General features: G+C 44.7%; 6 protein-coding genes across 18 annotated transcripts; 2 read left to right on the top strand and 4 right to left on the bottom strand.

Annotated features, from left to right (window-relative positions):
* Positions 1-4,958: 4,958 nt before the first annotated feature.
* On the bottom strand, positions 4,959-40,775 carry LOC108942049 (high affinity cAMP-specific and IBMX-insensitive 3',5'-cyclic phosphodiesterase 8A-like). Its single transcript, XM_018765098.2, has 22 exons — positions 39,574-40,775; positions 26,629-26,685; positions 23,948-24,138; positions 23,409-23,465; positions 23,017-23,071; positions 22,515-22,603; positions 21,864-21,942; positions 21,260-21,400; positions 20,387-20,475; positions 20,245-20,296; positions 20,124-20,166; positions 19,806-19,883; positions 19,432-19,502; positions 18,961-19,125; positions 16,675-16,723; positions 16,172-16,307; positions 15,772-15,970; positions 15,350-15,567; positions 15,119-15,251; positions 12,223-12,387; positions 11,573-11,702; positions 4,959-6,961 (listed from the first exon to the last, which is right to left on the bottom strand). Exons 1-22 carry the CDS (start codon positions 39,721-39,723, stop codon positions 6,855-6,857), a joined length of 2,454 nt encoding a protein of 817 aa, XP_018620614.1. The 5' UTR covers positions 39,724-40,775; the 3' UTR covers positions 4,959-6,854.
* Positions 40,776-64,063: 23,288 nt separating this feature from the next.
* On the top strand, positions 64,064-71,722 carry LOC108941984 (very long-chain acyl-CoA synthetase-like). The gene is made up of 10 exons (XM_018764969.2): positions 64,064-64,653; positions 66,178-66,387; positions 66,571-66,729; positions 67,009-67,133; positions 67,539-67,733; positions 67,997-68,087; positions 68,417-68,615; positions 70,481-70,578; positions 70,720-70,850; positions 71,232-71,722. The coding sequence occupies exons 1-10, from the start codon at positions 64,179-64,181 to the stop codon at positions 71,406-71,408; spliced, it is 1,860 nt and encodes a 619-aa protein (XP_018620485.1). The 5' UTR covers positions 64,064-64,178; the 3' UTR covers positions 71,409-71,722.
* Positions 71,723-76,263: 4,541 nt separating this feature from the next.
* LOC108942039 (GA-binding protein subunit beta-1-like) lies at positions 76,264-86,188 on the bottom strand. 3 transcript variants are annotated; one of them, XM_018765077.2, is made up of 9 exons: positions 85,368-86,188; positions 83,249-83,356; positions 82,464-82,631; positions 81,257-81,451; positions 80,994-81,141; positions 79,568-79,681; positions 78,617-78,799; positions 78,028-78,143; positions 76,264-76,791 (listed from the first exon to the last, which is right to left on the bottom strand). In XM_018765077.2, the coding sequence occupies exons 2-9, from the start codon at positions 83,354-83,356 to the stop codon at positions 76,639-76,641; spliced, it is 1,185 nt and encodes a 394-aa protein (XP_018620593.1). In that variant the 5' UTR covers positions 85,368-86,188; the 3' UTR covers positions 76,264-76,638. The 3 variants fall into 3 exon arrangements, with proteins under 3 accessions (XP_018620593.1, XP_018620594.1, XP_018620595.1); XM_018765078.2 differs by having other exon boundaries at positions 78,617-78,796; positions 85,368-86,187; XM_018765079.2 differs by lacking the exon at positions 79,568-79,681 and having other exon boundaries at positions 78,617-78,796; positions 85,368-86,186.
* Positions 86,189-86,237: 49 nt separating this feature from the next.
* LOC108942038 (ubiquitin carboxyl-terminal hydrolase 8-like) lies at positions 86,238-96,262 on the top strand. Of its 5 annotated transcripts, none has more exons than XM_018765073.2 (19): positions 86,238-86,481; positions 87,100-87,280; positions 87,611-87,755; positions 87,975-88,060; positions 88,241-88,379; positions 88,741-88,777; positions 88,960-89,128; positions 89,268-89,430; positions 89,517-89,658; positions 89,894-90,111; positions 90,256-90,738; positions 91,025-91,099; positions 91,233-91,495; positions 91,593-91,814; positions 91,954-92,164; positions 93,112-93,348; positions 93,436-93,578; positions 93,696-93,828; positions 94,018-96,262. In XM_018765073.2, the coding sequence occupies exons 2-19, from the start codon at positions 87,177-87,179 to the stop codon at positions 94,174-94,176; spliced, it is 3,129 nt and encodes a 1,042-aa protein (XP_018620589.2). In that variant the 5' UTR covers positions 86,238-86,481; positions 87,100-87,176; the 3' UTR covers positions 94,177-96,262. The 5 variants fall into 5 exon arrangements, with proteins under 5 accessions (XP_018620589.2, XP_018620590.2, XP_018620587.2 ...); XM_018765074.2 differs by having other exon boundaries at positions 88,957-89,128; positions 90,376-90,738; XM_018765071.2 differs by having other exon boundaries at positions 88,957-89,128.
* A 667-nt stretch (positions 96,263-96,929) lies between these two features.
* On the bottom strand, positions 96,930-121,758 carry LOC108942028 (transient receptor potential cation channel subfamily M member 7-like). 5 transcript variants are annotated; one of them, XM_018765045.2, is made up of 33 exons: positions 121,488-121,758; positions 119,887-119,966; positions 119,527-119,565; positions 119,098-119,296; positions 118,590-118,803; positions 118,231-118,355; positions 117,756-117,927; positions 117,197-117,371; positions 116,198-116,321; positions 115,605-115,677; positions 115,427-115,527; positions 115,018-115,152; positions 114,869-114,922; positions 114,622-114,762; positions 114,362-114,496; positions 109,853-110,130; positions 108,995-109,223; positions 108,271-108,426; positions 103,734-103,877; positions 103,502-103,630; positions 103,061-103,315; positions 102,563-102,737; positions 102,150-102,276; positions 101,412-101,593; positions 101,018-101,150; positions 100,215-100,771; positions 99,855-99,920; positions 99,050-99,333; positions 98,268-98,350; positions 97,953-98,158; positions 97,780-97,831; positions 97,514-97,620; positions 96,930-97,332 (listed from the first exon to the last, which is right to left on the bottom strand). In XM_018765045.2, the coding sequence occupies exons 1-33, from the start codon at positions 121,488-121,490 to the stop codon at positions 97,199-97,201; spliced, it is 5,067 nt and encodes a 1,688-aa protein (XP_018620561.2). In that variant the 5' UTR covers positions 121,491-121,758; the 3' UTR covers positions 96,930-97,198. The 5 variants fall into 5 exon arrangements, 3 of the variants coding, with proteins under 3 accessions (XP_018620561.2, XP_029109216.1, XP_029109217.1); XM_029253383.1 differs by lacking the exons at positions 96,930-97,332; positions 97,514-97,620; positions 97,780-97,831; ... (8 more) ...; positions 102,563-102,737; positions 103,061-103,315 and having other exon boundaries at positions 103,549-103,630; positions 103,717-103,877; XR_003797813.1 differs by lacking the exons at positions 96,930-97,332; positions 97,514-97,620; positions 97,780-97,831; ... (10 more) ...; positions 103,502-103,630; positions 103,734-103,877 and adding an exon at positions 108,707-108,827 and having other exon boundaries at positions 108,346-108,426.
* A 1,977-nt stretch (positions 121,759-123,735) lies between these two features.
* On the bottom strand, positions 123,736-136,484 carry sppl2a (signal peptide peptidase like 2A). 3 transcript variants are annotated; one of them, XM_018765046.2, is made up of 17 exons: positions 136,303-136,484; positions 135,854-135,964; positions 134,414-134,593; positions 133,618-133,707; positions 133,192-133,325; positions 132,817-132,968; positions 132,627-132,723; positions 132,265-132,366; positions 131,033-131,114; positions 130,872-130,946; positions 130,370-130,426; positions 130,187-130,240; positions 128,689-128,782; positions 127,687-127,767; positions 126,675-126,835; positions 125,481-125,514; positions 123,736-124,079 (listed from the first exon to the last, which is right to left on the bottom strand). In XM_018765046.2, the coding sequence occupies exons 1-17, from the start codon at positions 136,351-136,353 to the stop codon at positions 124,039-124,041; spliced, it is 1,596 nt and encodes a 531-aa protein (XP_018620562.2). In that variant the 5' UTR covers positions 136,354-136,484; the 3' UTR covers positions 123,736-124,038. The 3 variants fall into 3 exon arrangements, with proteins under 3 accessions (XP_018620562.2, XP_018620563.2, XP_018620564.2); XM_018765047.2 differs by lacking the exon at positions 125,481-125,514; XM_018765048.2 differs by lacking the exon at positions 130,187-130,240.
* Between the last annotated feature and the right edge of the window lie 5,541 nt (positions 136,485-142,025).

Below are 142,025 nucleotides of genomic sequence, written 5' to 3'. Positions count from 1 at the left end.
CTGTTCAGGTTCCCCCATAGTGTGTGAGTGACAGAGAGAGAGAGAGTGTGTGGGTGTTCCACTGATGTATGGATGAGTGACCCATTGTAAGTAGTGTATCTAGCAGTGTACGTCACCTTGGTGAATAAGGTGTGTGGGCTGATGACACTGCATAGAGTTCATTTGAAGAAAAGCATCTGGTAAATACACACACACACACACACACACACACACACACACACACTGGCTGAAGCCGCTTGTCCCAAGCAGGGGTCATGGCAAGCCGGCACCCAACCTGGCAACACAGGGCGTAGGGCTGGAAGGGGAGGGGACACACCCAGGACGGTGGCCCAGTCAATCACAAGGCACCCCAAGTGGGACTCGAACCCCAGACCCCCCAGAGAGCAGGACTCGGTCAAACCGCCCCCCGCCGCTAAATACACACTTATCCATACTGTATACCGTATACTGCATATACTGTGCAAACACTTTTCATCCATCCATCAGTTATATCAATAACTGCTGGTTGGATGCAGGACTGCAGTGGTCTGGAGCTTATCCCAGATGCATCCAGCATGAGGCAGAGTACACCCTGGATGGGAAGCTAGTGCGTCATGAGTAGTCACACACACAACAGGGCAATTTGGAGTCTCCAGTTCACTTGAATCACACCTCTGTTGCAGTTGAAATGCAAAAAAAAATTCTGTTATGTAACTTTCCTACCACAAGGTTATGGATGTGGATCTACAAAAGGAGACACGTGTAACTGCACTGCAGTTCCACTTGGTATTCAGTTCATGCTATAATGATAACAGACATATTGAACTGGTCTGAAATAAAAAGGTTGTTTAAGGTCATAGAAAGGGATATTTTTAATGCTGCCACATACCAGTCTGTACCTTGAAGTCATTTGACGTTAAAACATCATTGATCACACTGTAGGTCACAGGTTTTACGAGAACACACCGGAACCTGTATCTACTTGGTTTAGGAGAGAAAGAAATGCCTTGACATTTCATTTATCTAAAATCTAAAGCAAGTTAGTGTTCTTTCTGAAGGTCTTGTTTACTCTGCTTTATTGACAGAGAGGTTGATCCTACTATGCTAAAACCAAGGAGCCCAGCAGATAAGAGAAGAGGACATGCTTCAGGGTACAGTAATAATGACACTGTATTTGTATTGTTATGCAAATTATTTTAAAAATCCCTAGGAAAAAGTTGAGATCATTTAGTGAAAAACAAGGTTGAGTAAATCTAGCTTGTTGTTGGGGCAGCAGACTTACAACCCACGTGTGTCTTGTTATTCCTTTACCAAACTGAACAAAACAAAACTTCCAGGATCTTAAGTAAACTCCTCAAGGCTTTTAGGGACGTACAAACCCCGGCCTCTGTCCACCCTGCAAAATCAAAATTTCACTTTGTCCCATAGTCATGGACTTTGCCCAAGGGAGAACTCTGACCATCAGTCCAGTTTGGCTGGTCAATAGTGCTCTTGCATTCTGCTCCAGTTAATACTGTCGACTGATACTTCTATATGGACTCAAGTTTTCGTCAACAAAGCTGACAAAATTCTCTTGTTGCTGCTCATTTACATATATTCATTTAGCTGATGCTTTTCTCCAAAGCAACTTACAATATTAAGGTTACAATTATTTACCCATTTACACAGCTGGGTAATTTTACTGGAGCAATTCAGGGTAAGTATCATCCTCAAGAGCACTACAGCCAGAGTTGAGGCTCAAACCTACAAAGACAGTCACTCTAACCACTATACTACCAGTGCTGGTGCCTCACTTGTGTTTCGGACAAGGGTTTGAATCTGGTTCGGTCTGCTTGGAGTCTTACATGCCATCCCTGTGTCTGTGTTGGTTTCCTCCAGATGCTCTGGTTTTTCTCACACAATCCAGAGACGAGTAGTTCAGATGGGATAGTGAATCTGAACTGCCCTTAATGTGTGTGTCTGGGTGAATGCGTGTGGATACCATGTTGTGGACTGGCATCCTGTCCAGGGTGCACCCTGCCTCACGTCCTACCTATGCTTCCAGGAAAGGCTCCGGACCACCGTGACTCTGCACTGTAGTGATCGACAATGAACGAATGAATGAGTACGTGTTCAGCTCTTTAGGATGCATTTCTGTCAGAAGCAACTTACATGGCATAGACTTCTCGAATTTGAACACTTTTGCAGTTGAAAAAATAAAAGCAACCTGTTCATCTCAAGCAACAGCTCAAACCTCATTAAGTTGTTAATATTCTAAGTTAATATTCGATTTATAACTTCAGCATTTCAAGTTAATCAAGCAGCCATCTAAAGTAGTAATCATCCATCACATTTCTATAAACAACCACACTGAGTGAATATTTCAATAGGCAACGCCAAGCAAGGCACAGCGCAAACATCTAATTTTAGGAATTTCAGGCATTTATTCTTCAATAAAAATTGTCTGTAGATTACTCTGAAGAGAAAATACAGCTCAAAGGCTGCCTTTTTGAATAGCAATTTTAAACACTGGTTTAACTTTGGTGTTTTATGATGTTTGAAGCCTGGTTTCCATTCATCAAACTCCAAGTGAGCACAGCACTGTGAGTGATTTAGGCGTTTGGACAGAGTGGATTTTTCCATCTGATCGTTAATTGTGACGTAAGCAGACAGTTATTGATGCCTGTAGAGTGTTTCAGACACTGATGGATTTGCACTGTAATTTTTTTCTGCTCTTATATGGAATACAGATTGGAACCTCTCATAGGCTGAGTCCTTACTGTACTCTGCGTCTTTTTTCATCTTCTGAAAGGAACTCAAAGCCAAACCGCATGACTGCACATCACAACGTTTTCCTGGGAACGCCCTTAATGTCTTACCGATACCATGTGGTTCTGAAAGCTTCTACAAAGGTGACCATCTCAAGTGTATCATGTGATGAACTGGACTTGTAACCTGAAGGTTGCAGAATAAGTTAGAGGATTCTGACGTTAGATGCTAAATCATCTCCACCACTTTTTCTGAACCAGATCAGGTGAAGAGCAAATGTGCTGCAGCTGCATTTATATACACACACAGACACGATACGAAGATAAAATTAATAGTATGCGAAATTGTAATGGCATAAGGAGCCCATAAGAAAATGTCATCTACTTGTAAAGCAGGTTTCAGTAGTGTCGGCAGATGTCCACACAATGAATGTCCGACCTCTGTTTACACACAGGGAGAATTCTACAAAGGTCAAAGGTCATTCTAGTACACTTGTTTATAACAGAGAAAGAACCAAAGGAGGTTGTTTTTTTATTATATATATATATATATATTTAAAAAAACAGCACTGCAGCCAACTGCAGCTGAGAGGCTGCAAGCCGTCTTCAACAGACCCTCCTTGTCAATGGGGCATAACTCCAGTCCTAGAGGGCTGCCGTCCAACAGGATTTATAGGTCTGCTTACTTCTCCAGGTTCTACAGCGCAAGGTCATACAAGTGTCATCCAAACAAACATCTAATAGGATGATGGAGAGGGAAGGGAGGATAAAAACCAGACGCCTTGCAATTGTCTGGGACCATCTCGCATCCCTAGTGTGGGTAAAGGTCAACTGCTGACTGCAGGTGAATACACCAGTCAGCCACAACATTAAAACCACTGACAGGTGAAGTGAATAACACTGATTATCTCATTACAATGGCACCTGTCAAGGGGTGGGATATATTACGCAGCAAGTGAACAGTCACTTCTTGAATGTCATGTGCTGGAAGCAGGAAAAATGGACAAGCGTGGGATTTGAGTGACTTTGACAAGGGCCAAATTGTGATGGCTAAACTGGGTCAGAGCATCTCCAAAATGCAGGTCCTGTGGGGTGTTCCCAGTATGCAGTGGTTAGTATCTACCAAAAGTGGTCCAAGGAAGGACAACCAGTGAACTAGCGACACACAGAGTCATGGGCATCCAAGGCTCATTGATACACGTGGGGAGTGAAGGCTAGCCTGTCTGTCCAATCACACAGAAGAACTACTGTAGCAGAAGTTGCTGAAAATCTTAATGCTGGCCTTGATAGAAACGGGGTCAACACACAGTGCATCGCAGCTTGCTGCGTATGGGGCTGCATAGCCATGTGGGCAGCAGGGTGCATGTGTGCCGTTTACCTGGGGAAGAGATGGCAGCAGGATGCAGTATGGGAAGAAGGTAAGCCGGTGGAGGCGGTGATGCTCTGGCCAATGTTCTGCTGGGAAACCTTAGGTCCCAGCATTCATGTGGATGTTACTTTGACACGTACCACCTACCTAAAGATTGTTTCAGACCACGTACACCCCTTTATGGCAACAGTATTCCCTGATGGCACTGGCCCTGCCACACTGCAAAAATTGTTCAGGAATGGTTTGAGGAACATGACAAGGAGTTCAAGGTGTTGACTTGGCCTCCAAATTCTCCAGATCTAAAGCCGATCGAGTATCTGTTGGATGTGCTGGAAGAACAAGTCCAATCCATGGAGGCCCCACCTCGCAACTTACAGGACTTAAAGGCTCTGCTGCTAACGTCTTGGTTCCAGATACCTTCAGAGGTCTTGTGGAGTCCATGCTTCGGATCAGAGCTGTTTTGGTGGCACGAGGGGGACCTACACAATATTAGGCAGGTGGTTTTAATGTTTTGGCAACTGGTGTATGCCAGAGGGAACCACTTCAATGTCACAAACACCAACTGTATGCTTACTTATGGGTCACTGGTTTATGACAAGACACTGCATATATAGAGAGAAATTTTGTCTTCTTAAACGATCAGTCATAAATTTAGATGACATTTTTCAAATTGAAAATTCAAACTGAATGTATCTAATTTCATAACACTCTGGGACTGGCCTAATCGGGATAGATGCTGGATGGTGGGAATTAAGGAAAATAACAATTAGAAAGAAGCCACACTTTGTTTCATAAAACTCTCCCAGTGGTCTCCATATAAGCAACTACAGGACAGAAAAGAAACCTACACCACAGATTTGACAGAAGTGATATTCATTGCGTTTATTAGTAGAACCATAACTTGGGAAGATACCAATCAGTGAACATAGTGCCCTGTATGCAGATTATTTTCAACATAAGTCCACAGGTAACGCTTGACTGTGTCTAACCCTCTGGGATGCCCAGACTAGAAACTGAATGCATTATTAACAAATATAAATGCTCGGTAAATGAGACTAAAGCATTAAAACATGGATCGGGCCACCACGGGTTTCCTATTTGCAAAGTCTCTAAAGAATTTGTCACCCTTCATAAATGCTTGACTACACCAGGGTAAAACCATAAAAATATACTCACAGATTTGTCCCCCATCGTCAAATTAGCGGATGCTTTGCCCCCTGAGGAGTGTGACCGGTGACCACCGTCACAAAACGCAACAAACTTTAAAAGGGATTGATCCCCACTTGCTCCATATCTGTCCTGAGTGTGTGTGGTCACAGGAAAATCACAATTACACAAAAAACACAGACTCCATTATTAACATTTTATTTTCAGTAGATTCATTTGTCACATTCTCTTTTCTGCTGAAGTCAGAGTCCGAAGTTTTCGCAAATCAGCCGGGATGAATATACACAATTCAGTCCTATCAGTTATTTAAAGTATTTGCGACTCTCGGAGAGCAAGTTTAAATATTCCAAGGAGCCTTCTTTCCAAACGTGTTCTTTTTAATTTGAACCAGTGGTGGATGATCCATTTTTTCATGGGCTTCTCAAGCTGTGTTCTAGATGTATATAGAACAAAAACACCCATTTGACAGTTCTGCCAAACACTTTCAGAAAATCTTTGACAAGATTCATGCTTATTTTATGTCACTCCAGTGTCAAATTCAGTCTACAAAAATAGAAATTTGAATATCATTTTAACTAAATTATTTAGAAATTCCCAGGATGTTATTTTCATTTACAGAGTGGGATGTGATGTATAAATATTGTAAAAAATAAGGCAGTCTTTTCAGTAGAATACACCAGGTACAAAACTGGTAGGGGAAGAAAAAAAGAAATCATTCAAGTCAGAGACACTTCTGTTCACAAATTCCTTCCATTATTGATAGCCATGTTGTACACAGGGATCACGCAGCAGGCAGATGTCCAGGTGAGTTGCCAGGACCAAAAAAAAAAAAATTACCTGCCCAAGTGATTGAACCCAGGATGGCTTATTCCACTTATATACTTTCATTGTTGTTTACAGTGCAATATAAAAGGTATCCTTTTCTACTATGAAAATAAACATTATTAGCAACATCAATGAAAAGTACATTTATAGACTTGCGGAATTTCAATGTTTTCATTAATCAATGCTTTGGCTTCTCACTCATTCATTCATTTTCTTAGGCCTATTTATTAGTTATGTCTGAATTTATAAGGAAATATTAAACATCTAAAAAAATAAATATCCCAAAACTGTCCGTTAAAAAAAAAGAAAAAAAGTCTAAGACGCATCCATTTTTATCAGTCCTTTAAAATGGCGGCCAAAAAAGAAAGAAATGTTTGGCCCCCTTGAAGACATCCAGAAGAAAAAAAAAAAAAAGAGCAGCTCTTTTTCACCATGTAGCAAGGTATTATGAAAGCCAAATGTCCACTGTGGAAGTCTCCGAAGGAGAAAGCCAAAAATGAAACAAAGGAGAAAAGAAAACAGGTGAAGACAGACCTGTAGCTTCCCAGCATGGCTTCAGCGTGAGTCGCAGATGATCCAGTCCTGGGGTGTGATGTACCCCATCCCCCACCCTCCGCAGCAGTTTGGGGACGGTTCTTTACTCAAGGGTTGGGCAGCGAACTGCTCCTTTTAGACCTGAAGGCCAACCCATGTGTTTAGTGTAATTCATCCCTCTGCGTACGCCTGTCCCTGAGGTGCGAGTCCACTGCACAGGGGCTACAGAACAGCTACTCCATTGGGGGTCTCAGACTGCGCAGTTTACGCTCATCCAGATTTTTCCAGTACTTGAAGTTGTTGTCCAAGTGCTGCATGAGGTTGGGCAGGTCAGCAAATGCTGTTGAGGAACATGGCAAAAATGAATGAATGAATGAATTATGGAAAAGGGCTCCTTGAAGGTTGCAGGCACCACCTGTAACTTTCTCAGTTCCAGTTTAAAGTCACAGCAATTTAATATCATTTACATTTATGCATTTAGGAGATGCTTTTAGGAGAAAGAGACATAGCTGCAGATGTGTGACTCAAGTACAGTTACCTTCTTTCCTTCACCATATGCACCGGTGTTCACAGAAGTTGCTGCATAAAACTTTACCAGAATATCGACGATTCCTAATCACTTTCCTCATAGTGTTTTCTTGTTTTTATGAGATACATTTAAACATTTACATTACACTGTAGGAGTAGCTCTGTAAAGATTTGATCTGCGCATGATCATGAACATTTATACCTTATGGGCATTTTCCACTACGTATCAAGTACAGGACCAGACAATATTGTTTTTGATACAAAGGTCAGAGTACCACATCAACAGAACTGCTCCAAGCTATTTACAAGACTTGATCAACCGCTACACCCCAACCAGACCCCTTTGCTTGTCTACTTCTGCCGGTCTGGTGGTCCCGCGCACAAAAGGTAAAGCATGGAGGTTCTCAGTTCTGGCTCCGTTGTGGTGGAACAACCCCCCCCCCACTCAAAACTGCTGAATGTCTGTCCACATTTAAAAAGGGTCTTAAAACTCATCTTTTCCAGACTAACTTCGCCCATTATATGCCCCTGGTAGGGTCTCCCATGGCAGACAAGTCCTGGATGACAGACAAGACAAAGCGCGGTTCAAAACCCCTTATGAAGAAAAAATCAAGGCTTTCGTTTACCCCACCCGGTATGGGGTCACCGGGGCCCCACCCTGGAGCCAGGCCTGCGGGGGGGGCTTGCATGCGAGCGCCTGGTGGCCAGGTCTATGCCCACAGGGCCTGGCTGGGCTCAGCCCGAAGCCATGACATGGAGCCGCTTTTCGGTGGGCTCACCACCTGCCGGAGAAACCGTAAGGGGCCGGTGCATTGTGATTTGGGCGGTGGTCGGGGCCGAGTGCCCGGCCGACCCAAACCTCGGGTGCCAACTCTGGTTTTTGGGACTTGGAATGTCACCTCACTGGCGGGGAAGGAGCCTGAGATGGTGCGGGAAGTTGAGAGATACTGTCTAGATATAGTCGGGCTCACTTCCACTCACAGCTTGGGTTCTGGAACCACTCTTCTCGATCAAGGGTGGACTCTCCACTATTCTGGCGTTGCCCAAGGTGAGAGGCGGCGGGCGGGTGTGGGCTTATTAATAGCCCCCCAGTTCAGCCGCCATGTGTTGGAGTCTACCCCGGTGAATGAGAGGGTCGTCTCCCTACGCCTTCGGGTCAGGGAACGGTCTCTCACTGTCGTTTGTGCTTATGCGCCTAGCGGCAGTGTAGAGTACCCGGCCTTTTTAGAGTCCCTGGGGGACGTGCTGGAAAGCGCTCCCACTGGGGACTCTGTCGTTCTACTGGGGGACTTTAACACCCACGTGGGCAGCGACAGTGACACCTGGAGGGGCGTGATTGGGAGGAACAGCCTCCCTGATCTGAACCCGAGCGGTGAGTTATTGGATTTCTGTGCTAGTCGCGGTTTATCCATAACGAACACCATGTTCATGCATAAGGGTGTCCATCAGTGCACTTGGCACCAGGACACCCTAGGTCGGAGGTTGATGATCGACTTTGTAGTCGTTTCTTCTGACCTTTGGTCATATGTCTTGGACACTCGGGTGAAGAGAGGGGCTGAGCTGTCAACTGATCACCACCTGGTGGTGAGTTGGCTTCGATGGCGGGGGAAAAAGCTGGACAGACCTGGCAGACCCAAACGCATAGTGAGGGTCTGTTGGGAACGTTTGGCGGAGGCCCCTGTCAGAGAGGTCTTCAACTCCCACCTCCGACAGAGCTTCAACCAGGTCCCGAGGGAGGTGGGGGACATCAAGTCTGAATGGACTATGTTCCGCGCCTCCATTGTCGGGGCGGCGGTTCGGAGCTGCGGCCATAAGGTCTCCGGCGCCTGTCGCGGCGGCAATCCCCGAACACGGTGGTGGACACCGGAAGTAAGGGATGCTGTCAAGCTGAAGAAGGAGTTCTATCGGGCCTGGCTGGCTCATGGGACTCCTGAAGCAGCTGACAGGTACCCACAGGCCAAACGGAGCGCGGCTCTGGCAGTCGCCGCGGCAAAAACTCGGGCTTGGGAGGAGTTCGGTGAGGCCATGGAGGAAGACTTTCGGTCGGCCTCAAAGAGATTCTGGCAAACCGTCCGGCGACTCAGAGGGGGGAAGCGGTGTTCCACTGACCTCAACTGAGGATGTCCTCGGGCGGTGGAAGGAGTACTCTGAGGATCTCCTCAATCCCTCCGACACGCCTTCCGTAGAGGAAGCTGAGGCTGGGGACTTGGAGGGGGACTCATCCATTACCCTGGCTGAAGTTGCTGAGGTAGTCAAAAAACTCCTCGGTGGCAAGGCTCCGGGGGTGGATGAGATCCGCCCCGAGTTTCTCAAGTCTCTGGATGTTGTGGGGCTGTCTTGGCTGACACGCCTCTGCAGCATCGCGTGGAGTTCGGGGACGGTGCCTTTGGACTGGCAGACCGGGGTGGTGGTCCCTCTTTTTAAGAAGGGGGACCGGAGATTGTGTTCCAACTATAGGGGGATCACACTCCTTAGCCTCCCTGGGAAAGTCTATGCCAGGGTACTGGAAAGGAGAATCCGACCGACAGTCGAACCTCGGATTCAGGAGGAGCAATGCGGTTTTCCCCCTGGCCGTGAAACACTGGACCAGCTCTATACCCTCACTAGGGTGCTGGAGGGTTCGTGGGAGTTTGCCCAACCAGTCCATATGTGTTTTGTGGACCTGGAGAAGGCATTCGACCGTGTCCCTCGTGGCATCCTATGGGGGGTACTTCGGGATTATGGGGTTCGGGGCTCGTTGCTACGGGCTGTTCGTTCCCTGTATGACCGGAGTAGGAGCTTGGTTCGCATTGCCGGCAGTAAGTCAGACCTGTTCCCGGTGCATGTTGGATTCCGCCAGAGCTGCCTTTTGTCACCGATTCTGTTCATTATCTTCATGGACAGAATTTCTAGGCGCAGCCAGGGAACGGAGGGTGTCTGTTCTGGTGGCCGCGAGATCTCGTCTCTGCTTTTTGCGGACGATGTGGTCCTGTTGGCTTCATCAGGTCAAGACTTGCAGCGTGCACTGGGGAGGTTCGCAGGCGAGTGCGAAGCGGCGGGGATGAGAATCAGCATCTCCAAATCCGAGGCCATGGTTCTCAGTCGGAAAAAGGTGGATTGCCCCCTCCGGGTTAGGGGGGAGTTGCTCCCTCAAGTGGAGGAGTTTAAGTATCTCAGGGTCTTGTTCACGAGTGAGGGAAAAATGGAGCGGCAGGTCGACAGACGGATTGGTACGGCGTCCGCAATAATGCGGTCATTGTACCGGTCTGTTGTGGTGAAGAGGGAGCTGAGTCGTAAGGCGAAGCTCTCAATTTACCGGTCGATCTACGTTCCTACCCTCACTTATGGTCATGAACTCTGGATCATGACCGAAAGAATGAGATCGCGGATACAAGCGGCAGAAATGAGCTTCCTCCGCAGAGTGGCTGGGCGCACCCTTAGGGATAGGGTGAGGAGCTCAGTCACCCGGGAGGAGCTCGGAGTAGAGCCGCTCCTCCTCCGCATCGAGAGGAGCCAGTTGAGGTGGCTCAGGCATCTGTTCCGGATGCCTCCTGGACGCCTCCCTGGGGAGGTGCTCCGGGCTCGTCCCACTGGGAGGAGGCCTCGGGGCAGACCCAGGACACGTTGGAGAGACTATGTCTCCCGGCTGGCCTGGGAACGCCTTGGGGTTCCCCCAGAGGAACTGGAGGAGGTGTGCGGGGAGAGGGAAGTCTGGAGGACTCTGCTCGGACTGCTGCCCCCGCGACCCGGCCCCGGATAAAAGCGGAGGAAGATGGATGGATGGATGGATGGATGGATGTGATCAGGAATCGTCTATTTTGAGTTTTATGCAGTTACTCGGGCATGATGAACTTTGGAGAAAAGCATCTGCTAAATGAATAAATGTAATTGTACTGATCCATCACTATCAGGAACCACTCAGGAAAATAAGAGATGTAGTGATTCAGAGCCCGTCCTGGGTGTGTCCCCTCCCCCTCCAGCCTTACGCCCTGTGTTGCCGGGTTAGGCTCCGGCTCGCCGTGAGCCCGCTCGGGACAAGGGGTTTCAGTCAATGTGTGTGATTCAGAGCTAATCCTGGAATGCTTAGTGTGTAAGGTGGGGTACAGTGTGGACAGGTCACCAGTCCACTGAAGCACACAAATTCAGAGCAAACCCTTTAAATTAGAGGGTTCAAACTGTACAGACCTATCAGAACGCAGCTGTATTCTCAAGACTATACTTATGTCATACACAAGCCTCTAATTCTCACCATTTAGGCGTTATGAAATAGCTGACGTGCATAAACGGATCACGTAAACCACAAAACAGAATTTTTTTAAGAAAAAATCCATGTCTGCCCTGCCTGCGGGCTTCTCCTTCCACGTCACTGAAACAAAACGACATCAAGAATTCTTTTAACGACACATTAAAATTACGTGGGTTGCGCAAACCACAGAACACCTACCGTCCCAGGCATCAAACATGTCGGTGATGAAGTAGTCGATGAAGGAGATCTGGGATTTTGGAATGCTGCAGGTGTTCCTGTCAAACACGGGCATCACCACAGGAAGCCCTTGCCGCTTCTCTTCATCCGTCTGTTTTGCCAAGAGATAAAATGTCACTAGCGTCACTGCTGTCTCCACGCCTGGTCATCCCCTATATTATCTTCAGTGTGATTCAATCCAACCTCAATATGAGCTGCATCTTACGGAATTCCAGATTCATTTTTAATGACCAGCTACTTTTCTTTAGTCACATTTCTCCATGTACCTGTACATCATTTTACGCGTAACATTCATAATGCCTACGCAACACCCATGTAAGTAGGACATTACGGCTGTGTGCTTCACGTTACAGCAGTGGCACCACTTTCCCAGCTAATTAGCATAGATTTCTTACAAATCGGACAAGCAGAATTGCGCAAAAAGAGTGGCTTTGCAAAGCTTGATTTGTAGTCCCTAAGCAGGTATATTATGAATAACACAAACAAACTACGTTTGAGCGATCGGTCGCACTGCACTTAACTGTCAAAGGTCAGCGAGTATTTTTATCTATCAAGATTGCGTATCAGGGTGCAGAGACAGACACACGAACAAACACTCGCAACCCAATTACCTGCGCAAAATACTCCTCTGAAATGCGGCCCGCCCACTCGATGCACAGCTGTAGCGGCCGACACGGGTTGGAGACGTCCGCACACTTGATCAGCATGCGCTTGATGAGGATCCGGTTCTCTGGAGACGTCAGGATGCTTTTTACAGATTCCTCCTCTCCATTTGCCTGCGATGCAGAGAAAGTGGATCAGTAGGAAAAATTTAAAATGCTAAAACTAATTCATGACTTTGGGAAGTACCTAATCACAACACTGGTTTAACATGAGACAAAAGACCAAACAGGAAAATACTGCATATACATGTGAACAGATACAAAGCAATAGAGTATTTCTAAAGATCTAGCAGATACTTTTCTCCAAAGTGACTTCCAATGAACTCTCTCTCACACACACACACACACACACACACACACCTGATTCACCAAGGTAATGTACACTGCTAGATACACTACTTACAATGGCTCACTCATCCATACATCAGTGGAACACACACTGTCTTTCACTTACACACTATGGATGAACCTGTACAGCATGTCTTTGGACTGTGGGAGGAAACCAGAGCACGCGGAGGAAACACACACAGACACAGGGAGAACATGCAAACTTCACACACACTGAGCGGGGATCAAACCCACGTCCTCTCGCACCACCCAGGCGCTGTGAGACAGCAGCGCTACTCGATGTGCCAAATATTTTTCATCAGCAATCTTTTTTAATGAACACAGGCAGTACTTTGCAATTTAGACGGATATTAACTCAACATGATCAGTGGAATTGTTCAGGATCAGTGGAAATGTTGTAAAATGGCAAATGAAAGTAAGTGCTTAAATCAAACATTAATGCCTAAAAATATCTTAAAAAAAAGAATATGATACTAAAGCCAAGATCAAGAAATACAGCTTTACTGAGCTGACATGTTTACAATGAGACTAGTAAAATGCTCTGTTATAGATCAAAGTGAACTGTTAACACCAGTAACAATGACATCATCAATGTGTAATTTACCACATTATTTGTTTCGCAGATGGTTTTCTCTACTCCAACATACAACTCAGAGGAAACAAAAGGGAATTTCACCAAGAGCCAGATGATGACACAGGATTCCCAAAGTGCTGTCAGTAGTCCAGTTCCTCTGTTTGCCAACATATGTTAAATGAGCGGCTGAACACAGAACTGATAGGGAGCAAGCTTTCGTTTTTAACAAATTTATGCAATGAAGCGAAAGTTTATTGAAAGTTTTATGCAGCTACTTGTGTGATGAACGTCTGTGCATATGGTGAAAGAAACTAACTGTACTTAAGAATCACATGTCTGCAGCTATGCCTCTTTCTCCTAATGTAATGCACAAATTGTATTTTCTATGAGATGTACGTCACTTTGGAGAAAAGCGTCTGCTAATGAATACATGTAAATGTATATAGGAGATTAGGAGAGCAGTGCATCCAAAAGAGATGAATGTTGAAAGGGATTCAGTAGTTCTGAGGGAGTGAGGGAGTTCATAACACTGCATCAGAGCCAGAAGTGTGAACATTCCCAGTTTTTAATTTTGGACCATCTTTAACGTGGGATCACCAAATGGCCAGAGGTTGAGGAGCACAGAAGTCTAGTTAGGGTTAGAGAGTGATTGTGTCTTACAGGTAACAGGGGAGCTAATCTGTTGATGGTCTAGTAGGCTGAAACCAGAGTCTTAAATTTGATAAAGGCAGCTACAGGCATCCAATAGCGAGAGGCAAGGAGGGTAGATTCATAGGAAGGTTTCGGTTGACCAAACATTGCTCGTGCCACAGAACATTATGTGCCAGCTGGAGAGGCTCAATGGCAGAGGCTGAAAGACCAGACAGGAGCTAGCTGCAGTCGTCCAGGGGGGTGTCAGCATGGCTTGGACCAGAAGCTGTGCTCGCTGTGTTGTAAGATAACGGTGGATCCTATGGATGTTATGAAGGACACATCTACAGGACTGGGTTATGACTTTTGATGAGAACTAAGAGAAGCAGAAACCTGAGTTGATTGTTACTCCCAGGCTCTTAACTGATAAAGTGGATAAAATGAAAAGGGTTGTCTAATTGGACAGGCTAGGAGGTATAAGGTCTCTGTCTTGGAGTGGTTAAGCTGTAGATGGTTATCAGTCATCCAAGCAGAGATCTAGGAGAGGCAAGCTGTAATGTGAGCTGAAGCATCTGTAGCTCCAGAAGGAAAAGTGAAGAAGAGCTCTGTATCGTGAGCTTAGCAGTAGTGATAGTGAGCAGTGATTGGAGAATCCATGAGAGGCAATGAAAGAACAAAGGGGCAAGCGATGTAGATGGAGTCACTTCAAACCTACATGTTCCAGAGTTCTTGAGAGAAAAGGGAAAAGAGAAACTGGCCTGTAATTCTGAACTCAGTTTGGGTCCAAAAAGGTTGGGCTGTTTTGATGGGACAATACCAGAGAAAAGTGAGGAATTAATGATAGGAGCGAAATGCCCGGTAGAAGGAGTGAAGGGGTGGGATCAAGGAAGCAGGCAGTGGCTCTGTGTGACAGCAGGTCAGAAATTTTACCTTCTGATAGGAGTCTAAAAGCACGAACTAAAACTTTGCTGAGAGCTCCAGCATGGATGGAGCAGGTATATATAGATGTTTGTCGTCATGGAGGAAATTAAAAAATAATTTGTTGAAGTTTTAAAATGAAGTTGTTTACAGGCAAACTACGACACACACTTTATCAAACCCAGCAAAGATAGCTGGTCATCTGCATCAGCCACCACAAGATGACACAGTGGAACCTTCCAGGGATCCATCTGCCCTGCTGGCAGCCTGCAAACGCCTCTCCATGAACCAAATTTTTCAGTCAAGGTCCTACAACTGCTACGCTAAGCTACACCAAAGACACCAGGGAGACGATCAGCAGAGCCCTCAACTCACCCCTGTCTCCTCCAATGCAGCCAGAGGTTTGTTGATGCTATTCACAAACTTGTTGACGTGCTCAAAGTGCTTGGTCATCTCTGTTGCCAGGACCATGTCAATAATGGCTTGTCGGAGTGTGCGGTATTCAGTCCTACGTATTTGAAAACATATAAACAAATGAACAAATAGTAGAGGGCAAAGTCCAAGATAAAAACCTCCCACAACCCACTTGGGTACACAAGTTCTGACCTCTCCATGTTCTTGAAGATGTTGCACTTGTCATCACGGGTGGTGATCTGGAAAGCCAGGGCGGCGTGGTGGCTCTCCAGGACAGCCGTGTCATTGTATAGGATGGCCAGCTCACTGCCTGCATTGCACAGGAAGGAGTTGGTACGGCCTGGGTGGTCCACGTCGTGCACTGTAGCGGCGATCAGGGCAGCCACCTCATCAACTGGGTCCAGGCTTTGCTGCAAATGACACATAACTACAATTACTGTTTGCTAAACCGGCACTTGTATAGGAACCAGAGAAACCTGATGCAGAGCCAATGCATGCTCACAAGAGTCAAGATGGATCCAGGCTTGTTTCAGGGGTATGATTTTAATACAGAGTGACAATAATGTGGATCACGGACAAGTCTCGGGTGGAAGGACTACAGGGCTTTGACTCACCTTGACATGTTCCTTAGAAAGGAAGTAGGCAGTGGCGTGTAGCACATCGGCAGCATGGGTGGAGTTGTGGTAGGAGTTGCTAGAATGGTAGTTTGCTTCGATTGCCTGCAGCCATGCCCGGAGTGTGGACTCTGAGCAGTGGAGGAACTCGCACACCCCAAAGCGTGAAAACACCTTGAGCCCCAGATACACCAGGGGCCTGGAGGACAAAAGAGCTGTCAACGGTTCCGTGACAAATTTACACTTCATGTCAAATAGAAAAATGGCCATGACAGCCACATGAATTCTACGACACAGCTTACCTTAAAACATGACCCAACTGAGAGGGGTTAGACCTTTGGTGCTACTCACAGCAGCTCCCAACTGAATCCTTCAAATGCACCCTTTCCACCACACTCACCTCCTTATGGTGGCAGCCTCTAGGCTGAAGATGTCAAAATCCCAGGACTCCTCGTTCTCCATAGTCCGGGCTACATATTGGGGGATGTCGCTGAGTGACAACGGGGTGCCGAGATGACCAGGGATGTGATGGGGCTCTGTACACACAAACAGATGAGAAATGGAGAGTGCTGCAAAGCATTTTTCATGGTACTCAAAAAAAAAAAAAAAACTTGAGGCTCTCTGCTGCATTCTGCATAGCAATCCCAGTCAAATGCAGTACACGGCTTTAAGATGAAGTAAACAGCACATGTCGTGAAAGACAAAGTCCACAGCAGAAAGCCCAGCACTCAATGTACCACCGATCAAGTTACACACAACAGACATTCCTACAGTGGAACATTCCTGAACTAAGGAGCTCAGGTGTGCACTGAAAGACAGCAACACATCCAAAAAGTTACTCCCTAAACCACCTGCTTGATCACCAGCTGTAAAGGGATGAAACACTCGTTTAACCAGACTTACGTTTAGTAGCGAAGATGTACTCGTTCCCCGATAACCTTCGCAACCCATCCTGCAGCAGGGGAAACATGAATCACTGTTTCACGCCAAATAAAAGCTGGGCTCTTCTCCGCTTTATATGGACACCAGATGTGTTCTCTGCCACAGACATCTAACAGACCCAAGGCTTCATATTTGGACGCTTTAATAGAGCGATACAATTGTCTTTTGTACGGTACAGTGTTGAGTGTTCAGCACGGACAACATTCCAGGCAAACGGTTTCCGCTGCTGCCTTTGAAGTCATTCCATTTTAGAGATTAGTGGGAGGTGTAAAGAAATTCTATAAAACATTTCACGAGAATATAAACATTTCCATGTTTGCTTGTGGAGCTGCCCTATCTGAATGGTAAATTACACAAGCCATGTAATGCGAAAGATCAGAGTCAACCGAACACTTGCCATTCCGTGGTGTCCTGCCTCCGTTTGTGTGTTTCCTTGCGTAGTGTGAAGGGAAGTGAAACTCTGGCTCATCTTTGACCCGCTCATTGTCTCATGGTGTGACAGCTTGTGAACACATCCATCTATTTTAGGATCGTTCTGGAGCGTCAAGTGTCCACAGGGACACCGGGTGTGTTCTTTAAAATCCAAACATTTGAATCCTTGCAGGAAATACAGAAACCTTCCCAGTGTGGCTTTATTTATTCCTTACGGAGGTAACAGAGGACAGTTCCACTAAAAAGGACATGCTTGAGTAATTGCCAAAAAATGGCATCTAAGACTAAGTCCTACATTTACATGTATTTATTTAGCAGACGCTTTTCTCAAAAGCGACTTCCAATAAACTCTACGTAGTGTTACCAGCCCACACACCTCATTCACCAAGGTGACTTACACTGCTAGATACACTACTTACAAAGGGTCACTCATCCATACATCAGTGGAACACACTCTCTCTGTCACTCACACACTATGGGGAAACCTGAACAGCATGTCTTTGGACTGTGGGAGGAAACCAGAGCACCCAGAGGAAACTCACGCAGACACGGGGAGAACATGCAAACTCCACACAAACTGAGCAGGAATTAAACCCACATCCTCTCACACCACCCAGGCACTGAGAGACAGCGGCACTGCTCGCTGTGCCACCATGACTGCCTAAGTCCTATATTAGTGGGCATGTTTAGAGCTGGGTGTATTATTACTTCTGCTTCTAGCTAAAATCCAAAGTCACCTACGTTTTTATCCATTTTTACAGTCAAGTATTTTACTGGTCTAGGGCAGATTAAGTACCTTCTCAGACAAAGGCCGACTAAAGATTTGAACTGATATCCTTCGGGTGACACATCCATGCCCGTTACCAGCATGCAGCCTGCTAGAATAGGTCTTGTTAATTAGAAGTTCTACAGAAGTTCTACAGACCAAAGCAGGTGACATTGTTCTGCCACCACAGGGACATGTGTAAAGAAGTCATGTGTAAAGAAAAGCCCTCACCTTGGTGCTTATTGTGTTGCAGGAGTACATATCCTGCCTTTGAAAAATCCAGGTGGGTGCAAGAGAAGTTGTCAGCAGAAATATCTAAGTTGTTATAAGAGGCTGTTGGTAAAAACAAAAAGGCACTCAACTGACCGACCTAAAACCAGTCTGATGACTACTGGTGGAGATGACTGTCCTCCGCAGTGCAGCACCCCTGTGTGCCCAAATCATGCTCATTCATCAGAACGTTTCCAGGGAAGGGGAGAGCAAAGGAAGAGCAGTGGTTGGGTTATGGGACAGCCAGCTACTGAAGGACAATCTAACACTTCCTCTGGGTCAGCAGCCAGGACTGCCAACTTGGCGCTCTTGTGCTCTCTGCTCACTCCAGGCCAGCTATGGGACTGGTACTTTGAGTCCTCTCAGTCCTCGGTCTTTCCATCTTCACAGGAAATGGCTTGTGAAATGCAGACTAATGACATGACAGCACATTGTTGGTGGCTTTGTGTATAATAGGTTAAATTACCACAGTGATTTCCAGTTGCTGATGACAGAATAACTGATATTATGCCCCATGTGCACTCTGGAGCATTTCTCGGTTATGAGCCTTAGCGTAAGACGTCAGCATATCCTGTTGAAGGAGAAGTGCTTTTTCATAAAAGGAGCTTGGCATGAAAGTGCTGCACCAATAAGACACACGACATCATCAGGGTTGGATGACCTTCAGTTAATACACAAATGAACTAAACTGCCCACCTGCACAATCCAAAAGAGAGGAGATCAACACAGCCCCAGCCTGAGAAGCACAGTAAGATGAGCAAACCCACACGACAGCTCACCATCATGAGCCCCCCCACCAGGTCATTGGTGTGGGGGTCCTCATCCTTTGTCCCCAGCTGGGGTGAATATAGCTCTGTAGTGCGCAGGATCTCCAGCACGCGGTCCAGCGCCTCAGCCACTGGCATGGGGCTGCTCTCTTGGGCTGCATTGATGATGTTGATCACCTGTGTGTGAACACCGATTGTAGGGTCAGCCGGTAAGGCCGTGGCCTTAAGGCATGGTCATATATCAGAGCTATAGGTTTTCCTGACCCTAGAAATTGTGAGTAGTTAACAGTTTGCTAGCTGATATGAGAGCTGTAAAACAAAAAAAAAATAAATAAAACTGGGAGAAATAATGATCATCAGCATTATCATTGACATTGTCAACTGTCACCTCCTACCAATGATGATAGATCAGTGCTATGAAGGTAGTGAAGGTAGAGATAGCTCTGTACTGCTGACGAGGCTAAAGGCATTCCACACGCTCACCTTGGTTATGGGAGCTTCAATGGTCATGGAGTGGATCCGGGCCATGGAGGAGTGCCTTCTCTGTGAGCTCCCTGTGGAGGAGGCAGAAACATTAAGAGGAATGTTGCTCCTTAACAGCAACACAACGTATGCCAAAAGGCATAGTATTGGACAGTTTTGAGGTCCTAACAAACCTAAGAAGAAATAAACTGCATAACACACACACACACACACACACACAAATGACCAATCAATATTCCAGCAAATCAAGTGGACTCTATTTGTTGCCCAATTCAACAAGGGCCAAGTACAAGTGACAGGTGTCAACACCATGTGGTGCCTCGTTCACAGCAGACGGATAAAGCGGACAACAGTTCCTCCCCACCCTGACTCACCATCACTTCCCCGGGATGTTGTCGACCTGACGTCAAGCGAGCCTTTCCTCCTGTCTTTGTGCTTGCTGGACTGGACGTCTACAGACAATGCAAGTTGGCCTCAGTCAGGAAATGGCCACTAAAGAAGCATGGTGGTGCACTCAGTCACCAAAACGTGTTTCCCCATCTCATTAACACACCAGCGTACAATATCCCCCTGATGTCAAGGCGTAGCAGAGACAAAGAATTCATCACTGGAAGTTACAGTTGTGCTGTTAAGGCGCTCTTTGATCTTTCCAACCAAAGCGCTAGAGACCAGATGAGCTGGCAACGTCCTACCTGTCTGAGATTCTGCCTGCACGCGATCGCTGTACTTGTCCATCTACAATGGAAAAGAAAACTTTTAAACAATGGACAGCCATTGAGTCATCCACTGTTATTGTGTAAAAACAAAATTTACCTTATTGATGTCATTTAAAGGCCGGTTGATAGACACATAGTGTCTGATTTTCCTGTACGGTGGAAAAGAGATGAGCCATTAAGAACTGCACTGTAAAAGCAGGCTGAAAGAAACGTGCGCCTACCAAAATAGCGTCGCTCACCCTCCCTGTCCAATCACAGGCATGATCTTCACATTTTGCTGCACACTGTCTCCATTCTTCTTTTTGGCAAAGTAAACTCCTTGCCACTCCTGAAAGGATGATGTTAAGGGGATTCCATGAGGGAGAAACACCTGAGTTTGTACAGTAGACTTCGTTGACGGCAAGGACTCGGTAACACTTCTGGGTGTTACGATCACCATGGGAAAAATATAAAAGGTGGATCATAATTTTAGAAAGTGATCTTGAACCAAGCTTTTTCATGTCTGAAAGTCCTTGCTCGGACCTAGACCCCCATCCCAGGTTCAAAGAGACTGTCCCACTGTTCCGGTGTCCGCTAGTGACATTTAGTGTCCTCTTGAAGGGAGTTCATACGGGTCGACCGACCCTGACTGATCCGTGCGCTTGAAAAGGAGCGCCCGACTGTCCTGCTGTCCAGCTACAGAGTGTGTAGCAGACAGGAATCATACTCTCAAGGGGCCAAGTCCAGTTCCCCATCGACCACGGCGCCAGCCTCCTGCTGGTTTTGCCTCCACCGTGCACTAAGCAGTACTCCAGCCAATCAAAGCAAGAGCAAGCTGAACAGAGAGGGATGCCAGTAAACATTATTGAGAGATGCTGAACCTGAACCTGCCCCTGCGGCAGGTAGTATTGGACAAAACTGCAAGCTCACACCCTGTCAAACACAGACATCAGACAGCCGCACTGGGCTGACCCCGTCCTTAAAAGACCTTCCAAGCACGTGTGAAAGTGAACGAGGTCGGCCAGGCACCTCTCCAAGTCAAATAACAATGGAACACATAATAAAACCTCTCCCCTAGATTACATCACTTGAATGGAACCATCCAGTACTTTGACAAGGGTCTGCAAACTCACCTTGCCGTTACGTATGCATGAGTTGATTGTCTCTAGAAGATCGGGCTTGTTCTTCTCACTTTTAGGCACTTCAACCCCTTCCTTCCCCAGCAATTCCCCTTGCTGGTACCCCATGATGGCCTCGTAGGCAGGGTTCACATACTGCGCAGAGAGAGATGGGGTTTATAAACCTGCTGCCATGGCAACAGATGGACACAAATGACGCATGGACTGGCAAGACAAAGCATGGTCAGAGGCGTCCGCGACAGTAGCGCCCCATTCCCGTCATTTTTCACGGACGTTTACGGCGAACACAAGCATCCCTTTTACACAGGAGGGTGAGCATCGCCATGAAAAGACTTCAGCTGTGCTCTGAGGCAGACTTACAAAAGGAGCTTTTCATCTGCTCAGAACACTCATGCTGTCGTAGATATTGGTCACAAGACCTCACCCAAGCAGGGGAAAGACGACATAAAAAGCTACTCCACCAGAAAAAAAAAAAACTCAGTGCAAGAGATCTCATCAGAACTTGCTTCTCTCTCATTTTAAACAAAAGGGTTACACCACAGGAAGGTTGAAAAAATGTGTATTATTGACATAATCAAAAAACCATCTTAGAACAAACCTGAATCAACTGATCTTCGTTGGTGATTTCAATGGCCTCTTGACTTTGCTCCATTGCAGTGAAAATAGCATTGCATGCCCTATTAAAACAGAAAAGCACACTCAGACTACAATGCCTACAGATTTTGAAAGTACTCCAAATGGTAAAACTGCGCTTTGTGAAGACGTGAAACATCCCGGCATTTATTAATAATAACCTTCATTATGCTCTCCCCTCTGTCTAAGATGACTTACAATGTTAGATCATCAGCTTCACTAGAATTTGTACATGAGTGCAGCAGGGTGTTCTTACTGTACCGATTCTGAGTAAGTAGCTTGTTCAAAGGTACAAGAGCAGGAGCAGGGATTCAAACAAGATGACAGCCCTAACCGTTACACTACATACTGCCCCCATTTACACAGCTCATTCATATTTGATTATTCAATGGGCTCATCATCAAGACAATTACAGTGAGTCGGGACTATTATGAACTTACAGAACTGAAAAGGATGTCAGCTAGTTAATTTTTTTGCACAACCAGACAAATAAAGAAACCACTGCAGTAGGGAATGATGGGAAAGCAGTGGAGTGTCAGAAAGGCTATTTGAGAAATAAAGAACCTAATATATTTATGGAGACCAGCTGCAGAAAAACAATTTCCACCCGCCTCACCGGAGCTGAAACTGCGCATGAACCTCGCCATACTCCAACTGGATCAGCTCGTTGTAGCAGCTCATCATGTGGGGGTTCTCCACGTATCTCTGGGGAAAACATCAGAGAGTCCCATCAAGGCAAGCGCACACAAGCGGACTGAGAAAATTTCAATTCAGTCAGCCAAGGCTGTGACACTGGCGCAGAAAATCTCAGCTTCCCACTTCTGTTACCGTGTTTTTTCCCCCCATGCGTTCTATTCAAAACTCAAATGTCTGTCATCCGCAGCGCTGTGACCACGAGTTTTGAACTTGAGGAGTAACCCAGTAAAGCAGTAAGCTTTGGAAAATTGTTTTTACTTTCCTGCACTCGGCAGACCAGAAAGCCACAGTGTTTTGTGGAAAGTGGTGAGCAGTGAAAATGAGCAGCCCCAAGCAGTTCTGATCCCTGCCAAAATGGGCCTCAGTTGAGTCAATGGCCCACCCAGGCCACAAGCCTCCCACCCCACCACTCCTCCCGTTACCCTGTTGAATCCAGCGGCAATCAGCGGCATCACGGAGGCCTCCTCTCGCTCTGGCCTTTAAAAATAGAGATGATGGACAGAAGATGTCAATTATTTGTGAACCAGCACCCTTATCTTGGACAAAATAGAATGCACATTATGCGACAGGATTTCCCCAAACATACAGCTTGTCACATGATGGTAAAATTCAGGTTAAGGACCGCATTAAACATCACAGCTTGGTCACCAGCCTTAATTTCTCCAAGCACAACTGCACGCTGCTACCCGAAAATCCCTTGCCTTAGAAGTTATACAACTTGAAGTGGACACAATGCTTTAATTTATAACGCCAGAACAGGCACCACTGAAGCAACTAACAACTGAGAACTCGCAGCTTCTCGAACGACACGTACCTTTTCACCACTGCAACAATTACCGTGTTCTCCGAAGACTTCATTGCTCGGATTGACCTGGGGGTACACGGGAGTAGGAGAGAATCACGCTCGGCACCGTTTCAGTGACCCAGTTTTCCCACCGGCAGAGCTAGGTAAATAGACGGGGCCTTGAAAGAATGTGCAGCGCTGCGGACGTTGACCGCTGGCAGCCATCGAGAGCGCCTGGCCGCAGGACCTCCTCTCTGCTTTCGCAGCAGCCATGAGGGCGTGTAGGACGCAGAGGGCCAAACCAGCGGAGATGCGCAGTGGACACAAAAGTCTAAACTTTGTTGCTGGTCCTAGGATACATTACGGTATATTGGGCAAAGTCACCTTAAGCCAGACAGTTCAGCTACATAACTGATCTGCTCTATCCTTCATCTCAATTTAAACCAAATCTTTGTAAGCACTGGGCATCCTAACTTCAAGAGCAAAAAGAAAAAAGGCTCTGAAAAGGGGTTCTGATATACACATCCCCACACCCAGGCACTGGAGCAGAGCTCCCTCTCTGAACATACCCACAAAGGACTTCGGCGTCAAAGTATCGGGAGTGCCTGTGGTCGATGATGATAATGTCGTGGTGTTTCTCCAGGAAGCACTGCAGGGCAGTCTCGGGGGTCCTGGCGATGCTACAGCTGAAGCCCGCCCTCTCGCATGCCCACAAGAAGCCATTGCTCTGGCTGTCATCTTTGGAGAACACCAAGAGTACCTGGTGGGAGAAGAGGGTGCGAGGAACCAGCCCATTAGTTTACGACACTTCACTTGAGTGGCAGGCCTGAGCAGCAGCTGTCACCCGCGTTGTTTAGGAGCTGCAGGATCCCAGAAGGTTCTCATCTGTCTGACAAAACTCATCCCACAGTTCCACTAGTTTGGTGTTGGTTTCCGTGGTCGGCTCCACTTCTCCAGCTTTCACACTAGTGGGTAAGAAGCGTCACTAAGACCAGCTACCCAGTCACACACACCTAGCTGGTACTGCTGTGAAAGCCATCACCAAGAGGGTTGATCCACGCCGACTGAGGAGTGCTTTCCCTGTTCCAGCAAGGTGTCGGAAATGAATAATCTGGCTGTTCAGAACACAACTCCAGGCAGAAGGTTTTAATACACTGCTCACTTGTGTAAATGCATGCGAGATTTACTGGCAAACCTCCAAAGTATGCAGCACCGAGAAAGCAGGCATGAGTCATTTTGGAGCACGGACGTCACCATAAAACGGTTGCCTTCACAGGGATTACACGCAAAAGAGTTATACTTTGTTTCAGGGACTTAGCTTTGCATCCAAGCTGCCAGGTTCGATTCAGGTGTAACGTAAAAGGCTCATTTTTTCCTCTCTCAAATGCACAGAAAATAATCCCCACGCAGTGGGGTTCCTGAACGCTGGAAGATTATGATTTAATATGGTCATTCGGTCCACATAATCACAGCACAGAGCACAAAAAGACAAATTTGATCAGTTTATGATTCGTAAAGGTTTCCTCACATACTCCATCACTGGCGGCCGAAGCTCTTGGATTATCCAGCTGAGGGCTGATGGAAACTCTGTACAGAGCGTCAAAGTGATCAAACGGACGGCCCGATTTGCCCACACTGTAAATACATCATTACTCGCAGAAGTATTCCAGACATGCAGAGGAGTTTGCCAAAATGCCACAAAGACATCTCCTTTCAAATAAATCTTTACATTCTTCTTCTGAGCACTGTTTGGTTTCTAATGGAACAGGAGGAAATTGCAACACTACCCCATGTAGTGAAATCCTGTAGGGCCACCTGTCACCAATTTTTTTTTTAAAATTAATTTAACTCTGCAGAACACTCAAGATAAGTAAGAGTCTTTCCTTGGAAACCTGACTGTGTCCATCTTAAGGTCAGCATCATTCAGACAAGCGGCGTAATTGTAATTCCTTCGCTGTAGCTCAGTTTATTCTAGTTAATTAAAATTTAATTTTAGCTTTAATTAGTTTATTTTTAACAGAATAAATTAGGCAGAAAAAAGCAAAATGGACCCGGGGAGAAAGAAATACTACAAAACTTAAAAGAAACACTTTAGTGTAAAAAAAAAAAAAAAAAATTGTTTAGAAATAGGAAAAGGACTTCCGCTTTTCAAACACGTGAAACATTTATCTGTGTTGAAATGTTAGTCTTTGGTTAATCAAACAATGTCAAGGTCTCTTCCTTTACAGCGCTTGGTGCATCTCCACACAGGATCCAGACTGCTGTATCCATGCAGACCAAACAAACTAGAGTGGGACTGCACTAGGACACACAGAAATGAACCATTTCTTTGCCTTCTCTGCTCCTCTTTCAGCCCCGCTTTCAGCCGAGCGCAGCTCACAGAAACGTACCCTTGGAGATGCTTGGGGCTCTCTATCAGTGTGCAGTCCTGCCAAAGAGGTCATGGGTAGAAACCATGACCCAGACACTCAGAAAATGCAAGAACTACCCATAAAAAGAGGACATAAATTAACATGTCATCCCACCTTCACTGGACTCTGAACTGCAAAACCTTGCATAACGAAAAACCAAACTGAACGTGTGAATGTCACAGTTGTGCTATCATCGCTCTCCCCTAGTCGCACATCTCAGATGCAGTGTTCCTTATGATATGTTCAAGGCAATACATGTTTTGCTGGGTTGTCATAGCAACAAGACAGCTTTCACACAATGCATGCATTTATGACTTGTTTTAAAAGAGCAATTGTGTGTTTGTGTCTTAAAGCGACGGAGAGCTTCATCACGAACATGATGATGGTTTACATGGCAAATACTACAGTCACCGTTGGGGGAAAACTAGGCGAGATAGCAGAGAACACTGTCGACGTTTCCAAAAACTAAAACATTGATTTATCTTGTCACGAGTGAAAACGTCATTAAGAACACAGTTTATCTCAACTCAAAGGCTAAAGTGTTCTAGAACAGAATGTCTGGGAATCTTATTTTGACTGTTCCCAGGTTTCTAAGAGTAAGAGCAAAGGGCTAAAGAGAAAAACTTCGGAAATTAATACTAACATATAGGATATGGGGTTAACGGAATGTAGTGCCATGCAATTAACTATCGACCATGTCCTGTTGCCTGATGGTATTCGTTCTGTGACAGCTCTTAAGCGATTCTTTAAAGCTTCGCCATTTTGACAAAAACAACATCAAACGACTTCCCTTTGAAGCCTAACACTTCTGGTAAGAGGAAAAGGTGCAAATACCATACCTGAAGGGGATCCTTGTACAGCTTCATTGGTCCAAACTGCACCTCCTTGACTGAGGTCTGAAAGAACAGTTGTAAGATTGCATTACAGAAAAGCCACAGAACGTTCAAGCAGGAGATTCGTGACAAAAACAGGTAAAACCTATCTATCTGTCACAGGAAAGTAGAACAGGAGACAGCAAAGTTTTTCAGAACAGACAGGCCCACCCATTTCAACTTTCTGCTTCCTTGAGAAACACCACGCAAGGCTTAGTAACCACAGCAACCCTGGCCTCCCCGGACAGATGTCCCCTCCAGAATTGTGCTTCTTCATAAACAAACTCTGCAAGTGAGACCCAACTGTGTGAAACTCCCGATGTAGTGGAGCTACAGCTCGTCTTGTATACCAAAGTGGAAGTCCGAAAAATCGTAACCGAATCGCTTTCGATTTGCGGCAAAATGAGTGCCAGTTGTGCCATGGAAATGGGAAACGGTACGAACACGGTCATCCTACAGAACATAAGAAGCATCGAACTTTTACGTAAGGGTGGACTGATCACATCATCGGGGGCTATAGGAAGCACTGAGACATCATGGCATAACAAAAAGTGTCATTGTTTTGTTTGCTAGTAGTCAGCATACAGGTGGTCCCCGACTTACGATAGTTCGACTTAGTTTTTTTTTTCAACTTTACGATGGTGAGCTGGTGATAGACATTCAGTAGAAACCATACTTCGAATTTTGAAGATTTTTCCTCGGGCAAGCGATATGCGGTACAATTCTTTCTCGAGGTGCTGGACAGCGGCAGCGATCCGCATCTTCCAGTCTGACATGCGGTCGCTAGTGTATACAACCGATACTCTGCAGTGTTCTGTTTCCAGCGTTTTTTGTATACGCACCGTATCTACATTGTGTTTTGTGCATCCATCATGTCTTCAAAAAGCCCATTTGTGTCTCCTGCTACTGGCGAGAAGAAGAAGAGGAAAGCAATTACTCTTGAGGAGAAACTCTAATTAGTATGTTTATAGCTATAGTATTTATTATTATGTTGCAATATCTTCTGTTTTTTACCGTTTATTGTTTCTTGTTTAGTAATTACTATACTGTCTTGTGATGTTTTGCACGTCTTGCACACGTGACGATTTCGACCATCTTAAAGGATTAGAAGCGATGACGTTCGATAGGTTAGGTGTATTAAATGTATTTTCGACTTACGATATTTTTGACTTACGATGGATTTATCGGAACATAACCCCATCATAAGTTGGGGACCACTTGTAGTATGTACTGCATCTCCTAATTTTCTTTTTTTAAATCTTTGGAAGCCAGTCATGAGGATAGTGTCATGGTAGCTGCCTTGGGCGAAGGAGCGAACAGATCCTAGAAGCTCAGATGACTAAACCTCACATTAGGTTGATGCAGTTATGGTTGCTCCCTACAAAGTGCGCAAAGGAGAGTCGTCCCTCAAGATCCCACACAGAAAATCCAGTAAACTTCCAGCAGGGTCAACACGGAGCAAAGTTGCATCACTGAAGGTGTTAAGTAACAGGAGTCGCTGGTCTGAAACCCTGCACCACAGGGCAACTCTGACGCAAATGCATGAGCACACACGGCAGCAAATGCAGCAGCACGCTTTCTAACTCAAAGAGGACCGTGCCGCAACCGCCAGTGACGAACACAGAGCAGCAGGCGTCCGGGTGTGCGGACGGCGCATACCTGCGGTATCGGCGTACTCGGCCAGCCGCATTTGGCTCCGAGCTGGGGAACATCTCGGCCTCATTTAAGAAGTTAACAGGGCAAGAACAGGACTTTAAAATACATTTCCTTCAAAACTGTAAGCAAAAGAAAGCTGCTGCCAAACCACAGCACTGACTAAAGAGCCACTCTACTGACCCATGGAGAACATTGTCAGTTTAAAAACAAACATACCCCACAAAGACCGGGTGGGGTACTTAGATTTTACAGACAACACCACACTGCACAGCCTGCTCACTGAATGCGTTAAGTTCACATATAGAAAAAATGCTTGCCTTGAGTATGATTTAAGGTCTCACGTTAAAAGAATTTCGATATGAATGCTTTCTCCTCAAGCCACCAAGCACTGGAGCCATAGAAGGTTCTGTAAACATGTCATATCAAGACAGTGGGAATACAGAGAGATTGAAACGTTCAACTTGCAATGGTTATTCACTCATCTGAAAGAAAAAGTGACTTTAAAATACTGATGCAGCAAAGCGGCAACATCCGTACACGAAATACTGCCAACTTCGTCCACACTGTGACCGTCATATGTGCTGGGACTTATGTCCACCGCGTTCTGAAATGAAGCACTGCAAAAAAGGCTTGTCTTTCTTGAACACTTCAGACCCTTTGCAACCAGACGTGAGACAATTCCCAGAATGCTGCATATCGCCGCACTGCAGTCACGTTCAGAGTCCAGCTCCGTGAGGCTGCCTGTCACATCCTGTCTGCTGGACACATCCGGCCCTGTAGATCGGACGGCCACAAAGCCGGGTGCACAAGCTGAGAGAGCAGCCCTTCCACTGCCGTGAAAAACAGGAAGCGCGATGACATTGTTCAGCTCGCCCAGACAGAGAGGGTCAGTGGCTTCCTGGCAGTGACCACGGCGACCGCGCAGAAAGGATGGGGGGGTGCGCTCTGGGACCTTCACGCCAAACAGGACTAGCACATGGTGATCACGCACCGCTGTTTGCGCATTTCCACTCCCCGTGCGCCTAGTACCGTCAGGTCTGTTAAAGAGGGCAAGAACATGAATGAACGACAAAGCTAAACAAGTAGAACTGGCACCAAAGTGTAAACATTTTAGTCACAGTCCCAGAAGCCAGAGAGAACCATCACAAAACCTGCCTACACACTTGGTTCCTGGTTCCGATCCACTGAGAAAGGCAAGACGGGGTAGAAAGGAGTGTCTTTAAGGGAATTCGGAATTGTTTTGTATGGGCAGCATCTTTCGGGCTTCGAATATGGGTATGGAAGAATCCATAAACCACATCAAGGGATTAAAAAATGAAGGACAGACATTGAGGGTGTTTGCGTTGACATGAAAAAACGGTACTTATCAGTTGAGAAAGTTACCAGCTACACTATATTTTACACTATCATTATTTAGACGTGTGCTCTGACACTCATGTCATTGGTTCAGAATCAGTAAACTCTTAGGGGTAAAAAAGCCTGAATTGTCATAACTCAAAGTGTTTCACTGCTGTGCTTAGGCCATTCTGGATTTTGAAAGTTAAACACGAAAGCCAAGTATGAAATGAACATCAGGCTCAGGGTACAAACGCTCATGGGGAGATGCAATGGCAGCGATGGGAGCAACCCAACTTACATCTAAGTTCATCTCTTTCCATTTGGAACAAGAGTTATAACTCAGTGGGACTTTATACTGAAGAACGAGTTTGGAAGAACCTACAAGGAGAACGGTTCAGGCCATTTATATAGGAAATGACACCTGGTGCGTGAGATGTGTGATTGTGTGGTGGCTCCTCATCTCAAGGTTGAAACCACAGGAAAGCCGGAAGCCATCCAATCATTCAGACCTGCTGGAGAGCGGGCTGGTGCTTCCGGCTCGCTTGGTATATCCACAACCCCAAAGGTCTTTGGGTTGAACCAACTGAAGGCCTGAGAGAGCAGGAGCCATGTGTTTGCGAACCTCACTTTTTCTTCTTTTCTGGCTGTCAGGACAGAAAAATTTATCATTTTGGAAGTTTACAGCCCCAGGGCTGATGTGATGCACACAAAGACCTTGCGGTGACATTACAACCCAACAGAATCATAACCAGGCCTACAGACTAGACATTTGTCAGTGTACGGTAATTACATCTACATATAATTAAATAAATAAGCTCATGAGCTTATTAGGTGTTTCGATCAATATGTTCCTCAGTACATGTTCGGTGTGTCCTATTTTAATTCCCAGTAGGCATATAAAAGGGGACACTGCTGCCATTTTTAGCTTTGCTTTGAAAGCATTATCTAACATCAATGCTTGAAATTCAAAGGTGAACTTTGACTTGCGATATTTGGATTCAAAAAGCCATAAGAGGAGGGGGGAAATGACGGCAATTATTGCTCAACACAAAGCACATGTGGGCCTGCTGGCAAGGGAATATAACAATCTGCAGGAACGCTGTGGACAGTCATGTCAGTCCTTGTCACCGCTGAGATCTCCTTTGTTTTCGAGGCGGCAGAGCTGCATTTCTGAAACCCTCGTCTAGCAGGACGAGCAGGGTCAAGAGCAGGTGTCCCGTTCCAGTCAGTTCTGCAGGATTCTTTCATGCGTCTTTGAAAATTACGACATTTTTCTGCAGGTGACCAGCTGTGTTCGTGGTCACCGCTCTCAGATGGTGAAGCAAGTTCTGAAACGTGTGAGCTAATGTCACGGCACACCAAGCGCCAGCTCCTGCCAAGCATGGAGCAACAGCCTGTGGGCAGACGTGACGAGAGTAGCGGGGAGACCCGAGGTCAGGGCATTCCCACAGTCGGCACTCTCTCTCGCACCTTCCACGGATAACAGATGACGCCGATGAGACACACACTTACCATGGTAAGATATCACACACCCACACTCACACAGGAGGACCTCCACGTGGAAAACAAACCTCAATAAAAAAGGCTTCCTAAATGTTAAGGTTTTCAAATTCCCCCATATGTTCGTTTTTAATAAATGGTCCCCAAATGACCTTTTCTCAGAAGAGGCTCGCATTGATGTCGCCTGTCATTTGAATGGTCACCCGGTCACTAATGTGGCTCTGACCGGGCACCTGCCGCGACCACGCTCCGCTCAGAAAACTCCTTGGTTCAGCTGAAAGAGCATTAGGGGGTGGTGTAACCGAGGCCAGCGGCTAGCCGACCTCCTCAAGACGGAGCGGGTCAGGTGATCGGCGTTACGCAACAGCCCCGATTTCCAGCGCAGGGCTGCTGGAGGCACACCTTCCTGTCGCTGCCGTCATCCTCACATCACAGCACACATTTCTTGCATATTTTCAAATCCTCTCCAACAGACACTTTCATGAAAATCTGCACTTCTCACAGTCCAACCGTGCACACGGAAGTCAACAACCCCCAAGCCGGCAACCAAACTGAGGAGGAGTACCGCTTTATATCTCCCTGCATGTTGCACTCAAGGAGCTGGGGATGTCCTCCTAACACCTTGATGGTATTCCTACAGAATTACACGTGACACCATGTTTTCTTGCCAACGTTGATCTACCTAGTCATGGTGACCAGTGTCTGTAGATGTGAGTGTGAGGCAGAGCACTCCTCGCTGCTCACCTTCAAAGTGCTGTGGTTATTATCCAGATTAGGGCAATCCGCCCTAATGCCCAGCGCTGCTCCTAATCCCCGCGTCTCAGACCGGTCCGTGTGAGGGTCAGCGCTCACCTCAGACTAGGCCCTTCGCCAGCACCTGGAGAACCTCAAGAACCTGAAGCTCTGCCACTTTCATACGCATTCCGATACAAGGTTGGTTGAAGCCAACAACATAACCTTTTTTTTTTTTTTTTTATTTAAAATAAAGTGCAGCAGGGCAGGGAATTTACAGTTTGTATTTACATGCACAGTCAGCAGGTTTACACAGAACTCTGGGTAAAAGCCCAAGTTCTCCAATAGCCTATATCCATGAGAACCAGGTCCAGGGTGATGTATCCATATTTTAATACGGGGCCTGTGATACTGCTGCACAAATCCTTTTCCACAGAGCCACGAGTAAAGAGGAAACCGCTCTCATTACAGATTACATTATCCAAAATCTTATCACAAGCTAAAAATTAATTTGCACTTAAAAAATCTATTCCTCCATCATTATATAACACATTATATAGACGTGCTTATCGGATCCTGCATGGCCTGCATTAAACTACATTAATTTTTACATTTAAAGAGGCAGAAAACGATGGGCAATCAATGAGCCAAAAGTCTCTTTTCCAAGAATTTTATAAAGAGAAGTGGAGCTGCCAATTAATTGTCTGATTGTAATGGCCAATGTGAGCAGCGCCTGGCCCAGGAAGTGCACAAGCCCTCCGTGAGCAGCCGGGAATGTGGAAGCTTGTACGTCAGGGCTGGACGCATGGAGTTCACTGCGGAACATGCTGCCAAACTGGTCCTCCCAGGTCCAACACCAGGGCCCATCCAAGCTCTTCCTGCTTGCCGCGGTCTCTCCGCGACCTTTCGATCACAGTCGGTCCATGGTTGCAAGTGGGTGGGAGGTGCTGGACAAGGCCTGGCTTTGTATACAGCTCATTTCTTTCAAAATGAGTGAGTTAATTCATTAAAATAGTCAACTATTGGCTATCTATATACATTGCTATCCCTCTAATACAGCCTTCGGAGACAGGCAGATAAGGCAGCGGTTAAGGACACAGGCTCATAATCTGAAGGTTATCAGTTCAAGACAGAAGAGGCTCTACTGAAGTACCCTTGAAAAAGACATTAACCCCAAATATATCCAACTGCACAAATGGGTAATATTCTAAGTGATATTGCATGAAAGGGCTGACTACATAACTATACAATAATTTTCTTAGCATGCTGGTTTCACAGCTGTGGATCTGACAAATAGTCTAACATGCAGAGGCCTATTCTATTAGTTATAACAGAAGTACATTGACCTTTATTAGTACAACTCAGGGTGCAACAACAAAAGTGCTTTTGACAAACAGAAGGACAGCATGATGCAGACACACAACTGCTCAAGTAAAGTCAGTCTAACCAACCCCACAGATTTGCAAGCATATAATGGATAGGAAATCAAAAGTTTTTTTTTTTTTTTAAACAGATAATGTAGTGCGTTTTTATTGAGCAGATACGGGATCAGGAGAGAAATGGGTTCAAATCAGAGGTGTTGAGACTCTTCTTGATTATTGAGAGGGATTCAGCAGTTCTGAGGTTGACAGAGCTTATTCCACCACAATGGACAATGAAACCCAAAGCAAGAACCTTCGGACTTGTGGACCTCTTATGGGCAGAAGCACATTCTCTCCCAGCTGCAACAGCCCTGTTCGAGTGAACATCTCTGTGCTCGACAGCTTTCCAGAAAAGGTGCTTTTACGGCCACTCTTAAATTTGCTGTCCATTGCAGCGAGAAAACCTCTGTACCCAAACTGCAACACACTCTTGACTGCAAATCTTCACTCGGGATGACATGTGTCGGAACCGATCAAGTTCGCCGGTGAGGGACTGGTGTGGACCCACCGCAAGTCTGGTCTGTGTCAATCCTGTCGGACACTCGCCAGGAGGAAGGAAGAGGCCATAACAGCACATGTTACCAAAACAACCACTGTCACTTGTGCCAGCAGAGATACATTATGCTGTAACAAGCGACTCTAGGTCAGTGCACTCATACACATCTCTTTTAAATCATGAAGATAACAATGAGGATTACTGAATAGGACCTTGCAACCGTATATTAAATGTTGAGGATTCGTTCGCTGATGAAAATTATAGGCTGACTCCTATGAAGGCATCAACTCTCCGTCTCCATCTGATGTGTCTTTTTTCCAAAAAATAAGCTGTGTGATTAGTATTCTTGGATATTGCCTAGCAGATGCTCTTTGTCAAACGTGACTCACGTACCTCACAATTTACCCATTAAAACAGCCAAACGTTCACTAGAGCAATTAAGGTGAAGTACCTTGCGCAAGTGTACAACAGCGATTCCCCTCCTAAAAAGGCAAGCTATGCGATTTGAGTCCCACAAAAGACACAGCTCTACAAATCTCAACATCTTTGACATATTCCTTCTTTTATTTCTCTCTGGCCAAGCCTCCGCCTCTCCGCTCTTTTACACTCAAGTGACAAACAGGCTTCTGGTGGGAACTAGAGACGTCACTAATCCAAATGCGACCACAGGGCCAAGGGACCGAAAGGTTCAGCCCCCGCACTCCCGACCCTGCTAGAACCGGCCCTCCAGGAGCCTGCGGTGAGAGGCTAACTATGCCGTTACCAGGGGTTTCCCGAGGACTGGGACAGGAACTGCCTCCCACAGCCCAATAAAATGCTCTTTAAGACACAGCTAAGCAGCAGAGCTGGAGAAAGAGCAGCACTGGCCATTATGTTAATGGAATATCTCCGTAGAACTTCAGACTGAAAAATCGTGATAGCAGACCTGGTTTATTTTATTATGAGGTTCCTGTTGCTCAGCAAAGAGCTACAAAGATGTTGCATTGTTACCGCAGGCGCATAATAGCGCTAAACCCGATAAAATTACACGTGCTATCGTTGCAAACCAACACAAGGAAAATAATTTGTCTACAGGCAACAACTAGCTTGCAGGAAAAAAAAGGAGACTGCTCTGAGCACAAGAGAATGCGTTTCCACCCTGGGTTCAGTCAAGTTGGATGCGCAGATTCTCACGCAACTCGGAGAGCAGTCTGAATAGGAAGAAGAGGAAGAGCGACGGCGACAGTAGCACAAACTCATGGGAAAGTGCCGGTGACCTTCAACTGCCATGGGCAGCTGCCCGAACCCTTAGCAATGGCTAAGGGAGTTGAGGAACAAGCGCAAAGACAGGGAGGCAAGGAGAGACATCACTCAAAGGAGGCCAGGTTGCCTGCGCTGTTCCAGCTGGAGCAGCACGGCGAACCCTCCGGAATACGGCCCTCTGGGGCCCTCCGTCTAGATCCCACAAACATGTCAACGCTGGAAAGTTCAGCAGTATCAGGAGGCCAAAGCTGGTCCAAACACCAGTTCTCTAAAGAAAAACGATACACACAAAAGCTGCCTTAAAACAAAAAAGTGATTTTTTTTTGCTTGCCTAAGCCTGTGCACAGGATATTCTCATAAAAAATTATTATTTGAAGACATTGGAAAAAGTGAAAATCCATGAGAGTAATTGACCATCACCTACATTAATCTACATAAAGCCAGTCTTTCGCTCCAATGATCAGTGTTATACACTTGTTGGTCTGTGCCGGGCAGGTAGTTCTCTGAAAAAGTACTCCAACACAAGAGCTTGCTTGTGGACAGCATTGGAGTGGGACCAGCATATTTTCCACTGAAAATATCAGCTGAGTATATCAAGATGAGAAATTCGACACTCCACAAATGGAACAAATTGTATATTAATGAAACCACCGATACACACCTAATTCTCTGAGTCCTGTGGAATATACTGGTGATCTGTGGCATAAAACAATTCCTAACTTCAAGACAAATAAACAGTAAAAGGAGGACACAAGGTACTACAAGGGGAGACATGGTGGTGCGGCAGGTTTGGTCGGTGCTGGCCGTGTGCCGGTTCTGGGGTTCGAGCCCTGTTTGGGGTGCCTCGTCACGGATTGGCGTCCCACCCTGGGCGTGCCCCCTCCTCCTTTGGCCCTGCGCCCTGTGCTGCCGGGTTAGACTCCGACTTGCCATGACCCCACTTGGGACAAGCGGTTGTTGACAATGGATGAATGGATGGACAAGGTACTACAGGAACAGGCATGAAATTCTCAGCCCAAACTTTCACAGTAAAAAACCAAAATTTAAAGACAGTTCGGACCAAAACCGTGCACCGAAATCCAAAGCACGTAGACAAAGTGAAAATGTCAGCATTCAGGATGAAAACAAAGTTCCCACGTGGTCTTCGAAAGACAGCTGTGCTGCTCGTGCGGGCCACCGAAACGGTTCTCAGAGAGGCCATGGAACGAGTACCACCACTCTCTGGTACGGCCCATCCGGACGGTAAGCATCTGCCTTATAGGCAACCTTATCCAGCACCTAACAGCGAATTACGAGAGGTGGATGGCTCAAAGGGAGTGACAAACCACATCCACTTATGAGGCATTTATTCCATTAGCCCAGTTCCATCAACAAGCTAGGACCAGGAACACTGCATTGGCCGCCCCTGAAGAGAGAGCGGTCGAGCCGCACCGAGCAGCATTCTACCGAGCTGCACGTGAACGCCTGGCAACCTCATTCAATTGGGAACCCTTCCTCACCGGGCCAGTTCACCCAAGCGAATAAAAGAAACTGCAATAAGCATTGCCAGAACACTGATAATTCATATGCAAATTCCAGGTCACATACACAGCTCTGAAAGAAAAACCACCAAAACAGAGAAATATCCCTGTTTCTAACTTAAGTTCCCATAGATTTGCTGTAAGTCAAGGATTCCATAATGCCAAAAGAAAGTCACATACATTAAAAAATAAACAGCGAGGCAATATAGATCTTTTGATGAAAGAAAAAAAAAAAAAACAATTCAGCCTCACTGGTTCAACAACTTAATTGCAATCTATACTGTACACTGTTGTGTTTCACTCAGATATAATAGTGAGACATCAGGAAACACCACTTGTCTGTAGAAACAAAATTAGCCTTTACAGTGAATCAATTACCGAAAAAAATGCAAACCCTCAAAAGGTCCATCAGGTACCTTTACCCACTCCCAATTATTAACTATAAAATTTCTAACTATTAATTATCAAAAAAGTTTTTAAAAAATGTTTTCCGCATTGTGTATATACAGCACACTTGTTTCACACCACGTCACATGACAAACCCAGCCGACGGAGAAAATCATCTGCTCAAAGAATTAATAATTAAGGAGTTCAACCACAGTGAGGTTGACTTCCATATAGGGCTGTGACTGTTGCTGCTGCTCCGAGGGCATGAATGCACAGCTGAGATATTGATCCCCCCCAGCATTTTAGGGCTCATTACTATGCCACCAAACGAGGCAGGAACAAGCTTCTCCGGTTCTGAAAAGCAGACTGTTCAGTCTGTCGTGTGCTATATCTGTGAGACTTGGAACGTCCAAACACCCTCAGGGTTTGCTCAGCGCACGTCACCTTTCGAACGCAAACTTGCATCACCACCCAGTCCGTAGACTGAAGCAAAGCGAACTTGTCCTGCAAGTCAGCCTACGGCTGGGAGGATGGACTCCCACCCGTCAGGAGCCCACGTCCTCAACAACGACACGCCTGCTAGGCTATGTCACAGCAATGCATGAAAACACGACCCGTAAATGAGCGCAGGCCATGTGAGCAGCTGGGAATCGATGCATGCTGGAAGACCTCTCTTCCCGAGGCCTCCAAACTCTGCAAACAAAGCAATATTTAAAGCTTTGATGTCCACCCCCCAGCCAATAGAGGGGAACAAGGAATGCTGCAGAAGCTCTGTCCTGCTTTGCACAGCATCTGTAACACAACCCCACAACCCATGTGTCCAAATCGAGAAACCAAGCGAGAGAGCTTGTATAAGCAAACACCTAAGGAGCTGCCCCTCCATTCACATTCAATACTGAACTGGAAGAGGAAAACCAGACCTGAATAACAGACAAAGAAAATATTTTGCAGAGGGGATTTTCTTAAAAGATTGCATTCCCCAAACTCGAGGAACACGATGCCAAACCTAAAGACACGGCGTTCCCTCACTAGACTAAACAGGGCTGAGCAGGCCAGGGGAGGATGTCACTGGGTCACCAGCACCCCACCGTTCACCTGCTGCTGGCTCAGCACCTTGTGCATGAGCGCAAAACATGACAGACAGGCCAAAGAAGAGCTTCACCAAACATTATTAATGATGAATACTGAAAACTATTGTATATATTTTATTTATAACACTTCCTTTGGAGTCAGACATTTGTATCATGGAATGGTTCAATGAAATGGCCACATGCTGAAATGGAGGTTTTCTGAGCAAACAGGTAGTGAAGAACAGTATTAGGATTCATTTCAGGTGACCTTTCCTTTGTGCTAGAAATGAACAGGATATGCACGCTTTCAAAGATGCATTAAAAAAGAAAAAAAAAATCCACCTACTACAAAAATGATCACCCACCACACACAGAAAAAAAGGGGGAAATTTTTTTCCTTTATTTTTTTTTTTTTAAAAAAACACAACAAGCAGAGTATCTGTCCTTCCAGAACATACCATACCTACGGATTATCGATTTTGTATTTGGCCAAAGTCAAAGAATATGTGTCCAAGAAATTAAGATGAAACAACAGGCACAAAATAAGTGCCAAGGTGGCTGCAGTCAGTAGGCTTTGACTGATAAACTCATAACCAAGTTTCAACGAGTGCCTTTTTCTGAAGGGGCCACAACACGGTACGTTTCAGAAAAAGGCCATTAAAACAGGGCTGTTAGGGCTGGGTGTTGGGTCATTCCCATTCATAAGGCATGACCTGTCCAGTCCTCCGGGTTGTCTTAGTGTGCTGAAGAATGGTGTCAGCCATGGGATAGTGATCAAGGGCTCATTTCAGTAGGGACAGCTGGTAGCGTAGTAGTTAGAGCTACTTCTTTTGGATCCAAATGTTGCAGGTTCGATCCCTAGCTCTGGCTGTAGTACCCTTGAGCAAGGTACTTACCTTAAATTGCTCCAGGAAAATTACCGAGCTGTATAAATGGGTAAATAATTGTAAGCTTTTAATAATTAATAACCTTAACATTGTAAGTCACTGGTGAAAAAGCGTCAGCTAAATGTATAAATGTAAATGTGGTACCGAGGGAACAGAGTAGCTTCACTTAAGGCCCCATGCAGCTTTCCAAGATGTGGAAAGAATGAAAGAGAATGTCAGGTAGCGGTTGAGGACATGGAGAATAACCATACGGTTGCTGGTTTGAGGTTCTGCAGCTGCAATAGTATCCCTTCCATAAGGTAGACTATTACTATGGTAGCAATACTTAACTGCATAAAATGTGTCCAATTCTGTTATTCGCTTTTTGTGTAAGCTGAGCAATTGATATCTGGAGCAACAAAAAATAATAAGAATTCAGCTGACAAAATGAGGAAAGTTTCAAAGTCTTCCTGACATCTCGCTCGGGGTCCATTCAGACAATACCCCTCCGATATGAGGTCACACTTTCAACGTTGAACTTGGGCTTTTTTTGCCCCACTTACACTGTGCGCGCGCGATCCGCTCCTAGTTAAAAGCGCCGCTGCCCCCCTCCGTGCCTCTGCTGTCCTGCCACCCACGTCACAGTGAGCTGTCCGTGGGAAGGCGACGAGTGCCGGCACTCACCTTGTGATCGGGGCTTTTCACGGGTAATCCGAGGGCCGGGACCCTGTGGGGGGCTGCGCTGGGGGGCTGCGGCGCGTGCGAGCCCTCGGACCCTTTCCCACTGTGATGGACCACCCTGTCGGAGATGTGGACGCTGGAGGCGCAGCCCATGCTTCTGCGACACTGGGGCCGGACCCTTCTCACTGGAGGCCGTCTCTCCTCCCTGCCCCCTCCCGATTCCCTTTGCACCCCCCAGGGGTACCTGATAAGCCCTTATTCCTCCCTTTTCAGTCGATGGGGGGGGAAGACGCTGTCACCGGGTCCCCGTGCGGACAACATCCATGTCTCTGCTTCCCCCCACCCCCTCGCCGGGAAACAGATCGGTCTCGTGCTATGTTATATCACGTCAAACGCATGTGCGCTCCGCGCGCGCGCCACTCTCCCGCAGACGCCGAGCCGTGGAGACGCGTCCAGTTCGGCCACTAGATTCCACAAGCGCTGCCTCTCATGGTGGCTTCCCCTCATTGTCCTCTTATCATTGCATCATTTACCGGCGTTTCAACTTTTTCTTTCCCCCTCGTGCCCAATAAAATGCTCCCCTTCGTCTCAGTTTTATGTTTTATCCATCATTCTATCCACGCCTGTTGCTGGGGTCTCCTCTGCCGCAGACACATCCTGGTCGTGTTTGTTTTTTCGTTTTTTTTTTTTTTTTTTTTTTGTAAGTGTTCTTCAGCGCCGGCAGTTCGGATTAATACTGCTCTATTGACTTCTGCACTTTGGACACAATCCCGTTCCCACCCGGGTTTGTCACAATCAACGGGCTTTTCTGACCAAGAAACACACCATCCCTGTTCGGATCTTCAAACTTGCAGGAAAAGAAGATCGGCTACAGAAAACACAATCCTTTTTCTCGACCCTTCATTTCAGGCATCTGCGATTCCTGCACATCCAAAAGTTTGAAAAGTATTTAAACTGGACACCGGGTGTGAGGCCCACGGTTATTTTCCTCTTTAAAAATGCTGCAGATATTTAGGATGTGTAAGCGCTTCAGGAAAAAAACACCACTTTGCGTACTTTTGGTCAGTACTTAAAATTAGGACGGTTTTTTTGGCTACGTATAAACATAAAAGTAAAATAATAGACGCCGTGTTGTATCGTGCGGCTCCGTCAGTCCTCAGTTCTCTAGCGCTGCAGATCCAATAAAAGAACCCGCACGGATTGACCTGCACCCTCTACTGACGTCAATGCAAATGACTTTTAACGAGCCTATCAAGAAGAGGCGTCTCTTCGCTGGGCGGAGCCCGCTCGCAGAGGGAACTTCAAACGTGGCTCTGCGACATCAGTATCCGCGAAGTCAGTATTGACGGTTCCCGGTATACATAAAGTTACGGGAAAGATTATTCAGTTGTTTTTAGTTGAAGATTCTTGTCTTTTATCGTAATGTCAAAAATGTTTTTTGGAGAAAATTCTGCAGCAGTACATCTCTTTTTACAATACAGAAGTGTATATATGCTTTCCACGGAAATGAGAAAACTCACTGATCATGCCTCTCTTCTACTGCCGAAGTTTCACTCACTGCTTTACAATGAACGTATCATATCTAAATGTACTATACTGTATATCCAAATACAGTATCCATCCATCCATCCATCCATCCAGTTTCAATAATCGCTTTGTCGTGAGCAGGGTCGCGGTGATCAGTAGCCTATCCCGAAAGCAATGGACGCAAAGCTGAGGGGGGAAATCCTGGACGGGACACCAGTCCATCGCAGAGTATACAGTAGTTGTTCTCAATGTTATCAGAAAAATAACTAAGAATAAGGATACAGTTATCAAATTTACTAACGATTAAATAAAAAGGAAAGACAAACATGAAATGCAATTGACAAAGTGTTGCCCATGGAGCATCATTAAACTGTTCAATTTTTACTTTTACATTTTTACTTTTACTCTACAGTATAGGTGTTTTTGTCTGGGTTTATACAGTACGACCAAACTTTTTATATTTCCTTGTTTATTAACCCAAATTATCTGCACTTCTGCAGGACGCACTTGCACATACGCTCCACTGTCTGATAATGAATTTAATTTTTCATTTAACATGTAAAAGGCAAGAAAGGAGTTCATTTTATGTGCAAGCATGTCTGTAGCCTCAGTGCCCATTTAATAACTATCCTTCTGCTCAGTTATTAAATCAGTTATTAAATCACTAATGCCCCTGGAGATTGTACTTGCTGTGAGACAAACTGTTAAATATTTATGTTACAGAAAAACACCAAGTTCATTGAACACGAAGTTCAATAAAGATTATCGAGGTGATCTTGCAGTGTTGTGTCATTTCCTTTTCAGATCAGTTTAACCCTGATCAAGTATTTCGGTACTTTAATCACTGAGCAAGATTTCTTTTTTGGGGGGAGGAAAATTTTTCTTCATAATAAAAAATGACTGGCAAGAGTTTGGTTTTTGTGTTTTTTTGTTTTCACTCTCCTGACATATGCAGAACAGGATTCAGCAGTCTTGAGGGACGTGGGACAGGATTTTCCAGTCCTTTCCCAGTCCTGTATTATTTAGCCCAAGGTTCCCCAGTGCTTGTCTGCGTATCCCAGATGTACTTTGCAGGTTTTTGTATCATCTGACCTCTTTTGCTGAGCTGTTTGATTTAGGAATGGTCGGGGTGGTGGATAATTAGCACCTTTAGGCAACAGATTATAATAGGCTTTTGTGGAATTTCAGCGCATTTTGTTTGTGTGGGCTGTTTAAACTAGTACTTTAAAAAGTCCTTTGATTATTTGCTTAAGACGAAGCGGTCACTTGATGAACGAGCTTAAATCATGCGACCCGTATTAAAAGAACATTTTGTCTGTTGTTGCACACAAAGAATATTTATTAATCTTCTGAAGCACTGGTGCAGTCCCATATGACTGCTTCTGGCTGTAGCCCACATGTTGGCTGTACGGCCATCCTTGTACACCTAGTAATCATTCTGGTGAGGGCAAAAGTTAAAAAATAAACTGAGAGGCTAGACGAAGGTATCCCTCGTCCCACTGCAATGAAAATTCCGAAATCTGTTTGAAACCTAAAAGAAATGGAAGCAGGACAATCGAAGTCCACATACAGAGGAGAAGCGGCCACGGTGCCTCTTATTGCGCTGCAATGCACCAAACATCCACTAGGCGGAAGTGTAGCGCCAGACAGAAAAAAAACAGGCTCGATTGAGACTCACTCCAATATTATACTACTGTACCGTACTGTTCTTGGAAACGTGATTTCTTACCTCGAACACAGGTTTTTATTTAAACCTTACCAGGTCTGATTACCCCCTTCTGTGCTACGTGTCCTCTTTAAGCTTAGTTTGTTGCTAACATGTTTTTTTGTACTCAAACATTTTGATTAAATAGAATCACATGCAGAAAACGTGTTTACACTTTGAAACTCACGATATTGATATTCCAGTACTTAGAGACACTTAGAGAGAGAGAGAGAGTTGCTTATCTACTGCATCCTAAATGTACAAAGTGCAGCATAAACTCTTATAAACTGGAAAATTTCGTTTTTACTTAATCTAAATGAACAGTGTTAAATACAAGCCGTTAATATGAAGCGGTAACATGGTATTTTTTTTCTTCATATCTTTATACAAAAGCACATCTGAATATATTGGCACAAAGCCTTGCTGTTATGGAAACCCAAGTACAAGAGGTTGGTGGTGTGTGTCACGGGCTCCCTCTTCAGGTGAAATTTGGTATAGCGCTCAAATAAACCCGCACAATAAATCCGGTCAGTTGACTGTTCACACAAGTACGGTGCGCAGACCTGTAATACGTCTTTATCGGTATTTCCTAACAAATGTTTAATCTCGTTACAAAATATTTATGCAACTGCTAAAGATGGATGGATGGATGGATGGATGGATGGATGGATGGAACTTCATTAACCCCAGAGGGAAGACCTCAATGTTCTCTTCGAACTCAAGAACTGCAAAAGCCTAGTCAACGAGAATGGGTTTTAATCCCATAGGAGTCTTCTAGCGGCTTTTGGGGTCATATTTAAAATGAATATCAGTTTACACTGAAATGGACTGGCATCCCATCCAGGGTGTTCTCTGACTAGTCCAGTTCTCTGTGTTTCCAGGATAGGCTCAGGACCCCTGTGACCCTGACTTGGATGAGTGTTTCACAATAGCGAGTTGTAATAGTAATCTTTATGTAATTTGAGTACAAAAACACACACACACATAAAAACAGCATAATACCTTAGTAGATATAAATTCAGCTGCAGCATAAATGCGACTTACCAGGGCTGTCAAACATTTTCTGGATGGTATCTTTTCATCCGGTTCGATCATGACGCATTCCTTATCCAACATTCACGCGCCCACCGAGAGCCATGTGGCAGGTCAGAATGAAGGGCAGTGTCACTCCGGAGGTTTACTCTTTGAAGGAAGCACAGAAAGCACAGACGTAACCACACTGCAATCACATCAGTGGCTCTCTGTAGGTCTGATCTGATGTGTTTCCCTTCCCCATAATGAGACTGTTACATATTTCATGCTTAACCCAGTTTCCGTGGCTGAATATTTATTGTGCCAGTTCAGATTAAGGGTTTGGGTGAAGAGAACAGCGCAACAGCATTTACCCTCTTATAATTTGTATAAACGGTTGTTATAAACGGTACTGCTTAAAAGTTCAGAATATTAAGCACTAAGTCAAAACAATTTGTGACACTTATTTTCTCATAAACCCGGACTGTTAATAGGCCGGTGCTGCACATTCACCAAGTTGTAAACATGGTCATGAGCAGCATTTCCAAATTTGGACCCTTTGGTCAGGAGTCAGAGGTGTAGGAACTCATGGCTTACTGAACATCTGTCTTTTTTTCCACTTTCAATAACTGCTTGTCCAGTGCAGGGTCATTCTGGCCCTGGAAGCACAAGAGATAAGATATTATACACCCGAGATGGATGGGACACCAGTCCATCATAGGGCAATCGCACACACACGTTCAGTTACGCTCACACACACTGCACGCTGTTTAGATTCCACAACTCACCTGAAACACATGCCATGACTGTGGGGGGAAACCAGAGCACCTAGAGGAAAGCCCACGCGAACATGGGGAGAACTTGCAAACTCCATACAGAGCAAGCTGGATTCAAACCCACAGCCGAACATACAACGCAGGAGCTGTGAGGCACCGACCCTTAGCAAGAAGAAAAAGCAGGTATGAAGCCCTGGTATAAACATTTGCCATCAGTGGCATCACTGTGTTTGGGACCTGAGCCTTTGAAGGACATCACGTGAGCCTTGTAGTGAGGATCAGGGTGGTGTCACATCCACTCCATCTCAGTGTCCTTGGTCACCTGAACGTGAAATGGGCATCACCTTCGATCCCTGGAACAGTGGAGCAGGGAGCATGGAGCAGTGACTCACCACCACCAGTAGTGCCACCTGGAGGCACACAGAAGCACGCACATTCCTGGGCTCTTCGGGACCAAAATGTTCTTTGAATGAATGAATGAATGAGCTTTATTGCCAAGTATGTTTACACATGCAAGGAATTCGTCTTGGTGACAGAAACTTCCAGAAACTTCTTTTCTGCCCACATGAGGCCAAAGCGTCCTAAGTCTTTACTGAAAATAAAACTTTTTTGTGTCATGGCACCACGTCACACATGTTACATACGTATTTTCGCTTTTTAATGTCGAAAGTGAAATTACATCATATGAACGCGTTTATGGACAGAACGTAAAAACAGCACGCGAATGGTTTTCTTCCAAAAATGATGTAAAACAAGATATACGTAATTGTTTTCGAAAATAACACGTCACACTCCGTGTTGTACAAACACTTCATTATGTCATGAATGCGAACGTTTTTGCGAGGCATGCATGTGACGTTGATAATATAAATGTTATGAATTAAAAAGGAGTGTAAACGTAGCTCCTTCCTTTATGCGTATTTTAAATTAATGTCATTTTTGGGTGTATGCTTTTCCACAACGCACAATGAACTAGTTATGCTTGTGAAAATGGAAGTGAAATTCTATGTAGCTGGTTAAGTTCAAATAGTTCCTCAGTCTTCATGACACGTTCGTTACTGTGGAGTTGTGTATGAATTTTGTAAACGCCTGAAGTTTCCAGGAATCCAGGGTGTGTGACTCTGATGCCCTGATGTACGAGGCGTTATAATATTTGTAATATAATATTGTTTATAATACTGGTATTTCAATATACCTTTCACATATTGGGTTCAAACAAGTTTGGCAATAACATTCGCCCTGCAGTCAGTTGGTGTTTTGGGTGACGTTTTAAATCACAGCAACGTCCGCGAAACACACACACGAGGGGTTTTATTTTCCCGGAGGCGTCAATTCCTTTCTTCCCAGAAGATGTGGGAGTAATTACGCGATTATGAGTGTTCCATTTACCGTCTCCACACGCCCTGTTAATGTCGTGTTCTGCGGGCGCCTACGTCATGCCACGTCATGCCACGTCATGGCCAAGGTGAGGCGCGTGCACGGTTCTGTCAGAGCGGAGCATCTCCCGCCCAACACGCTGGCGACAAAAAACAAAAATAAACGAAGCACCGTGCTTCGTGAGCTATATACAGTGAAACCCGGTATAACGCAAATCTAAGGGCATAAAATGTCATCACGAAAAAGGCGGGGTCGCGCTGACTGAATCGGGGTTCAAGAAAATCAGCGTTGTCTGAAGCCCCCTCACACGTCGGTGGGCGTCATCTTTGCTTGCCAGTGTATGTATGGTCTGGGATCATCTTGTAGCAGAGGCCTGTTTCCTCACAGTTGTACACTTGTTCTTCCACATGGCCACCTTATTCTGTAAGAGTTTTTAGCTTAGCCTTTTATTCACTGGCAGCAGCACTGTCTGCAGAGCGAATTTATCCAGACATTAACAGTTGAGAAATGCCGTAAAAGTGTTTAAACCAGTATAGCCATCCATTCCTAGCGTTGAAGGGTGAGGTTTCGCCGTTGATCTGCTTGTCAAACCTCTCTGCTTGAGCTTTGAAAATAGGACTGGAAACTGGAAGGCCTTCTGAGCGAGCTTGAATGAACCACTCGTACAGGGATACATCAAGACTGACATCTTTGGCTGTCTTCAAGCGTTTGGCTTTTAGTCCTGCTTCTTCTACAATTTTGCAAAGCGACAACTTTTCTTCTTGAGATTTCCAGCCGCGAAGTGTTGATTCTGGTATCCCCAGGTCACGTGCAACTTTAGTTTAATTTTTAGTCTTGATCATGTCAAGTGCGTAAAGTTAATTGTTCACAGAAAAAAGAATGTCTTGTTCTAGCAGTTTGTTCCATTTTGATTTTTTTTTAAGCACAAGAAAACACAAAATTAACTCATAAAAAAATTCAAACACATCCAAAAGTCAGACAGCAGTCACAATGTTCATATTCACAAGCAAAACTAAACTGCAAATGGCTGCTGGTAATGAAGATAACATACTGCCCAGGACAGAAAAAACAAAAGAAACTTTTAGCTTTTGTTGATTTTCAACAGTCACAGGCCACGGTGGCCACGTCTGGGTACTTAGATACTGAGACCTGTCAATGAAGGCGGATCAATAGAGATCCGCCATGGTACTAAATGCTTTGATAAGAAACCTACTAATTCACAACACTACAACGAAAGACTTTTGTTTTGATTATATTACATGAAAATTGTTTGCGTTCCTTGGATGTTTTTAAAAAAAAATTTTGTGTTTCATTTTTGTTTAGAACAATCTTTTGAAACTAACATCAAAGTTCAGTAAGTGCGATTTTCCAACAATGAATTGTTGGCAGGTGCCAAGACAGACAGCTATAAGACTAACACGCATTTCATGATTTCAAACCCACTCGCGCTGTAAGACGGTTTGCTAAGTTTGTAAACTTTTTTCCAACTTTTGAACTTTTCAATGTGCTGTAATTTCTCACATTCCAGAAAATGCAGAAAAGGGTCTATTGAGCCATCGCGTTATATCTGAATTCACGGTAAATCAGGGCGGGTTAAATAGGGTGTTTACTGTACTTCATTTGCACATAGTTTTGCAGTATGTCTTTCTGGGAACCTGGAAAGACTGAAAGGAATTAAATAAAATGCACATTAGTCCCAAAATGGTAGCCATAATTAAACTCAATTAGCAACTGATGACTTTAACAGAAAAGTGTGAAAAATAATTTAAACGTGCCTTGTACAAGCGTATTGGTTTCTACTGTGTTCCACAGATTGTCAACCCCATTTAGCACTTGTGTCACACCCCCAACCACACCACAGTCTACTGCACCTGGCAGGAATCAGCAGGACTGGTGTGGAACCACTACCACCACTGCATTCCAGGTTGTGGAATTTCCCTGAGACAACCGTCCCCTCTGCGGTCGCAACCTACATCTCTTGTCCTTCGCTTTGTATTCCTGCCTTGTTATTACTCTAGTCCCGTCTCCTCACCCCAAGTCCTAATGGCCCGACCTTGACCACACCTCCGTTGATTCCTTGACACACGCCTGTCCCTGACCATGAATATTACCTCACCCTTGGGTCCCTTGGGTCCCGTCCCCTGCCTCCGGTCTCCTGCACTCATGTCTCTGACAATTTGTAAAATGTAAAATAATAATAATAATAGGTTCCTAAAGGTTCTCATACCTGGGGGTGGATGTGGGGATAAGCTCCCACTTCCTATAAAATGCTCCCATTGGCATGTGTCTCAAATAGCATCTGACAACCAAAACCTAACTCCTGGCCTTTACATGGCAGGAACTGTTCTCACATACAGAAAAAGGGGCGAAGGCGGGTCACTGGCACCATAATAACCAGTTGCTTTGGGCAAGTGGGACTCATCAACCTGGGAAAGCAGCCTGCCTAGGAGAAGGAATACTCCGATTTCAAACCTCCGCTGCCTTGCGGCCATACTCATTTATGGGAAAGGCTTCAGGAGTCAACTCTGAGGATAAATCCAGAGTTGGAGTCCCTTCCCTTAGATCTCACCAATGGCGTGGAGAAGGGAGACCTACTCTGCGGGTTAGAGCTGGTCTTCCATATATTCCTGCCCAGGCTTGCGAACTGGAAAGGCCACTCCAGCGTCACCTCACTGTGATGACACACCACGGGGAGCAGCAGTCTACCATTGATAAGTCATGCTCGACTGGCATTGAGTGAAGTGCCCAGGGGCTGCTTCCAACGGTGGGAGAGATCATCGCATCTCACTGGACAGCTACCACCCACATAAGATAGGCAGTCCACAGCCAGTAAGGTGCTGTCCAGCCACAGTCTGGTTGCTTCACTGGGTGCGTGAAGCTTAAGGTTTTCCCTGACTGGCAGATGGAAACCTTGCACCAAACAAAATAAGAAACAAAAGAAGGAGACCAGCACTCCAACTATGGTCGCTGGAATGTTCGAACCATAACTACTGGTCTGTCTAATAACATTCAGGAGATAAACGACGCACACAAAACAGCAGTTATTGATACCAAACAGCTCAGATTGAAAGTGGACATCACTGCACTCCAAGAAACTCGCCTGGCAGAATCAGGCACCCTATGCAAAAAGAACTAAACCTTCTTCTTCAAGGAAAAAGGGTGCAGACGAAGCAAGGAAGCATGGCATTAGCTTTGTCGTCAGGAACTCTCTGCTGAAAATGATAGAGCCTGCTGTGAATGGAACAGAGAGAATTCTCTACCTAAGATATCACACAACTGATGGGCCTGTCAAGCTCGTCAGCGTTTACACTCCACCCCTGTACTCCCCTCAGGAAACCAAAGATGAGTTCTGTGGCCAGCTGCAGAAAGTCATTCAGAGCACCCCCAGTCAGCAGCAGTTACTGCTTCTAGGCGATTTTAACGCCAGAGTGGGCATTAATTACGAATCGTGGCCAACTTGCCTTGGGCAGTTTAGAGTTGGAAGCATGAGCAAAAATAGGCAACACTTACTTGAACTCTGCTCTCTCAACAACATGTGTATCAACCAACACTTTCTTCCAGATGAAACCTTAACACAAGGTCTCTTGGAGACATCCACGCTCTAAGCACTGGCACCAACTAGATCTCATAATCACCTGACAGTGTCACCTCAAAAACATGCTCATGACTCATTCCTTCCAGAGCGCTGATTGTGACATGGATAACTCCTTGGTGTGCAGTAGGATCCGGCTTCAGCCCAAGAAAATTCACCATGCCAGGCCACCAGAAAAAGTGCACATCAATGCCAGTAAAGCAAAGCACCCTGATAAAGCTTGGGAGTTTATGATGGCTCTGGACAAGGCTCTCACTGCAAAGCAGCCAGAAGGAGATGCCCCCACCTTTGTTTTAAAGATGTTTACAAGCAAGACATGAATGCCATGGGCATCGGAATAAAAGACTGGGAGGAGTGCGCAGGAGGTAGGTTTTGGGACCCAAGTGTGGGTGCGTTTATTCTGGACAAAACACAAAACCATGCTGATTAATGGCTGCTTAACTTGAAAGCATTTGCGTGACAGTACCCCCCCAGTTATGGGTGGCTCCAGTCGCCCGCCTAGGCCAGGGGGCTGGGCAATCTGGATGTTCCCGGTTAAAAGTCAAGATCAGAGATGGGTCGAGGATATCCATCGTAGGAACCCCAAAACGTTCCTCCGGGCCATACCCCTCCCAGTCCACCAGGTACTGCATGCGGCCACGACAGCAACGGGAGTCTAGGAGCTCCTGAACCAAATACACCGGGAGCCCATCCACCTGCACTGGAGGTAGAGGCCCTGAGTCTTGAGGCACCTGGAGGTGGGACACTTTATATGGTTTTAGGAGGGAGACATGGAACAACAGACAGACCCGGAGAGACGGTGGCAATCACAGTCAATACGTGACTGGGTTGAGGTGATGGATGATCCTGTAGGGGCTGATGTATGGTGGGCTGAGCTTTCAGGAGGAGAGTCTCATCTTCAGGTCCCTTGTGGACAGCCAGACCCACTGGCCAGGGTGGAAAGAGATGGGGTGATGGTGACGGTCGTCCTGTTGCTTGTACCTGCGTACGCTTTGCTGTAAATGGGCTGTCACCGCCCGCTGCGTCTCCTCACTAGTTCGGTACCAGTCATCGACGTCAGGATGATAATCCAGTACCCAATGGCTGTCCGTCTAGTGCACTAATCCACAATGTGACACCACACTCTCACACCGGAATGCCCTGTAGTTGTCGTGGTCTCCAGAGACGACACACCAGACTCTTTGGGTAGCTTGTAAATGCAAGCTGACTTTATGACAGAGTAACAAAGCCAAGTTGGTCTGCAGAGCAACTGCCAGACAACTCGCAAACAGTACATTTTATACAATTTTGGATTAATTGGATGCTCCTTTTTTTTTACGTGGTCCAGAGCCCCCTTGGATCTGGCCACTATTTTCTCCCAGGGCATATACCTCAGCTGTGTTTAATCTTGCCTGGGTCAGTTTCAGGTCACAAATCACACTTAAGCTTTACTATACCGTTGGGGGGGCGTGGTGGCGCAGTGGGTTGGACCTGGTCCTGCTCTCTGGGGGGTCTGGGGTTCGAGTCCCGCTTGGGGTGCCTTGCGGCGGACTGGCGTCCCATCCTGGGTGTGTCCCCTCCCCCTCCGGCCTTATGCCCTGTGTTACCGGATGGGCTCCAGTTCCCCGCGACCCCGTGTGGGACAAGCGGTTCCGAAAATGTGCGTGCGTGCGTGCGTGCGCGTGTATACCGTTGGGCAAAGACTGCATCCATAAAGCAGCTGGCTGCCCCAGAATCTATTAATGCCCATGCCTCTACCAGGGCGGTCCCCCAGGACACCTCTATCGGCACCATCAACTGAGTACCAGAACGCTGTGGGGCACTTACCTCTGTTCCCTGGTCGGAGGTTCCTGGTGGGTAGTCTGGCGGGGCAGTCAGCTCTGACGCGCCGCAGTAGAGCCACAGGTGGCCTCGGAGCCATCGCTGTTCATCCTCGGGGGTCAGGCATCCTTGTCCCAGTTGCATGGGCTCTGGGGCATCCAGTGCTTTGGGGGGTTCCACAGGGTTTAGCCACGCGCATGGCAATCGGTCCTGCACAAGGTTGTCGATGAGGATGGTTGTTTCAATGAATCAATCCAAGGTCCAGTCTTTCCCACAGTAGGCTAGTTCTGCTTGGAACCGCAGGCGTAACCTGTGCTTGAAAGATGCCAGGAGGGTGGCTTGGTTCCAGACGCTTTGTTCTCCCAGTGTCCTAAACTCTAGGGAATACGCAGCCACGGTCCGATTGCCCTGTCGGATCGTCATCAGGCGGTCACTGGCAGCATGAGCCGAGAGCGGGTGGTCAAACACTGCCTATAATTGCTTCCAAAAGCGCTCATATGTAGTGGGATCTCATTTGTGCCAAATGGCCGTAGCCCAATCCAGCACAGGTCCGGTCAACAAAGAAATTACATATGTGATGCGGCTGGTGTCTGTCTGATATACGTGCAGCTGTCTGGCAAACACTAGCTCAGGTTGGAAGAGGAATCGCTGGCACTTCTCGGATGAGCCGTTTTACCTTTTAGGCATGGCCAGCCGGGGGGGGGGTGGTCTGTCGCAGGCATAATCGAGGCGGCTTCTGATGACATGGGAAGCGCTGCGGAAGTGGCGACAGAAGCGTTCCCAGCAACCGCCGCCATCTCAGGGGCGTTCCCCTGGGCAGGTCCAGGGACTAGCTGCGCTTGTACTAGGCCCTGGAGGGTTTCCAGGATCTGCCGCAGAGTCTGCTCGCGGGAGCTGAGCAGAACCCCGTGCACAAACACCCCCTTTTGCAGGCGCTCCAACTCTGCTGGGTCCATAAGACGGTGGAATCTTCAGCGCCAAGACCCAGAGACAGGAGGTAGGTTTTGGGACCCAAGTGCAGGTGTGTTTATTCCGCACAAAACACAGGAGCAGACAAAAACGGTGGTCAGGGACAGGCGTGGGTATTCCAAGACTCAGACATCATTTTAGGGACAAGGCAACACTCAGTACACAGATAAACAAGCAGGGGTCGAAAGCCAGGGGAAACGGGAACGATTAACAAGGTATAGGGAGTAGAGCGCTGGACATACAAGCCGAGCAGGTAGGCATTGTAATTCCCAACCTGGTGCAGGAATGCCATCCATCCATCCATCCATCTTCCTCCGCTTATCCGGGACCAGGTCGCGGGGGCAGTAGTCTAAGCAGAGCCCCCCAGATTTCCCTCTCCCCGCAAACCTCCTCCAGCTGGGAGATGTAGTCTCTCCAACGTGTCCTGGGTCTGCCCCGAGGCCTCCTCCCAGTGGGACAAGCCCGGAACACCTCCCCAGGGAGGCGTCCAGGAGGCATCTGGAACAGATGCCCGAGCCACCTCAACTGGCTCCTCTCGATGCGGAGGAGCAGCGGCTCTACTCTGAGCTCCTCCCAGGTGACTGAGCTCCTCACCCTATCCCTAAGGGTGCGCCCAGCCACTCTGCGGAGGAAACTCATTTCTGCAGCTGGTATCCGCGATCTCATTCTTTCGGTCATGATCCAGAGTTCATGACCATAGGTGAGGGTAGGAACGTAGATCGACCAGTAAATTGAGAGCTTCGCCTTACGACTCAGCTCCTTCTTCACCACAACAGACCGGTACAATGACCGCATTACTGCGGATGCCGCACCGATCCGTCTGTCAACCTGCCGCTCCATTTTTCCCTCACTCGTGAACAAGACCCCGAGATACTTAAACTTCTCCACTTGAGGGAGCAACTCCCCCCTAACCTGGAGGGGGCAATCCACCTTTTTCCGACTGAGGACCATGGTCTCGGATTTGGAGGTACTGATTCTCATCCCCGCCGCTTCGCACTCGGCTGCAAACCTCTCCAGTACACGCTGTAAGTCTTGATTCAGTGAAGCCAACAGGACCACATCGTCCGCAAAAAGCAGAGACAAGATCCTGCGGCCACCAAAACAGACACCCTCCGTTCCCTGGCTGCGCCTAGAAATTCTGTCCATAAAGATAATGAACAGAATCGGTGACAAAGGGCAGCCCTGGCGGAGTCCAACATGCACCAGGAACAGGTCTGACTTACTGCCGGCAATGCGAACCAAGCTCCTGCTCCGGTCATACAGGGAACGAACAGTACGTAGCAACGAGCCCTGAACCCCATAATCCCGAAGTACCCCCCACAGGATGCCACGAGGGACACGGTCGAATGCCTTCTCCAGGGTCACAAAACACAGATGGACTGGTTGGGCAAACTCCCACGAACCCTCCAACACCCTAGTGAGGGTATAGATCTGGTCCAGTGTTCCACGGCCAGGGCGAAAACTGCATTGCTCCTCCTGGATCCGAGGTTCGACTATCGGTTGGATTCTCCTCTCCAGTACACCGGCATAGACTTTCCCAGGGAGGCTAAGGAGTGTGATCCCCTATAGTTGGAACACAATCTCCGGTCCCCCTTTTTAAAAAGAGGGACCACCACCCCGGTCTGCCAGTCCAGAGGCACCGTCCCCGAACTCCACACGATGCTGCAGAGGCGTGTCAGCCAAGACAGCCCCACAACATCCAGAGACTTGAGAAACTCGGGGCGGATCTCATCCACCCCCGGAGCCTTGCCACCGAGGAGTTTTTTGACCACCTCAGCAACTTCAGCCAGGGTAATGGACGAGTCCCCCTCCGAGTCCCCGGCCTCAGCTTCCTCTACGGAAGGCGTGTCGGAGGGATTGAGGAGATCCTCAAAGTACTCCTTCCACCGCCCAAGGACATCCTCAGTTGAGGTCAGCAGTGCACCACTTCCACTGTAAACAGTGTTGGCGGAACACTGCTTCCCCCCTCTGAGTCACCGGACGGTTTGCCAGAATCTCTTTGAGGCCGACCAAAAGTCTTCCTCCATGGCCTCACCGAACTCCTCCCAGGCCCGAGTTTTTGCCGCGGCGACTGCCAGAGCCGCGCTCCGTTTGGCCCGCCGGTACCCATCAGCTGCTTCAGGAGTCCTATGAGCCAGCCAGACCCGATAGAATTCCTTCAGCTTGACGGCATCCCTTACCTCCGGTGTCCACCACCGTGTTCGGGGATTGCCGCCGCGACAGGCGCCAGAGACTTTATGGTCGCAGGGTTAGACTCCAACACATGGCGGCTGAACTGGGGGGCTATTAATAAGCCCACACCCGCCCGCCACCTCTCACCCTGGGCAACGCCAGAATAGTGGAGAGTCTATCCTTGGTCGAGAAGAGTGGTTCCAGAACCCAAGCTGTGAGTGGAAGTGAGCCCGACTATATCTAGACAGTATCTCTCAACCTCCTGCACTAGCTCAGGCTCCTTCCCCGCCAGTGAGGTGACATTCCAAGTCCCAAAAGCCAGAGTTGGCGTCCGAGGTTTGGGTCGACCGGGCACTCGGCTCCGACCACTGCCCAAATCACAACACACCGGCCCCTTATGTCCTCTCCAGCAGGTGGTGAGCCCACCGAAGAGCGGCTCCACGTCTTGGCTTCGGGCTAAGCCCGGCCAGGCCCCGTGGGCACAGACCTGGCCACCAGGCGCTCGCATGCGAGCCCCCCCAGGCCTGGCTCCAGGGTGGGGCCCCGGTGACCCCATACCGGGCGGGGTGAACGAGATCCTTGATTTAATAGTCATAAGGGGATTTTGAACTGCGCTTTGTCTCGTCTGTCACCCAGGACCTGTTTGCCTTGGGAGACCCTACCAGGGGCGTATAGCCCCAGGCAACATAGCTCCTGAGATCATTCAGGCACTCAAACCCCTCCACCTCGGTAAGGTGGCGGTTCGCAGAGGGGGATGCAGGAATGGTGCTGCCTTTATCCCTGGCCGTGTTAATTAGCATCAAGTGTGGCTGCTTAGCTTGAGTATGTGGGCGTGACAGTGCTAGTGACTGTGCCTGCAGGAGGCAGTAGGTTCTAAAAGGAGGGAGGCTGTGCTGAACCAAGCAGCAGCATAGAGGAGAGCACAGCGAAAAGCATTACAGTCCACAACAGGCAACAGCATTTTCCAATGTGCCAGTTGCCAGAGAAACTGCCTTTTCCGTGTGGAACTTTACAGACACACCAAGTGCTGTTCTGTTAGTGCTCCCTGATCCTGTGCATACATGCCATGGTCTCTCAAAACCGACGGTTTCCATAATTGGTAATAATAATAATAATAATAATAATAATAATGTACAGTATTACATTTTTTTCATGCTGCACTATTATTTTCATTTACATTTGCTTTTTCTTTTCAGCACCACCAGAATACCCACTTTTTAGTTTGCTAGTCATTTTAAGTCCCAAAGGATATGTTTTGTAAACATTTTGTAGTCTCCGCTAGACAGGCAAACACTGAGGCCCAGACAATAACAGACAAGCCTATGGCAGCACAGTCAGACGATGTTACAGTACAGCTGATGGAGCAGTCCTGCTCAGACATTACCAAATATAATAGAATCTAATATAATAAGGTTAATTGTACGGCCGTCGTAAGTTGCATATGTCACAAGTGAAGGACTACCTGTGAAAAATGTTGTGTTGGTTGTGATGATGCAGAAAGACATGATAAAGGTGGTGGAGTAGGTGGAGAGAATTGGCCCATGTTTCCTGTTCCCCATTGCATCAGTTACCTCAGAAGACCAGTGTTAATTGTTATTTTTTATTCTTGGTATTAAATAAATCTGATAAAACTTGTGTTTCGAGGGACTGACACAAGAAAAGCATTCACTGTTCAAACTTTAACACACACACACATTTTCAGAACCGCTTGTCCCATACGGGGTCACGGGGAACCGGAGCCTACCCGGCAACACAGGGCGTAAGGCTGGAGAGAGGGAGGGGACACACCCAGGACGGGACGCCAGTCCGTCGCAAGGCACCCCAAGCGGGACTTGAACCCCAGACCCACCGGAGAGCAGGACTGCGGTCCAACCCACTGCGCCACCGCGCCCCTCCTCCAAACTTTAACAATAAACATAAATTTGTTATTTTGAGTCATTATTTTATTTAGTTATTTATTGGTTTTATGAACAGCGCAGTGTCACAACAGATTACAGGTAGAGACAGTATAGTAAAAAATTGCTAAATATGTCCATATACATAGTGTGGGGGCTCAGGGTCAAAATGTTTCCATATTTTCAGTCTTTTCAAGTAACACATTTACATACATTACATTACATTACATTAATTCATTTTGCAGATGCTTTTCTCCAAAACAACATACATCTCATAGAAAATACAATGTGTGCATTACATTAGCAGAAAGATGCAGATGCATGAATCTTAAGTACAGTTAGTTTCTTTCCACCATATGAACCAATTTTCATCATACGAATACATGCATTAAAACTTTAATCGTTACAGCACATCAGAATCACTTTGTCATGTCCACAGCTTCACAACAACCCAACACATCTGTGGCTGATCAGGGAGATGGAGCATCAAAGGACGACGCTGAACTGCTGAGATTGCCGAACCTCTTCAAGCCATCTCTTCCCCCACAGTTGTGCTCTCCTGTGCTATCGCCTGTGTTCCTGTCCCCTGTCCCCTGACCCTGAGTCCCTGTCCCGATGATTTCCTGGTGTTTTGATCTTTTCACTTCATTCCTGGATTACGGTTTTCAGATTCTCGTTTCTACTTCGACATTCGCTTATCGGTGAACCCTGCCTGTTGTTGACAATTCTCTCCGCCTGTCCTTTGTCGGTCTGACAGCAAAGGAAAACAGTGCAACCGCACTTGGGTCCGTCGCCTCCTTGCAACCATGACAGAAGGTTTCGCCTTACCTTCGGACCCAGCAGTAATGAACCGCCTGCAACAGGCGCTCTCGTTTCAGGGCGCACTGTTAGGCTCCCACGAGCAGACCCTGTGTTTCAGGAACTGGTTCAAGTCCAGCAAGAAAAGGGAGTGGTGGATTTGCACGAGACCCCAGAGCGTGCAACAGCAGTGCAGTCTGCACAGCATGTCCTGGACCAAGACCCGTGCCTAGCTACCCCAGAGTGCTATGACGGTACTCCGGCTCATTGTCAGGGCTTCTTCATGCAATGTGAGCTCAGATTTTCCAAACTGCCTAACGTTTACCAGACTGCTGAAAGCAAGATAACGTACATCCTCACACTACTGACTGGCCCGGTGCTCAAGTGAGCCACAGTTGCATGGGAGAGAAGCTCCCCGACCACCAACTTAGGGTTCAAGAAGCACTTCATTGCAGTCTTTGGCCACCCCCTGTCTGCATGCGACGCCAGTAATCATCTGAAGCAGATCCAGCAGGGGGAGCGCTCAGTGGCTGACTACTCTCTGGAGTTCCACACCCTGGATGAGCAGAGTGGGTGGAATGAGGCATACCTCTTGGCGAGTTTTCAGCACAGGCTGAGCCGTCAAATCCTGGTCGAGTTCAGGTACCGAGTGGAAAACTGGACCCTGGCTTGGTTCATCAAAAGAGCGATGGCCATAGAAAACTTATCCCAGTACCGAGAACCCTGACCCAGACCGTGGTCTCCGACTCCTCGAGTCGCCGGAGAAGTGCCAGAACCCATGCAGGTCGGGTAGGGGCGTCTGGACCCCTGAAGAGGGACAGCACCGGTTCAGGGATCGCTTGTGCTTATATTGCGGCAGCTCCAGTCATTTCCACGCAGCCTACCCGACCCGACCTGGACATAAGGTTAGTTGTCCTCGCCTTGTGAGCACACAGTTAATGCTTCTGGTGGTTCTTGCATGGGGGGATAATCAGGTCAGTATGCAGGCACTGGTAGATTCAGGTGCAGCAGGGTGCTTTATAGATATTGGATTCGCAGAAGCTCGACAGGTACCCAGGAAGGCATGTGACATTACGTTAAGAGTCAGTTCCTTGGATGGACAACCTCTAGGGACCGAGGTTGTAGATGCCTGCACAGTCCCGTTACGCCTTGGAGTAGGGGTTTGTCATCAGGAGGAGCTTGGGTTCTTTTTGATTAAGTCTCCAGACAACCCCATCATCTTGGGTTTTCCCTGGCTGGTACAGCACGACCTGGTGTTTTGCTGGATTAAGGGGAAACTGGTCACGTAGGAGTCCCAGTCCAGTAAGGACTGTCAGTCCGTACCCTGCAGAGTCACCTTGGTGGAGTGCGCTGAGAACCCACAACAGGTAGTGGTTCCTGCTGAATATCATGATCTTGGGGAGGTCTTCAGCAAGGAAGAAGCAGCAGCGCTACCCCCACACCGACCCTGGAATTGCACGACTGACCTCCTTCCAGGTACGACACCTCCCCGAGGCCAGGTCTATCCCCGTCACTCCTGGAACAGGAGGCCATGCAGCAGTACATAATCAAAGCATTAGCAGCAGGCATTATTTGTCCCTCGACTTCTCTGGCCTCTGCTGGGTTCTTTTTCATCAGCAAGAAAGATGGGGGCCTATGTCCATGTATAGACTATCGGGGACTCAATAGTATCACGGTCAAATATCCACATCCTTTACCCCAATCATCGCTATGCTCGAGCAAGTACATGGGGCACAGGTGTTTACCAAATTGGATCTCCACAGCGTGTACAAGGTGTGGATACGAGAGGGGGTTGAGTGGAAGACAGCCTTCAGCACTACCGTGGGCCATTATGAGTACCTTGTGATGCTATTTGGCCTAGCCAACTCACCCAGTGTGTTCCAGGCTTTTGTGACCCATGTGTTGGGAGACCTGGTAAACAACAGAGCCCTGGTGAAACTGGATGACATTCTCATTTATTCCAGGTCCAAGGAACAGCACAATGGACAGGTAAGAGAGGGTTTCCAGCGTCTGTTGCGCCACCACTTGTTTCTTATAGCGGAGAAGGGTCTATTTGATCAGGAGCGGATGGCGTTCCTCGGCTTCATCCTGAGCAAGGAGGGGGTGGCCATGGACCCCAGGAAGGTCCGAGTGGTGATGAAGTGGCCCCGTGAAGGACCGTGAAGGCCTTGCAGAGGTTCCTGGGGTTTGCGAACTTCTATAGGAGGTTCATCCGGGGTTACAGTTCCATGGCCGCCCCACTCACTGCGCTCACAGAGGGTAAGGGCACCCGCCTCAACTGGACCAAACCAGAACAAGATGCCTTTGAGGGCCTAAGTGAGAGATTCTCCTCTGCTCCTGTTCTCCGCCACCCAGACCCAACATTGCCCTTTGTCGTCGAGGTGTATGCTTCCATTAAAGGGGTAGGTGCTGTACTACCTCGGAACTCATTCTGCCCTGGGACTGTGATTGCCCCTGTGCAGTGGCAATTCACCCAGGACTTGCAGAGTGCGCAAGAGACCAAACCTGGACCCCCGAGACACCAACAGGGAAACAATACATACCCCCCAGTATACAACCGATACTCCTGAAGCGGTCCCATGATTCCCCAGCAGCAGGTAATCCTGATCTCAGCAGAACACTCTCCCTTCTCCACAAACAATTCTGGTGGCCATCCATTCGAGAAGACGTTTTGGACTACGTTAGTGCATATGTCACCTGCGCCCAGGAAAAGACAGTGACTAAGAAGCCAGTAGGGCTCCTCAAACCCCTGCCCATCCCAGTCCGTCTCTGGTCCCATGTGGCCCTTGACTTACTCGTGGATCTTTCAACATCGGAAGGTAAGACCACAGTGTTTACAGTGATCGACCGGTTTTCCAAAGCCTGCCATCTTGTCCCTCTCTCCAAGCTCCCCACAGCCCTGTGTGTTAGGTTATCAACTCCCTTTGTTCCCTTAGCACCCCAGCTCAAGTGACATACTGGTCACCTGGTATAAGGACAGTGCAGAGACCTGACGAGCTGTTCGGGACCACCTCCAACACTGTACCCATAGGTACAAACAACAAGCGGACCACCACCGGTATTTGCTCTCCTTTTTTGCCGGGTCAGCAAGTGTGGTTGTCCATGCAGGATCTCTGGTTGAAGTTTCGAGCTAAGAAACTCAGCCTTTGTTATATCGGTGTGTTCCAAGTGCTTTGCCGTGTTACCCCAGTCACCTATAGGCTCCAGTTGTCTCCACATTTGCGGGTGAATCTGACCTTTCATGTGTCTCTCCTGAAGCCGTGTGCTGTGTCCTTTCACTAACCACCCGTGGCTGCGGCACCACCCCCACCATTGCAGGTTGATGGGGGCCCAGCTTATGTTGTCCGGGAACTCCTGGACTCCCGCCGCAGGCGAAGGGAATTAAAGTATCTTGTAGACTGGGAGGGATACAGTCCAAAAGAGCAGTACTGGGTGCCAGCACAGGATGTGTTGGGTCCTGCCCTTGTTTCTGATTTTCACAGGGACCACATGGACTGGCCGGCACCCAGGCCACAGGGTTGCCACCCCAGGGGATGTAGAGCAGCCAGTGTCGCTCGTATGGAGGGGTACTGTCACGTTCAGGGCCTCGCAATGACCCAACACACCTGTGGCTGATCAAGGAGATTGAGCATAAAATGATGATGCTGAACCGCCCAGATCGCCAAACCTCTTCGAGCCATCCACTCACCCACATCTGTGCTCTCCTGTGCTATCGCCTGTGTTCCTGTTCCCTGTCCCCTGACCCTAAGTCCCTCAGGAGTAGCTGTGTACAGGTTTATCCGGGCATGATCTTAAAGTAATAGTGCATGAACATTTACAACTTACATGAACTTAAGAAAAAGAGGGGTGCAGTGGCACAGCGGATTTGACCGGGTCCTGCTCTCTGGTGGGTCTGGGGTTCAAGTCCAGCTTTCGTTGCCTTGCAACGGGCTGGTGTCCCGTCCGGGGTGTGTCCCCTCCCCCTCCAGCCTTGCGCCTTGTGTTGCCGAGTTGGGCCCCACTTAGGACAGGCGGTTTCCGACAATGTGTGCAGGAGCTTAAGAGATCATGAGCGAAGTGAGTCTGGAAAGGGTAAGTTTTAAGACCCTTTGTAAATGTGGACAGAGATTCAGCAGTTGTGAGTGAGAGGGAGGTCGTTCCACCACAACGGTGCCAGAACCGAGAACCTTTGTGCTTTACCTTTCGTACGTGGAACCACTAAGTGGGCAGATGTGGAAGAGCGTAGCAGTCTGGTTAGGATGTAGTGGTTGATCAAGTCTTGCAAATAGCTAGGAGCAATTCTATTGATAGATTTGTGGGCAATAACCATGGTCTTTGATCCGGGCTGCTATAGGAAGACAGTGCAGAGAAATGAGTAGAGGAGATACATGGGAACGCTTCATAAGTCAAATACAACTTGGGCATGTGTGTTCTGTATCAGCTGTAGAGGCTTGATGGCAGTAGCAGGAAGGCCAGACAAGAGAGAGTTGCAGTAGCCCAGACGGGGTGTCACCATGGCCTGGACAAAAAGTTGCGCAGAGTCAGTTGTGAGGTAAGGGCAGATCCTACAGATATTATACAGAATGCATCTGCAGCTCCGGGTTGTGGCTTTGATGTGCTGAGAAAAAGATAGACTTGAATCAATCATCTTTCCCAAACTCTTAGCCGAGGAGTTGGCAAAATGAGTGAGTTGTCCAGTTTGATCAATAGATTATGACAGGAGGACAGGTCAGCTGGGAGGTGAAGAATCTCTGTTTTGGAGACTTTGAGCTGGAGATCAGACATTCATGCAGAGATGTCCGACAGGCAGGCAGCAATGCGTTTGGAAATGTCTGACGCTTCAGGTGGAAAGAAGAGGAAGAGCTGGGTATCATTAGTATAGCAGTGGTATTTGAATCCATGGGAGGCTATCATGGGGCTGAGGGAGGAGGTGTAGATCGAGAAGAGAAGAGGACCCAGTACCGAGCCCTGCAGGACACCAGTTGAGAGAGGCAGAGGAGAAGAACGAGAGCTCCGCCAGACCACTTGATAGGATCTTTCAGATAGGTAGGACTCAAACCATCGTAGTGCTACTACTTATTAAGAAAGTTGTGAAACACACTGAATAACTGGTTTTATTGTTGCAACACATCAGAATCACTTGGATAGTTTTATGGAACAGTGAGAATAACAAATATGCAGCAGGAAAAAATAATTGAGAAAAAAATGGTGTTGTAACCTCAGTGTTGCTGGATCAAACCTCACACCACACACCTTGTATCTTTGTGTAAGATACCTTAAGGATGGTAAAAAAATACCCAGCTGCACAAATGGATGAAATGCTGAAAGGATAAATAACACCTAAACAACAAATTACTAATGATAACCTGTTACTTGTTTTCCATAAGTGAGTCTGGTAATATAAAGACAGGGCCTAACACAGTATACAAATGGGACAAGGTTCCATTGGAGGTCACCGATTCAAAATTCATATGTGGAGGTGGATTGTGGGCATCTGACAATTTGGGGACCAGGAATATTATTTTTATCACTAACAAACCCTCCCAGATTAAAAGAGATGCCAGCCTTTTTAGGGAGTGCCAGATACATGTCAATCACTTCAAGCACACCTGTACTTACAGTCATAAAGAAGGTTACATGTTAGTGAAAACTGAGTACACACTTCAGAGGAATGTTGTGTGGGAGGAAGGAAGTAAAACACCAGAGGACCATGCCAACATCCCAAGGCTGGGTTCAAACCGGGAAGAAGGCTAACTGTACCCTTTTCAATTCTTTTTCCAAAATTTTGGGTTCATTTCTTACACTGCTTACTTTTTTGTATGGCAAAATGACAAATATTTGAACAATTAATCTGCTTATTTTCAATAAAGTTTCAAACAAACGGAATGTTTTTTTCTAATTTCATAGGGAGGCAAGTGCGAAATTACATATAAATATTATTTATAATTTTAACACCTTAGCAATGGTTGGAAAACGAGATGTTAAGAGTTAAGTAGTATGAGAGAAAGGGCGACGGGTCCGACTGGCAGCGTGCCGCACACTGCTGAAGTGCTGGAAAACAACGGCTCGTGACAAACGCGCAGTTCTAACACTCTTTTCTTTTGTGCTCCCGGGGTCACGAGCGCATCCGTGACGTCACTATTCATCAGCGCTCGTTTCGCAAACACAACTCCACCTTCTGGAACAGAGACTTCGGATGGAGCTGCCTGCGGTTCGCTCGCGCGTTGGAACATCTGGTTGCCAGATTGACACAAAAACTCCGTTTAAAAAAATGTACTAGAGTTGCGCTTCGACGCTGAAGTGGAAGAACTGATAGAGTAATATCTTGTCTTCATGATGAGGCATAATGAAAGAATCAAACTTTCAGTTTATTCATTTACTTGAACAAATTTAATTGTACTACACGTGTCCTAACACTATGATTTTACTTTTTAAAATCAGTATTCGTGCGTTATTTGTTTTTTTTTTAGCAAAATGTGATTTGGGGTTGCTGTAAAAGTTATTGTGAAAAAAATATGCATTTGATTATAGATATTTAAACGAGATGCATTAGGGTAATGATATTTCAGTGAAAATGTGATAATATGTATTTCAGAATTAACGTTCATCTGTGGTATATGAAGAGTCATAATAGAAATACTTTGTTTTTCAAAACAGTATATTTAATTAAGACTGGCAAGTTGTGTAAAGCTGAGCAATTGAAATGACCATGATAAACACCACTTATGATTGGTGCATGATGAGACTGCATGAGTACCTTTACGATTCTTGGGAACTAAAAAAAAAAACAGCCTTTCAAGATTCGTTGATTAAAAAAAGATGAGAATCAAGGGTCGATACCGCGGAGTTATTAAAAATCCGCGCAACACGTGGCAACCCCGCCTTCGCTTCGCCGAGCCAGAAAGAGGGATGGTAAAATACAGTGTTTTTCTTAGGACTGCAAGGAGTGTGAGGAAATCTGCTCTGCACGAACACACCTCTGCCAGTCTCCTCTCCAGAGGTCCGTCATGTATGTGCTCTTCACCGTGTTGGCCAGCTTGCTCTTCCTCCCTGTTCTCGCGCAGCACTTCTTCCCTTACCTCATACCCGATGCCCTCTACATTGTCCGGATCATTGGCAATGCAGTCAAGATGTCAAGATACCAAAGGAAGAAGCCCTTCTACACTCTTCTGGAATACTTTCTTGACCAGGTGAAGAAAAAGCCCGACAAACCTTTCATCGTCTTTGAGGGTCGAACCTACACCTACCTGGACGCGGACAGGGAGAGCAACAGGGTGGCCAGAGCGCTGCAGGCACGTGCGCGTCTCGAGGAGGGCGACACGGTGGCCCTGTTCATGGGAAACGAACCCAGCTACGTGTTCATGTGGCTGGCCCTGGGGAAGCTGGGCTGCACCGCTGCTTTGCTCAACTACAACATCAGATCCAAGTCCTTGATGCACTGCTTCTCCTGCTGCGATGCGCGCGCGCTCGTGCTGAGCCAAGGTGAGAACGGGTCGGGTGTCCTTCTGCAGACTTGGCGCGCGCACATGTTTCCAGTTAGGCGTTCTGATTAGGTATCGCTGCTCAAAATGGGTTTTACCCGTAGCCCACCTGTTTAGAGACTGCACTTAGGACCTACATTCAAATATCACCTCTAGGATGGGACATCTGGAGGTTAGCGCTGATGTCTTTGGACCCATGCCATGGGTCACAGGTTCGATCCCCACCTCTGGCTATAGTACTTTACCCTCTATTATTGCTCTAGTAAAATTACTTACCTGCCTGAATATTATAAATTGCTCAATAATTGTACCTTAACATTGTAAGTGGCTTTGGAGGAACATGTCAGCTAAATAGGTGGCACAGAGAATCGCGCTGCTGTCTCACAGCGCCTGGGGGGTGCAAGAGAACGTGGGTTAGATCCCCGCTCCGTCTGTGTGGAGTTTGCGTGTTCTCCTTTCATCTGTGTGGGTTCCCTCCAGGTGCTCTGGTTTCCTCCCATGGTCCAAAGACACGCTTCCACTGATGTATGGATGAGTGACCCATTGTAAGTAGTGTATCTAGCAGTGTAAGTCACTGCGGTGAATAAAGTGTGTGGGCTGATAACAATAGAGTGACATAGAGTTCATTGGAAGTCGCTTTGGAGAAATGTGTCTGCTAAATAAATGAATGTAACTGAATAAACAAAAGGTGCATACCCTCGGGTGCTGGAGTAAGAATGACCTAACTGCATTAAATATGCATTAGATTATGCAATCTAAGCTGTTTTGGAAAAAAGTGTCAACTAAATAAATACATGTAACTTTTATCTACCTGATGCTTTTGTCTAAGGTTCTATGTTATGTTACATGAGCAATGTTACAGTGCTTTATCGATTATAGAGAGTGATATTCCTAACGCATATATTTGTCAAGATTTCTATAGTCGGGGGGGGGGCGCAGTGGTACAGCAGTGCAGTGGGTTTGGCTCAGGCCTGCTCTCTGGTGGGGCTGAGGTTCGAGTCCTGCTTGGGTGTCCTCCGACAGCTTGGTGTCTCGTCTGGGGTGTGTCCCCTCCCTCCTAGCCTTGTGCTCTGTGCTGGCTGGTTAGGCTCTGGCTTGTCGCGGCCCCACTCGGGGCAACCGGTTTCTGTCAATGTGTGTGTATGTAATTTGTCAAGAGTGCTATATTTGGGGGGGGGATGCTGTGGTGCCGCGGGCTTGGCCGGGTCCTGCTCTCTGCCACGGCTGGGGCTCGAGCCCTGTTTGGGGTGCCTTGCGGCAGACTGGCATCCCATCCTGGGTGTGCCCCCTCCCCCTCCAGCCTTGTGCCCTGCCGGGCTAGGCTCTGGTTGACCGCAACCCTGCTCAGGGCTAGCAGTTGTAGACATTGTGTGTGTGTGTGTGTGTGTGTGTGTGTGTGTATACTATAGTCAGGGTGGGATTCAAATCAGGAACCTTCAGATTGCAAGTCTGATGCACTGTATGGTATATTTCAGGGTCATGTACTTGCCCTCTATGTGCTAACTTGGTACCACTTCCTCACCAGAGCTGAAAGACGCAGTGAAGGAAATTCTCCCAGCTTTGAGAGAGCAGAATGTCAAAGTTCTCGTTCTCGCTGAGCAAAGTGACACTGAGGGCATTGAGAGTTTTCAGGACAAGATCAACCAGGCTTCAGATGATCCGCTGTCCACTGCCTTGAGGTCAAATATCACAGCAAAAAGTGCTGCGGTGTACATCTACACCTCAGGGACAACAGGTAGGCGAAGTAGACGTAATGCGGGTTTTTGGCATAAAACCTGTAAGGGTCCTGAATAAATGAACTGTGTTAACTGTGTCATATTAAGAAGGTCTACAGGTGGTATCAGTTGCTTGCGGCTGATGAGCCTCTGATGACCCTCTACTGCTTAACACAGTACGTTGTGCCCCTACTTCGACCAAGGTCTCCCGAAAGCTGCCATGATCTCACAGGAGCGAGTTTGGGTGGCTTCGGTCATCCTGTCCAATGCCGGAGTGACCTCTCAGGATGTAATCTACGTGAATCTCCCGCTCTACCACGCTTCGGGATTATTCATCGGTGTGACATGCGCCATTGAAAGGGGTGAGAATTCCTTGGATATTCATAAACAATGTTGATGTTCTGGAGTTCAAACTCAGTGATTTGCAACAGATTATTAAACAGTATTAAAAAAGAATATCATGTTTCTGACTTATCATGATCACTTCTTAGGCTCAAACAATTGCAAACTCCCTTTAGTGATGAATCGTTTGACTTCTTTGAGTATGTTTGAAAACTTGCCGTCAGTCAAATGAAAATGTGCTGTACTTCTAGCCTGCTACTTCTAACAGAGAGAAATAACACGCTGCTTCCTTCTTTAAGGAATAACGATTGTTCTGCGGCGCAAGTTCTCAGCCTCACAGTTCTGGGATGACTGCCGGCGACACAATGTTACAGTGATCCAGTACATTGGTGAAATAATGCGCTACCTCTGCAACACACCAAAGGTGACAGGCTTACCCTTCAAGTTTAATGGTACTGTTATGATGACAACTGGAGTCATATCCATAAAATATTAACTAACTCTGTCTACTTAGCGTCTATTTCAGTGTATGTTGGAAGGAAAGAATTTAAACTGATTTCTTCCCGCCTGGGAATTGTGCTTATTTTGTTGTCTTAAACAAACAGGTTTGAAGAGAAGGTAATTAATTCCAATGGTTTATCACTTAGGATCCTGAGAATGTCCAGGGGTTGTTGACTGTCAAATTATATACATTTATATTTTTTATATATATATATTTTTTTTTTTTGGGGGGGGGGATTGGTTCATGTGGCATAGTCCCAAGGACCAAAGCATTATTACTTCAGTGTGTGAACCTTTTAAGTAAAAAAAAAAGGAATGTCCCTTACAGAAAGATAATGACCGGGACCACAAAGTGAGACTTGCCGTTGGCAATGGCATCAGAGCTGATGTTTGGAAAGAGTTTCTTCATCGATTTGGCGATATCAAAATCAGGGAACTGTACGCTGCCACAGAGGGTAACATTGGATTCATGAACATGAGTGGGAAACCTGGCTCAGTAGGACGCATGATATACCTCCATAAGGTAAGGCTGCACCAGCTGTCCACTATTTGGTGAACATATCCCTCATATGTTTTTGTGTTAACTTATTCCTCTGGCCTATTTGAACAAAGTAGTCTTTTTCCAGAAACACAGTATTTAATTTAAGTAATTCCCAAATGTATGGAAAAATTATTGCCAATCTCATGTTTTTTTATGTCAGAAGTGTCCAAATTATTATACTAACAGTTTAGAACAGCACACATGAGGGGAACTGAGTTTGAGACCCATGCCTAAATGTTTTATAGAAACTGTTCCCCTACGCACTTATTAAATATGATGCAGAGAAGCAGGAGCCTGTGAGGAACTCGGAGGGCCTCTGCTTGGAGGTCTCCAAAGGTGAGTGAGATAACTGCATCCAGAACTATAGACAAACGTAAGATTGTCAAAGCACAGTTTGACATCCCCATTTTTGCTGGCCTACTTTACAAGAGTAACTTGAGTCAAATAGTAAAGACGAGCAAGACGGGCATGACATGATGTAATACAAATTTATGTAGCTATTAGGAAAGAAATAGGACTGAAGGAAACACGTTTTGAGACCTTCTTGGATTCAGTAATTCTAAGGCAGGGCGTAAACCCATGTGAGACAGGAACGAAATAAAAGTTCTTCACTCTTCTTAAACCAAGTTGAGAGGGTCAAGGTCTTTAAAGATTCTCTTTTGCAGGTGAAACCGGACTGTTGGTGGCAAAAATAAGCAGCCGTTCTCCCTTTAATGGCTATGCCCGCAACCCCCAGCAGACCAAAGAGAAGCAGCTACAGGACGTGTTCCAGAAAGGAGACCTCTACTACAACACTGGAGATCTCATGAGAATTGACGAAGACAATTTCTTCTACTTTCAGGATCGAGTTGGGGACACTTTCAGGTATCTGTCACGTGCGTACCTGCGACTTCCACTTTTCCTTAGTGAATTAAGATGTATGGTGTTTAGGTTTGCATTTATTCATTTAGCACATTGTCTCCAACATGACATGTAAGTCAGAGTACACAAAAGTGCATTTCAGGACAGATAGAACTTTAGATGCAGTCACGTTATGGATGAATCCACTAACATTTTTTGCCAGTTCTCATTGCACAGATAGCTGCCCTTGTAATTGGGTCTCATTTGAATAGAAGGGTGATAGTGACTGATGGTGTGATACAGATTTATATAGCTGTTGGGCAACCAGAACAACAGAGATTTGTTTTGAGTCTCTTCTTGAATGTTGAAAGGGGTTCAGCAGTTCTGAGGGAGAGAGCGACCACATCAGAACCAAAACCAAGAACCTACAGCCTTTTGAAAATGAACCTCTTACGAGTGGGACCAACAAGCAGCCAGAGGTGGAGGAGTGTAACATTCTTGTTAGGCTATAGGAGTGACCAGGGCTTGTAGGTTCCAGGGTGCAGATAATTTAACCATTTTTTAGGCTGTAACCAGAGACTTGAACTGGACACGGACAGGTGCAGGAGGCCAGTGGACAAAGACAAGGAGCAGAGAGACATGGGAATGCTTTGGTAGGCCAAACATAGCTCATATCACATCATTCTGTATCAGCTGGAGAAGCTTGATGGCAGAGGTTGGAAGACCAGAGAGAAGGGAGTTGAAGTAGACCAGGTGGGATATCACTATGACCAGCAAGATATGGCTGGAACCTGCAAATACTATACAGGAAATATCTACAGGGTCAAGTTCCGACTTCAATGTACTGGAAGGAGCAGAGCCTCAAGTCAGCAGTCCTAGTTGGATTGTCCATTCTAGCAGAGAGCTCTGAACAGGTGGATGGACCTCCTAAGAGATGTAGGATTTTAGCCTTGGAAAGATTTTATGTTAGCTTAGATGTCACTTTCATCCAAAATGACATTTTACCTGTTTAATTCAAGTTAAATTAACATTTATTCATTTAGCAGACACTTTTCTCCAAAGCGGCGTACATATCATAGCAAATACAATGTGTGCATTACATTAGCAGAAAGAGAGACTTAAATGCAGATGTGTGATTCTTAAGTACAGTTAGTTTGTTACTTTCCACCATATGAACTAATGTACATCACATGAGTAGCTACATAAAGGCTATCTGAATATCGACAATTCCTTTTTTTTAATAAACATTTACATTAAAAAAGTAGCTGTGTGAAGGTTTATCTGTTGTTAAACAGTTATGATCTCAAATTTATAGAGCATGAACATTTACATATTACATGAATTTAAGAGATCATGGGAGCAGTGAGTCTGGAAGAGGAGAGTTTTAAGACCCTTGTTAAATGCAGACAGAGATTCAGCAGTTCTGAGAGAGGGGGAGGTCATTCGTGCTTTTGCTTTTGGACCTTTTGTGCGTGGGACCACCAAACGGGCAGAAGTAGAAGAGCGTAGTGGTCTGGTTGGGGTGTAGCGGATGATCAGGTGTTGTAGAAAGCTGGGAGCAGTTCTACTGATGCTTTTGTAGGCTATAACCAGAGTCCTGAATTTTATCTGGGCAGCTATAGGAAGCCAATGTGGAGAGACGAGGAGGGGAGGTACGTGGGAACGCTTCAGCAGGTCTAACACAACTCGTGTAGCAACATTCTGTATGAACTGTGAATGTGCCTTAAATGATTAGTTCAAGGGTTAAACGGTAGAGTACCTTGGAGAATTGGCCCTAGCAACATTCAGCTGACAAATCTCAAGTGATGGTACCGTTAATATTGGCTTGCTGCTATACAGTCACTCTGCTGTTGGTTACACTATCACATCTTCTCTGCATCATTTCCAAGGTGGAAAGGCGAGAATGTTGCAACCACCGAAGTGGCAGAGATTCTCCTCATGGTGGACTACATTGAGGAGGCTACTGTATATGGAGTCAAGGTGGCAGGCAAGTGATCTTCATTTTGATGGCTGTTGCTCCTTTTTTAAACTGCTGTAGAGGACAGGTTCTTGTGGTTAGTTTACCTCAGTGAATATCAGTGGACTTGTTGCCATCAGGGTGTTGACATGTCAAAAACATTCTTCAAAGGCTTTGAAGGGAGGACTGGAATGGCAGCCATCAAAATAAAGGAGGGAAAACAGTTTGACCCCGTCGATGCCTTCAGCCATGTTGTCAACTACCTCCCTGAATACGCCCTGCCCCGTTTCATACGAATTCAGGTACCGGAGCAATATTTCCCCACTGTCACTGGAGAGCATATTAATTGTAAAGATTCTCCATAAGGACTCAGATACCAGTGAGAAGTCTGTCCCAGTCAAGAAATTTCTGACTGATTTCTGATACATGTGATTTACGGTAGAGGGGGTGCGGTGGTGCAATGGGTTGGACCAGGTCCTGCTCTCTGGTGGGTCTGGGGTTCGAGTCCCGCTTGGGGTGCCTTGCGACAGACTGGCGTCCCGTCCTGGGTGTGTCCCCTCCCCCTCCGGCCTTACGCCCTGTGTTGCCGGGTAGGCTCTGGTTCCCCGCGACCCCGTACGGGACAAGCGGTTCTGAAAATGTGTGTGTTTGTGTGTGTGATTTACGGTCATGTTCATTTTCAGAACTCCCTGGATGTCACTAGTACATACAAGCAGATAAAAATGAAGCTGGTAGACGAAGGCTTTAACCCCGTGACCATCGAGGACCCACTGTACTTTCTGAATGGACAAAAAAAGAGCTACGTACCAATGACGGCAGAGATTTACAGCGCTATAGAGTCTGGGGACATTAAACTGTAAAGGGAGACCTTAATGCAGTGGGGTCTTAGCATGGAAAATAAATAAAACCTCATCTTTATTTAACAAATTGTTTTCAGTTACCAATAAATCTCAGGGGAAAATATCTGAACACTTTTAAAGATTGTTTTTGATTTTTATTGTTCAAATTTTAATTCAGCTCAGTTTTTAATTTCTGTAAATAAAGACTTGAAGATATAACTAGTAGTGCACAATACTTTAAATGTTAGTAAAATGGACGTCACGGCGGCATAGCAAGTAGCTCTGCTGTCTCACAGAGCCTGGGTGCTGCGAGAGGGCGTGGGTTCGTTTCCCCCCTCAGTCTGTGTAGAGTTTGCATGTTCTCCCTGTGTCTGCCTGAGTTTCCTCTGGGTGCTCTGGTTTCCGCCCACAGTCCAAAAAATATACGGTTCAGGTTCACCCATAGTGTGTGAGTGACAGAGAGAGTGTGTGTTCCTCTGATGTATGGATGAGTGACCCATTGTAAGTAGTGTATCTAGCAGTGTAAGTCACCTTGGTGAATAAGGTGTGTGGGCTGGTAACACTCCATAGAGTTCATTAGGAGTCGCTTCGGAGAAAAAGTGTCTGGTAAATAAATAAATGTAAATGTAGTACTTAACATTCACCTAGGGTGAAAAGACAAAAATGCATACCCAAATTTAATCATTCTAGTTTTTTTAAGCTCTGTATTTAGTGCAGTCTCCTAGTGCAGGAGCAAAAAGTGGACCTTTCTTAAAGAATCTGGTTAATTTTTTTTTCTGCTGGACTTTTTGTTAACCTGGTCAGGATAGTTTGCAGTTATACATTGAATACTGCCTTCTTTATGGTTTAAGGTTCAAATGCAGGTCAAAGCATTTACTGTTAAGTCAAAGACTCCTCTGGATTCTGGATTCTTTCCACTCTGAGTGTGTTTATATCAATTATTAGCTCGCCCTGTGATTGTCCTTGGCTCTGTCATAAACTCTAAACCAAATCAGATGAGGAGCATTGTCTATTACAAAAATGAGAATCCTCAGCAAAAATTCTGCTAACATCAACTTAGGCCCCTTAATGTCTTTATGAATGATCCTGTCTCAGGTTACAGAGGGGGAGTTTTCAAGGTATGAAGAAGAAAAAGTCTTTTGTTTTCTTGATGCGGTGCTGTGTTAAAATTGAAATTTATTTAAACCCTGTCTGTGATTACAACAGGCTCTCGAACAAATGTTATAGTAATGAGAGATGTGTTTGCACACCATTACTGTACTTTACACATTTAAATTTTTTTAGAGTGGACTGAGATTTTTAGCAATACTTGTGCCTTATTTCAAATTTTAAACTAGTGTAATCTTGAGTTGCTGTGAAGATGTTTTTAAAACTGTGTCAGTTTGACTATGGATCATTTACAACAGATGTATTAGTCGTGATATTTTTAGTGGAAAATGGGATAAACATTGATTTAAAATAAATATATATAAAATATGCAAAGGACTGGTAGCTTTGGACTGGTAGATGTCATTTATGACTGATTTGGGGTTGTACTGTTGGCAAATGATTCCATTTGCTTCAACAGACCACACTCAAAAATGGCATTTTTGTCTCTCAAACAGGGTCAAAGGAGAATTTAACAATGTTTCATTGTGTATAAAACCGATTAGGCTGGGTTCATAGTGTTCGTATTTTGCAGCGTTAAACAAAGCCACTTGACCAAAATATATTTAATGAGTCAGCTCCATTGGGAATAATTCAGACCAGCCCTTTATTAAAAGGATTGGAAAGTTTTCCCGTAACCACACCTTTAAGAATAGAGCCCTTCATTACATAACATGTTGCTGAGAAATGCTGTTTATTCACAAGAGTTTTAAAGTTTAGGCAATGTAGAGCTCCAGGTATTTTACAGAAAACATTCTGTGTGGTCTGTTCAGTACAAAAACAGGGTCCCTTGTGGGGACTTTAACCACAAATAATTACAAACATTGGCATCTCTTGTTGCTCGCTGCCGTTCTTCCATTCACATGGAGAACATTACCATGTTCTGGGTCTCAGCCTGAAAAGTCTTTCACCAACAGTTTTACATTCATCACATATGCATTATACAGATGCAAAAAGAACATCTCTGATAAATTTTGATTTAAAAAAAGAGAAGCATACTGGACAGTTCAGGAAGGATATGCATGGAGATGGTAAATATTTATTTACTGTTAAAAACCTGTGTTGACTTCATTATTTTTGCAAAGAATACCAGGCTGATGTATGCAAAATGAATGACGTAAATCCTAGGGTTGTAACATCACAAGATCTAAGTGTCATAGGCAGGTATAATCAACACTGTATCCTAAAGCTAATATTTGTGGGGCAGGAGCAGCTTTGAATTCCTGCTTCTGCTGTAATGTCCTTGATCAAGGTACTTATTCTGATTTGTTCCAATAAAAATTTGCCCGGAGACATAAAAGAATACATGACTGTTGTTTTCTTAATATTGAACGTTGCTTCGAAGTGAAGTGCCAGCTAAATAAATTGAAATAGTGCACTGTGGAGAATACTGGTTTTAAAGGCTGAATGTGTTAGTGTGTAATGCCCAGCAGAGATTTTAGTGTATTGCATTCCCATAGATAGTTCATAAGTCCACACTCAGAAAAAGTTACGATGCTCTGCCTCTTGACAGTCTAAGCGGAGATTTCATTCAGCTGAATCAGACCGTCTGGGGGATCTCCGAGCATGTTTCCCCGAGGGAAGGACAAAACTGGGAAGTCTCATGTCCTGGTACTAAGGCATCATTACACACTTCCAGTAAAGGGCCTGGAGCATCGATTTTTTGTGAGGAAAATACACATAGACAAGATGATTAACTTCAGTAGGAAAAGGCTTTTTTTAAAGTGATGTTAGTGAGTACTTTTATGTTTTTGAGCAACACGCAACAAAAAAATATCATGAAGCAATAGCTAAAAGAAACATCATCCCTGACCTTGCTGTTAATGCAAACGCAGAAATGAATTCTACAGTTTACACTAAACGTGAACTGGCAGACAAATCAACAGTAGAGTCCTCTTCAACGTTCTACAAGTCGAGCGTGATGAGAAGACAAACAGTACAATTCCGCAAAGGAAAACAAACAGGAAACCTTTGGCAGTAAATCCAAATGTAGTGAAATACACGCTTTAAAGAATGTTGTTCAAGTCATGCTGGTTGATAAGCATGTTGACTGGAATGGTGCATTCTCCATAAATACGAATGCCACCCCTGATCTTTTGTTGCTCAGGGAGTCTGTAACACATATCATTGAAAGGATTTACACTTTACGGCTGATCTACGAATACGCTGTGGAATTAAAACATTAAAACATGGGGGATTCACATGTGAGCCTGCTTCAGAGGCGCAAATGAGTACAATCGACCTCAGTCTGAACATGTTATTGGGACCGCTTTATCGAGCTTCTCACACTGTGGATATCCAAAGTTAAACAAAAATTGCAGCCCGGGCCAGTGTTAACAAGTGTCAGTTCACACAAGCAGAGAAAGAGAATTTGGAGTTATTACTCATACCTGTGAAATTCTAGCCCTCAACTTGCTTTCTTCTGGTGGAAGGCATAAAACCATAAGAGCTCATGTCTGAACTCAAAGAAGAGACCCTGGTTTTGTAATTCAACTTGAAAGATATAATGAAATGCAGCAGAAAGTACACCAAAACCAGAGGAACAAGCTTAAACATGTTGAAATAACTTCCCTTTTGCTGTAAAATATTTCTTTGTAAAAACAATTTTTGAATTTACTGAAACAGAAACACCCTGAATGAACACTACTGTATGAAAGAACTTCTTGAATTTATATGAATACTGTGCGCATTTCTATATTGGTTAGCTTTAAGAGCAGTTAATAAAGCCCTCAAAATCAAACTAAATCTCTGTCCGTGAGCAATTTGACAGGAATGATAATAACCTAGAAGTGAAGCAAATATGTCTGGGTATCCCCTCCCCTGTAGACATGTCCATATATGTTTGAGCTGATAAACACATTAAAAGCATTATGTGTCAGTATTTTTAAAATTAGAATAAAAGAAGGTATTTTAGTTTTTAATGAATGAGGACTTCTTTTGGAAAACATTGTCAGGTTATTGACCAAATATTCTGTTTCATATCCTTTGTTCATTACCTGACGGAGTGTGGCATCCTGCCCAAAGTGTACAGGCTCCAGACTGTCTCGAGCCTAACTTGGATAAGTTGGATACTGATAGTGAATATCTGTTGTTCATTACAAGGATAGAACAAGAGTTAATTTTAAATAATGCAGGTTCGCATAACAACATGTACTTTACACAAATGTATTTAAATGGATCAAAGAAAACTACCAACCACTACAGATAATTAACAAAAGGGAAGGAAAATGGAACTGGAGTTTTGAACCCCACTGCTACTACATCTACCTTTTATAATAAAGAAGATAGTAAAATATATATATGTACTGTATATATTCATGTAAATTTACAGAGGTCTTTCTGAATTGTAAAAAAATATGAAAAACACTTTTACAATAAAAGTATTGTTTACACAACCAATCCTGTAAGTATCTACAAATTTCACAGGGATAGCAGAGGACACACCACTCGAACTAAAAGAATAGAAGAGGTGACTTTGGGTGACCTTGGTCACGGCCGACAGCCCCCCTCAGAAATATCAGTTTCTTGCTGTATGTAGTGCTTAGGGAATATCACAAAATAATGGCGCAAGCTTCCTTCTGTATTAAAACATTAGATTCTGTCATAACTGCTACAAACTTAACTAGATTCCTATCAAACATGTTAAAAGGAATATGACTTACAGTTCTGTCCTTTTAAAATAATTTAAACCATTTTTTTTTTTTTTTTTTTTTAAATAGAAAAGGCGGGAAAGTAAATCCAAAATAAAATGTGTTTAAAACACAGAACAATTTAGCACCAACTTGCAACAGAGTTGGGGGGACCGAAAAAAAAAAAAAAACCACCACACACACGCAAAAGAAATTGATAGGAAAAAAAACAACATTAACAGAGAAAAGTGAATGTGTCAAGAGGATTTTCAGTCATATTAACCAAAGTGCTTGGAAATTCCATCGAAGTTTTCAGTCTCCTCATATTGTGATTCTCAAGCTCGCCGTTCAGCTGCTGCAGCTGTCCTGGGGGGTCGAGCTCTTCCCTGCTCCAGCACTGGGGGAGGAGGGGTTCATCTCTCTCTGACCCCCATTTAAAGGAGACCTCTGGTTCCGGGCCTGTGGGGGAGCACGGCTCATGTGGCCTTCTTGCTGCCCTGTTGGCGCGTGATGGCCTCCAGCTTCAACCTGTAGGTCTCTGCCTCCTGCTCCTTCTTCAACAGCTCCTGACGGTACCGCTGTGCCTCTCTGTTGGCCTCCTCCAGCTGCTTCTGTAAGGCTTCCGTTTCCTGCGCGAAGTAGCAGCGTGAAAGGAGGCATGAACCATTCGACCCCAGACAAGTGGCGGGGGGGCTCAGGAGGCAGAGTGCAAGAGACCTGCCTTACTGTTAACACTCTGGAGGCAAGATCTCACACTGATCTCAACGAGAGCAAGTGGGAAAATGAATTAGTGTCCACCTCTCACATTTTAAGTTACTAGTTTGCCTCTTTGATGTTGCAAGAAGATCCTTTTTACTTTGTCACTTCATGGCACCAGTACATTTTCCCAGTCTGTCCCAAAGACATCTTTAAATTGTCCTGTATTTAAAAATGACAGAATTGTACTGCTCACAGTTTTCACAGCTATTAGTATGAAATCTGGTAGCCTAGTGGTTAGAGCTGTTGCCTTTAGAACAAAAGGTTGCAGGTTCAGACTCCACCTCCAGCTGTAGTACCCTCTAGTAAGGTACTTAGCCAAAATTGTTCCAGTAAAATAACCCAAATGGATAAAAAAAAAATTGTAAGCTGTTTTGGAGAATAGCGTCAACTAAATGAATAAATGTAAACATACCGCAGGTATGCGTGGTGAGTTTGCCTCTGACTGACCACCTTGCTCATTACCAGGCTTACACTGTGCCTTACCATGGTAAGCGTGACACGGATAAACCGTTCCCATTCAGAACTATAGGTGACATTCTTACTATGCCATGGTATACACCATTTAACTTGCTATATACACGACACCCTGCATGACTGTCTTTTCATAACGTTGCTCAAAATAACAGATTAATAACCGTTTCAAAAGTAACGAGAGAAATTATAAGAACTGAAGATCTGAATTAATCAGAATTAAACACACCGGTAAACAAAAAAAGGCATCCTCCACATCTTCTGCATCCTGCTCTCTCTTCTCCCACCCAAACTGCTTATATTTTGTCTTTTCCCAGTTCAAACACCATCTCTTCCAGGCTGCATAGGGGGTTCACATCTGGGGCTTGAAGCACCAGACCCACAGCCACAACACCTTTGGCATCTTCTAGACTATAGCACCTCTATCCAGGAAAAAGATGATGAGAATGGCTTACGCTTTACCTATTTTCATAATTGTCAGCAAAATAAATCTTTTTTACAAGGTGATTTGCAAACTGTGCTATTGTAAAAAAGCTACAACATTATCGTAGAAGGGAGATGACAGCTTCTTACGCTGAACTCAGAACAAGCAAAGTCAGGGCTGTGTGCCACCAATGCAACTTTGAATGACCAACCTCAATTTCCGGAGGTTCTATGTGACTTTCCACAATCTCGATTCTCTGTCGCTTTGCCGGAGGCCCATCGCTGATGACAGTTTCCTCCGCCATGTCTGTGGCTGGGACTGTTAACACTGAAAAAAATCTGGTTTTGTTAAAAACCCAGAACAGGTCTGTTCCTCTCATGGACAGAATCACTGAAACAACCAGATGTAAAGGAGGTTTCAGTCACTTTGCCATTTCTTTTTTCAAACAATTAACACAAAACAAATATCAGGAAAATAACTTACTGTTCTGTTTACAGTTTGCTTTAAATATTTAACACAAGTGATTATACGAGTCAATTGAGAACCTGAATACTAAACTCTTCAAAGACAGGTTAGGTTTCCCAAATTACATCCAATTCGTTAGACTAAGTGTTGCCATCTTTATATGACCCTAATAAACTACATTTTTTGACACTTAAAACAAAAAACTAAAATTATAATCAAAACTGTACTTGTGAATCTGCATGCTTACAGCTCAGCAGAATGATTTATTACAAAATACAGATAGGCATAACATACTGTGAGTGGAAGTGCGTCCGTATCATGCGGCATGGGCTCACCTTGCTGTCCGTCCGGCATGGTCACGATGATTGGCTGGTTCATGCCCCCCGCTGTCTGTAGATTGCCCAGCTGGATGCCATCTGTTACTATGGTGATGACCTGCTGACCCCCAGAGCTGACAACTTGCTGAATGGCACCGTCCACAGAGTCAGTGGTCACCACCTCTTCTGTTGCAACCACTGCTGAGCAAAAGGAAATCCACGCAGAAGATGACAAAAGGGCAGAGCTCAGGCTGTACTCGCACACACCCGCCTGTGCATCTCCGCATAAAAACTGAAATGGGGGGCAGAACACATAAATTACATAAAAATAAGAATTACATAAAAATTTTCCCCCGACACCTTACAAGAATACAATTTGCTACAACGAAGAGTATATAACTGGCTGATCTCCAATAATGATCCCGCTCTGAATCGACATATTTGAGGAAATCTGACTTTCATAATGTATGAGTATGAATCATACTCAGAGGAAAGGGAGTAGATTCCAGCATAGCATTTACTTTCCGAAGAACAAACTGTGAAAAGGTTTGGCGTTTAACGTATATTCATCATTTTCTAAAAGCCTCTATCCCAGACACACCCATCCACATAAAAATACATAGATGGATAAATAAATACGTGCATCCAATGGCATCTGCCGAGTTGTGAAATCTGGCGTTTCCCTCCCCGTTGTCTTCCACTGACCACAAATTGCTCAGTTAAATTACACAGAAGTACCATTAAATCTCCAAAAGTTACTTACCTCAAATTAGGCCTGATTTCATAACAATTAAAAAAAAAAAAAAACAAAAAAAAGACTAAAAATAAAAACAAAAATTAACACATTTTGAAATTATCTTCGCCTTAATCGTGGTCGGAAGTTACAGATGAAAGAATATTATGTTTCAGCGACAAGAAAAAAATAAAAAAAAACTAAAATTATTGTCTGAACAACTTAAGGTTGAGTACCTTGTGTTTCGGGTGTATTCGATAAAGGGGTGGACGCTTCAGCTAAAGCAGCTAATGTAGCTAGAACTGACGTTGACGAGTCACCGAACTGTAAGGCTGACAAAGCCCCCTCATCTGAGGAGAAGAGATTTCACATTTGTTAGTAAACACGTCTCCCGCAGCCCGAGTTTCCGACACGACACCACAAAACAGCAGGAGTGGACGTCACAAACATCACTGATGGAGCTACACCCATGCAGCAACATTTGAGAATACGGATGACACTCGAGGGAAAATTCGTCTTGCATTCTGATGCAGCGGTATAGCATTTCCCACACACAGCTTTTTTAAATATTAAAACTGGTTCCAGTCCTCAAGGGGGTTTGAAAAACAATGAGGGCACTTTCTAAATTCATTTGTTATTTACATTACATTTATCTGACACCTTTCTCTAAAGCAACATGAAGATACTTACATTTATTTACCCATGTATACAGCTAGGTAATTTTTTTTTATTTTACTAGAGGAATTTGGAGTGAGTATATTGCTCAAGGAGGGGATGCGGTGGCGCAGTGGGTTGGACCGCAGTCCTGCTCTTTGGTGGGTCTGGGGTTCGAGTCCCGCTTGGGGTGCCTTGCGACGGACTGGCGTCCCGTCCTGGGTGTGTCCCCTTCCCCCTCCGGCCTTACGCCCTGTGTTGCCGGGTAGGCTCCGGTTTCCCGTGACCCCGTGAGGGACAAGCGGTTCTGAAAATGTGTGTGTGTGTATGTTGCTCAAGGGTACTGCAGCAAGGGATGGGAATCAAACCTGAGACCTTTGGATCCAAAGGCAGTAGCTCTTACCACTACACTACTAGCTGTCCCCTTAGCATAAAACCAACTGTCCAGTTTAGCTTTATGGAGGTCTAGCGCCTATCCCAGAAATACAGGGTGTGAGGGAGGGTATGCACACAGGTATGGCGACAGCTGGTAGTATAATGGTTAGTGCTGCTGCCTTTGGTTCTGAAGGTTGCAGATTTGATCCCCACCTCCAGCTGTAGCACCCTTGAGCAAGGTATTTACCCTAAACAGCTCCAGTTAAATTACCCAGCTGTATAAATGGGTAAATAATTGTAATTAACATTGTAAGTCGCTTTGGAGAAACGCACCTGCTAAAAAAATAAATGTAAAGGTACAATATTAATGTAGGATGTACAAGTGCATTACAAAATGAAAATGTCATTGTGAGGGTGATGCAGATCACAGCCTGAGTAGAGTGGATTTGACAGCCCCTGAAAAGACGACAACTATGAGTACCTTCACTATGAAATACCATAAAATATGATATGAAAAGCACCGTCTTATGTGACTTTTAAGTGTGAGTCGGTTGGTGAAAGAAGGACCCGCCATGTCTCTATCATGTCAGCGAGCTGTTGTCAGTGACTGTAGTGCACGGTGCATTACGGCACCTGCAGGTTTGGCAGCATTCCCGGTAGACACCAGCCCTGCAAGGTTCACGACTCCCCCAGGGCCGATGAGGAACTGTGGAGTTGCTGCATGTATTGTCAGCGTGTCCGGACTCTCTGGGTTCGTATTTATTTGGTTTTGCATGGAAACCTGTATGAGATGAAATGAGACACAATCACATGAGCTGTTAAATAACCTGTCAAGCAAACAGCCTGTGGAAAAAAGAAAACGGCCTCATGAGGTTTTAATTTTTAAAAGCCACCACCTGAAGAATGTCAGCCAAATCCTCATGGCCATTGTCGATGGCAATGTCCAGCGCGGTCTTGCCGAACTTGCTCTGGGCGTGAACATCGGCGCCGTGCTTGATGAGCAGCTCGACAACCTCACGGTGGCCGTGCTCTGTGGCCCAGTGCAGCGCTGTCATTTTCAGCATGTCTTTGGCATTTACATCAGCACCGTGCTGAGAAGACCAAAGAAAAGCTAAATGTACATGAAATGTCAGTAGTTACTAGACAGGTGCACTAGGTGCATCAAGGGAACACTTGCACTAATTAGGCAATTCATGCTCTTTACATTCACATTTAGTAAGTCAGAGATCCTAATGGGATGCACAAATCTAAAGTGATGACTGAACTCCACAACCTCTACAATTCCAGAAGCAGAAAGCATTCAAGCAAGATCATAGGAGAACTTTCCCACCCTAGCTGTCATTTTCCAAGCCCTTCTTCTGGGAACCAGTGCAGGCAATCAGGATTAAAACAACAAGGCATAAAAATAGCTTTTCCACCCTTAAGCGTCCCTTTTCAACCTCTACATCATTGTGATCAATACCACACTTAATGGACATAAAGATTTGTTGACATTCAGATTACAGGCAAGACTGATTGCAATAGAGTCTATATATCCTAAAGTCTGTCTGAAACCGCTTGTCCCAAGCAGGGTCGCGGCAAACTGCAGGCTAACCCAGCAACACAGGGCGCAAGGCTGGAGAGGGAGGGGACACACCCAAGGCGGGATGCCAGTCTGTTGCAAGGCATCCCAAGCAGGACTTGAACCCCAGACGTGCCAGAGAGCGGGACACGGCCAAGCCTGCTGCGCCACCGCACCCTGCTATATCCTAAAGTAATATATATTCATTTAAGAATCACCAGTTGCACTTATTTATATTTAGTCCCATTGCTATTTCCACTTATATAACTTACATCTCAATAAATAACTACCATTTGTATTTAGTTTTTTTCTTCAAACATTTTACTTTTGTTAACATTTGCTATCTATGTCAAATTCCTGGTATGTGGAAATTTATTCAACCAATAAAATATTTTTGTAACAATGGGGGTCAAACGCATGTAGAACCATCATAATTTGAAATAAACAAAGGCTTCAAATCCTGACATTTTGATAGGTGTTGCCATTATCTCTGTTGGTCGCTCCTATTCTAGAGGGCTTTGCAACCTTCAGCGGAGCCTCACCTTTAGCAGGACTTCCACAATGCGTGGGTGACCCTCAGAGGCTGCCATGTGCAGTGGGGTGCGGTCCACCTTAGTCCTTGCATCTCGACTCACGCCAGCCCTGAGCAGTACCTCCGTGGTGGAGTAGTGTCCATACTGAGCCGACAGGTGGAGTGGCGATGTGCCGAGCTGCAGAGGGACAGTTTACGGGACACAGAGTTGTCAGATTACTTCTTTTACCACATCAGATGGTAACAGTTGTAAATATCCTCAAAAACAAACAGCACAAATGCCTCAGAAAATCCATACAAATTAAGATAACAATTCTTTACTTTTTGTATTGACACAAAGCCATCATAACCATCAGTGGCATAGTAAGTAGCGCTGTTGTCTCACAGCGCCTGGGTGCTGGTGCAACAGGACGTGGGTTCGATCCCCACTCAGTCTGTGTGGAGTTCGCGTGCCCTTGTGTCTGCATGGCTTTCCTCCAGGTGCTCTGGTTTCCTCTCACAGTCCAAAGACATGCTGTTCAGGTTCACCCATAGTGTGGGTGTCCCACTGACGTATGGATGAGTGACCCAGTGTAAGTAGTGTATCTAGCGGTGTGAGTCACCGCGGTGAATAAGGTGTGTGGGCTGATAGCACTACGTGGAGTTCAGTGGAAGTTGCTTTGGAGAAAAGTGCTTGCTAAATAGATAAATGTAAATATTAGTTGAATCACCCAGCTGAGGTGGGGTTCCAGCAATGGGTGTCCAACTATACTCAGTACAGTACCCTGAGTGAGCTCAGATCTCAGTTTCACCCACCCAGTCTGTGGTGAACGGTGCTCCATTGGACATCAGAACCCGGACCTCATCGTCTTGCCCTGATCGAGCTGCTTCCAGCAACTTCTTGCCCAAATCCACCAGGGACATCTGGTTTTAAGAAACACGGCTTTAAAAAGTGAGTTCTAATGAGCTTTAGAAGTACAACACTATCCCACCTGCTTTAACATGGACCCATGGGTTAACATGAACTTTTTACATGTTTGGTCTTTAAAAGATGTAACCAAAAATAGTTCACCCGGAACAGTTTTGCTTTTGATTGAGATTACAGGTTAGAAAAACAGAAATGAAATGTAATTAAGCACCTCAATGGAAAATGTACATACAGTTTTAATTTAAATGGAAAGCTGACTCATTAAAGGTCAGACAGGTAATTATAATTAATTTGCCAAAGTTGTGCAAGCACTAGCACGCAGGCCTGGTGACTAACACCCCAAAAACCACTCGGTGATCAAGGATCTGTCAAACAGCAATGTACTGGGGCTCATTATCACTACAAAGGGTACATGCGTGTGGTATAAAAAATAAGATGACGTGTTGGCAGGACAATTTTCTTCGGTGAACAGCCACTGCCCAAACCGGCGATTCAATTCAGCAAAACAGGTGCCACGAAAAGATGACACGAAGCAGGAAAACCAAAAACAATTTTGTTTTTGGTGTTTCTAACTTAAGGCAGCCATCTGACGAAGCTCAAATGTTATAGACATTGAGGTATTTCAGTTTTCTGGGAATTTTCCTACAAACAATATGAAAAAAGCAGTAGCTTGAATATTAACTCCCTGATTTGTTTTATAAGGTACCTGCAAAAGATATATGTTTATTATGTGAGGAAAGGGAATGTAGTGCTTATAGTTGCTGCTTTGCATGCCGAAGGTTCCTGGTTTGAATCCCACTCCTGTCGCACAGCCCTGGATTCTGAAGCTGACAAATTTACATTACATTTACTGATTTAGCCGACACTTCTCTCCACAGCAACTTATAACGTTACAGTACTTAAAATTATTTACCCATTTATACAGCTGGGTAAATTTAACTGGAGCAATTTAGGGTAAATACCTTTCTCAAGGGTACTACAGCTGGAGGTTGGGATTGAACCTGGAACTTTGGTGCAGAGGCAGCAGCTCTAAGCTATGCCAACAGCTCTTCTAAATCTGTTTTTAATTACAAACTTTAAGAGAATATATATATATATATGAAAATCGATCTAAATTAAAAGGGTGTTCTGCATCAGCTGAATTTTTTGCCATGGCATTTATCCTTATTTTTTATACCATACAACCCAAAGACTAACATTTGTTTTAGTTACTATTGCAGTTCGGTATAGTTTTTCTTTTCGCACACATTGCACATTTTATATCGAAAAAACAGAACCCACTACAATTTTATAGATTTTTGATTCCCACTTAAAATTCAAATTTTGTCCGTTTTTCTCGCTGAAACAGCTGTGTGTGTGGCTCAAAAATAAATCACAAATGTGCGCAAAATGGAAAGCAGAAACAACACTCAAACTGATTTTTTATTGGCAAACATCCCGAAAATAAAATAGTGTGTTCTAACAAATCAAATGATTTATGGAGAAAGTGGAGACATAAATTTAAAAATTAACGTATTTCTGAAGCGTCTCTCGTGAGGTCCCAAAGATCCCGTCTGCCACGAGACTAACGCACGAGGGGTTTAATACACCAAATTTACAAAAAAAAAGTGGTAAAATAAATATATTGTAAACCTCCCGTTCGTGTTTTGTTTCTTTCTGGCTCAAACCGAGCGCGGGATAAGAGGAGGAGTTGCGACACCGCGGGCCACCATATTCCCGGGTAGCTAATGCTAACAAACCGAGCTCCCGCGCCGCGTAAGAATGGAGTCCTGACAAAACCTCCAATTCTATAGCGTTATTCGCGTGAACACGATAGGATCCACGCGACGGGATGAGGCGCGTTCGTACGATAAACAGGAAACCGCTCGGAAGCGCCGCGGTTCCGGGGGAAGTTGAACTACTTTTCACCATCAAACACAGAGCGACTTCCACATCCGGTGGGGCCGCACAAAATACCCCGACACTGACCTGGAAAAGGTTCCTTATCGCCGTCTCCCGGAGCCTTACCTTGCCGATTCGGCGCACCGGTGTGTAGTGTGCGAGGCCGCTAACGGCGAAAGAGGCACCGGGGGCGATTTCTCGCGACGCCGCCGATTCGGCGCCCAATTTTTCACTCCAACAAAAGTCCCCGTATCCTGCGCGGATGTGCACATCTGCTTTTTACTGCGTGAATTTAATGTAGAAGGCTCCTTCGCCCAGTTGTCTGTGCCCGCGTGTCGCTGTCTTTATAAATTTTTTAAAAAGTGTCTAATGTGTCCATTTTCATTCTCGCGCCAATGTCAGTATTAATTTAAAATGTTGAAACTGCATATTTTACATAAATAGGTTCGTGAGTGCGGAGTGATACATACTAGCCTGTTCGGGTCGCTCGTGCATGCGCTTTTTGCTGGCGCGAGAGGGTGATTCCTGCGAGCTGTGAAATTAACCGCAAGGCAACATTGCACGGGCACTTACACATTTATATTGTGATTTTCCTAGTGACCCGGTTTTATTTTTGTGACGAATTTATTCATTTAAAAAAAACCACTACCGTTTGCGTATGCAATGCAGTAGAACAGAAGCCAAAGGAAACACAACCTCAGTTTGAACCCTGCATTACATTCTTATATAAAGTTTTAATGTTGAAGTAGTTACGTTTTTAAATCCGTTTACTTGAAAACTTTTTGTTCAATAAAGGTGGCAATAGACGCTGTAGCTGTCAAGGTCATGGAATGTAACCTGAAAGATACAGCCCCTAGGTTCAAGCTCCATGGATACACCTGCTACTAATCTGAACTGCAGTATGAAAATATCCACCTGTATAAACAAATTTTACACTACCAACTGTTTTAGATAAGACAGCTAATCAATATAATAATGAGCAGTGTTTGCGTCAATATAAGACTATAAAAACTGTCAAAATGCTGCTTGTAACAAAGCGGTGAGGGAAAATGCTAACATTTCAGGAAGGGCGCTATTTGTAAGTTGTGTCTTTTGCCAATAAAGCTTTTGCAGTTTGAATGTAGTGCGCCCCCTACTGGAGGGACGTGGCTTCGCCGCTGAACCCAGAGCAGCTCTTTCATTCCGGGAGGCAGCTGTCAGATTAAAACACATACAAACACACACGGACGAGGTGCTTATGGTGAGACACAATGCTTATCATTTCGTTATTTGTAATGTGTTTGATAAAGCCGTTCCTTATGGCATAGGGTCAGTACATCCTGATTCCAGCATCCTTATTTAGGCTGGACTAGTAGCTAACCAAATGATTTACCTGATTCCATTATGATCAGCATGCACCAGATCTAATGCGCTGTGGATGTTGGATGTATAAAATTCAGCTGTTTGCTGGCAGTGCCCTTGGTTGTTGTTGTTTGCTGCCCTGAAATAGCAGCAAACAATACATTATGTAGTTATCAAGCATCCAGCTGCTTTGGCATTGTCAGGAGGGCAGTGTGTTATTGCATCAGTGGAGCACGCTGTGTGTGTGAAACTGCACACTGATGTGTTATTGTGGGCTCTACATTGCAGTGCATTGTGCGCATTTGACCCCAGGGTCACCGTCAGAGTCGGACTAGCTGTTCAGATGCTGAGGAATATCAGACATAGCCTCTGTAGTGCTGATAACTCAGCTGTTTACTCTAGTAATTGCAGCTTCCACCGAACATCCCAGGACTGAGCTCTTACAAGATGTGCTGGAACTGCGAATGTATTTGCCTTTCTATATTATTTACTTACTCCTGCATCTTTTTATTTACAGAAGGAGTCTGACCATTAAGTCAAGGCCAAGCATGAGGAAAATGTGGTGAATTTCGCTGATTCTATGTACCTTTAAAAATGCCAGCCGTGACAGCAGGGCTGAAGGAGTTGTACCTTTCAACATCTTTAGGTGACCTTAATAAAAAGGCTGAAATCAAGCCGGATAAAATAAGTACGAGGAGGTACGAATGCGTCATATCAAATCTGAATAGCGTTTTTCATAATGTGCATCCTTACCTAGAAATCAATAAAGCGATACTATTGCATATGTATATATAAAATGCTAAATATCACAGCAGAATTTGAGGCTTTTTCTGTGTGTACAAATGTGATTGGCAGTGAAGAGAAGTTCATTCAACGTAATCCATATTTAACTTTAAAATAAAATTTTATTCACCTAACCATACTCTAGCTAACTAATATCAATTATCAGTATCATCAGTATTCTTTGTTTTTATAATTCAAAGAAAAATGGTAAATCTGTGAATAATACAGGCCTTTAATTTCCGTAGCTACGTACAGAGCGCCTGCAAAATTTTCAAGGCAGCCGAGGAGTGTCGCTTGGACCGAGATGAAGAAAAGGCTTATGTCCTGTACATGAAGTTCCTGACAGTTTATGACCTTATCAAAAAAAGGCCTGACTTCCAACAGCAGCAGGTGACTTATTGTCTTGACTGTCAGGTCTTCCACAGTCAATAGTCAATGTATTGGAATATTTCTGAAGAACAAGTTAGTGTAAATCATTGCTTTTTCAGTTGTGAGTGATTCCAGACTTCTGTTGAGGTTCTCTGGAACAGTATTCTTAGAATATATTTAATTAATCCTTACTCATTGACAGACATGTCAACTAATGATAACATATGTTTCATTATGAAGGATTTTTTCCAGTCTATTCTTGGGTCGAGCAGCTTAAAAAAAGCTGTAGAGGAGGCTGAAAGGCTATCGGAGAGCCTTAAACTCAGGTCAGTGTTGCTTATTAGAATTGTTATTTTTATTACTGTCATCCAGTAAATATATCTTGGAATTTGCAATGTAGATATAGAAAGTCCCTTCTTAAAGGCTATCGTTTTCAGCATGTTCAGTATATAACCATCCTGAATTCAGAGTATTCTGCTAAACTCCCTGCTGTGTTGTTCGGACAGATACGAAGAAGCAGAGGTACGGAGGAACCTGGATGAGAAGGAGAGGCAGGAGGAAAATAAGCGGAAAGAGGAGAAACCAGAAAAGGGCACAGACTGGGGCTCTTCAAAAGAGGCAGGAGGAGCTGAGAAGGATAAGAAGGTATGGAGACAAAAGAATTACTTGAAATACCCTGAAGCCTTTAGAACACATTTGGATACAAATTTTTTTATTCTCTGAAAGCTTGACTAATCAGTAAGATGGACATTTTTTTATTGCACAACTAATGTTTGTTCTTTCATTTTTGTGAAGAGTAACAGTAAATCATAACAAAAAATGTCATGTCTTTATGATATGAACAGAAATTTGATCAGTTGCCTTTTTTATTTCAGTACAGATAAGCGGGACTGTTTTGGATCGTAACCTCTCTGAAAATTGATTTTGCCATTAGCAGAATTCTAAATGCAGCAATAAAGATAATACTCCTGTGAGCTCAGTGTTTTGTTGGTTCCCTGTGCTCTAGATAAGATGGGGGCAGAAGGACAATAAGAAGGAGACCGGTAAGGAAATCCAACAATAAATTTTGAATGGAAGAAAATATAATAAGTTGTTTAAAATTTGGTCCAATAAGCAGAGGGAAAAATCTAGTTGTCATGGCCATGAGCATGTTTAATAATGCAGTTGACCTGCTGCAGTGCAACAATGGTTATGCTGCTTGTACACTCCCCTATCCTGATAGCAGTAGCCCCTCCTGGGGGGGTGACTGCAGAACAGCTCTTTAAGATGATGAAGGATCAGAGCATGAGAATCATCGTCATGGATGCCAGGAGCAGGAGTGATTTTGAAGAGTCACGGATCCAAGTGCCCACACAGCAGTGTATCTGTGTTCCTGAGGAAGTCCTTCGCCCAGGGTAGGAGGTTTGTGGTCAAGGCAGAAGGGAGACATTTAAACCCAAAGTGGGTAAACAATTGTATTTTTGACATGTGCATGAAGAAGCTTTTTTTGCCATTTTTAACTCTTTTGCAACTTGTGCACCTACATGTTTTTAGGATAACGGTCAATCAAATTGAAGTGAATTTACCTGAGGAGTCGAGAGGAGAGTGGGAGTGCCGTGGGTTGGCTGATTACATTGTCCTGTTGGACTGGTCGAGCTCTGCCAAAGACCTGAAACTGGGATCCACGCTTCGCAGTCTGAAGGATGCCCTCTACAAGGTACGAATTTATTTTAGGATGAAAGTGCTCTAGGGCTATGATCTTTTTGTGAGTGGAATTTTTTTTTTTTTTTTTAAACTCCACAGTGGGACAGCAAAACTGTCCTGCATAATGAACCCCTGGTGTTGGAGGGGGGCTACGAGAACTGGTTACTCTTCTACCCCATGTACACTTCGAATGCTAAAGTCAAACCCCCAAGGCTGGAAACCGTTGACGTCATCCCTAAATGTAAGTGTCTGATTAATCCAAAAAAAGATCAATTACTTTGCTAAAAAAATCTCACTTGAGTTTTTGGCACTACTGTGTGCCAACCCTGCCTGAGTGCATCTTAAAGTCAAATGGTTAAAATGTAGTCTACAGGGCAACCAGTGGGAACTGATTAATCTGCTGTGGTTCACTTCCTCTTCAATTAAACTTTTTAAACTACTGTAGTGAAAGGTCTTCTATTCTCTGTTGAGAATAGTGAACTTCAGCTACCCTTCACTTGAGGAGCCCAAACCCCTTGCCCCACCTGAGGTCATACCAAAACCTGAGCCTATGCAGGTGAATGGAAATTTGACAAATATGGAGGTGAAACAAGTGGAGGCAGAAGGACCAGCTGTGACTGATCAAACCCTTGAGGAAAAACCCAAAAAAGGCTCATCCAGCCAGCCTGGAACCAAAGCCAAACCTGTACCACAGGTAAGCACACTCCAGATAGATTGCTGAATAGAATGTGGTTCACCTGAGTGGTATTGATAAGGAGTTTGTTTTTGACTTTTGATATCTGTTGAATGTTACAATCATCACTGCAGGTTGTCCATTTGTCTGTTATATCGAATCCAGATTGATCGCACAAAAAAGCCCACCGTCAAAAGGTCTGACAGTTCCAAGACCATCAGTATGACAACTAAAGATCAACAGCCAGTGCAAAATGGGCCTGTAATTCCAAACCATTCTGCTCAGATAGGCGTCGGGCCCAAGTCCTCCATAACAACAGAGGAGAAGAGCAAGATACAACAGGAGCCAGTGCAGGCGCTACAGAAGGTTGAGCCAGAGAGAAGGAGGCAAGGGGACAATTCCAACCAAGAAGGCCGACAGAGTGACAAGGAGGACAGCGAGAAGATAAAGGACAGCCGGGGGGAGGAGAAAGAGGAGCGACGGCAAGACAAGAAACGCTTGGAGAGGCAGAAGGCAGCAAAAGATGAGCATGAAGAGGAAATTAATGAGGCAAAAGAAAGGAGAAGGTACAATGATGAAGGTGTTGACAAAGCGAAGGGCACATCGCTAGAGTCACATGTCCCAAAGAGCATAGTCAATGAGATCAAGGTTAGTCCATCTATTAAATGAGTGCCTCTGTTAAAGTAGTAGTGAAACCTGATCAACGGGCACACAGCTGGGAATGCAGATGCCTGATATAGAGGTATAGAAAATGACTAAGGTGTTATACAGTATATATAAAGTATAAGATGTATTTAAATTGTCTCCATCTCTAACTGTTGTGTATTTAATTTAATGACGTTCAAATACCTACTCTTGCTGCCTGTGTTTGTATGATCATTGTAATAAAGTAATTTTTGATTTAAAAAAAAAAAAAATCTTTTAATGTTCCCAGCGTGAGCCCTTGACCAGAGCAAGGAGTGAGGAGATGGGAAGGTCTGTCCCAGGCCTGCCCGATGGCTGGATGAAGGTAAAGATGCATGTATTTTCCTTTATGTATTAAGCATTTCACATTTACATTACTGAATAGGAATTACTTTAATTGACACTGATGAATGAGGTTTGTATTTATTATAGTTTGCTTGTTTTTGTTTTGTTTCCAGTTCCTAGATACGGTAACGGGAACCTACCGCTACTACCACTCTCCTACCAACCGGGTGCACCTATACCCGCCCGAGGTCTCCCAGACTCCCCCTGCCACACCACCTGCCCCCAAACAAAAGCCAGGGAAGGGCCGTACCATAGAACCCGAGAGCGAGCACACCAAACTCAAACGCTCCTACTCATCCCCTGACATAACGCAGTCCCTGCAAGATGAGGGTGTTACAAAGCTTATTGCCACACCCTTTGTCAACAGAGACACCAAGTATGGCTGCACTCGTTTTCACAACATGACAATTTTCCATGTTAATAATAATAATGATCACGATAATAGTGAGTTCTTGCAATGATCTTTTCCACAGGCCACCCAGGGTAATGCCTTACACCAAAGCCGAGATCACCAGGCTGTCTGCTGCAAAGATCCGAAACCTCAACCCTGTTTTCGGGGGCCTGGGGCCCTCCCTGACTGGACTGCGCAACCTGGGCAACACTTGCTACATGAACTCCATCTTGCAGTGTCTGTGTAACACTCCGGCTATGGCTGAATACTTCAATAAGAATTATTACCAGGAGGATATCAATAGGTGAGGCGGTCGTGCTCCTTTTGGATTTCTCAACAGGTGGCTGACATTGGTCCTTTGCCAGGTGTTTGAGTATGAGCATGGTTGTGTTGGATGTAGGGGGTGATGAGTGACCAACCAGTGACTTTCATTTTGTCAACAGGGCCAACATTTTGGGCCACAAGGGTGAGGTGGCAGAGGAATTTGGTGTCATCATGAAGGCTTTGTGGTCTGGACTTTACAAATACATCAGCCCCCTAGACTTCAAGGTCACCATTGGAAAAATTAATGAACAGTTTGCTGGCTATGAGCAGCAGGACTCGCAGGAACTTCTGCTCTTCCTCATGGATGGTCTTCATGAGGACCTGAACAAAGTAAGGCTATTTTTTTGCCCCTGGTCTGCCTTCCATGTTATGGAATTCCATTAGTACAATTACATTTAATAGTTCTGGGACGATACTGTGTCTTCAGTATTAAGCTCTGTGGACCTTCTGTATCCTACTAACAATCACATTTGTTTTGAAATTCACTGAGGTCACACTGATTATTGTAAAAAATCAGATACCAGTGGAGTTCATACTGTCTCTTGCCATCATTACTGGACAAGAAAGGACAAACGTATTGACTGCTATTATTATCAATTTCTTCCTTTTCTTTTCTTTTGATGTTCAATGTTGATGGCCACATTAGAGAGTAAGTAGACTTACTGTGCTTTGCCCCAGTATTTTTCTGTTTGTCTTTGAGCGTCGTGGATACTACATAAGTTCTTTGCCAACTTCCTGTTTGTGGTGGGTTCCATATGGCAGAGGGTGCATTGAGGCTGACCCCTCATCTTGTTTGTAAGCGGGTTTGAGTTCTGCCATGGTTTCCTGTGTCAAATGGACTTGCTGGTGTTTGTAAACACATTGTGACCACTCCCCAACCCCCACAAGCCCATTTCATTGAAACATCCCCTTGCATATTAGACGTCAACTACCTTTTTTAGGTTTCACGACATGTCCTAGTCAAAACAGGTTGATAAGACCATAGCACTGAAGGGGCTGTAAGCGGGCTGACTGCCACCTGAAAGGTAAAAGTTTACCTTCCTTTCATATGAAGGTGCAAAGTCATTTTGCCATAAATGGTATATGCCATGAACAGAATTCTGTAGGTATTGTATGAAAAAGGAGTTAAGAATGACATTTCTGAGGTAGTACAGTGGGCACTAAGTCAGATTTTGCCTACTACAAAAACCTCTCAGTTGTGGGTAGTTGGATGTTGAAACCGTGCAAGAAAAATCAGAGGTCTGCTGAAACTTACATTTTTGTTGTTTCCATGTTAGGCTGACAATCGCAAGCGGTGCAAAGAGGAAACAATCGACCACCTAGATGACTTCAAGGCGGCAGAATTGGCCTGGAGCAAACACAAGCTGTTGAATGAGTCCATCATTGTGGCGCTGTTCCAAGGCCAGTTCAAGTCCACGGTGCAGTGTCTTACTTGCTACCGCAAGTCCCGTACGTTTGAGACGTTCATGTACCTGTCCCTACCTTTGGCATCTGCGCACAGGTGCTCTCTACAGGTAGCTGCTCAGAACACATGATTTCCTCTTGGGGGGGGTGCACCTTCCCTTCACTGTTTTCACTTACTTTGTGTCATCGCCACTCAGGATTGCCTGAAGCTTTTCTCCAAAGAAGAGAAGCTGACAGACAGCAACAGGGTCTTCTGCAGGCATTGCAAAGCCCACAGGGATTCCACTAAGAAGTTAGAAATCTGGAAGGTTCCGCCAATTCTGCTAGTGCACTTAAAACGGTAAAAGGGCCATAGTTGCATAAGCTCACCTACAAGATACCTCTGTCAGTGTGATTTTTTCCAGATTTCAAGTTTGTCTCCACGCTGTCTGAGCTAATCTCTTCTGATCCCCTCCAGGTTCTCCTACGAAGGTCGATGGAAACAGAAGCTTCAGACAGCAGTTGACTTCCCTCTTGAAAACTTGGACCTGACCCAATATGTTATCGGCCCTAGACACAACTTGAAAAAGTATAATTTGATTGGTGTTTCTGTGAGTAATTCTGCCATTAATTTCCTTTAATTTTCATGTGTTAAAACTCAAGGTTTTTTGGACGTCTTATGATAAATTATCCTGAAAGAACCAGTCCTTTCACTGTAGTCCAGAACCAGTACACTAAATGCTGTAATTGAGACCATGCACGGTTGCGGATTTCTAGAGGTGTTGTCATCTTGTCCACAGAACCACTACGGAGGCCTGGATGGTGGACACTATACAGCCTATTGTAAGAATGCCCAGAAACAGCGCTGGTTCAAGTTCGACGACCACGAGGTCCTTGATATCTCTGCGTCCTCGGTGAAGACCTCAGCTGCCTATATCTTCTTCTACTCGGCTCTGTGAAGGCTGGTCAAACCATCGAGCCCTGCATGCTGATCGAGCCGCTGAGGATGAAGGCGGGTGGACGCTACCCGTGGCAGGAGGGCCAGTTGATGCGGTTAGCCAGGTGTTACACGGGTGCAGCCTTCAGCAGACAGGACAGAGGCCTACATGGCTGTCCGTGTCATGCAGCAGCGCTGCAGCTCATAGAGGATCATGTAGAAGTTTAACACTTCATCTATCAGTACTCTTCACAGTAGTTTGAAGCAAGTATATTCTGTCTGCAAGACCAGGTCTAAACACAAGTCTTGCGAAAAACGCTTACAAAGTCTAACAGTATTAAGCAGCCTATAGCATCTTTCGGTTGTACTGATATGGAACTTGAGATGTTCCAGTAGTTTTTCCTCAGTGTGTTGGACTTGTCACATAGCTGATCTTAAGCTTTCGTGTACCGTGAGTATATTAGGCTAAAGAGATTGGCATCATGTACAGTGCACAAACATGCATACACTACATACATATGTATTTTCATTCACAGGGGTTTGTTGAAACCTGTGTGCATATTATTAAGACGAAATGTCCATCCACTACTGTGTATAAGTGACCAAGCTCTCCTGGAAAGAGGCACTTGCATGCTCAGCTTTACCAAGAAAGTAGGCCATTTTGACTGACAACTTTTTGTTTTCAGACTTTCTGGGCCTCTTCCCCATTTCTTGAGTGACTTTAGGGGACCACTTGTTGGGACGTTGGAAACATGTGAATACTGGTAGTAGTTTGACAGGTTCTGTGCTTAACACTTCATCTGAGACCAGATATTCTCAAGTCTCTTCGTTCTTGTCTACTTTTTTCTGACATGATCAGCCTGGTTCTTAAGTTAACTAAGTACTTAAAAAACAAACACTTCAGAATGTAAGATTCTTTCAGCTTATCTAAATGTGCCAGATCCCCAGAGTGAAAATATCTTCTAAAGATAAAAAAAAAAAAAACTGAAGTTGTGTTTTTTTTTTCCACCTAACAAAGCACTCTTTAAACATTACTCAAGGAAAGCTTTCCAGCAATGAAACATGTCATAACGTGATGAGGAAGCGCAAGTGATACTCATTGCCACGCTTCTCCTGTGCAGGGCCTGTCGACTTTCGTTTTGAGTCAGCATCTTGCAAGAGGGAGAGAGGAAACATTATGTACTTGTCTGCCATAGTGTGTTTCACTGCACAGTGTGTGTTCACCTGCACTGATTGTAGGGGTCCTAATGAGCAGCAGTGTATGTGTGCTGGTTTCCCAGCTCTTATTAAACCACCGTCACACCAGCATGAAGAAAGAAGAAAAAAAGATATTTTTTCATGTGCGTGCTTAGGTGTGTAAGAGTAAGGAAAACAGGAACATACACTAGCTCACCAGGACCTCTGACAATGTCCTTCAAAAAGCATCACTTTGTCAGAACAAAGCATAGGGAGGAGGGTGGAGTCAGTGTTACTCATTACTGCTTTAACGTGTTGAAGCTTCAACAAGGTGCCTTGGAGCTAGATTATTACAGATGAGAGAAAGCACAAACCCGGGAGGTTGTACCTGCTGGGCAGAGTCCAACACAACAAACAGTGGAATGTCATAAATCCTTCACCTTTAACCGTTAATCTAGCATGAATGGGCCCGTTTGGAATTATTTATATTAAACCTGTGTTCCTTGATGCCATGACATTTGACACTTGTACTATAACCTAAAAACACGACATTTGTCATATTAAAAGTGCACCAAATAATTAAAATCAGGAAATAAAAAAGGCACAATGTGTTGTCATTCAGTAGCCTGCAGATGGAGCTAGTGGTTTTGACAGCCATTTGGAGGATCACCGGTGACCCTGAACAACGATTCTGGTCTGTTTGAACTTAGCCATGAGTAAAGTTTGTTTTCTCTGCAAGTAATATGTTGTGGCATGTTTTTCCCCTCCTGAAACCATAAAAAGTGATGTGACAGCCTGATTTCCTTGAGCATGTGTGTGGGTTTGGTGATGAGAGCTGGGTACATACCACCACGATTACTCACTCCTACTCGTTAACACATCACGGTACAGCCTGAAGCTTACACCACAAAGACAGGTCCCTTCTGACATATGCGCACACACACACTTTCCCCATGGGGAGAATTACAGAAGTGCAAGCAGGGCTCTCAAACTCAGATCCACAGACAATAGAGGCAAATTAAACCTGAATATTAAAAAAAAAAAAAAAAGTTTGCTGCACTCGCTTTGACAAATGTGTATATTTTTGAGTACATACTTCTAACCAGTTTAAAAAAAAAAAAAAAAAAAAAAAACTAGTCTGATTTATAAGCATCATACAGCATGTCCTCTGTAGAGACCGATGTTTGAGTGTCTGGAACGTTTTTGCAAAAACAAATTCACATGCGATGAAATAAAATGTGCAGGGTCTATAAAGTCACATCTGTGGGTATGACTCATGCAAGTACTGTATTTAACACAGCGCTCCAGCCATCCTTTCCACTGGGCAGAGTACAACATCCAGCTTTCGGGTACACGCCTCTGGCACTTGAGCCTTCAGAAAAGAAAACAAAGTCCCTGGGATGTTGAATTCACAGACTTGGAATCAATGCTAAAAGTAAAAGAGCGAGTCAAAAATCCATTACGATTTTTGTTCAGGCACATGGCCACTTTGCTAACCTGGATCTCTACACATCCTGGCCACCTTCAGCAGAGATCTCCTCTGAAATAGATCCCCAAGTGACTCCAGAAAAAACTACAACAATAAACAGTATCCATTTTTTAATAAAGTACAAAATGTATACATTATACTTTAAATAAATTTATTATAGAATTGTAACTGACATCCATTTAGTTAGTGCAGGACAATTCCATCCGTTACAATGGTTAAAATGGCCCCATACAAAACCTGAACAACATTCATTTGGCTAAAAACTGGATTTTGTTCCAGTAAAATTGTAAACTTATGTGCATAAAGAGCAGTTCTGACACTTTTGACGGTAACACTGAGGGGCGATTTTCCCGACCAAAGTCTGAGCGGTTACTGCAGTTCAGCCCAGCGCTCCTGTCTCTTGGCTTGAACCAAGGATTCGCTCTTTGGGATCGTTGACCCTCTTGAGACCCCCTGGCTGCCTGTCTTGGCCCATTTCCACCCTGTGAGGTGTATAGCTATTGCGCTTTATATCTGCAACAAACAAAACAAACACCTTAAAAAAAAAAAAAAAACCTCTACATTTGCTACTTTTTTTTACTCAAAAAAAAAAAATTTTAATTACAGCACTAAACTAACAAAAGTCACTTCCTGGAAAGCAGGGAAATGCAAAAAAAAAAAAAAGCAACAATTCGGTTCCAGGCAGAACACCCACCGGCAAGTCCGAGTTCTCGGCAGCAGGAACTGCAGTGATGTTTGGCTCTGTAGCTTCTCATGGCTTTATCTCCCAGGTTTGCTGGTCCAAACACTAGGTCAGAGGACCTGTAAGGTGGAGTTTTACTCCTGATGAACACCAGCGTTGCCCTGCACTGCCACATGTCTCTTTCCACGTAAACACTGAACGCACTCCAGTATATGGAACCAGGAGACCATTTGCATTTCACAGATACGAGGGCTCAGTGGAACTGAGAAAACACTTACCCCTTTTCACCACTTTTTATAACAGAAGGATCTGTTAAAGTTTCTCCAACACCTAAAAAAGCAAACACTTGTTGAAAAGCAGGTATAGAAATTTGCTTACACAAAAACACAGCAGCTTTTTCATGCAAACTTGGGTGCTGGATGTGACCACCAGAAGGGGTCCTAGATGGTACCCTGCAGATCGAGCACCAGAAGCTCTCCTCTGGTGTACTCGTAGGACCAGTGGCTGAAGGCCAGCATGCTCTCCTCCAGCAGGCTGCTGGGTACGATCTCGTCTCCGTTGTTGTTGTTGAACTTCCTGAACTCCCCCACAATGCACTCCTCCAGGGTGAACCATTCTTCTGCAGCATGACTGTACAACAGAAGCACCTCCAGGAACCTTTCGCAACAGGTGCAGGAGCAGGTTAACGGCACTGATGCAAAATAAGATCCGACAAAACAAGGTTCGTGAGCTAGACAGAAAATGTACAGGCTGCACGCTATATTACCTGGGAGAATGCGGGACAGATTTGGGCTTCACTTTGTGAAAGGAAGAAGCCAGTTTCTGAGCGGCTCTTTGCCGTTGAATTTCCTGTGTGGGAGGAAAGCCGTGGTGGGTTAACGCACATCATGCTGAACCAACGTTTGACTCTTTAAATTACATGAGCCTGAAGTTTTAAAACGTGGACAGTGGTTCCTCCTCATCTGACAACCACTCGTTCCCAAGACCAGGCCGGATATCGTGCCCATTGGGAAACGTGCCCCACTCCCTACCGAGAACTACCAGGACCACCTACTGCATGATCAGCAGCTACACAATATTTTCACTGTTATATTAGTACTGCGATACAGTAAACTTCATAGGCCACGTGGGCAACTATTCTGCCAAAAACATTCCTCACTCTATAACAGAACCTGTGCTGATTGTTTGAAAGGAATAGCCTTAACCATGCTCAAATTCAGTGGACATGGCCACAATGTCAAACAGCCATGTGTGCAAAGAGGACCGAGGTGCTGCTGTCAGCGCTCACACTGTGCACCGTCACCTCCAGCACAACTTTGAGTGCTTTCTGCAGTGCTTTTGACATTTTCTCACCATCCTTTTTTTTTTTTTTAATTTTTAATTTTTTTTTTTTTAAATTAAATTTAGGGGCAGTCCATCAAACAAACAAACAATCAGGTGAAAAGCTGTCGGACAAAGCAAAGCCACCGTGTTTCCGTTGCACTTCCGTACTTCAGTTTCAGTCATGCAGACAAAATGTTGCTTGTGCACGGTGAAGGGATCTCCTACCATGAGACACAGGCGCAGTACCGTTTCCTGCTGGTAGACCTCCCGCCACAACTCCACCACCTCCGGCTGGAAGGACTTGACAATATAGAGGCGGCCTGGGGTGAGGACCAGGCTCTCAGACCAAGTGCAGAGTGCCTTCACCGCTCGCCGCAGGCTGCCGCCCATCTCCTCCTTGCTTAGGAACTCGAGTCGGGCCGAGCAGCCTTGCTGCGCCCAAGATGACATGCTGTGGCTGAGGGTCCCAGGAGAGCTTTCCTCCAGCCGGTACACTGTGACTAGATCTCCTGCAAGGGTGGGAAGGGGTGCCACTGAGCAAATGGGGTTCAGACATCATTCCACTGTGTACTTTGTAGTCGCTGTCCTAAAAACCAACACACTTCACAGTTTTGCAGATACTAATCTGTACCATCAGATTTAGGAGCAGTTCCCACCTGCAGTCTTACTGTAACATTTACTCTTTAAAACTCCTTTATTTGTAATACTATATAAACATAGTATTAATTATAAATAGTTTATTTGTATATCACCATACAATTACATCTCGACAATCACACACGCACACACGTCTACAACCGCTTGTCCCATGTAGGGTCGTGGCAAACCAGAGCCTAACCCGGCAACACAGGGCGCAAGGCTGGTAGGGGAAGGGACACACCCAGGACGGGACGCCAGTCCGCCGCAAGGCACCCCAAGTAGGACTCGAACTCCAGACTGCACTGTCTAAACAACATCCCAAGACATGCACGGATTGCGAGACGCATGAGCTGTAACGCAGCTGACAACACAGCCCACCCCCCCCTTTCACCTCTTGGGGCCACTGGAGTGAACGGGATGCTCTGTGACAGTCGCAGCAGATTATTACGCTCCACAGCTGGAAAAGAGAAGGGTGCACAGATGCACACATTTTAGGAAGGACTATACTTGTGCCATTTCAATTACCATTGAATATTAAGAATACACAATTAAGACTGAAAAAAAGACAAGTGGAAAGTTAAGACAACATGATTACTCCTTACCGAAGTGGAAGAAATTAAGACCTCAGTCCTTACTGGTTATGATAACTGGTGATATGCAGTAAATAAACTGCAGTAATGTATTAATTTTATCAAAGCAGTTTATTACAGCTGTGAGACATCAAAAACACGAGTGCATTTCCCTCACTAACCAGCAAATGTCCTTAATTCGGCCCCAGGACTCTGTGGCTGAATGTCCTGCTCTGGAGAGAGCTGAGAAGGGGTATGAAATCTCTCGGGCGGTGGGTACACTCTGGGCAGGCTGCCTGCGTGGTCAGCGTTTCCATGGGAGGTCTGGCCTCTCCAACGAAGTCCAGTGGAAGATACAGTCCATGTGGTGCCAGGCTCTGAAGCGACAACTGTTCTCTCTTCGGGATTCGAAACGGAGCTTGGGTCATCAACCTGAATGATCTGAGAGCTCAGAGCGCAACTATGCTGGAGAGGAGCCCCCAGGCTCGGCCCTCTGGAACGCCAGTCAGAACCGGGCTCGACATCTGGCCGTTTGGCATTGCTGAGGTGGAGGGCCAGCTGTTGGTGCACATGGCCATCCCCCGAGGCCTGCTGAGCAGCCAGGGCCTTCACCGTGTCCACTGTGAGCGCTGACAGGTCCTGCAGGTGGCCAATCTGAACGTCCAGTGCCTGGAGAGTCCGCTTCACAAAGCCCACCCTGCTGCCAACATCCTTGAGCTGCACACACATGCTTTCCACCCTGGTCAGGTGACAGGCAACAAGTAAAATATTTTAATATTATGTGAATGTCTTACCTTGTACAGCACTTACTAAAATATTAAGCAATATCCTTCTTTGGTCTCCAGGGAATTTACTGGGATTAAAGTTGCTGTATTTTTAGTGATGCAGTGACAGGTTCTTCTGAAAACCCAGCTTTGTGGGTTTATATTTACTGTCATTATTTCCATCACTGCCTTGTACTGTATCTGCAGCACAACAGACACACCTCTGGGAAGTAACCTTGATCCTCTGCTCATTGCTGGAGTGGAACTGCTCATCTTTGTCCCGAAAATACGTCTGCACACACCTCTCCTCAAAGTCGTGAAGTTTTCGCTGGTCTTCATCGCTCAGAAAAAGCTCTGGAGAAGAAACACAACACAGCTGTTTAACCTACCGGCCCATGCTTACGGCAGTTTCAAAATGTGTTAAGTGTGGACAAGGGCTGCCGGTTTTACTCGGAAATCTCATCTGGCTGTCTAGCAAACACCTTCAAGCGACATACATTGTGTAACCCTTCAGACACATTTACACCAGGAGTCTGTGTCATTTAGGTTCAAACACCTGCTCTTCTCAGGCACATTCAGCAAACAGAAAGATGGATGGGGGGGAGCTGCCCTTACTTGGCCCATGTGCCTGTTTGCCCTTGCGCCTCCTTGGCCAATAGCAGCAGAGGGAGATGAGGTGGTTGAAGGAGATGAGCGGAGGAGGCAGGACTGGCTTCTCGTGGTAGGCCATGACGAAGTGGTAGCGCTGGTACTTCCACACCAGGTTCGACATGGACTCCACGTTCACATAGACATTGCTGCAGAAAGAAATTCAGCAGCTTCTTACGTCTCAAACATTCCTGTGGACATTTGATCAGCGTAATAGGTAAAAAAAAAAAAAAAATGAACTCCTTTATCATCTATAACAACTCAACGTCCATCCATCCATCGTCAACAACCACTTTTCCTGAGTGGGATCGCGGTGAGCCGGAGCCTTATCCAACATAGTACACAATAGTAACCTCATTTCTGCATACAGACATATTCAGAAGAGACTGAATGCAGTAAATACGTGTACAGGTGTGTCCAATAATAGTAATGTTTGTTGAACAACAATTTGTTAAATAATGGAAAAGCCTATATGCAGCTACTTGTGAAATGCATAGTGGCTCAAATGATGGTATTTCCTGTAGTGCTACGATGGACCGTACTCAAGAATCACGTGTCTGCATCCAAATCTATCCTTCTATTGATGCAATGGTCTTTTTGTATTTTTTTTTTCCCTCCAAGATGTCTGTCGCTTTGGAGAAAAGCATTTTCTAAATAAACAAAAACAAAAATGTAAACAAGTTATGGATGAAAGCTGGAGCTCACTTGAAGACAGCAATGAGCAGATTGACCATGATGATGTACTGGACAAAGAGGTAGACTGCTTGCAGGAATGGCGTCAACCAGCTGCCATCATGGCACAGCTCCTGTACGACGCTGTCGTGGGCACACACTGCGGAAATGAAGGTGCACATCACGCGAGACATACAGCATCTGGTCATAACTACAGATCCTACATTAAAATATTTACTGCAAGTTTCCAAAACATGACTCTGGACAGCTACAATTTGTACTTTTTTTGGCATTTTCAGTGCATTCACTGAGGGAAAACTGCTTTGCATAACAACAATGATTTTTAGTTGATGTTTTAGAGAGAAATTTGAGCACCCTTTTTTGCCTGTAAGAATTAATCTTGGTGGTGTCTATGTATTACAAGAAAAAACAAAAACACAACATACCATCAATTTCATATGCATACACTTCTCCATACATCATCCAATAAGGCTGGAAGACAACATCCCTGAGAAGTGTCCAAGAGGGCTCCTTCTCCGGGTAAAGGATGGCTAGCCTGGGAACGCCGAAGCTTACAAGGACTAAACCCATTATCACCACTATGTAGAACATGTTGGCCACCTGTGTGAACAATCGCAGCAACAAAATTTTCAGCAAGACCTTCTAACATGCCAGGTGATTCCTCCAGGATGATGTGGAACTTCTTGGCTTTCACTACGCTTTGCTTCATAATTACTTTTTGAGCTCACTTTTGACAACTTTGGACACGTTGACCATGATCGTGCAGTGAACAAAGAGGTACAGTATTTGCACTGACTGCAGTTATAGTTCGACAGAAATATGAGATGACTAACTCATCTAACAAAAAAAACTGGTGAATATAATATGCCACTGAAGGCAGGCTCTGGAAATATTTCCCCAGGACTGACAATTATTTCACTTACCATTTTTGCAATCATCATGACATAAGGTCCAGCTTTTTGGTTAACAGCCAGAATGTCCAGCAGCCTCACATACCAAAACACGATATTGAGGCAATACAGCAGTCTTCCAGCAAAATGTCCATTTGCATCAGGGCCACAGCGCAATCCAAAGCCGACAAAGAACGTGACAATGGCAAGACTGTCTGTAATATTGAAGTAGTCACTGAACCACACTTTGACCTTCTGACTAATCTTCCCAGCTTCAGACAAAAGCATCTAAAGAAACAAAAATCTAATTCAGTACAGCAGACACACATATACAACCAAGCAATACGCCACAATGTTAGGGATAATGTAAATCTGCTGAACAGAATACGCAAGTGATATGAAAATTTCTTTAATCAATGTGTTTCTGTGCGTGACAGTTTTTTTATATGGGTGAGAAGTGGGTTGGTTCTGTACCACTCGAATTTTTTCAACCGCAGAGGTGGAGATGTAGAGGACGACAATCCATTCCTGGGGTGTTCCCAGAGGGGTCACATTCACTAGCACCACGTAGGAGTAGAGCATCAGAAAACCTAGGTATGCCATCTGAGCAGGGCGTTGGGAAACACATTGTGAGTGCAGGACTTCAAACAGCAATGGAAATACATCCTCCTCATAACCCAGAAGCATACCGGTAGATTCTGCATACCGTGTTGAACCAAAACTTCACAATAGGAGCATGGTAAAATGCGTAGAACTTCCTTGTAACTGGAAGCCTCTTTGGTCGAATATGAATCTCTGGTTCATGTTCTGCCTTGACTGCATAAGCTAGCCCGGCCTCCTTGAAAACATCCTGGAAAGGGTGGGAAATTCAATCTTAATGGAGTTGTTACAACTGAAGTTTTACTTGAATGCACCAGTACCTAAAATTCTTAAATCAGGAAGATAATCAAACCTGCCAACAAAAGAGGTTAAAAAAAAGTACACTGTTCACAATACAGGTATCCCTCAATTTATGAATCCAATGCGTTCCAGGAAATACAGCATGTATCAAATTTTTAAATACTGAGAGCGTATTTCCAATTATTTTAAACGAGAAAAAGAATTGTGCATTCCCGGCCTATCCAAAACCCCCAAACCAATTTATCAACGTTATCACCAACAGACAAAAACATCTATATAATATTATAACCCATTTTGACTGTGCTGTGCAGGGTTAAACAGTAGCACTCTCAGAGCACACATATTCTAGAACAGGCAGAACAACACTTGGGTCAGCATTTCCCATGTAACTTCCCAAAACAGTTCCCCATTCAGCTATGTATACACCGACATTTACACTCACTAGGTAAGACTGCATTCTGGGAGAGCCACACTTGCCCTTGCCACTGCTACAGCAACTATCAACACGACTTTAGCATGATATAAATGACTATCAGACACTTAATGAGGTCATTAATGAATAGTTTCTAGGCCGTGTATTTTGGAAACTAATTTTGTTTTCCTTTCATTTACATTTACTCATTTAGTAGATGCTTTTCTCCAATGCGACCTGCATCTTAGAAAACAATACAGAAGTGCATTACACCAGTTATCTTTCCTGACAGCTTCCAGACCATGGTTGGAAAATTCTGCAATTTCATAATTAATTGATCAGTTCTCCGCAGGATGAGCAAAAAACCAAGCAGAGATCCACGGAGCATGACACATTTATTGTTAACAATTTTCTAAAACTGTGCACTGCTGCCAAAATAAACATATCAGAAAAGCCATCAGCAAAACATCTCTTTCTTATAATTCTGCTGCCTCCTCAATTGTTCTGCTAAAGGACAGCTGATGCCATTTTTGTCCACTGCACACAAACGTTCAACTGCTGCTGACATCACTTCCACACTTAAAGAGCAGCTGTTAATGTAGTGGCTAGAACTGCTGCCCTTGGATCTGAAGGTCAAGTCTGAATCTTTGACTATTGTAGTACCCTTGAACCAGATACTTTCCCTAAATTACTCCATTAAAATCACTCAGCTGTGTAAATTTGTAAACAGCTGTAGACAGCATAACACTAAGCTGCTTTGTATAAAAACATCAGCTAAATGAATAAACGTAAACAACACAAAAAAATGTGGCTGACTATCTGCTATAGTAGAACACTATCACATTCCTAATTACCAATAGAGAGGGATCTGGATAAAGACATGCAAATCACTTCATAATTATCAAACACTGAAGGTAATTAATAGGTATGTTTTCAGACAGAATTTCAGAAACTATTTGTGCTTTCTTATGTCTAATAGACAACAACTAACATAAGGCGAGCAGTACATTCCTGCAGTTCAGCTTCACTTCCTCAAAGTGCAACTTTCAAACATTTTTTGGGGCAGGCTTCTGATAAATTTCATTCCACAGATTTTTGGTTCCATAAATTGAAAACTGGGTATCAAAAGCCAAGACCTGTTACAGTCATGTGCCGCTTAACGATGATCCGCTTAACGACTAACTGCATATACGATGGTGGTCCCATACGATTATAATCTTCTTCTTCATCTTCTTCCTCCGCTTATCCGGGACCGAGTCGCGGGGGCAGTATTCCGAGCAGAGCCCCCCCAGACTTCCCTCTCCCCACACACCTCCTCCAGCTCCTCTTGGGGAACCCCAAGGCGTTCCCAGGCCAGCTGGGAGACATAGTCTCTCCAACGTGTCCTGGGTCTGCCCCGAGGCCTCCTCCCAGCGGGACAAGCCCGGAACACCTCCCCAGGGAGGCGTCCAGGAGGCATCCGGAACAGATGCCCGAGCCACCTCAACTGGCTCCTCTCGATGCGGAGGAGCAGCGGCTCTACTCCGAGCTCCTCCCGGGTGACTGAGCTCCTCACCCTGTCCCTAAGGGTGCACTCAGCCACACTGCGGAGGAAACTCATTTCTGCCGCTTGTATCCGCGATCTCATTCTTTCGGTCATGATCCAGAGTTCATGACCATAGGTGAGGGTAGGAATGTAGATCGACCGGTAAATTGAGAGCTTCGCCTTACGACTCAGCTCCTTCTTCACCACAACAGACCGGTACAATGACCGCATTGCTGCGGACGCCGCACCGATCCGTCTGTCAACCTGCCGCTCCATTTTTCCCCTCGCTCGTGAACAAGACCCCGAGATACTTAAACTCCTCCACTTGAGGGAGCAACTCCCCCCTAACCCGGAGGGGGCAATCCACCTTTTTTCCGACTGAGAACCATGGCCTCGGATTTGGAGGTGCTGATTCTCATCCCTGCCGCTTCTCACTCAGCTGCAAACCTCCCCAGTGCACGCTGCAAGTCTTGATTCGATGAAGCCAATAGGACCACATCGTCCGCAAAAAGCAGAGACAAGATCCTGCAGCCACCAAAACAGATACCCTCCGTTCCCTGGCCGCGCCTAGAAATTCTGTCCATGAAGATAATGAACAGAATCGGTGACAAAGGGCAGCCCTGGCCAAACGTTCCCAACAGACCCTCAGTATGCGTTTGGGCCTGCCAGGTCTGTCCAGCTTTTTCCCCTGCCATCGAATCCAACTCACCACCAGGTGGTGATCAGCTGACAGCTCAGCCCCTCTCTTCACCTGAGTGTCCAAGACATATAGCCGAAGATCAGAAGAAACGACTACAAAGTCGATCGACCTCCGACCTAGGGGGTGTCCTGGTGCCAAGTGCACCGATGGACACCCTTATGCATGAACATGGTGTTCCTTATGGACAAACCGTGACTAGCACAGAAATTCAATAACAACTCACCACTCGGGTTCAGATCAGGGAGGCCGTTCCTCCCAATCACGCCCCTCCAGGTGTCACTGTCACTGCCCACGTGGGCGTTAAAGTCCCCCAGTAGAATGACAGAGTCCCCAGCGGGAGCGCTTTCCAGCACGTCCCCTAGGGACTCTAAAAAGGCCGGGTACTCTGCACTGCCGCTAGGTGCATAAGCACAAACGACAGTGAGAGACTGTTCCCTGACCCGAAGGCGCAGGGAGACGACCCTCTCGTTTACCGGGGTAGACTCCAACACATGGCGGCTGAACTGGGGGGCTATTAATAAGCCCACACCCGCCCGCCACCTCTGACCCTGGGCAACGCCAGAATAGTGGAGAGTCCACCCCTGGTCGAGAAGAGTGGTTCCAGAACCCAAGCTGTGAGTGGAAGTGAGCCCGACTATATCTAGACGGTATCTCTCAACCTCCTGCACTAGCTCAGGCTCCTTCCCTGCCAGTGAAGTGACATTCCACGTCCCAAAAGCCAGAGTTGGCGCCCGAGGTTTGGGTCGGCCGGGCACCCGGCCCCGACCACCGCCCAAATCACAACGCGCCGGCCCCTTACAGCCTCTCCAGCAGGTGGTGAGCCCATCGAAGAGTGGCTCCACGTCTTGGCTTCGGGCTGAGCCCGGCCAAGCCCTGCGGGCACAGACCTGGCCACCAGGCGCTCGCATGCGAGCCCCTCCCCCAGGCCTGGCTCCAGGGTGGGGCCCCGGTGACCCCATACCGGGCGGGGTAAACGAGAGCCTTGATTTTAGTCATAAGGGGGTTTTTGAACCGCGCTTAGTCTCGTCTGTCACCCAGGATCCGTTTGCCATGGGAGACCCTACCGGCGGATATAGCCCCAGGCAACATAGCTCCTGAGGTCATTCAGGCACTCAAACCCCTCCACCATGTTAAGGTGGCGGTTTGCGGAGGGGAAGATTATAATGGAGCTGAAAAATTTTTTTTATCAATTAGCGATGTTGTAGGCATCGTAACGTCGTAGTGCAACACGTTACATGGTCATGGTGGTGCTACTGTAAACAAACCTACTGCGCTGCCAGTAGTAGAAAAGTATAGCACATAGAACTATGTACAGTACACAATACTTGAAAATAATAAACACCTATGTTACTGGTTTATGCATTTACTATACTAGACTTTTTACCCTTAGAGTGTACACCTTCTACTTATAAAAAGAGTTAACTGTAAAACAGTATGCTGTATTATGGTAGCAGAAGCATCGTAAATCTCATGTTTACCACATCTCTTTACTGCATCGAGGCGATACCATCTAGGTTTGTATAAGTACACTATGACGTTCGCACAATGACGAAATCGCCTAACGATGCATTTATCAGAATGTATCCCTGTTAAGAGATGCATATCTGTATATAGAAATTTTGGATAAAAATTTTGTAAATCAAGGCATACCTGTATTTTTATTTACTATTTAACAAAAAGTATCAACTTTTGCAATCTGAGCTAACCATTTCTATGTGGTCCAGTGGGTTTAAGACCTTGTGTTCACTGTCCTCCATAAACATCTGATGGTCTGTTGCTGTCTGGGGAATGTGGGCCATCTCTGCCTTGCTCTTGAATTCCAGAAAAAGAATTGCTGGGGGTATCAAGATACTCAGAATAACCTGAGGGGGGAGGGGGGGAGAGATGCAGGTAAACCACAAAGTATTGTGAACTTTTAATAACACACTACAAGCATTCGTGCCATTTTTAATACATAAAAAGTCACCCCCCGTTATCAATAACACCTTGTTCGATGCAGGATCACAACATCCAGCAATGCATCCAGGAAGCATAGACAAGAAGCAGGGCAATCAGCCACACACATACACCAGTTTAAGGCAATTTAGAGTAACAAGGTCACCAAATCACATTTATTTAGAATGTGAGAGGAAACTAGATCACCTGGAGAAAACCCATGCAAACGCAGCACAGGCTGAGCCAGATCTGAACCCACATCTGAGCCCACAGTCGAGGAACTGCGACGCAATAGGGTTACCTATTGTTTGATCATGCGAGGCCTCTACTGTTAAAAAGCAACCCACACACACATACATTTTTTCCTCCAGAAACAACAAGCATACAAGAATAGAAGCTAACTGTACTTCCTACTTTATTTACTGGTTGTGTTCTTGTAATAGAGGCTTTCACTGCTATACTGTAAATATTAAACCTCAGTGACAGCACCAGCACCTTGTACCAAGAGTTCTTCCTCATGTTGAGCTGCCCCATCCACATGTCAGATAGCAGCATCTGCGTACAGGTATGGGCCACCAGGGGCCGGAGACGGGAGGACACTGCCAGTTTTAGGCAGGTGGAGCTACTCCAGTTCTTCAGCTCGTAGGTAAGCAGCTTCATGGCCATGGTCTCATCCTCCCTGTAGGCCTGCTCCAGCAGGTCCACAGCAAGCATACCAAACTCGCTGTAGAGACAGGATATCATCATCCACATGTGCACAGAAAAGGATATGAACATTCGAGTCAGGTGTCAAACTTGGGGCCATTTGACTTTGGCCTCTGAGAACAGGTTCTCTGCCCCCCTGCCTTACACCAAATTCAAGAAGTTCAGAAAAGATAGGTGGATTTGACTGGAATGAAACCTGCTGGACTTTATACCACCAGGATCAAACTACAGTAAATAACAAAGCAGGGGGACCAATGGGAATCCCACAGTCCAGGAATAACCAATGATGGCCCCTCTGTCTTGGAGCTATGACACAATGGTTGTTTCGAAACAGTAATTATGATAAAATGTATGTCAACATTATACACAGAACACAAATCTGTACGACTAAAAACTAATTTAAGATTTAAGCTTAAGAAAACCAATATATACCATTTACTGTGTGAACCAGCAATTTGTTTCACAGACAATATTACCTACAAAGCTGCCACATCTCAAAGGCACGGAGTGGTGATGCATCATACCATGTTCTCATAACACATAATGTGATAAATCTTCAATTTCCTAATAAAACTTAATTATAAAGTAAGTTTTTTTTTTTTTTTTTTTTATGTACATTTTTCCAAGACTACAACATTTGGTACTCACTTGGAGCACTCTTTGAGCTCATCGGCAGTGTCGTCCACCACGGTACTGGTTTTGGCAGCAACAGCCATGGCACGGCACAGTTTGCAGGCCACCAGCGCCTTGGCCATAGCCTCTTCGCCATATTGCCAGAGGAAAAGCGACATCTTTTGCCTCTTCATTAGCACTGCCCACACCAGCAGCTCACTGAATGGGTAGCGGAACCGGCCTTTCTCCGTATCAGTGCTGCCCACTGGTGCCACACGGCCCTTCCTTTCAAATTGCTCAGCACACTCACCATCCTGGTTTGGCATAACGATGGAAAGCAACAAGTGAAAAAGCTGGATGGTAAAAGAATAAATCGTTACATTTGTCCCTACAAATTAAAAACTTGTTACTATATACTCCTGAGATCCTGGGAGGAAAAAAATTCTGAATATATTTTCAGGACTTTAAGGAAGGCGTCCTATCTCACCTCCAAACATGTGGAATGAAAAATTGTCCTTTATAGGGAGAACAGTTGTACTTTTAGGAGTAGCTTGCCCACTTTGGGCCCCACGTGACGCTCAGCTCTCACCTGTGGCTCCAAGTAGCTGATAGCATGTGACAGCAGCCACACTCGGAAACCGCTTTGACTGGCGGGTTAAACCAGGCGAGGGTAGCCGACGGGTCTGAAACCCTGAGTGAGTTAGGGCTTGTCTACCTATGCACGTGAAAACTGGATCTAGCAGACTGAGCGGAGGAAACCTCACTGGTTCAATGGTCAGGAAGGCGGTGACAGCAAGCATTGTGGAATGCTCAGAGCATGACAAAACATGCAAGGCATCCTGGTCATCTACTGTGCCCGCCCCTATCTCCAGCCATCTCAACTTTTATCCTGCCACTGCATACAGATGGGAACTGGGAATCTGAGAGTGCTGACCGCACAACTCTCCCTTATTTTAATCCAACTCACGCACAAGTCTCGACACTTCCTTATAGAGTCTTATGGTGATAGGCAAGCGATGAAGCAGCAAGTGTGGATATGCTGGGAGCTGTAGCCACAGACCTGCACACAGGTGGCTCAAGCTTAATGGTGGTTTCTTCACTGACTAAAGCAGCAGTGGAGCTAGGCGTCTTCCTGAGCGACTGAGGAGCCCTATTCAGGACTGACTGCTCACCCCCATAGCATGAGGAAGGGGATAGAAAAGGTGCCCTAAACATTGCCTGTTTCACCTTACCCTAGCCTGCATACCATGGCTAGCAAGGATCCCACATCAGCGGTCAAACTCATACAAAACTTAGAGCGACACCAATCATCACTGGCACATGGAACGTGCGGAGAGAAGATCAGCGCTTGTTGCCAGGGAACTTGCATGTTACATCATTGACATTGCAGCCCTTAGCAAAACTCGCCTTACAAATGAGGGCCAGCTGTCCAAGATAGAAGGTGGTTATACATTCTTCTGGAGTGGGCACAGCAGCGATGAGCGTTGCAAATCTGAAGTTGGCTGCGCTATCAAGAGTCATCTTGTTCAGAAACTTGCTAGCTTCCCCAAGGGTTTTGAACGACCGACTTATGACAATGTAGCTCCTGCTTCAAAACAGAAGACAAGCTACCTTGATCAGTGCATGTGCCCCCACAGAGGCCAACCCAGAGGATGTGAAGGATAAGTTTTATGAAGAACTAGATGCCCTGCTATATTCAGTGCACCGCAGAGAAAAGTTGATTCTGCTTGGCGAATTCAGTGCAAGAGTGAGGTGTGATGCTTCAGCCTGGGAAGAAGTCATCGGGAGAAACGGAGTGGGCAAGTGTAACAGCAACGGCCTGCTACTCCTGAAAACCTGTGCAGCACATGACCTTCTGATCACCAATACGGTCTTCCACCTCCCTACCTGCAACAGGACTTCGGGGATGCATCCTCGCTCTAAGCGCTGGCATCTGATCGACTATGTCATCATTAGCAGAAGGGACAGACAGGATATCAAGCTGACTGTTGGATGGATCACAGGCTCATAGTATCCAAAATGAAGCTTCGCATAATGCCAAAGAGATGACCACAAGGTTGTAAGGCGATCAAAAGGATCAACGTCAAAGCTGAAGAACAGCTGCTTTGCTGAAAATCTAGTGAAAGATTTAAAGAATGAGCTTGCTGATTTCTGTCTTGAGGTTGATGCTGAGAAAGACTGGGAGAAATTTTGGAACACTGTCCATACAGCTGCATCAAAGGTATTAGGGCCCTCCATATGCAAGCAGCAAGACTGGCTTGACGAGAATGATGTGGAAATCCAGGCTTTAGCTGCTGAGAAGCACCACCTGCATTGTGCCCATCAGAACAACCCATCCTCGGCTGCAAAGAAGGCCGAGTTCATCAGGGCTTGCAGAACGGTACAGAACAAACTGTGCAAAAGGCAGGACTTGTGGCTGAGCACTAAAGCTGATGAAATACAGTTCATGTCTGCACACAACTAACAACTCCAAGCGGTTTTCTGAAGCCTTCAACACACTATGAACCACAGTCTTCTGGGAGTTCTCCCATCCTGAGCTCAAACGGCACTACTTTCATTGCAGAAAAGACACAGATCCTTCAGAGACGGGCTGAACACTTTGAAGCCGTTCTCAATAGCACTTCAGTCATCAACGATGAGGCCATCAACAAGATGCCCCAGGTCACTGTCAATGACTCCATGGATCCTCCACCAGGAGAGGGTGATGGAAAAAAGGCCATTGGTCAGTAGTCAAGCAGCAAAGCTCCAAAGTCAGATGCCATACAGGCAGAATTCCAGAAAGCCGGTGGTCCCATGCTGCTACGGAAACTCACCGAGCTGTTCCAATCCTGGAAACAAAGATCCATCCCACAGGAACTCAGAGACGCGTCCATCGTACTATCCAACTTTACAAGAAAAAGGGCAATCGCCAGGTATGCGACAATCACTGTGGGATCTCACTGCTCTCCACAGTAGGGAAAGTCCTTGCAAGAGTCCTGCTAAACTGTCTGATCGCTCACCTGGAGCAGGGCTTTCTGTCAGAAACACAGTGTGGCATCCGCAAAGAATGTGGAACTACTGACATGAGCTTCGCTGCGTATCAACTACAGGAGAAGTGTCAAAGAGCAGAACTGTGAACTCTATACAACTTCTGTTGACCTCACGAAAGCTTTTGACTATCAGTTGCCAGGTCCTGTGGAGAATCATGTCAAAATTTAGCTTTCCAGACAGATTCGTACTGAAGGTACGGCAATTTCATGACGGTATGATGGTTCGTGTCCTAAATAACGGTGAAGCATCTGAGGCCTTCCCAGTCACCAACAGCATCAAGCAAGGATGTGTTCTAACACCCATCTTGTTCAGCATGATGTTCTCTGCCACGCTGCCTTTCAGCACAGCAATGAAGGAGTAGGACTGAAGTTCAGAACTGATGGGAAACTGTGCTGTGAGACTTTCTTTTTGCCAACAACTGTGCTTTGAATGCTAGTACAGAGCTAGAAATGCAAGCCAGCACGGAGTTTTCATCTGCATGCAACATCAGTCTCACCATTAACACCAAGAAGACTGAGGTCATGCACCAGCTGGCTCCCCACGCTTCGTACACAGAACTCTCCATCACTGTAAATGGACAGAGACTGCAGGCAGTGGACCACTTCATGTACCTGGGCAGCACCCTTTCCAGAGCAGTGTCCATCGACGCTGAAGTAAACTGCAGAATTGCTAAAGCCAGCTCTACCTTCGGGAGATTGCGCTCAAACATTTGGGAACGTCAAGGGATTAGCCTACCAACAAAACTGAAGGTCTACCGAGCAGTGGTGATTCCAACTCTGCTGTATGCCTGCAAGGTGTGGACTGTCTACAAGAGGCATGCACAACAGCTCAGTCACTTCCAAATGTCCTGTCTGCGCAAGCTTCTGGAAATCAGATGGCAGGACAAAGTGCCAGACACTACAAGTCCTTTCCAGAGCCAGTCTACCGTCAGTTCACACACTGCTAATGAAAACCCAAACCAGGTGGACAAGGCACATTGCCAATTCCAGATGAGCGCATCCCCAAACAGCTCGACAAAAAACTCACTCAGAGAAAGCATTCCCATGGAGAACAGAACAAGCGGTTCAAGGACATGCTGAAGGCCTCCCTGAAGTACCTTGAGATTGACACCACCACCTGGGAAACCCTCGCACTGAACCATCAGTATGGCACAGCTTCATTCACAAAGGCGGTCAAACCACTGAGGCTCAAAGAAAGCGTTAACTGCGAAAGTCCAGAGCTGCCTGCACATCATTGACAGCATCGTAGCGTGTCTACCCAACATGCGACAGAACATTCCACGCCCAAACTGGGCCAGTCAGTCATTTTCGGACGCACAGAGCCCGGTCACCCAATCAATAAAGATGTTGAGGTCTTCATTGACAACAACGGACAAACACCACCTCTATGGGGAGCACTGTAATTTGGCATAATACAGTCTGGGAAGTATTTTTTTTAAATATATGTCCTCTAAAAGTAGACAAAAAGTAATGACTGGGTCTCCAGAAGGATATGGTAAGATCTTTGAAGGAGTACCTTGCGTTTGTAAGGTTGTGCTGTTTTGATGAATTGATTGTGCCTTGACCTCTTCTTCCTTTCTGCCTGGACGCAGAAGGTCTCCTGGATCTCTCTTCGCTGAGATCGAACTCTGAATGAATTCCGACTAGTTCGCTGACAGGAGAATTCAATGGAGAAAATTTCACACTGCCCTCATCAACTCTTCCACAGAAACTGCAATGCAGCATCTCTGAAAGTAATTTTTAGGGAATACACCTCATTGCTGAGGACTTTCTTACCCGACCGTTTCCCTGGAGATCATTATAAAGTACTCGGAACCACTTCCTGGTGTAGGTGCATCGGAAAGTGCCGCCCATGAGGTGCTCGATAACAAGGCCCACATCAATCAAGGTTATTTTGTAATTGAGTGAAAGTCTGCGCTGTTGTAACAAAGGGGAGAAACAATATATTAAGTTACTCGCCTTTTCAAAAATTTCACATCAAAAGATACATCATCCCTGATACAAACAGAAGGCACCAGAGTACCTTTTTAACATCCCTCACAAGGTGGAAGAGAGTGTTGCTGGCAGCAGGCTGTTTCTGTAACAAAACACACATGAAGTGTTTGAGAAAACTGAAACCAGAGGGTGTGAGAGGGCAGGGTGATGCTGGTTGTGGCCTCATGGGGTCTATACCGTGTTATAGAGTTCCTCCAAGCGTGCAACTGTGAGGAAGCGGTGCATGCTGACCCCATTTTCAACCAGCAGCTTCACAAACTCAACTCGGTCCATCGCCAGGGCGTCTAGTAACACCTGCTCCAGAGAGCTCACCTGCAGCACAGAACGTCGGTTACCTTCTCCCCTTAACTCCTAGCATTAACTGGGTTTGTCCCGTCATCACATCATCTCGGTAGCTGCAGCTAACAGCGAGTCACAAGCATCACAGTTCCATTACGTTTGTTCCACTACACACTCCATTAAACATGTTTCAGTACTGTTCTGTGCCTCAACAATTTTATTCAGGCAACCAAAAACTCACTTGAGAACCACTTGTTTCTTCAGCCCTGCAGGTTTTTAACCCACTAGAAACCACCCATGCACATACCAGCAACCGCTGCCCAGATCCAAACACGTGGTTCTTGGCAATATCAGCCCGGTTCCAGGCCAGAGTGAGAGCCAGCTGGTCAAACAGAGAAGTGTTGGTCCCTGTACAAAGACAGAGGTATTCGCTGCAAAGTTGTCACTGTGAAAAATTTATACCATAATCCAGTAGTTTGAGTTACCTTTCAACCATGCCCTTAGGATGGCCACATCAATGTCCTGATTCTCCTCAGATTCCACAGAGAACACAGATATCTAATTTTCAGAAAAGAAAGGAAACCAAGGATAAATGCCAGAGATTTCAAATAATGCACATATTACACTAAAATAAAGGCACATGACACTTTGAGAATAACAAAAATACACTATATTACGTATTATTTAACATAATGCACAATAATAATGTGTAAATTGTACTTCTGCTGAGATGTATGTCGCTTTGGAAAAAAGCATCTGCTAAATGAATAAATGTAAATGTAATAAATATTCTATCCAATAATCTATTAAATATTAGAACATTCTAACAACTGTGTGAATAATAAACTCAATACTCCAATATTAAACATCTATATAAAACATTACATATGTAACAATGCTAGCTTGAGTTTCACTTAAAATTCACAGATGTGCAACCAAATGTTCTACACCTGTTATCAGTATGTGTCTGTATCTCGCAATATTATTATCTTGAAGATCAATGCTGAATAACATAGTGGGGGGGGGGAAAAAAAAAAAAATGAAAGAAAAAAAAAGCTGAATGAGAAGCCATGCTCACCACATCCTTGTATTTCATGCACTCAATGAGTGTTTGGAAGAGGTGGGCTGCATCACTGCGACTGAGGCTAAAGGTCTTTTTAATGGTGGCAATGACCTCTGTTTCAACACCGTCAGGGAGATGTCTGAACGACAGCACAAGCATGCAGGATCAGAGCAGATCTCTGTCACAACTCAGACTTGCCTAATGCACATTAACACACACCACACTCCATCCCAGGGTTGGTTCACCACAATCCATCCTACAGGCTATGCTCTAATCCATCCATGTATTCATTATCAAAGACCACTCGCCCAAAGCAGAGTCCCAGTCATCTGTAGTCTATCCCAGAAACATGGGGGGGTGAGGCCAGATACACAGTGGAGAGGGTGCCAGTCCACTGCAGGGCAGACACCCTCATTCACTCACACATACACACGAGACAATGAAGGATCACCACTTTATATGACATACATAACTTTGGACTGTGGGAGGAAACCAGAGCACTGGGTGGAAACCCATGTGAACATGGAGAGAACATGCAAACTCCTGTTCTAATCTAACGATGGCTGGTACTAGTCCTGGAGGGTCGTAGTGTACGCTGGTTTTTATGTCACAGGTCAAAATTACATTACGGAATAAATTAATTATAATCTTGTATTGCATTAATTTCTCAAAGGAACCAATCTGGAGAACTGCTAAATCAGTATCACAAACAAAAAATGCACTTCCTTGATTGTCTCTGCACCTAAAGTTGTTCACCTTTTGTGAATGCACTTTTGTTTACTCGGAGTTGCATGTCACTTTGGAGCAAAGTGCGTGCTACAAGAATAAATTTATATGTAATTACTGGAGCTGGAAGTCACCTTACCTGGATTTCTGGCTGTAAATCAAAATGTTTGCCTGACAGCCTACTGCTCTGTGGCCCTCCAGGACCAAGGCCCTCAGTCCGGATCAGATCTCATCTACTGTGCTATCTCAGCATGCTTGCCTCTGTCCTGGCAGCAGCAGGACTCTTACCCTCCCTCCTCAGTCTGCTTGTAGACATGAGCCAGGATGTCGGCAGCTCGGCCTGTGCCTTCGCACACCACCACTGGCACCGGGGGGCTCTCCTGCAGGTATTCCAGCATTGTAAGAATCACATTGGGCCCCCCCTCCAGAATCAGTGCGACCACAGGCACTCCCTGGCCAATTCCTACAGGGAGAATGCACATGGTTTCACTGTCACTCCTTAGAAGTTGCTTGTATGAGTTTTCCCAGGCTGAACAAGGATGACAGGAGGACTAAAAACAGCTCAAAGGAAAAACAAGGGACAGAGGAGTGTAATCAAACATCTCATATGTCTCAATGGAAACCTGAGCATTAAACTCACACTCCTGACAACCTCCAAAGTTTCTCTCGCTGCACTCTTACTTCCTACTTCCACACTCTTCTCCATCTTAACATTCCAAAACACATTTTCTGCAAACAGCTGTCGGTGTGTTCCCAAAACAAGAAAAGCAAAGCTATTTTTACAAGCTGTGACGTAAAAATGTCATTTCCCTAGGAGAATGACTGGCCAGAGGTGTGTGAGCCTTACTGGCATGGATCCTCTGCAAGTTGACATGTCTCTCAAGCTCCCTGCGCAGCGAGACTTCGGCACCGTGCCGACCCACCGTGCCGTCATCCACCAGCAAGAAGTGGGAGTGCATGCTGTTGAGTACGTCCAGCTTGCTCAAAGGGGCCAGCAGCGTCTGGTATGGCGCAACCACCTAAAGTGGGACAGCGGTGTCACCACACACAACTCCACTTCAGTATGTGTCAAATGCCACCCTCCTTCACATTTTTAACCACCTATTCTGAACATTTACACTAACGCTTAATTCAATGTTGTTTCATTTATCACATTGCTAAAAGCATGTGATGTGCATGTTACTTTCTCCTTACTTTACAGCTTACTTTACCCATGTTTCAGTATTTCCACAGCATGTAAAACATATGAATACTGTAGTGGTAAATTGTACAGGAGGGACAACAGCAAGTTAGTCAAGATGAAAAAAGTGGCACTTTCTCACATCTCGCCCGATGAGGTCCTCCCGGTTTTCAATGACCCCCCAAGGTGCGATCCCAATGGTGCAAAGCTTCCGGGATGACTGGGACGAGTGCTCTTTGAGGGTATCACCAACGTGTTTCGCAACACCTGAAAAAACCATGTCAAAATTTCAATAACATTTGTAAAATGTTTCAAGCTGTGTTAAAAGCAAAAAAAACAATTACTTTGCCATACAGAGAATTCTAAAGCAGTCGTGCCATTTTTAAATGACAGTAGATGTGTTCTCAAACAATACATTAGAAGTCTGAAAGGCAGCAGAGTACAATAAGAGGCCACTAGTCATGGAACACATTGCAGAAAAGGTTGGGGGCTCGTCCTTGCCTGTGTTCAGCCCATCGGTCAGGATCCAGGCCCCAGTAGAGGCTGCAGCCCGGACCAGGCCTTTGCCCACCACCTGCTTGATGCGGGGATGAAGCCTGAAGTTCTGGACCCCACCATGGACGGAAATGACCATCTTCGGCAGCTCCATCTGCCACTCTCTGAGCAGGAGCTGGAGCACCAGCTCTGGCTGGGATGTGTGAGATAGACGCACATACTGCAGAGAAGCAACATAACACAGTCTCATTTCCACATCCACCCTGAGAGTATAGCAACTCCCATTAAAAGTATAAAACCCTCTCTATCTAGAGATATATAGGGTTTATTTTCATCAGATTCTCTTTATCTGAACTCTGGAATTCCTCAGTCTTGACAACAGTAATTACTCAAGCTGCCATGGTCAATCATTCCTCTTTCCTTCTTGTGTTCACCAGCACACAAGCAATAACCAGGTAAAGCAAACCAAAATGGATTGTATTTGTACTCCACACATAACTTAACAGTCACCCACCTTAGCCCTATAGGAATGGGACCCCCCCTGGAAGTTGAGCACGCCATATGCATCGGTTGGCTGCTCCACTGTGTTCTTCTCCACTGACCATTCCTCTGGCTCTGAGATCTCTCCTTCACCCTGGCTCCTGTCCAAGAGTTGGGCACCCTGGCCAACACCGATCCCACCATGCTGCCGAGCCAGGTGACCGCAGTGGCACCTGTTCACCAAAATGTACAACTCAGACACTGTTTACAAGACCACAACTCAATTGCATGGGTGTTATCAGCTTATACCAACTCCATCTCATACCAAAACAAACCAGTAAAAACCTCATCATGTGAATCTCATTTTTAAAAAACTACTAAAGTTCGAACTTGCTTGGCCAGGATCTAATGCACTGACAAAGAAATGTCCCCACAGGGCTCAAGAACACAAACAAACACTTACCGCAGAAGCTTCTGACATATCTGACATCCTGGTACACATCTGTAAAGAGATGTATCAGTACATGTTCAGTGCTCCTCAAAGTGCCATGGCACAGGACGCAGACCCTACTGTGCCTGCAGTTGCTAACTATGCCTCCGGACATCAAATACTAGCTTATCTGGAAACATGGATTACATAAATAAATATGGTTCAAATTCAACCACCAAAGTTTATGAGTGTAGAACCTATTTCAGGATTTCGAGATGTGCCATCAATGCCACCGTACCACAGACTTTCCTGTGGAATTCAATGCTAGCAATGTCTTCGACTTGATTACCCTCAGCTGAGTTTTAGTGTCTGCTGAAACGTGGAAAAGCGCACCTGTGGAGCTCCTTGGAAACTGGCACGAAGTACACACATTCCCTCTTGGTGAAAGTGCTTTCTATCCAGGACTTCTGGGACTGTGGCAAAAGGAAAGAAACCGTAATGTAGCCACAATTATTCCATTACTGTAGTGGCCTGTGATCAGAATCCCATTTTAAGTCATTTATAATTCATCACACTTACTTACAGACAGAATTCTGCAGTCCACCGTCATTCCCGAATTAGTCTGACATTTACTGCCTATAATTTGCCAAACAAGCTCATCGCTGAAAGAAAAGGTTTAAAAACCCTACATGCAGACATGCCAGAACATGTCCCTTGAGGGCCTGATATCTAGAGGAATGTGGATTCCTTCCGCAGCACTTTGCTACCTGGGGCTCACTACAACACCTATTTAACAGTACATAAACTCGGAGTACCGCACATCACTGCTTTACATGTGCACATATTTACTGTGAAGGACAGCCATCCTCTTACATTGTAAGATGTCCTGTATCCCACATATGGACATAAAATAAATGCACAGCTACACATTTAGATAAAACACGAGCATAAATAACTTTGTGTTTATGCTTAAATTTGTGTTTAGTATTCTCTCCTGAGATATATCATGATGCACCGACACATACATCGCACGGAAATGTAACATCAGGCTGGAGGACAGACACAACGTTCCCAGGGCCTGGAGGCACAAAATTTACCGCTCTTGCCAAGCACCGGACACGGGGGATATTTTTGGGTATGGATACAAAACGCCTCGCAGCAGTTTTCTTATATTTCTTAGCACGTGATTAAAAACAACGCGGAAATGACCCGCTGTACACACGGGAAAAAGTCCATTTTCACTAACTTCGCACTTCGGGGGCGTGGTCTTCCTTTTCCGTTTAGTGGGCGTGGTCGTTGGTTAATCATCTTAACCCAATAGAAATGAGAGGGCGTGACCTTTTAACTTATCTAAGGAAAGTAAGGGCGTGGCTTTTGACTCGCTGTCCGAACCGCTGTAAGGATCGTGACTATGGATCCACACGAACGTTAGCGTTCAAGAACGAGGCGTGGCGGATGGAAACGCCGTCCCACATCCCCCCCCGTACTGACACACGCACGCTTTCTGTTGAACATCAATTGGCCTCGTTATTGTCACCTGGTGAGCGCACAACGTCGGATGTTAAATAAAAAAAAAAAAAAAAAAAAAAAAAAAAAAAAAAAAAAAAAAAAGAGAAAACATCTGTAAAACCAGACTGTATGAAGGTCAGGAGAACATGAACTGAAATGTACTCGTTCACGAAGTACTCCTGCCCATACTTCGATCCTTGTGCTACGACAGACTTATTTAAACAAGCTCTAAATACGCATTAGTGGCGGTAACAATATTACTTGGACATATATCCTAAGGATCTTAGAGCTGGAATTCGGTCTGCAAGTACTTTCCGAGCCAGGTGTCACTGGTGCCCGCTGCCGAGCTCTTCACTGAACTTTTCATGCGCTCGAGTCGGGCTCCCAGCCGCGGTGTTACACGGTCCAGTCAGTCCGACCCGATCATCCCTCGCTCGTCGTCCCGAACCCGAACCCAAAACCCCCCTCCCGCAGACATATCTTACCATTCTCTTGACGGTAGCCTCGGAGGTACACAGCTGTGTCGTGGCTTTCAGCCATCTGTGGACGGCGCTCTCCTCGGGAGGGGATCTGAGGCCACGCTGCGCTCCAGAACTCCTCTCCCAGATCCGCGACGACTTTTCCAGCGCGCGGGGCGGACACCTTTGGGAAATGAGCGGTCCTCCGCCGTCCACGTGACCGCTCGGGTAGGGCGGGGGCGCGAGATAAGAGGCCCATTTATCCTGTTTGCTCGAGGGTCTGTGTGTTGTTCCTCGCTGCTCAGAAGTACAAATTCCTGTTTACCGTGGTGTACGACATCGACCCGTGCACATAGTCAAATTTCTTCGTCTTATACAGCACTTATCCACCAGCAACCACAAATATAGATTTTTTTAGAATTCCAGAATTACAGCTCGTTAATATTTCAAGGGTAACACAAACACTCGAAAGTGGGCTTTTCATATGAGACTTTGCGTCTCCTAAAAAAATCTGACAAAAATGCACTGATGTAGCGAATGTTACAAAAAAGTCTTTTTCTGACTGAGAAACTGAAGCGAAAACAGTGCAGAACGGAAAAGTGAATTAGTTAAGACCCCTATACGTATAATTTTATTTTAGTGCAGCTGCAGCTCGAAAGGTAACGACGAAAACACATCTGAAACGTAAACTTTACAAAATGTCAATTTACAGTACTGTGTACTCTCGTGCCCCCTCGTGTTTGAGGAAAAGAAATGACGCTGACGCTTTTTTTCCTCAAAGCGACTTACAGTGTTGAGCTACTCACAATTATTTACCCATTCATACAGCTGAGTAAATTTTACTGGAGTAATTTAGGGTAAGTGCCTTTCTCAAGAGTACTATGGGCGCAGGTGAGGTTCGAAAGTGTGACCTTCGGGCCCACAGGCAGTCACTCTAACCACTATGGTACCAGCTACCCCTTGTTAATACTGTAACGACCCGCGTTATGGTGTTTAGGCGGGAAGATTTGTTGATTGTAAATAGTTGCATTATGGGAAAACTGAAATATAAGTGTGCAACCACTGGAGGTACTTCTGGGTGAAATGATGGGGTGACTGTGTTTGGGAGTGTATTGAGTGTTTAAAAAATATCTAAAATCTTTGCGTCCCCTAGTTTCCCCACAAACTGGGTTTTTTTTTTTTTTTCGTACGCGATTGGTGTGTAATGACCAGTTCCTATATGTTGCTTTAGAGAAAATTATGTTTGTAGTAGAAACAGGGAAGTACTGCAGGTACAAAAATAAGTAAACCCCAAGTTGCATTGGTTACACCAAGTAGGTAAGTAGAATCAGGTATGCAAATCATAATTGTTTATTCATTCTATAATGTATTAATATTGTCGCAATAGTTTATTCTTTTATGCAAGAATGACCATTCCACAGGGTTCAGATACTTTCAAACAGCATTATATATATATATATATATATATATATATATATATATATTTACATTCACACACATATGAGACACATAAATTACATTTTTAAATGACACGGGAATTATCAATGCACAACAGCAGCAAAGATAAATGTAAGCCCTCCTTCCTGTACTTTTTCAGTGAGACACATTGTCATCAATGAGCCGCCTCTGTCCGACCTGGACTCCACAGCTGGGTGTGTTATGCCGTCCAGTGCCTGTTAGTGGATTCGGGCGTCTTCTCCACACTGGGCAGGACTGTGACCCTGCCCATGTGTTTGTGAGTGTGTGGTGACTGCATTCCCAGCAGCACTTTCCTCCTAGTTCCACTATGCAGGAATGGAGAAACTGGAAGGTCAGAAAAGCAGCTCCCCACAACACTGCAGGAACAGCTCCAGAAGCTTTGTACCTCCGTTACACATCGAAACGCTTCTGGCACATGGCTCCAACAGCCTACTGCAAACACTCAGTTGTTCCTCGTGTAGTCTAGCGAGAAGGTTGTGAAAAAATATTCAATCTTAATTTTGTCCTAAACAACTTACAATGTGGGGTAATACTGTAAAACTATTTACTCATTGAAACAGTAGGGTCATTTTTACTATGTCAATTCAAGGTAAATAGAAGGTAGATGTGTGCATATATATATATATATATATATACACTGTATAGAAATATTAAAAATATATGTAAAAATCTGAAGATGACTAGGAGCCAGTGTTTGATATTCAGTTTTCTAAAAAGTGGAACTGTTTTAAGTGCATGACAGACATTCCTGTATATTAAAAATGCATTCAAGTAATATTGAACACCAAAGTGTTGCACAAAATTGATTTAATTATACCAATCAAGATTAAAATACAAAAGTTTTAAGTTATGAACAGCAAAGTTAATCTTGTAAACTACTTCATTAGTAGTTCCTCTCAAGTTTCATGTAAAAGAACAGTACTTGCCAAAATTCCCACATCATAAACCAATGAAACCATGAAATCATGTGATTAATAAAAATGTTCTATTGTGAAAATCATTTCTAAAGGCATTTTTCCATCAGTTAAATTAAGCTTTTTGCAACATTTCGTAAAAGTTCAAATGAGAAAGAAAAACAGTCCTGTGTCATCTATAAAACTCAGCATTTTCTTCCAATGCTGTCATGTTCTGTTCTTCTACCTGGGTGGGGAAGAAGAGAGAGGAGTATAAAGACAAGAAATTGCACAAACAAAACAAAAAAAAAACAAAATACACCAAGAATAGAGCAGGATGTAGACTGTGGTATGAGCAAAGTAGGGGGGGGAAAAAAATCCCATCCTTCAGAGTAGATGATGTTCCATACACCAAATATCCTACAATCTGCTTTCAACAGCCATACTAATTCAATTCCCCCCCCCCAATCCAGTATGTATAAATTTTAAACTCAAGAGTATTCTTTTTGGTTGGTTGGAGTCACACAGCTTGTTTTCTACACATTGTCAAGTTTTGCTCTCTTCCTGAGAAAAGACACTCACATGTGGACAGAGGTGGTGTGAAGTGTTGCTTTGCTCAGGGTTACTAATATGCATGACTCTTTCAGATGACTGGACAAGACAGCATTACTGGGTGAAAACAAAACCACCCCAACACACCGAAACACCGCATCATTCACACAAACAGTATTCAACTTCAGTAGCTTTTTTCTCCATAGCTGGAGGTTACATGATATGAGGGCGGGTGGGCCACAGAAAGCGGTGAGGTTTTCAGGTGGACGGAGGTGGGCCTAAAAATGAAACAGACTGGGCTACCATTAGTCCATTGGACCTGAGGCACAGTGAGGGAGCTGAGGAAGCTGAGGAAGCGCTGGACAATATTAGTAGCAGAACCTCATCCCATTCTGTGGCAGAGGTTTTCCAGGAAAACAGTGGCATGCAACACCCTTTGACTGCCTGACAACTGCTTTTATGGTGTCAGGGAAAATCCACCACTGAAGTCACAAGGCAATGGAATTTAACTGAAACTGTCAGGAACAAGAGACAGTAAATTAAAATTAAAAGGAAGAAATAAAAAAACAGAAGGATGTCAAATGAGGGATTGATTAACAGCAAAGATGGCTGAGACTTTTTGCTATACCCTGAAGCATCTTTCATTCAGTTCCACTTTAATTCACATTGCACTGACTTCTGGATGTGTAACTGTAGTTTCTATTACCGCACGTTTAAATGACTGATTTTACCGTGTTATAAGCCGAAACAAAGCATACACAATGTAGCTGACATGGAAAAAATTGTTTCAGAGACTGCACTGATATGGTGGCTCAATGAAGGGATGACCTGATGCCATGCGGCATACTGCAACACAAACTCGCACCATTTTTGTTCATGGCTTGTTAAATGCAGCCATTGTTAAGTCTGAAAGATGCTGAAGGTTTTGCTAAATCAGCATGGTAGGAATAAAGCACAGGATGCATGAAAGTCCACAAATGACAAGAGTTTCAAAAATATATGTGCATCCACACAAACACATACACACACAGAAGTGAGAAAAAGGCAGTTGGTGAATGCAGATCCGATGATTTCAGGATCGAAAACAGTTGCACACCTTGTAATAAAGGCTCCCTTGACGAGTCCAACACCTGCAGGAAATGAAGCTAGATTATTACAATACAGAGAAAACACAAAACCATTCCATCATGCTAACATGTAGATCATTACAAACATTGTCAATGATTGTAATGATTACCAGTAGACTATTCATTGTAAAACTATGCCTTCTAGTAAGTAAAGTATCTCCTCTTTTATTCTTCCCCATGCCTTGAAAGCAAGAAATATTGCTCCTTAGATACCCTCCTGTCAAGCCAGTTGCTTTCTTTACACATCAAAAGAGGTGGAGAACTTTACAAGGGAACTTGTGCCGAGTAGCAGAGCAACGCATCTCTCACCATGGGCGACCGACAACCTGCATACTCAACCACTGGATATAGAGGTACCATTTAAGGCTCAAGCCAAACTTCACCCCTGGGTTGGAAAAATTCCTATTTTACTCCACTTTACAATGATGGTATGACGCAGACTCACATTGCAGTCTGAGCCACCGGACTTCTCCGTCTTTCTGGATCTGGTCTTAATACCCTCACAAATAAAAATGGTCTAATTATCATTGCTGCAAAGTGGTGAAAACAGCCCAGAAGGAGTGGGCATCCACTGATATTTACACTTACATACAGTCATTCATTTAGCTTACACTTTTCTACAAAGCGACTTATGTTAAACTACTTTACAATTATTTACCGATTTATATGGCTGGGTAATTTTACTGGAACAATTTAGGTTAAGTACCTTCCTCAAGGGTACTACAGCCAGAGGTGAGATTCGAACCTGTAACATTTGGGTAGAAAGACAGCAGCTCTAACAACTACATTACCAAACGTCACAGTTGACTATTTAGACCCCGAGCAGTGTATTTTTCTCGCATTCCCTTGACCTGGGGGGGTTTGTTTTCCTTTCTGCAGCTGACTTACCTCTGAACACTGCAGTAGCAAAATGCCTTATACATCTATTGTCTCTTCGCTTTATTTTATCATTGCTGCGTCGCTGTACATGCTCAACTGTTCAGCACTTTGGGTCACTTTGTTTAGAGGACTGCTTTATAAATACAAATTGAACTGAAAATGCCTGATAGTGTCTAAGGAGGCAGACATTGTGGAAAACGTTAGTTACTGCAGAGACCAAAGATTGTGACTGCAGGCTGATTTCATGCTCACACATGCCCCAAAGACTAGTATTCAATACTCACTTCATGAGTGCTTCCAGCCCAGAACCGTTTCATTTCACCCCGTCGCCAGGCAACCATAGCACTGGTAATGAGTGTGAAAGGCACAAGGTAGAGTAGAGCTGGTTGGCCCATCTTGGACAGGATCATGACCACAAAGGTTACAATCATGCCAAAGAAATAAGCTGGGGAGAGAGGGAGGACCACACTTTAACATTTCTTTCACACAAGTGTGTTCTGTTTATGGTACACACGCACACAATCTGAAACCGCTTGTCCCAAGTGGGGTCGCGGCAAACCAGAGCCTAAGCCGGCAACACAGGGTGCAAGGCTGGAGGGGGAGGGGGACACACCCAGGACAGGATGCCAGTCAGTCACAAGGCACCCCAAGCAAGGCTCGAACCCTGGACCCACCAGAGAGCGGGACCCGGCCAAGCCTGCTGCACTACCACACCCACCTCCCCATTTATGGTACACACATGCAAATCATATACACTTATCAAACAAAGTAAGGTCCTTGACAAAAATGGATATCTTTGGACCTTCCCTCTGTTTGACTAGTTCCCAGTTTGTCAGGCATATCATGTGTGTATCCATCATCCTAATGATAATGGGCAGCATGGCGGCACAGCGAGTAGCACTGTCTCACAGTGCCTGAGAGGTGCGAGAGGATGTGGGATCAAGCCCTGCTCAGTCTGTGTGGAGTCTGCATGTTCTCCCCGTGTCTGTGTGAGTTTCCTCCCACAGTCCAAAGACATGCTGTTCAGGTTCACCCACAGTGTGTGAGTGACAGAGAGTGTTCCTCTGATGTATGGATGAGTGACCCTTTGTAAGTAGTGTATCTAGCAGCGTAAGTCATCTTGGTGAATAAGGTGTGTGAGCTGGTAACACTACATAGAGTTCATTGAAAATCGCTTTGGAGAAAAGCATCTGCTAAATAAATAAATGTAAAAGCACCTCACACACACACGTCCATCGCCTCTCCATACACGTATGTTTTTCCAAGCAACTACAGTGCAGCTGTAATTTACTGTACCTGTAAGGCAGGACACAAAGTAGATTCTCTTCGGGCTGCTGATCCACACGTCAAACCGATGACAGTAGGCCACCAACAATCCTGTGTCCAATAACCAGAACACATACATCACATAAGGATCAATAAAGCACAGAACACTAAAAAGTAGGAAAGGAGGCTCAAAAGTTAAGTGTCAAACAGTCCTGACATGCGGCAGCAGGTGGTTTCCCTCCACCCAAGTGTTTAAAGTACTTTATTGTACTAAATTAGCTTACTGTCTCACTGTGAACACAATAATCACAAATACCATGGTGCACAAGGACTGGTCTAAAGATAGGAAGGAGGTGAAAACAAATATTTGACATGACTCAAACAGTTACTAGGTCCTATTAACCCAATGAAAGCTGAGCAGGGATACCACTCAGCTGCAATGTTATTAGTTGTAAATTGACTTTGGTCTTGTTTAATCTAGAATGCCCAGGAAGGGTGGGCAGTAACTGGCACTTGGACTCCCAGAGGTTTTTTCTTTCTTCCATGACTTTCAGCTGGGAGTTTTTTGTTCCTTTCCTCCGTGGCCAGTAGGCATACTTATAGCTTTAATAACTGTATGGATAATATACATGTACACACACACACTGGCTGAAGCCGCTTGTCTCAAGCGGGGTTGCTGCAAGCCAGAGTCAAACCCGGCAACACAGGCCATAAGGTTGGAGGGGACACACCCAAGATGCCAGTCCATCAAAAGGCACCCTAAGCGGGACTTGAACCTCAGACCTACCAGAAAGCAGGACCTGGCCAAACCTGCTGCACCATCGTGCCCCCTGCATGGATAATGTAGTACTCTAGTATACAGTCAACTGTCTTATTTCTTTGTGTTATGCTTTGTTCAGCGATCTGTGTCACTGTGTGAGAAAAGTGCTCTATAAAAAAAACTGAATTGAATATCTTCTCATGTGCCTTTGGAAATCAGTCTAGCACTCTTTATCCCAACTGTAAGACATCAGAGCTGCTGAGTGAATTCACCTGGGACAATGAGGTCTCCATATCCCAGGATGGAGAACTGTATTGAGCACAAGTTTGGCGCGGAAAACCTTGGCACTCTCATCACCACCGGCAGCTGCAAAACAGCACATGGGGCGTGTGAAGGTCAGGGGTCATGGCAGGAAAAAGCATGAGTAACTTTGTGAGATGGAAATCAAACAGCACTTCAAATGGTGCAATGAATCTTAACGACAGCAACAGAAAAGGGAAATCAAACCACGAAACTGCAGCAACAAAAGAAACAATTCAACAGACAAGTTCTGCAAACACCACCTCCCCCCCGTTCATGTGAAACCAGTCATGTGATTGTGACACAGTTTCAAATGTGTGTCAGACCTCGGTTGGCTGGAAAATTTTGGCAGTTATACAATCTTCCAGCCTCCTGTCTCCCAAGCCACACACATTCTACTCTTGCTTTCTTGACTGTTCTATACTATGTAAAATGTAGTCTCCCAAGATACCTTTGAGATCTTTAACCTGCAGACTGTTACATCTATAAACTAAGGGGTTTGTCCTGTTTGATAAACTTAAAACGATGCGATTCACAAGTAGTAGCTACACCTTACTGGACTAATTTAAGACAATACAGATAGGGTTACATTCTGTTGTGTTACCCTGATAAACACATCTCCTAGTTTCCACACCACTGAAACTGACAGCACAACCACAGGCTGCCTGATGATCGTTATATTGTGTTTGAAAGAGGTGCCAGCATATAGTAAGACTAAGGAGGGCTTCACCTCCTACCCATGTACCGTACCACCCAAATAGTTCTGAGGGAAGTTTTTAAGCTACTCCAGATGACTTCAAGCCTGCTCTGCCCTCCCACCGAGGTGAGGAGGTCAGCAGTGTAGAGGTAGATATAGGTATTTCATGCATTTAAGGATCTTTCTCACCTTAGCTGGATTTACAGAATGCATTAGATTTCAAATGCTCATTTTTAGAACTTACATTTATTCATTTAGCTGATACTTTTCTCCAAAGCAACTTACAATGTGCTACTTATAGCTACTTACCTCTTTATACAGCTGAGTAATTCTTTACTGAAGCAATATAGGGTAAGTACCTTGCTCAAGGGTACTACAACAGGAAAAGAGATTCAAGCCTGTGGGGTCTAAGGCAGCACCTGTAACCACTATGTTACCAGCTGCCCTAGAGTTTCACATCAAAACAAACAGTCTGATGATATTTCAGGATGAAGTTAATTTGTTGCTATTCATCTCATATGTGAAAGTGTTTTCCATGACACAGCAATAACGTCAGTCAATTAGGTTAAAGTGCAAAAAAGAACAGTAATAAACAATGCAAGGTCCACCTTAAGCAAGAAAACAGCTGCCCAATCCACAGGCACACAGAAGAGGACCAGAAAGGCAGATAAGGTCTACACACCATCTCAAAGGGACTGATCACTGGGGCATGGCTAACCGCCACCTGCCCCCACTCCCACCCCCAGAGAAGAGAGCTGAAAATAAGGCCTTACTTTCTCATTGGGAGCTGTGGGCTCTGCAGGGATCTCGAACTGATTCCCTCCATTCTAGGATCAAACCCAAGCAACACATGTGAACACAGCAAACGCGTGATACACGCAGGCCAAGCTTGGTTAGTACTAAAGAAAGCAAGCTATCTAAGAGAGAAATAATGAAGAACTGTGTGGAACAGTCACCTTCTCGCCAGCAGACTCTGGACCCACAGCCACTTGCACCATGATACTTTCTCCATTCTGTCAAAAAAGGAAAGATATGAGCGTTTTTCCAAGCTCCCTTTAGGCACAGGTATTTAAGAAATTTAACTTATTTCCATTGCAAGACTGCCAACTCATCCAGGGTGTACCCTGTAAAGCCCAATGCTATACACTTCCAGATAATGAGGCTATATGTAAACAGAAAATAAATGAAATAGGAAAAAAATCTTTAGAGCAAGATCAACAGTTGTATACTTTCTAAACTCCAACCCTCAATTCTTTGGATGGTTGTAGGGGAGTGTACGAACCCTGCCTTCATAGTACCCTGAAGTGGGTTACGGTACAGTGTAATTTTGAGGCAGAAGGTAAAAACATAACATTAAAAAAACAGCAATAAAAAATTATTACAATTCTCAACTTGTTTTCACACACAGGGGTCAGTTCGTGCCTGTTACTGTCAATGTGTGAAAATGAAGGGACCCACCGGCGTGAAGAAAGGTGTGATGAAGACAAAGAAGACATCATACAGGAGGAGCAGGCTGAGCAGGATCACACAGATCTAAAGAACAGTCACAGGTGAGAGGGGTTCAAGGTCTACATACCTCAGTAGAAAAATTAACACTGACATGAATACCAAAACCTCACCTTGTAGTTGGACACAGTGATGGTCTTCATGAAGTTCAAGCAGAAAGCAATTCCTAGTAAATCCTGCAGAATCCAGATCCATCTGAAATCATAAAGTTGAAAGCATGGAATATTTTGCCTATTACTTATGACAATATCAGTAATAATATTAAAAATACTATACTAATCATTGTAATTTAGGACTATAAGGTTAAGTTAATTATTTTATTGATTTACATGTATTTGTTCAGCACACCCTTTTCTGCAAGGTAATGTACATCTCAGAGAACAGTACAACAGTGTATTACAGCAACATTTACATTTATTCATTCAGCTGACACTTTTCTCAAAACAAACTTACAGTGCTAAGCTATTTACTATTTTTTACCCTTTTATACAGCTGGGTAATTTCACTGGAGCAGTTTAGGGTATGTACCTTTCTCAGGGGTACTGCAGCTAAAGGTGGGATTCAAACCTGCAACCTTTTGGTCCAAAGGCAGCAGTTCTAACCATTATGCTACCAGCTGCCCCCCAGCAAACATATGATTTTTGAGAGCAGTCCATTTGTCTCATACCCAGGTGTAAACCAGCATACATTATTCTAGTAGCCGCGTATAATGGTTTCTTTTTTAAATGCATAATACATCTTTAAGGGGCACATAGGAGATCAGATGCCTACTTTCTAAACTTATAACTGATACACTTAAATATTGATTTAGTTTCGAAAACTCACACAGGTTTATCTCTGTTTGAGCGAAATATTTAACTGAAGCTACAGAAGTCCACTAAATTGGATTTTCTGCATTTTTTTTTTAATCATTACACTAAGACCTAACACACCAGTTTTTATACTGTTACCTGAAAACATGAATTACAAAAGTGTTTGGCAATACTTTTTTCTGGCAAGATGCCACATTCTGCACAAAATGTCAAAAAAGAAAATCTACAGGAAATTTAAAGCGTTTTACAAGTCAAGTTCTTATGAACTGTACATTTGAGTGTCAGCAATGAAAGGCCCTGAACAAAATTACCATTAAAAACAACGCAGAAAAGAAAAGGGTTCGCACTTCAGAGGGCTGCCCTCCATGTGTTGAGTATGCCAATGGCACTGACTGACAACTTATTAACACAGGGCATGTCTTCCTCTTTGCCCAGACAGATTTTCTGCAAGCAATTATGAGCAGGAACACCAAAGACATTCTCAGTCACACAGACAGATTCAGGAGTGTGTTTTCTGCTTGTCCAGACAGTACCTGTCTTCATTCCTGTATACTCCCCACAACACTGCCACGGTGATGCAGAAGGCCGCAAGCAAAAGGGATCTCCCAGACAACCCTTTACCTAGACATGAAAAACTACAAGAAACAAAAATATCACTGAATAAGAAACAGTCAAAGTTAACCCTGCAAAAAAAGATCACCTGGGTTTTTTTTTTTAAAAAAAAAAAAAAAAAAAAAAAAAAAATAAGGAAAGGAAAGAATGTGAACATAGTTGTAATGGAACTTCATGCTGAAGGACAAACAGAACAGCCTATGAGTCTAAATCGGTTGCTATAAGGACAGTGTGGAACATGTCAGTGGCAGGAGTGACAACCACTTCCTCAGATGCCACACACCTGAGTGTGTTACAACCAATCTTCTCCATGATCGCATCCAGACAGCTGTACAGTGCTGCAGCAGAGGCCACGCAGAAGATGACTATGATGACATACACTGCCAACAAGAAGAACCACAGGTGATGCCATCTGTTCACAAAAATCTGTGAACAGTACTCTGTAAAAGGTTTACTATGATAAAAACACTCACCAAGAATTTTGTAGAAAAAGTACATGAGAACCAGCATCCCACACATCAGCGCCACAAACAGCACTACTTTTAGTGGGGAATAGAGGGACACATCACCACTGTCAGTTCGCCCTCTACAATCTCCAAAACCAGGACCAGCATTCAGCTTCTCCCTGTATAGAGGAAAAAAGAAATGTCCTTCTCTTTAGTTTGAGCTCATCCTACAAAATCTCATAAGACAGCAGTTAAGTTAACATCCTGTTGTGTTACCCTGATAAACACATCTACCAGTTTCCGCACAGCTGAAGCAGACAGCAAAACCACAGGCTGCCTGATGATATTTATATTGTGTTTGAAAGAGATGCCAGCATATAGTAAGAATAAGGTGAACTTCACCTCTCAGCTGCTCCACTCCAGAACCCACCCATGCCCACTGTGAAGATGCTGATGAAAAGCATGACCAGGATGCTGAGGTCAAAAACAGATGACGGTGGGGCGTACAGCCTCACCGACATCCTGTCCCCAAACCTCTGAGGGAACAAAACAAAAAGACCTCAATTTAAAAAGCATGACAGATTGAATTATAACCCAGCTCCAGAAGTCAGTGTAGTGGTTAAGGAACAAGGATTTAAAGGATTTATGGTGGTGAAGGACAAAGGTTGCATACTGAAGTATCAGGAACAAGGTGCTTATAAATGGGTAAAGTGTAACATTTCGGTCGCTCTAGGACCCTTAGAATGAAAACATTTCTAAATTTATTAATGACTGGAATGCAAAATTAGTATCAGAAGGGCATGAATTTATACTGAACAAATACTTCACCTTTTGTGCATCCAGTATATCCCGGTATCTCATGAGTGCCAGTGGAATCTTGACCTTGCCATACTCTGTTTCGTTGGCACTGGGGATTATCTAAAATAGCCAGGAAAGGTGTTCCTGTTTAGCTCTCACTGGTCACAAAGTCAGAGTGCTCTGGAGGCCTCTTCCTCAAACCCAGCACTGGAGTAAATATTACCCCACTGAGTATATAATACATAATAAGGCATTAGTCCAATATCTAACTGCTTTATATAGGCAGAGTCTCAATAAATAAACCACAGCACCACCTCAACTAACCATATAACCTGCTAATAAAACATTAAACCTACAAATTCACTGCAGTTAGATTTAAATTCTCACTTGTTCTTAGGGCTTGTTGAGAGTTTACACATTTTGTTTTCTCTCAGAAGAATAAGATGGAAAAAAGCTTTTTAGGATTTATGTTTTTAAAGCTTGGCTAATTGATTTGGCATTTTTTTAGAACAAGGCTCCCTGGGACCACACTAAAGGGAGCACTCAGCAAAGACTGATATTCAGAGAAATTGATGAAGAAAGAAAAACACCACCACTGTGATTCTCTTCTCTCCTGCAGCATTTTGTCTTTTGAATATCACATCAGTAAAACGTATGCAAAGCATTTAAAGACACTTTAACAAAATTATTCAAATAAATAGTACTGGTCTGTTTAATCCAGTTTCATATCCAAGATTTTTTTATGCAAAAAACTAACAATGTCAAGTTCAAGTTCATGCTGACTGGCAAGGAGAAAAATGTTATCTAGCAGAGCACGGGTATCTACCAAAGGGGATGTGCTGGCAATGAGAATGGCTGAAGCGTTCAGGTCTTGGGCTATCTGAGCCTTCTCACTGAACGTACAGTTGCCCCTCATCACCACCACAGCTTTCCCTTTCAGCTCAGCAGGAGGCACATCGGCGCTGCAGAGAAAGCTGGACGTCAGGTTAACCAGCTGGTATTCTTCCTGCAAAAAGGCAGACACAGAGGGAACACCTCAACAGAGACTCATAGGCTGGAGAAAATTCACAGTTACTAACTGTAATGAGCAGGGTAAGGCTTGGCCTCTGCACAGCTGATGGAAAAACTGGAACTGAAAGCAGCTTTTTTTTTTTTTGTTTAAGTTTCTGCTTATCTATGCACAACTTCACAAAACACAAAAATGAAAATCAAAGCAAGAGAAATGCCAAGACAAACTATATGAACTGAACAAACTGAAGACAACTGACACCCTATCTGAGCTATACAGGTTTTATGTCTGTGGTCATCTCATAATGAAGAAGTACATATGTGAAAGTGTCACACGCCAAACAATGGGCAGCGTTGAACAAAGGGCTGGAAATTGATCGCTTCAGTACAAAACCCTCAATACACTAAGTGGCAGATGTCCCAGTTTACATGTATTCATTTAGCAGACGCTTTTCTCCAAAGCAACGTACATCTCATAGAAAATACAACGTGTACAAGTACAGTTAGTTTGTTACTTTCCGCCATATGAACCAATGTTCATCACACGACTAGCTGCATAAAACTTTCAGAATACATGATTCCTGATCACCTTCCTAATTAATTTTTTTAGACACATAAATATTTGTTACATTACAGGAGTAGAGTTTAACAATCCTTATGCGCATCCTGTTTAACAGTTTTACACACACACACACACAGTGTGAAACTGCTTATCCCAAGCAGGGTCACAGCAAGCTGGAGCCTAACCTGGCAACACAAGGCATAAGGTTGTAGAGGGAGGGGACACACCCAGGACGGGATGTCAGTCCATCGCAAGGCACCCCAAGCGGGACTCGAACCCCAGACCCACCAGAGAGCAGGCAGAGGCCTAAACCCGCTGCGCCACCACATCCCCTAACAGTTAAACAGGATACACATAAAGGATATATTTACTGTAAAACTAGTGTGTTGGGAAATCAACTTCATTTCACTAGAGCCCCCCAGAACAGCTCTCTCACATAAACTCGATATAGATCGACAGGCTCTATCATTAAAACTGACTAGTGACAATTTAAAAAGCAAACAGAAATGTGCCATTGACAAGAGAACAAAAGCTGTCCAGTAAGACGTGTTACATTCAAGCCAAGGTTTCAGTTCGTATCAGATGCCAAACAGGTTCTCTCATGGCCGGGCTGTGAGGGGGAATTCTGGAAACGTGTTTGCACTGTCAGTACAATAATGGGCATGCTGTGATGTGAGGGGCAGAGAGCGGTCCTACCGCCGTGGAGAGCGATGAGGACACGTTGGTCCAGGAGGAGTTGTACACCAGGCAGTACTCCTTGTCCGCAGAGCCGTCGGAGACGTGCAGGACCGCTTCCTGACAGCTCACCTGGAGCACAGGAGGTGAGGTGCGACACTTACTTAGCCGCTAAGAGTAGTCACAGTCACAGCGCGCCCAACCCTACCCTCGACGATGTGTTGTGGTAAACAAACAGTGAACACAAATATGAATGAGAATCTTGCGCAGCCGTCGCAGTCGAGGTCACACAGACAACTGTTCCACGAGGGAACGTTTTTCTTCACCCGCTTTTTACAACAACACCCCGCTGCCCCTACATTTCAGCGCCACAACTTGTCACGCGCAAGCGGCGCCATAACCGCCGGCTGAATAATATTATTCGAGAAACTCGCGAAATAATAATTCCCGACACGTAGGAAGGAGCTTACCACCGAACACAGGAGGAGGGCAGACAGAAACACGATCAGTTTTCTGTCCATGGCCGCGGCATGGCACTGCGGAAAACACCCGTTCTGTCCCACCGAGGTGTTTGGAGAAGTGCCGTCGCTTCGATGCTTTCTCTTTTAGCCCGTTTCAGAAAGTCGCCTCATGTTTCCATCCGCGCGGTCGCACTTCCTCTTCCGGTTGTAGCTCGGCCGTATTGGGCGTCGCAAAGAGTGCGTGCCAGTTCTGTTGTTGTTGTCGTCATAATGTAATCATAATAATCACTATATCTATATAATATATTATCATTAATATAAAGATTATATGTTATGTAATACAATGATTATATTAAAATATAAAATGTTAGAAAGTATGTACTTATTCAATGAGTTGTTGTATAACATTTTATAACATGTTATATATATGCTACATTTACATTCATTTAGCAGACACTTTGTCCAGCGACGTACATCTCAGCAAAAGTACAATTTATGCATTAAACTAATACTATTAATACTACATTTACTTACTATATTTTGGTGTGTGAGAACTTAGTATTAGGGCACAAATGATTAACTATAGTATTCAATGGGGGTAAAAATGTGCAACGAGGAGCGCTGGTCCTTCACAGGGCCTGGGCTGTGGGTTTCAATCCAGGTTAGTCAGAGTTGATATTTTCACCAGGTATGCGTATGGGTTTCCACTCAAAGTCGTGTTTCAGATGAATCAGTGGCTGTAAATGATGGTTGTGTGTCAAACTGTATGTGAATGTGCTGAAATGAGAGATCTCTGTTACACAGGATGTACCTGGAGTCATGCCCTATACTGTTGGAGTAGGCTGTACACCACCATTAACCTAAGAAAATCTACATTTGCTCTAATAGTATACAAAATGCCATTTAATGAATAATTTGAAGAATACAATTGCTTTGGTTACAACAATAGTACACCAGAATGACTCCTTTACTCAAACTGTACACAGCAAGTGAGAAGCAACGTTTTAAAGACTGTGGAACAGGTCCTCCTTTTGGAGCATTCTTCCAGTACTCTTTGTATTGTTAATATGTTACTGTCAAGTGATATCTCGCTGGTTTCCTTGTATTTTTACTCACCAGGCCTTACAGTAAATAAGCCATTTCAGTTCATGATCAGTACCTTACTCAACAGTAGTTCAGCAGTAGTGAAACTGGCAACCTTCAGCTTACAGATCCGTGACAAACCACTAACCTGTGAGGACTGGATGTAAACAACTGGTAGCAATGATCACAGTTTTTTTCAAATTTAATATATTTCTACTTTTAAACCATCTAAAAAGTGGTTTACATTATTACACTGGGAAAATGAGAATGTAAAATCTCATTAAAAAAAACTTGCATATGTGACATACACAATAAAGTATTGCCAACAATGTACTAATAAAAAGTGACAAATATTTTATAGTTCATGTACAAACATCTGGCAATAGCCATCACCTGTGATTAGAATAAACAAGCACAAATGTTAGATGCAACCCTAGTAAATTAACCTACTTCTTAAGACTTCAAAACAAAGTGTGTACTACTTTTCTTTCCTTTTTTTTTTTTTTTTTTTTACAATAAATCAGCAGGAAATCCATACTCCCACATTAATATCTTTAAATACTGTACATCTGTAAGCAAATGTCATCTTCAGTGTACTGCATACTGCCATACAGAATTTAATTTAAAAAAATAAAACATTAAATGAGATGAAACAACTTTTTTATTTTAGTTTGCCTAAAAATATGAAAAATTCTCACTTCAATATTATCATAATAGAGTATTAAATTTACAGGCACTTCAATAAACAAAATTTACATTAAGAGGTTACAGTGCATACAACAATTGTGAGAATTAAAGAAAAACATGTACACCTTGAAAAGCTGAGAGGAAAACAAAGCTATAAACCAGGCCAAAGCCACATGGACACCAGAGAAAAAGGTCTGTTATTGTCCAAATATTAACAATTTTATAAAATCCAACCTTATTCAAGAGGAAGAAACTGCCTCAAAGGGGGAGAGAAGGGGGGGGGGGGGGAAACCTCCGTAATGGGCCAGCCAAAAAATGCTCATAGCATTCCTCAGTGACAGAGTGAATAAATATACATCCAGTCTTAACACAGCTCATAACACTCAGTCCGCTGCAAAACCCTCACAGGCCACAGACACGCTAAACACACACTCGGATCAATCTCCACTTTAAAAATATCTATTTTCCAATCCATTGTCACTTTTTCAAGTTGCTGCATATATCCACATTAGTAGCCAACAGATGTCCTCCTGAACAGCAAGGCATTAATCATAAAAATATTTATAGTTCAATTTGATAAGCAATTAAACCTATCACCCCCCCCCACCACCCCAAGCTGTATTTATGTAAATTTATAAGGCATTCCATCAAATGACAGCTGAAGCACAATGTTGACAGATCTCTGTAGTAACTTGTGGGTTTTCCATTTCTGTATAACACAAAACAGAACACAGATGTCGATAATCATTCATTAAAAACATGATGAAAAATGGCAGTTTAACACATTACTGTCTGATATAGCTATCTCTAAGTCACCTTGGACAAAGGCATTAGCTAAATAAAGAACGATATTGAATATATCTTTTTAGAATTTATTGTGTAGTGACATGCTTTACTTTAAATAATTGTACAGTACCATTTTAAAATGATCTTGTGTATTACATATCTTCTTAGATTAAGAAAAAAAAATACTCAAGTTCCTCATCTTACAAATTGGAACTTGAAGGCTGTTCCTAAGATGATTTGTTCAAATCCAACTACTACATCACTATAAGTAAAAACTGAACATATCAAAAATCTCATAAAGCTATAATACATTAAAATTCACTGTAAGACTCAGAGCCTGAGGCAGGGTACACCATAAACCAATATGTGGAACATTACTCAGCATATGGCCACTTTTAGTTTGCCCAATTATGTATTCAATCGATAAAAGTGTAACAGAAGACATACCTCATAACATACCTTTGACAGGTAGGTTGTGTAAAAGTCATAGATATAGCTATAATAATTTTATAGCATTTAAAAAAAAATTTACTGAATTTTAAAAATTAAAACTGACTGAAAATAAAAAATGTGCACAAATTCCCGTTTAATGCTGATTGTTAAGGCTCTAACACGCCATAAACACATGCAACATTCATCATCATACTATTGATTACTGGCACTCACAAAACACACAAGCTGTAAACGCTGTGACAGTGAGTGAAATCCAGTCCTACACTGTTTTATTTGGGTGCTCCTTACTTCCAGCTAATAACTGAAAAAGGAAATGCAGGTGATGTTAGCTCCAAAGGAATCGACGGTGGAGACAGCTGGTAGCGTAGTGGTTAAGAGCTGCTGCCTTTGGATCTAACGGTCGCAGTTTCAATCCCCATCTCTGGCTGTAGTACCCTTGAGCAAGGTACTTACTCTAAACTGCTCCAGTAAAATTACCCAGCTGTATAAATGGGTAAATAGTTGTAAGCTTGTGATAATTGTAACTTTAACATTGTAAGTCGCTTTGGAGAAAAAGTATCAGCTAAATGTAAAGAAGGGTTTTTTGAAAACTGATTAGAAAATACAACTAAAAATAAATGAAAAAATGTATCTTTGAACATTTATAACAAGAGGACCCAGTGCATACATCATTTTACCCTTTAACTGGAAATCATTTTCATCTCAAGAACTTTTAAGTAACCTATACATTAAGATGCAGAAGTCATACATACAGTATCAGATTGTTGTCGCTGTCATTGCTGGACGGATATTACATTGCCATAACCACCTTTAGATTTCATTTGGTTCTGAATGGAATCCACCTTTAAAAAGATCAGAAGGCTTATCATTTCTGATGCATAAAGATAGTTCATTATTATTAATGCAAGACAATTAAAGTGAAGATAAAAAATGAGATTCAAATAAGTCATCGTACCTTTAGAAATAATATCTAAGAGAGTGATCAGAGTTATATAACAGTAACATGCCCTAAATTAGTCTGCTTGTACCCTGCTCTGGACAAGCGGTTTTAGACATTGGTTGATTGGTTGGTATTTACATGACTTTGTAAGTACTTCCTTTAGTAAAGTTTTTTGTGCTAGAGGGTGGGGGGGGGAGAAACTTACTGCTGGCATTCCCAAACCCATATCCCCAGAGCCCACATGTGTGGTGTGAACAAAGTTTGTAGGCTCTCCAATCATGGATCGGTCTATCCGCCGTCGTCTCTTCTGGAAATCAAAGAAAACAAACCATTTCAGACAAACCTTGACTTGGAATGCATTAAAGTGACCTCTGACACACTCTACAAGTCTTAGCAATACACTGTGTTTTAAAAAAAAAAAAAAAAAAAACTGGGGTGGAAAAAGTCTCCAAACTGATCTAGATATTATCTCTAGACATTTTCAGGTCAAAATAGAACAGGCCAACTCTGGACCTCAAGAGTTGCAGGTCATGCCACTTTTCAATATACTGACACTCTCTATACTAACATCTGATCTGAACTTCAACTGAATAAGTTCAAAGATTCAAAATATGTTGTAACTGGTTTTGCTAGCTGCACATTAAGCAACAAAGAATGATTAAATGAAATCACAATTAATCTTTAAGGGCACAAGTAAAAACACATTGTCATTGCAAATACACTGACTCCTTCTGTGATAAATGGTCAGCATGGTCAAGTAAAATGGTTTTAACTGAGTCTAAACCACAAAAATTGAGGGTTATCCCTATTATTAAGCTTCTATCGATTATTACTAAACTCCTGGAGTTACAAAATTATGGACAGGCTTCCAGTTCAAACTGTGTTTGTAAGATAGACTGTAATAATAATTCATTTCAAAGCAAATTGCATAATTATATATTGATATGTTTAAACAACTAATCTGTTACTGAGGTAAGCACATTAAATCCTTTGCTGAAGAGCACATCATCTGGGCTTCTCGAAGACTTAATGCCAACCTTAAACACAAACACTATGCTGCCACCTACTGCCTCTGTTCACTCTGATGACACGACACACTTACTGGCTGTGGCTGCTCTGCAATGCAGCAGCTGAAACAGACCCAGAACTCCGTCATGCTCAATCCGCAGCCACAGACGGCTGCAGCAACTTGCTCCCAGACAAAAAGTCTCCTTCCAATATCCCAATAGATTGTTGGGTGGGTAAGTAGTAAGCAGCAGAGTTCTTTCAGATCTGAAAGGTGAAAATGGCATTATTAGGCTAAAGACAAACAGGTCACTTGTGTCTTTTTAAAAAGACTTTGCAACAATGCTTACATCAATATCTAATAGCACTTCTTTGTAGATCTCCTTACATGTACATTCACCTTTTCTGCAAAGTGACTTATAATGAATACCATGTAGGACTTAGCCACATACCAGACAGCTTTTCATCCAAGGTTGAGTTACAAGACTAGATACACTACCTACAGTTAATAACTCATCAATAAACCAGAGCAATTTAGAGTCACCAATTCACCTGAAGCATGTTTGTGGACAGTGGAAGGAAACCAGAGCACTCAGAGGAAACCCACATGAATACCGGGAGAACATGTAAGCTCTACACAGACCAAGTGGGGATCAAACCCACATTCTCTTGCACTGTCCAGGCACTTTGTTTTCCTAAACACACTCTGCCTTCGCAACAAAAACCGTAGGGAAATTCAACATATAACAGGGTATACAAAGAACATCATTAAACTGCA

The sequence above is a fragment of the Scleropages formosus genome, chromosome 7, assembly GCF_900964775.1.
Source record: "Scleropages formosus chromosome 7, fSclFor1.1, whole genome shotgun sequence".
Classification (NCBI taxonomy): domain Eukaryota; kingdom Metazoa; phylum Chordata; class Actinopteri; order Osteoglossiformes; family Osteoglossidae; genus Scleropages; species Scleropages formosus.
The sequence above is the reverse complement of the archived record's forward strand: the minus strand, read 5'-3'. Positions and strand labels throughout refer to the sequence as shown.

Excerpts from the sequence above, each read along its gene's own strand:
- LOC108942049 (XM_018765098.2), bottom strand. The coding sequence starts at position 39,723 with ATGGGCTGCGCCTCCAGCGTCCACATCTCCGACAGGGTGGTCCATCAC. Across the intron at positions 19,884-20,123 it reads GCAGGCAGAATCTCAGACAG|ACGTCCAGTCCAGCAAGCAC; the intron begins GTAGGACGTTGC and ends CATTGTCTGTAG. Across the intron at positions 19,126-19,431 it reads TTGAAGCTCCCATAACCAAG|GTGATCAACATCATCAATGC; the intron begins GTGAGCGTGTGG and ends GTTCACACACAG.
- LOC108941984 (XM_018764969.2), top strand. The coding sequence starts at position 64,179 with ATGTATGTGCTCTTCACCGTGTTGGCCAGCTTGCTCTTCCTCCCTGTT. Across the intron at positions 66,388-66,570 it reads CTACACCTCAGGGACAACAG|GTCTCCCGAAAGCTGCCATG; the intron begins GTAGGCGAAGTA and ends ACTTCGACCAAG. Across the intron at positions 68,616-70,480 it reads CGAGTTGGGGACACTTTCAG|GTGGAAAGGCGAGAATGTTG; the intron begins GTATCTGTCACG and ends ATCATTTCCAAG.
- LOC108942039 (XM_018765077.2), bottom strand. The coding sequence starts at position 83,356 with ATGTCCCTGGTGGATTTGGGCAAGAAGTTGCTGGAAGCAGCTCGATCA. Across the intron at positions 81,452-82,463 it reads TTGTGGAAGTCCTGCTAAAG|CACGGTGCTGATGTAAATGC; the intron begins GTGAGGCTCCGC and ends TGGTCTTCTCAG. Across the intron at positions 76,792-78,027 it reads TAGAACCTCCGGAAATTGAG|GAAACGGAAGCCTTACAGAA; the intron begins GTTGGTCATTCA and ends TACTTCGCGCAG.
- LOC108942038 (XM_018765071.2), top strand. The coding sequence starts at position 87,177 with ATGCCAGCCGTGACAGCAGGGCTGAAGGAGTTGTACCTTTCAACATCT. Across the intron at positions 87,756-87,974 it reads CTGACTTCCAACAGCAGCAG|GATTTTTTCCAGTCTATTCT; the intron begins GTGACTTATTGT and ends TTCATTATGAAG. Across the intron at positions 92,165-93,111 it reads TTCATGAGGACCTGAACAAA|GCTGACAATCGCAAGCGGTG; the intron begins GTAAGGCTATTT and ends TTTCCATGTTAG.
- LOC108942028 (XM_018765045.2), bottom strand. Across the intron at positions 119,566-119,886 it reads GTTTCCAAGGAGCTCCACAG|ATGTGTACCAGGATGTCAGA; the intron begins GTGCGCTTTTCC and ends ATCTCTTTACAG. Across the intron at positions 117,372-117,755 it reads CTTGCAGAGGATCCATGCCA|GAATTGGCCAGGGAGTGCCT; the intron begins GTAAGGCTCACA and ends TTCTCCCTGTAG.
- sppl2a (XM_018765046.2), bottom strand. The coding sequence starts at position 136,353 with ATGGACAGAAAACTGATCGTGTTTCTGTCTGCCCTCCTCCTGTGTTCG. Across the intron at positions 132,969-133,191 it reads TGGAGTGGAGCAGCTGAGAG|GGAGAAGCTGAATGCTGGTC; the intron begins GTGAAGTTCACC and ends TCCTCTATACAG. Across the intron at positions 132,724-132,816 it reads CTTTTTCTACAAAATTCTTG|TGTATGTCATCATAGTCATC; the intron begins GTGAGTGTTTTT and ends TCTTGTTGGCAG.